General features: G+C 39.5%; 5 protein-coding genes, 1 long non-coding RNA gene and 1 other non-coding gene across 7 annotated transcripts in view; 4 read left to right on the forward strand and 3 right to left on the reverse strand.

Annotated features, from left to right (window-relative positions):
* Nucleotides 1-20,476: 20,476 nt before the first annotated feature.
* trmt2a.S (tRNA methyltransferase 2 homolog A S homeolog) lies at nucleotides 20,477-32,338 on the reverse strand. Its single transcript, NM_001099875.1, is given in 12 exon segments — nucleotides 20,477-20,861; nucleotides 22,010-22,106; nucleotides 23,509-23,625; nucleotides 24,123-24,198; nucleotides 25,050-25,172; nucleotides 25,295-25,406; nucleotides 25,499-25,614; nucleotides 26,352-26,466; nucleotides 26,566-26,747; nucleotides 29,154-29,262; nucleotides 29,475-30,098; nucleotides 32,316-32,338. Coding segments are annotated over 12 exon segments (1,866 nt in total). The 5' UTR covers nucleotides 32,330-32,338; the 3' UTR covers nucleotides 20,477-20,680.
* Nucleotides 32,339-32,673: 335 nt separating this feature from the next.
* Nucleotides 32,674-39,463, forward strand: ranbp1.S (RAN binding protein 1 S homeolog). Its single transcript, NM_001086295.2, is given in 6 exon segments — nucleotides 32,674-32,765; nucleotides 35,069-35,205; nucleotides 35,563-35,720; nucleotides 36,855-36,983; nucleotides 37,669-37,734; nucleotides 38,895-39,463. Coding segments are annotated over 6 exon segments (630 nt in total). The 5' UTR covers nucleotides 32,674-32,750; the 3' UTR covers nucleotides 39,020-39,463.
* On the forward strand, nucleotides 37,773-37,905 carry LOC121399592. Its single transcript, XR_005965165.1, has one exon. It is a non-coding gene; the product is annotated as a small nucleolar RNA SNORA77 (small nucleolar RNA).
* LOC121399488 lies at nucleotides 39,186-40,586 on the reverse strand. The gene is made up of 2 exons (XR_005965071.1): nucleotides 40,367-40,586; nucleotides 39,186-40,101 (listed from the first exon to the last, which is right to left on the reverse strand). It is a non-coding gene; the product is annotated as an uncharacterized LOC121399488 (long non-coding RNA).
* Nucleotides 40,587-56,721: 16,135 nt separating this feature from the next.
* Nucleotides 56,722-112,121, forward strand: zdhhc8.S (zinc finger DHHC-type containing 8 S homeolog). The gene is given in 11 exon segments (NM_001094690.1): nucleotides 56,722-56,923; nucleotides 96,311-96,432; nucleotides 99,748-99,905; nucleotides 100,769-100,941; nucleotides 101,600-101,702; nucleotides 102,085-102,176; nucleotides 103,396-103,531; nucleotides 104,385-104,499; nucleotides 104,817-104,926; nucleotides 105,015-106,039; nucleotides 108,147-112,121. Coding segments are annotated over 11 exon segments (2,322 nt in total). The 5' UTR covers nucleotides 56,722-56,819; the 3' UTR covers nucleotides 108,331-112,121.
* Nucleotides 112,122-117,541: 5,420 nt separating this feature from the next.
* On the forward strand, nucleotides 117,542-124,392 carry pgam5.S (PGAM family member 5, serine/threonine protein phosphatase, mitochondrial S homeolog; the record flags this gene model as incomplete). The annotated part of the gene is given in 6 exon segments (NM_001088987.1): nucleotides 117,542-117,805; nucleotides 119,274-119,452; nucleotides 120,575-120,700; nucleotides 121,036-121,124; nucleotides 121,234-121,364; nucleotides 122,677-124,392. Coding segments are annotated over 6 exon segments (828 nt in total). The 3' UTR covers nucleotides 122,828-124,392.
* A 9,520-nt stretch (nucleotides 124,393-133,912) lies between these two features.
* The window catches only part of ankle2.S (ankyrin repeat and LEM domain containing 2 S homeolog), a 23,780-nt gene continuing 13,513 nt past the window's right edge, over nucleotides 133,913-144,179 (reverse strand). The window contains exons 10-13 of the mRNA XM_041580321.1: nucleotides 137,542-137,726; nucleotides 136,481-137,099; nucleotides 135,806-135,937; nucleotides 133,913-134,372 (exon numbers count right to left, since the gene is read on the reverse strand). Of these exons, the coding sequence (XP_041436255.1) occupies nucleotides 134,084-134,372; nucleotides 135,806-135,937; nucleotides 136,481-137,099; nucleotides 137,542-137,726 (1,225 nt within the window). The 3' untranslated portion in view covers nucleotides 133,913-134,083. The remainder of the gene's footprint in view (nucleotides 134,373-135,805; nucleotides 135,938-136,480; nucleotides 137,100-137,541; nucleotides 137,727-144,179) is intronic.

The raw sequence follows: 144,179 nt of genomic DNA on the forward strand, positions 1-144,179 counted from the left end.
GTCCCGAGCATTCCAGATAACAGGTCCCATACCGGTACTTTCTTTTGTAAGTTTTTTTAAGTGGGGAGGATGATGTGATAAAGGTTTCCTTTATGACGGGTTTTGGACTGCAATAGTTTCCCTAATATGTGAGCGCAGGTCTTGACTATGTGCTTTCAAATCGTATAGGTTAAAAGAAGTCATTTTAGAGTTCAGTGAACTGTATTTATGTGCAACTCTCCAATGAATTCTGGTATGCTGTGATTTTCCAGTAAGGCATACTTTAACTGAAGCATACATAAGGGACTCTATTTCAGTAATGCTCAGATCATTCCCAGGGAATGTAAATTAGCCAATACTAACTTTACTTTCAGGATATCTTGGAGCTTTAACATTCTGCATCTTGTTCTCGAATATATATATATATAGTGTTATATAGTGTTAAAAGGGAGACATATTAGTGGGACAGGAACTATAATGGAGCCTGGAATAGTATGAAATGATGGCACACTTGGAGTGTGAGATTGTCTGCCTAGGACACATTACATTTCTGCTGATGGGATTTCATTCATCCCTTAAAGTCAAATGGATTCTTTGATTTTGCCTTATAAGAAAGGTGTCTGAAAACTGCCCTCAGTAGTGGCCCTCTGATTTCTCCTAACATTTTGCCAGAGGCTGGCACTGTAATGAATTGTTCCACTAGGCTTTTTCCTAAATATAATACTCAAGTTTGGCCCTTGGCCTTCCATTAATAACATAAATTATGCACAGAAAGTACAGGCAAGTGTCTTTTATCATCCAGCATACAATTTCTATCATTTGATGGGTTCATTCTTAAAATGTTTTTTTACTTCTATTTTTGAAAAACGAGAAATATATATATATATATATATATATATATATATATATATATATATATATATATATATATATATATATAACAAACAAGGGAAAGTTGTGCTCACCACTATTTTTTAAAACCATTAGGCGGGGGTGCAATGAGGCTGTGACCACAAAATACATATAGTCAAATACAAGAGTCCTCTGCACTCAACCCATTATCAATATATTTAAGACAGCGACATTTTGTGCATACTGCTACTAAAAAATGCCTTACCCTTTAAACAAAACAGGGATTGTTTGTCCATATATTGCAATATATTTAAGCTGGCCAACTACGTCAAAGTCATCCCATATCTGGCCAGTCCTACACTCAATTTTATCTGATTCATTAAGAATTATATTGCTTCATTATACATTTTACAAATGGACTAGGTTTTACCTGCAACTTACTTGCTGCTTTCAAAGTAAACCCCCATATTTGGCTGCCCTTTTATTAGACACCAGTGGGATCACCTGGGTTGAGTGCAGAGGACTCTTGTATTTGACTATATATATATATATATATATATATATATATATATATATATATATATATATATATATATATATATATATATATATATATATATATATATATATATATATATATATATAGAGCACTTACTAATTTTTTTGTCAACATTTTGTTAAGAGGAGCTTTCTCAAGACATCCCAAACACACCAGTATCCCACACAACCTACATTTGGTTATGTAAATGAGTGTCCAACCTCCTCCCTGTGATGTCATCAAGTGCAGTAAATACAAGATAGAAACATCATGAAACAGAGAATGATTGCAGATATCACATAGGATCTTAAAAAAGTCTTTTATAATCAAGTATAGTGTCCCCAACAAAATGTTAGGAGGCAAAAATACATTAAAAACAAAATGGCCAAAAATCAGAAAAGGGGGGGGGGAGAGTGTTACAAAAGAGAACAGAGGACCACCAGGCTCAGTCATAGATTGATCATTACTATAAAAGGGAGAAGATGGCTGAGTGGAGTCACATGTAAACATAGCGGGTGCTCCTAGGCCCGCTGCCATTCATCACTCCTGTCCCCTTAATTTGTGCATTTTCATCATCAGGTCCGGAGCACTGGGGATCGGTGCATGGGAAATTTTAAAAAAACTATTGTATCTCATGATCAGCCTCAGAGCTTCATGTGGTGTGGTTGGGCTTCATGCCGCCCCCTAAAATCCTGCCGCCCTAGGCCAGGGCCTTGGTGGCCTTTCCACAAATCCGGGTGTAGGCAACAACTATTGTGGTATTCATAGTAACCAAAGGGACATACACCACACTATTCACTACTCATAGCCCAGCTGACATATAGGCAACAGCAGATTACACACCTTAAGAGTCCATATTGGCATGCAATATTATTCCTGGCACAAGCAGGCAGAGAAAGCTTGGCAAACAACATAGAGTATAAGGCATATAGTTGGCATAGCACATCCTTATAGTCTATATACATACTGAAAGGTTATATTACCCCTGACACAGACAGGCTAAAGAAACCCCAGCACAGTATGTAGAGCAAATCAATAGGTTTAAAAACACCCTTGCGTGCCCTGGGGAACCTATGTGGCCTCAGTCTTTCATTGCCACAGTCCGACACTCCATTCCAGGTGCAGATTAGCTCAGTTCAGTTCCTGGTAATTTGTCCCTTCCCCAAGAGCTCTTATGTCCCCATTGAACAAAACCTGCCCTGTAGTTTAGCCCTTAAGCACAGGGGAGCCATAGATTGAATGCAAGAAAGGGAAACTTTATAGGAAACTTAGGATGTCCAGCCTTGGGATCTCCAGCTCTAACCAAAAAACCTTGGGCTGTTCATTAAGTGTTCATAAAGAGCATTTCTAAGGGTGCTGTTTGAAAAACAAGCTCTAAACAGTGCTGTTACATGTGTGTTTTTGCATATGTTTAACTTGAAGGTCTTCTTGCCAGAATTTAGTGGAATAGGAGGAATAGTGCTTTGCTCTAATCATCAATAGGTTCCTTTGTGTTTACAGTGTCGGACTGGCCCACCGGGATACCAGGAAAACTCCTGGTGGGCCCAGGTGTCTGTGGGCGCTTGTGCTGCTAAACATTTGGCCTATTTCATGGTCATTCCCTATTTCTTTGAGAATAAAGAGGCTAAATAGATGGAATGATAGATTATAGTATGTTAAGAATAGAGACATGGGGAATGGGGAATAGAGGTTGAGTGAGGAGAAGAAAAATAATAGTACTGAGAGTGGGCCCGTGGTCTAAGGTTTTTGGGTGGGCCCCTGGAGTCCCAGTCCGACACTAAACGTCTATATTTCTTTCTGTCATCTGTCTGTGCATCAGCACATTTATTGAATCCATGCTGGGGTATTCTGCTCCTTTAAACATAATGCTGGACTGCAGTTGCGTTGGGTTATTTTAAAAAGAACATGTTTCTGTCATTTAATTATGATTACTAGGAGTATATCAGTTTAATTATGAACTATTTGAGATCTGAATATGAATTATTTTCCATGTATGTCCTATGTCCTATTTCTGTCCTATATACAGCATCTATATTTTATAATATTAAACTTGAAATAATTGTTTCAAATGTGGCTTTTTTTAGGGCTGCTTCTAATAGTTTTATTTGTATTTTAGCAGCATAAAGGAAGAAGTAATGTGTTATTATGGGTCCAAAGGAGAACAAGACCCCCTAATCTTAAAGTTACATTTTTTATATATTTGGCAGATTGTTGCAAATTACACACAGAACATCGCTGTAATAGTAAAATTATATTTTGTACATAATGTTTCTGAATTCAACAAACGGATATGGAAAGGTGTATTCACTGGATAGTGGCAACATGTTAGGCTTCCTTCAGTGAATCGAAGTGTTTACCCTAATCAGGTGCTCTTTTTATAAGTCTGGGCCTAGGGAAGAAAACAAACAGGGTGCCATGCCACCATTTTACATTTTCCAGGGATCACTAGCTGACTTGACACTAGGGCATGTGTGCACTAGAGTTGAACAGAAACGTTTCACTCTGTTGTGCATGCCCAAGCCAACCCCTGGGAATAAGGGAAATGCTGTTGCAGCACTCCCAGGGCTAGTACAGTTTCTGACCCAGAGAAAAAAAATGTAGCTCATTGCATTCACTTTGGGGTGAATCTGCAGGAAGAATTTTGCTCTTCATTTTTACTTACTGCCAGGACATTTTTGAACAGGGTGGGGGTAAATGTTTTAGTTCAGGACAATCTTAGCCAGAAACATATTTCATACAGACAGAGAATCATAAATATATTTCAAAAATGATAGTTCCAAATATGTATACTTTTATGGAGAATGTTGACTTAAATAGATTAAAATAAAACTCCCAGCAGAATGTTACCATATATCCAAAGCAAAGCTCCAACAATAAGCATACTTATTTGGAATGTGTATACAGTATTTCATAATAAGGGTAAATATGTATTTCTACTCTAAACTACCTATTTGCAATACTTTAGCAGTTATTAGAAATTTATGAAAAATTACCTCAAAGCTGTCAATATGCATCTTTTCTTCCATATGCCATTGGGTTCCAAGATTAAACATCCTAAAAATGAATGCCAGTGGTCTACTGAACAGTTTGAGACTCAGTATGCATAGATTTACCAAACTATTTACCTTGCTAAGTGTCAGGTATTGCTGGGATTCAAGCCGGGGACCTTTGGGTTCTGGCTCGATACCTTAACCATTTGGCCAGGTGAGCAGCCTGGAGGGTTGCTTGCTATGTGTAACCTGGCCTCTGCAGTCCCAGCCCAGCTGCAGCCTGATTGGCCTCTCCAGTCCCAGCTCAGCTGCAGCCTGTTTGGCATCTACAGCCCCAACCCAGCTGCTGCCTAGCTTAATCAGCCAATCAGGGCTGACTCTTCCCTATTTAAGGGCAGGACTCAGACCACTCCTTGCCAGAGCATTGCATGGTTTTCCTAGTACTGCAGCAGCGTCCCTGACTAGGTAGTTCTAGCTCTTGCCCCTTTTCCTTTATTATTCTGCCTTGCCTTGTCTGCTTGTCCTTGTCTTGTCCTGCTTTACCTTATCTTGTACCTTCCCGACCTTGACCTTGATCCGATCCTGCCTTGCTTGTTCCTGACTTCTGCTTCCTGTTCCACCTTGTACCTTGCCCTGACTTCACCTTGTACTGGTCTTGCCTATTCCTGATTCTTGCTTTCCGACCCTGCCTTGTACCCCTCTCTTGCTATATCTTGCTCCAGTCCTCTCTTGCTATCCACTCTAGTCTCCTTCTGAACTCTATCCCCAGTTTGATCTGATCTACGCCCGCACCGTCCTGTCCCTTCCAGTCTGTTCCTGTTGAGTCGTCGCCCTCTTCTTCCTTCCTAGTCTAGTCCTGATCTTCGCCCTCTCTGTTCTGCACCTGATCCAGACTGACTCTTCGCCCTCATCAACCTGTTCCTGCTTTCCCTTCAAGTGTTCCCTAGGCACATACAGCTCCTGCCTCAAGGACTCGCCCTTTCCCTTCAGTCTCTACAGCGCCCCCTACCTAATCCTTGACACCAAGGCCCCAAAATAAAAATAAATAGCAAAAACAAGTAATCAAGACATATGCAGAATGCAATAGAATCACTAAAATCCAATGAAACTATAAAATCAGTATTTTTATTTACCCAGTAAGATCAATGATAAAAATAATATAGTAGATAAAAAATAAGTGCAATACTTTTGTTTATGGACACAAACAAGCATTCAAAAGCTATGCAAAGCTGAAAATGTAATAAAATCACACGCTTTAAAAACACACACAAAAAAGTTATATAAAAGCAAGAAATTTTTTTTATTAAAGTGCTTGCAATATGTAGATCAGGAGAGAAGGAAATCAAGAATGAAGCAACGATGAGGACCGACATAAAAGAACACAATAACACTAATAGAAACTGGGACAGTGTAAAAGAAAACTGTAACAGTACATGGCCACAGGTTTTTAGGTATCAATGCAAGTAGTTCAGTGGTAACTCGGCTATTAGAAAGTTAACAGATTTCCTTTGTTGGGTGTTTAAAGGACACCAATCATCAGAAAATTGTTTCCTCCACTGAAGGTGCTGATACGTTACAGTTCAGGGAGACAATAGTTTTATCGTTTTAAAAAATGCCCCCTGAGAGCACTAAGTCACCCACACAGGTAGCAGGCGAGCATATTCAGTCACATGCAAACAATATGTGTGTGTGTGTGTGTCATGTGCATAATGATCGAGAGATGTGACACTTTTCTTAGTGTCACAACTCGGTGGAGGAAGCATTTTTTTGATGACAGGTGCAATTTAGGCAGACATCAATGCCTCATAGGGTCACTTACTAAGCGTCCAACTCATTAATGGAACTACATCTTTGCGCCCATTGTAAATAGTTCTAAACATTTTTTGGAGAAATCTGATAAATCCAAGTGAATTTAAATTAACAGGGTGAGGGAGATATAAGAATGTTAGTAATTAAGCCCTACATAGTACATAAAAACAAATATGAGAAAAATAATGTTCACTGATTACGTTAGCCCCATCATTTACTCAAATGAATGTAATTGCACTAAAAAGTATATTTAGACTGGCCAAATCCAAAAGCAAATTTTGTGCTCACATTTTTTAGATGAACCAGCGAGATTGGTGGATGGCATAAACATAGTCCATTTTGCCTCAGGGGATTTGTTCTTTCATCATTTATATTACCTGGTCACTCCTAATTAATTGTCCTACAGCAAACAAAATCTTAACTCATCAAATGCCAATTCTGTACGTCAAGCCCTGTGGCTGGGTTCCCTAGCCGTGGGAAATTTCTGTGACATACCCATATTCCCAAAGGCAAGAAGAGCTTGATAAGCAGATCTGATAAGCCACTCTGCCTGCTGATCAAAATGTCAGTCATTTTAACATTTCATTTAATCATGTTCACCTTTTTCCTTCAGTTTTGCTTGTGTATATATTTCTCTTCTTTTTATTAACTAGAATTCAGTTCACCAATCATTTCTGTTGCTTGAAGTCACGTCATTTACCATTTTATTGCACTGTGCGCATGTAATAATCGGTCTCTAGCTCTGCATGAAATGTATCTCATATGGCCTCCCAGCAGCCTCCATAATGGAATCTGTTGCTTAAAGAGTGTAAAAGCGATATGCATTTGAGATCCAATTTATTGAAAAGTTGTTAAAATTCATCTTGTAAGAATGTCTTGTGACTGCAGAAAGACAAAGCATCAATATAAATGCAAGCTCATTCCAAAACAAACAAAAAAATTTTCCCATGCAAAAGGGAAAGGATATCCGATATTTCGTATGGCTTAGAGAGAAAGAGGCTTTATTTTACAAATTCAGTGCTCTGCTATTGATGCATATTCTACTACATCATGTCAATAGGCTTATGGATTGTTCTTTATATATAATGAGCTCTGCAGAACAGTTTCGCCTACAGGTGGTTCAATGTTTGCATCTTAGTATTCTCATTGTAAAAACTGTTCTTACATGGTCAGTGTCCAATACAACTCATATTTCCATGCAATGTCTTGAATATATATAATTTAGGGGGAATTACTCGAGCCACTAGGAACTTACACTAGGTTAAAAGAAGAATTAAAGCTGAAGAAATTGGGTAGAAATTCTACATATTATATAACTGCCCTAGGCCGCCAAGGCCTTTTAATAGTGAAGTTCTGAGCTCTGAATATGCCCCCAGTAGTTCCCCCACCTTCTCTTCTGCTGCTTCACTGCACATACTCTGTAGTGCTGAGGTTACCTGAGGTTAGGGTCCAACTCATAATATACTGTATAAATAGAATATAAATGTCACAATAAAGTAAAATTAGTAATTCACTCAGACTCTCATTACATGGCAGCTAAGAAACCAGTGCAATCAGCATCAGAATTCAGTAATCAGCCTTGTATCATCAGCTTCTATTACAGGAAAAGCATGTTTCCTGCTTAATAATTTTTCGACAACCCTAAACTTACCTTCTCAAAAGTGGCCCAGACCCTACTGACAATGTGCAGTGTTAATAACACTCCTAACAAAATCCAAGATGGGGAGCTCCTGTGCCAACTTTGAAGTCCTGAATCATTACTATTATAGAGATAGGGAAATTTTAGGGTGTGTTAATCTCAGTATATTGTTAAATATGGCATTCCTAGACCCTAAATACCCCTGACAGGCTGTCCCATCTCCCTAAGTTTCTAATGCTAATGGCATTATGGCAGCCCCCTCATACAGGAACATGGGGCATCAGACAGGTAATGGAAAAGCATTGAGCAAATACGTTATGGCAAAGTTATAAGTAGCTTTCAAAGGCAATATTATGATAGATGTAAAAAAGAGTTTCGTTTCTGGTGTCAGTATCTCTTTAATGCCATCACCACACAATGAGCAGTGAAATCCAGTCTAGACCCTCTCAACAGGATATATGTGTATCTTGGTTAATGACAACAAATTAACTCGGGTGTCATTGGATTAATGTCCAGTTTGGGTAAATGGATTAAACATGACTGATGACTCATAGATATTTTTCTGATCTTTTCTTATCAGTGTCATCCCTAGACATTGCAGCCCACACAGAATGGTTGTTAACCTGCTTCATTATATTAAAAAAAAGGTCAAAACAAATTCACTTACGTCACTTTGTAATTGGCGGGTTAATTGCTTTTATGGGACACTGTAGTTAAATGCCATGTTATAAGAAAAAAAAAGTGTATGTAAAGTGCTGAGCCATTCAGTCCTCACTTGTCTTACTGAAACAGCAAATGTTGCAAAATGACAGGCAGGTAATGCAAAAGATGGTTTACAAATGATGTTCTATAAAAAGCTCCAAAGCTTTCCTTGTCTGTATTAGAGCCATTGGTTTGTTACCAATATGGAGCTCTCGTACACACAAAATGGTTCTTGTTCACACTCTTGGCTAAGGATCTTCTTGTGGTTTTAAAAATGAAATCCTAGCCCTAATTTTCTCTTGGATCTTCAGGTGTGTATGGCCTGAGCTGCAGCCTACTGGATACACCTTGGAAGAAACTTCAGCATGGAAAGAAACTCTTTGCTGACATCATCAGAAAGAGCCAGGACATTGCCAGAGACGACCTAGTGCAGGAACTCATTAAAGTGATGAATAATGAAGAGCAGTAAGAACAAAATGACCTACATTTCTCTTTAAAAAGTGCTAAAGCAAGTATATTTCTCTATTGGTCCCATGTGGCCTAGTCTGTCCTTTTCGTTAAGGTTCCATTAAAACAAGCCAAAAACAGAACCTATTTTACAGAAACGTTAAAGGGGCTATTCACCTTCAAACACTTTTTTCAGTTCAGTTGGTATTAGATGGTTCATTTTTCTAATATTCAAGTGTAAATTAAAATTTTTCACCCTGTAAAGCAGCTCTGGGGGGGGGGGGTTTACCCATTTAGTTAATATTTGTTATCTTTGTTCCTGCTGAGCAGAATCCCTGAGTTTCATTAAAGGCAGCTGTTAGAATTGATATAATAGTTGTTAATATTCCCACAGATACTGCTGAGAAATGGATCTAATTGTATCAACAAAATGTAGCAAATTGTAACAGTTCAGAATCTACTCCTGAGCCGTCAGACTGAAACATTAGACATGAACATTAAACTTACATTTTGGAAAAACTGTAAAAAAATAAAATGGAAAAGCAGCTGAAAAAAAGTCTTTGTTTATGGTTAACTATTTGAAAACAACTGAAATAAAAAGTGGTTGGAGGGTGAACAACCCCTTGAAGTGAAAATAACCATTTTTAAATTCATTTGGCTATAGTGGAATTGTACATTTTTCATCTAAACTAAGAATTCTCATATAGATATGAGTGAATGATTTAATAAATTGCCTAACTTCACACATTAGCAACTTTTAAAATCACATTTGGGGGCAGATTTATCAAGGGTCAAAGTGAATTCAAGGGAATTTTTTGCTCCCCCGGTAGTTACGCCACTGATTGTGATACTATTAGGGGCTGATTCACTAAGGGTCAAATATCGAGGGTTAATTAACCCTCGATATTCGACTGGGAATTGAAATCCTTCGACTTCGAATATCGAAGTCGTAGGATTTAGCGCAAATAGTGCGATCGTGCGATCAAAGGATTATTCCTTCAAACGAACGATTAAATCCTTCGAATCGAACGATTTGAAGGATTTAAATCCAACGATCGAAGGAATATTCTTCGATCAAAAAAAGTTATGCAAGCCTATGGGGACCTTCCCCATAGGCTAACATTGACTTCGGTAGCTTTTAGATGGCGAACTAGGGGGTCGAAGTTTTTTTTAAAGAGACAGTACTTCGACTATCGAATGGTCGAATAGTCGAACGATTTTTAGTTCGAATCCTTTGATCCGAAGTCGTAGTCGAAGGTTGAAGTAGCCCATTCGATGGTCGAAGTAGCCCAAAAAGAACTTCGAAATTCGAAGTTTTTTACCTTCAAATCCTTCACTCGAAGTTAGTGAATCGGCCCCTTAATGTTAAAAGGAAATGGAATCTTTTTAAATACAACTTGAATGTGATTATCTATTCTACAAGTAGATATTTCTCACATTGCACATTCTAATTATGATAAAGACTACTAGCAAATAAACCTTCCCTGGTTCAAACCTAGCAGCTGTGGCACTGCCCCAAATCTGTTAATAAAAATACAGAGCTTGTTCCTTTGTGGCCAAGTTTGTGGACCATGCGATAACCATAATCCTCCAATGCTGAATATTGCCCAACAGAGCTACTAGGTCTACCAAGATAACAAAATCCCAGTACAATTCATTACTCGGATCTGGTAATTTTAAGAGGGAAGTTTCAAAAGAAAGACATTTCATAATCTGAATATCTAGATAACAGTGATATTTTTACTATGCTTGAGGTCAAAATATTTTCCTGAGAATTTATTGGAAGATCCTATTTCAATGCTACATTCAGGTCTTTTCATAGTTTCTAGACCTTATAATCTTGCAGGATCAATGGAAAGCATTAGCTAAGAGCTTGAATTCTTTATCACCAAAAAGTCTTATTTTATGTGCTTGGTAGGTCTAAAGGCCTCTCAAATTAAATTCATGTGTCCGTTAAAATTACTTTTACTTTGTTGGATTTCCATTTAGTCAAAAGTTCATGTGTTTTGAACCCTAAAGAAGTCTTCTGTGTATGTATTTTAGTTTATTTATATCAAGAGTGACTGAATGAACCGTGTAAGAGGTCAACATACAGTATACGGGCCTATTTATCATGCTGTGCAAAAAAATGTTGACCAAATACACTGTATATCACTAGACATCACTGTAAAAAACATTGTATTCATCAAGTTGTGTGCTGCTTTTCAGTGATGACGTACCTTTGTGTAAAAAAAAAAGGCGTAAATGGAAGCAGCTGTTTGAAATTGCTATAGGAAAATATAGTTCATCCATCGCAGGGGTTTTTTGCCTTTTTTTGCCAGAACTTGCTGCTTGAATTTTTTCAATTGATTTTAATGGATTACATGAGGTCTGAAGTGGTGTAAAAATAACTCGTCAAATCCATAGTCCCCGCGGCATAAAATTATACACACCCCTTGATAAATCCACCATTTATTTTACACAGCTTTTTTTCACCATTTTTCTAGCATTAATTGTTTTACAATGTAGAGAAATAGGCCCCATAGTGCAGGCAAATGTTCTAAAGAGTTTACAATCTAGATGGTTAACCATATTTCAGGGAAGGTAACAAATGTTGATTATAGTTATAAAAGCAGTTGGAGGATTGAGCTTTAATGGTTTAAAAGGTAGCAAAGATTTCAGTGTCATTTTAAAGTAGACAGTGATGGGCTTTGCTACAGATAGGTGATTATTTATCAAAATCAGAATCTGATTATTAAATAAGTCCGACCAAAGTAGAATCCACAATTTACATTTATTTATTATTAAAAAAAAAAGCTTGATGTAATTGAATCAGGGAAAAACTCAATAACATCAAGCGAAAATCCAAATTGTACAAATTTTTTGGGCCTTTTTTTCTGAAAAGCCAGAATCTTTTTTTATCTTTGCCCGAAATAGTCAGATTTCTAGGCAAATTCCAGTACAGACCACAGAAACTTCCAAATATGATACAGACCTCTCCCATTGCATTATATACAACCTTGGCAGGTCTGAGATGGCGGATTTTCGGATTCTGACTTTTTGCAGCCTCTGGGTATAAAAAATCTCGAAAAAGTTTTTTTTTCCACAAAAAATTCAGATTTTATAGTAAAAATTTTTTTGAGTTTCTAGCATTTGGACTTTAATAAATAACCCCCTTAAAGGGAATGTAAAGTCAAAAAAATAAATTCCAATTTTTACTTTCTTTCTTTAATGAATATACTTTAATTAAAAAATGTCTACCGTTTTTATAAGAAACCTGGCTGTATGCAGCAAAATTCCCCCTTCATTTACTTACTTTGAGTGCTGTAGATAGGAAACATCTAACTGCTCTGCTGGCAAAGGACTGTACTTTCAAACAGCGGGGGGGGGCCCTCCAACCTTACTTACCAGAACTTGAGTAGTTTTATTTGTTTCCCCGTAGAGCAAACAACGACGAGTAGAGTTTTGTATCCACAGCAGTCAGACCAAGTACAGCAAATGAAGGGGGAATTTCACTGCATACAGTCAGGTTTCTTATAAAAATTGTACATATTTATTATTGGGGAAAGGTTTCTTTTTCAATTAATAAAATAAAAATGGGATTTTATTTTTGCCTTTACTCTGTTTCCAACTCCAGCTGTAGGGACAAAGATCATGGAGCCAGATTTAAACAAATAAAGTGGGATTCTATTAGGAGGATTATTTTGCTGCAGCCACTGGTTCTGAAGAGTTGGAGAATGTTTGTATTAAACAATACAAAACTATAAAATCCACATAAGATTACATGACAACAAAGGACCCAGTGCAGTCTGTATATTCTGATTATTAATCTTGTTTTGATAATTTATCATGGCAGCAGCCCAGGCAACACTGAGCATGTGCATGGTCTTGGTCTATGTTTAACAAAGTTACAAGATGGTGACCCCTGTGGCCAACTTTGAAAGCATAAATCATTTGTTTAATTAGGCTTCTGGCGCAGTAAGTTCATGTTTATGTTTTGTATACAAAATACAGTATTTATAGCATTATTCTATTTTAGACTTTAGTTTCCCTTTAAATGACAACCTTGTTGATTGCTGCTCTTGCCCATCCCCACACCTTGTGTCTCATACTGCCGTGTGTAAACTGTATTTTCAGTGTATACACACGTGTATTGCCACACGTGTATTGCATAGCTCTGTGGAATATGTTGACTTTATAAATATGTGTTAATAATAGTATTAATAACTATTTTCATCATATCTAAAAGGGCAAATAAAAATTTGTTGGATGATTGGCTAAGTTGGTCCAGTAGTAAGGACTTTAACGGTGCCTCAAAGCACCAGCCAATACTGATTCTGCTGCCGTTACATCAGTGCATTGTTAATGTTTCTTTAGGCATCTGAACGTAACCACTTTCACATTCCATACACTGGGAGGCACATTTATCAAGGGTCAATTTTCGAATTCATGTGAGTTCTTTAAAATTTCCATAAACTCCCATAAATTCGACCAATCTAAATGTATTAATAAAATCAAATTTTCTCAGCTCGGACAAATTGAATTGACCCGAAAACTCAAATTTTGATTCGAATTTTCTCAGAAAAAAACTTGAATGTCAGGAAGGCTGCAAACCTCATCGAATTGATCCCTGGATCTCTCCCATGGACTAATGGTCCCCATAGACGCGACGATTCTTCTTGCCGAACGACCGATTTTAGGGAAGTCCGACCAATCCTTCGAAATTATCGTGCAGTTAGTGGGATTCGAACGATCGTACATCTTACGATTTTTCGGCCGACATCTGTCATGAAATTGATCGGCCAGGTCAAAAAATCTTTGTCGGTCCCAGTGCAATCTATCTATGTTTGCAGGGCCAAGCAGGCAGCTCCCCTTTGTTTTCCTGGCAAATTGGTCTTTATAGTTGATGGTAAATTCGTACGATCGTTCTGAGAAGATCGTGGTCTCACGATCAGGATCTGATCTTTTAAAAATCTCAACATCTATGGCCAGCTTTACACAGCAATTTTTAAGGTGGCGAATAGTGGCTTTCTTCAGTTGCTTACTGTTTGTGTGAAGGTCAGCTGCACTTTGAAGCACTATCTTTCATAAAGCTGAACCATTGTACTATATGAAAAAGTCTAAAAAAAAAAGGGCTAATTGTTTGTAAAATGAATAACTACTGCAGTGATGTCTGTCTATAGAAAGTAGACGATAATATGCCTCAGACGTTCAAGCTGTATGTGAGTCTAGCCTACATACAACATAATATCTGCTGAGAATAAATTTAACAAGCAATTTCAGCTCTCCCTACTAAAGTATTCCCAGCTAAGTAATTTATTTTAGTGTTAGACTATAACAAAAAAGACCTTCCTTCTATGTGCTATGAGCTCCCCCTTGTGGCATTCTTTGAGTAATCTACTGCTATAGACTCATAAATAACAAATATGCCCAGGGTTGATAAATGAGCCCCAATGTCAGATAAAGCTGACCTGCATGCAAAAGACATATGGGGGAATGTAATAAAAGTCAGTAAGAAAAATATTCGCCTTTGTGCGAACAAATTTGCTTTGCGTGAATTTAATAAAGCATTTGCGAATCCGGAAACTGTTTAGCGACCACTTCTGACAAGGGAAGAAGGTTTGCGAATTTTATAGTTTGCGCCAGTGTGCAGTGTATGTAATAAAACTTCTTACTGAAAAAGTTATGTTTGCTCCAAAAGATTACGACACATTCAAGGACTTCTGTGCAATTAAAGTGTGCAATTAAAATTTGCAATGTAATAACAGTTTAAGCAAGAGTATTACATTGCGAAATGCAAATTTTTATTCTTATTTGTGCAAATTGTAACTTTTATTACATTCCCCCAATAGACCTTAAAACAGAATTCTTAAAAATTGGCACAATGCTGTTTTGGGTGAGTCCCTATTTTCCCCTGTATAATTGTAAAATTGTAAAATAGGAAATAGTCATACAGACAAGGTACATACCTAGTTCTAAATATTTATCTTGAAAAGCCGATTCTCGCAATTCATTTGGGCTCCCTTATAACAGAGGAATGTAACACAAGATATTTGCAAATTTTATATTATTCTGTCATTCAAAATTACACTGTTATTGAATTACTTATGGGTTTTCATAACAGTCCCCTGCAGTCAGTTGAGGCTGATATCTAAAAGTTGATACTTATAAAGTGTTAATAATTGTATGTATATTTTCTAATGCCTAGATCTGTTTTACAGGCAGTTACCAGACCCAGTTTTAAAAGAACAGGGCAAGGCGTTTATTTGTCCCTTAGTAGCTACAGAGCAGTATGTGTGAGTTGCAATGGCTATGGAACAAGGTATGTTGGATACTGGCTGATTGTTTTTACTAGGAGAGAGGGGTCTCTGAATGTGTAGCAAATTGCAGGCTCATGAGCAAAACCCAGAATATCTTTCAGAAAAAATACCCACACCTGCTCAGAAAGTATTTTGCTTTAAAGCAATGTTTTTAACTAGGGGAGGCACACTTATCAAAGGTCGAATTCAGGTGAGTTTTTTTAAACTCTCTTAAATTCAAATGAATTTGAAATTTGACTTTCCAAAATGTATTATTAAAATCGAATTATTTAAACTCGGACGAATTTAAATGGCCCGAAAACTCGTATCGAATTCGATTTGAATTTGATCAAACTCCAATCGAGTTGGAAGGAAGGCCACAAAAACTCCAAATTGACCCCAGGACCTCTCCCATTGACTTAAACAGTAATTTGGCAGCTTTTAGGTGTTGAATTTGAAAGGGCCAGAGTATTATCAATCTCAAAAATCTAATTCAAGATTTAAAAAAAACCTTGAATCGAGTTTGGATAATTCCCTAGTTGAATTTGACATTTTTGACCATAAAAAAAAAAACGAAAATTCGTATTCAAATTTTAAATTCGACCCTTAATAAATCTGCCCCTTAGTGTTCTGTTTTTTTAAATATGGTTAGGTTATCTAACATTGCAAATATTAAATGACAGTTTATAATTATTATTAGCGTTCTGTGGAGCCAGAATGCTTTATCTGCTGAGTTAATTTCAATATTTTCTAGTATGGGGCTTATATCTCGAAAATCTGTTATCTGCTGTGTGTCCTGTGCTTTTTCTCCTTTTTATAAAAATGTGATTGGTACAAAGTGCTGTTTCATAACGGCCATAAATTCCAACCCCATGGCTCTTGTGGGGTTGTTGTGATCTGAATGTGCCTGAATGCCTATCTAATCATAACCATGGCTGCTGGACGTCTTGGCTCAGTTTGCTGTCCCTGTAACATCAGGCAAAGTAGCCAGCAAAGGAAACACTAGAACACTTCCTAGTGGCTACATAGTGAGATGCATGTTTATAGTATTCCAGCTAGTGTCTGTTGTTATCTTGTGCACATTGCACCAACCAAAGCTACAGATGGAAAATACACACCTCCCCACACAGGGTTAAAAACAGCAATATTGGCTCATCCTCCATTGCTTTGATAAGTGGGATACAAGGAAGGTGTTGGTGTCCTACTATAATCAAGAAAGAAATGTGTGCACATAGAAACCTCTCAAATGAAACTCCAATGCTTTTCTATAGTGCGTAGAACCAGAACACATGGACACGGCTTTGCTTAGCCTACATCAGTGATCCCCAACCAGTGGCTTGTGAGAAACATGTTGCTCACTGACCACTTGGATGTTGCTCTCAGTGGCCTCAAAGTACGTGCTTATTTATGAATTCTTGGCTTGAAGGCATAAACTAGTTGTACTGTCAAGTAAAGCCTCTTGTAGGCTTTTGGTCCACACAGGGGCTACCAAATAGCCCACCGCCCTTATTTGGCACCTCCAGGAACTTTTTTCATGCTTGCATTGCTCCCCAACTCTTTTTACAGTTGATTGTGGCTCACAGGTAAAAAAGGTTGGGGACCCCTGGTCTACATAGTGTCTTTCAGATAGAAAATGTGAGCAGATCATGTGTGTTATTGCTAAATCAGTGAGTGAAACAAAACCATGTAGATTTGGTCACAACTAGGGGGGTGTTAGTAGGCCTTGATGTTGAAATGCATGTGTAAGTGCTTGATGTTTTATGCTTTATTGTTAATGAATGGTACAATAGCTTACAGGCATCCCTCCCTGCATGGAAAACTACATTAGAACTTTCAACTTTATTGGGTTGTGGTTTTTGATGCCAGAATATGCAACTTTCCACATAAAATGTTCCTGGGTAGGTGGACTGGCTTCCTACAGGAGACTCTGGCATTTCACCTGGTTTTTATGCAACCAAACCTTAGAAGGCCTTTTGGAGCAACATCCAAGGGGTTGGTGAGAAATATGTTGCTGACGCGCCACTGGTTGGGGGATCACTGTTATAAAGTATTATGATTTATGACTTGGTTAGTTTGGGTTTTGTTTCTGTGGCAGTTATGCCGGCAGGTTATGCACAACTGAATGTAGCTCCAATGTCACCATTTGGCTTCTGCCTCCTATGGATCTGCCACATTCATTCCTACATGTGTTTCTGCCAGTGGGCATTCAATTGGTTTCTAGGGAATCGCCGGCCAGTCTATTGATGTTCTTTGCATGAATGATAAAAAATGATAATAAAGCTCCTATTATAATCTGATGTAATAAACGTGTAGTTCCTGGCCAGGGTTTCCCCACTTTGGTTAGAGAACCACCTAATTCTGATGCTGCCTGTAGTTGTAAACTGCTCTACTATTTATATTTACATATGATTGGCCTTTAACTAGATGGATCCCTGTGACCTCTTTATACCAATATAGTTTGATGTTGCAGATGTCCAAATAGAAGTAAAGTCATTGTGGACATTGGGATGAATTTGGTCTTTTGGGCTGGACTGTTCTAACTTGATGAAATTATTTGCTGTACATTTATAGTGAACTTGCTTGTGTGTAGTCATGTGGAACTAATTCTACCTAACGTAATGGTGGTTGTATGAATTGTGTGTGGCACTTTAGATTCTTTTGTCTGATTCTTGTGACTGAATTGCTGTATTTTTCAATCTGTACCCTGCTCAGCTATATTCCTGCTCTCACCGACTCAAACATTGTTTGTTTGCTCTTCAATATTGTTGGGAATATTTTGTTAGTTGAAGCAGTAAAAAATGTGATATTCCAGTGAAACCCATGCTGCATTTATTTCAGCTTTATTCAGCAATAGAGAGCATGAAATTGCTATTACAGTGACATTGTCATTCACATATATAATGTATAAGAGAAAGGGGTAGCAAAAAAAAAAACAAAACCCAAAACACACAAGTTACAAAACACAAATTTCTAGCACTCTATCTAACCTACATTTGTTGTATTTATTTCAGCTTTATTCAGCAATACAGAGCATGAAATTACGATTACAGTGACATTGTCATTCACATAACATGAAAAAAGCAATGTATAAGAGAAAGGGGTAGCAAAACAAAAACCCCAAAACAAACAAGTTAAAAAAACACTAATTTCCAGCACTCTGTCTAACCCACAATTTGGAGTTGACCAGCTCCTAAGAACATTAAAAAAAAAACATATGTACACAAAATATGGAGCTTGGATTGCCTTTAAAAAATAATTGTTACAATAAATGAGGCGTTACTACTACACTTTGGCCAAAATATGTAAGCTCACGTGCAAAATCAAGGACCCCTACTGTATCTGAGTCCCGTGCGGCCCACTGGCATTCTTAAACTAGCCATTGACGCAAAGATACAGTTGTTCAAAGCAAGATTCATGCGACTTTCAGTCCTGACATTTTTCGTACCATGACAACCGGTCGTTTAGTTGGACAGGGTAAAAGATTTATATTGGCTACCAATAATTTCTCTGCACGTATTGTTTATCTGATAATATCAAATGTCAATACTATTTGTTGAACATAACTTTAGTATGATTGCTGTCTGTCTACTACTTATTTTAATCTCAACGGTTAAAGGTACATTGTTAGACTAAAACAAACAAGCTTTTGTCTCACAAAGAATAAGAATTTCTTTTCTACGGCCAGTTTAACTCTGGTGCATTTGAAAAGCAAGTTCCCCAGTGAGCAGTGTGACTGAGTAGTAAGACCAGGTTGCATGCAGGGAGCTTTAAAGTCCCAGTCCAATAACATACACCTGTAGGTAATTCAAGAGGCTAGATGGCAGCTAGAAGCAATATTTGGCTAGAATTTGTACAAGAAACACAAAGAAATCACCAGCACTCAGTCTAACCCACGATGTGGTATTGAGCAGTTGTTACAAGCATCCTTGTGTCAGCACTTGTAAAATGCCAGAGCGGCAGTTTAAAGGACAAATAACAGTTCACCAAGATTAAACGTAGAACTCCAACAAGCACCAACTGCATTGTAGCATTTTAATGTCACCCTTTACTAGTTATAATTAAGTGGTTAGCAAAAACTCATTCCCGTTTGTAACTACACTGAAATTCCCTGATATATTGTGTGCACCCAAATCCATCCAAACATAAAACTGCCAGTCTGGAGATACAGCGCTGTGGTAACTATGCCCAGAAGGAAGAAACTGACTTGTAAATATAAATGCCAACACACAATCCATTTCTCACAGGGGCAAAGTGCTCATCATTGGCAAATATCTGCTCTACAGGCACATCCAATCCCTCTGCTGCAGCTGCAATCGCATAGTAAATGCTAGTCAGTTGCAATTCAAAGAATATCTAAAGACCAATGAGAATCTAGGCAAAAGACCATCTTTATTCTAAAGGATCTTTCCACTTTTCCTGTGAGCAAGAATAATTCCAGACAATGTCCTATAAAGCTAGGGTGAAATGCCGCTCATTTTTCCTTCCTAATTATTATATCAGCATGGGTTTCCTAAAGTGTTGTTAGCTATTTTTAGGTTATATTTTTTTGGGGGGGGGGGCATTTTCTATTTAAAAAAAAAAACTGATCAGAGAATGGAACAGGAACTAAGCAGCTTCTACTGCGGGTGCTACAAATTATACAATTTGTTGCACTTTCAAGATTTTTCAGCAGTTTATCCTTTAGCCTATGATTGCATATCTGGAGATACGAATCCTGTTAGGCATCTGTGGTTTCAATAAAACTTTGTTTTGCCTTCACTTGTGTTTTTGCCGGAGTGCTTGTGGCTATAGAATCTTTATAAATTTGAGATATATATATATTCAAGAACAGTGAGTATACATACAGTTGTGTTCAGCCTGATATGAACAAAAGAGATGAGTCCATATAGTGGACAGCCCCTTGTACAGTATTTCGCTGTTTGTCCTGCAGGCTGATCAGTCGGAAACCAATGGGCTCTGTTTGTTGTATTAAATCAGAACAGTATCCACTTTTCCCCTGTAAGTAAACCTGGGTTTTCTTAAAGTGGCCCAAAAAGACAGGGCTAGGATTCATCCAGAGCAGTGGTTTTATATGTTTTAAGTGTAGGCCCCCATGGATGCAATAGGTCAAAGATATAGGAAACAATGTAGAACAGCAAGTAATTGTGTGTTCTGAAAGAGGCTTTGCCCCCCAAAGTGAGATATTGAGTCAGGATTGAAAAACTTTTGAAAAAAAAATTGTATAAATAAAGTATAAGTTCAGTCCTATTTTTCTGTTTTATTTAGTTGGACACACTAACACACTAAACACAATGGAAAGTCTGTGGCTTGGTCCAGTTTAACATTTAAATAAAGTGAGAATTCATTACGTACAACACTGAAATGAATAATACCATGATGCTTTGCTCTAACTCACTGCCATACCTCCAGGAGCTTCACTTTCCATATAAACTGTCTGGCTGAACTATCACGGTGCATGCGGCGGCTCAATGCTTTTAGAAGGTTCAGATACGGTTTCTACAGGTTCCATTCTCTCAAACAGAATAACCAATTCAAAATGCGGAGTCTGCGGGAAAAGGTCGACCGCTAGAGCTTTGATGGGTCGAAATGGTCGTCCCTTGACGCGATTGGAAGGCGCACGGCACAGGCTGCAACAAATGATTTACAAAATCAGTAATGTTTCCATTCATTGCTAAACTGTAGCTGCAATCAGTACAGCATAACTATATAGCACTAATAATATGGCTCTGTACCATTCAGAGACACTAGGGTAGAGTATAGGCTGGGTTATAGGGGATATGCAGACACAGTTGCCTACAGGCCCGCATATGTGGTGAGGCCACAAAGGCCCGGGCCTAGGGCGGGACATTTTCAGGGGTGGCATGCCGCCCAGCCGCAGCTCCCCAGCAAGCAGCCCCATGCCCGCACATGCTCGTGCTAGGATCGGGGCATGCGTGAAAGTGCAGGCACTAGGACCTGGTGGCCTAGGGGCGCCAAGCATGGAAATCCAGCCCTGGGTGCCTATGGGGTGAATGGAGTGTGTAGCCCCAGAGAAGGCCTGCTGGAATTTGTATAATAATTATGCCTATTTATAATCACCTGGTTCTGATTTTTGAAGTAATGTAGCAGAAATCAGTTTTCTGTGTATGTTAATTTGCTGATTTCTGCAACACTCTTTTAAGACTCAAAACCACCAGACAGACAGTCAAGATATTCATTAGCAATTATATTTACTAAAATCCATTATTTCAGCTGGATGTAATATAATTTAATCAACTGCAAAAAAATAAATGACACATTCAGTCCTCAAGAGCTTTAAAGGGGTAGTTTGTCTTTAAGCAAAATTTTACTAAGTTGGCTAATTTTTAAGCACTTTTCAGCTGGTCTTCATTTTTTTAAATTTTATATATATATATATATATATATATATATATATATATATATATATATATATATATATATATATATATATATATTTTATGGTTATTACTACATTTTATTAGTTACCCTTCTATTCAGCCCCTCTCCTTTTCATACTCCAGTCCCTCATTCAAGCCACTGCCTGGCTGCTAGGAAAAAATTAACCCTAGCAAACAGATAGCTGCTGAACAAGAAATTAAGTAAAGCAAAACCACAGAAAATAAAAAGTGAAGACCAATAGCAAATTATCTCAGAATATTAATCTCTATATCATGCTAAAAGGTTTTTTGACTCCTGTTATTCATAGGATTTACCCGTGTAAACGTCTGCCTCTGCTTTGCTCCTTTAATAACATTTACTCAACTAAGTTACTCACTCAACAAAGTTGTTCATTGCAGCCTTGGGATTGCAGGATACATAAATCAATTGTTTTAAATGCTCTGCTTTTCTGATTGCAATAATCACCTTGGAGTCTAGGGTAATGAACACAAAGATTTTAGGCATATTAGGCACAAATATATAATGCAACTGACAATACAAAGTTACTCCGTCTATGTGTGCAAGACCACTGCACTTTATTCCAGCTCTGAATTACACAATGTCTCATTGACAAAAAGATGAGTTGCCAAAGACTTTCTTAAAACTCATAAGGATGCAGAGCTGTTGACTGTGTAGCTGTAGCAATACATGGTGCAGTCACTAGTTTGTTTGCCAGCATAAAATGATGCTAATCGAGGAGCAAGCATCAATTCAGCTAATAAGAAAAAAGCAGGCACTGTGTTTCCTTAAAGGAAAACTATACCCCCAAAATGAATACTTAAGCAAAAGATAGTTTATATCATATTAAGTGGCATACTAAAGAATCTTACCAAACTGGTACGGTAATTATCCTTAAGTAAATATTGTCCTTTTACATCTTTTGCCTTGAATCACCATTTCGTGATGGTCTGTGTGCTGCCTCAGAGATCACCTGACCAGAAATACTACAATTCTAACTGTAACAGGAAGAAATGTTGAAGCAAAAGACAGATTGGCTAATTAACTGGCTCATGTGACCTAACAAGTATAGTTTGTTTGGTATGTTTGTGTGCACTGTGAATCGTATGATCCCAGGGGGCGGCCCTTATTTTTTTAAAATGGCAATTTTCTATCTATGATTACCCAATGGCACACACTACTAGGAAAGTATATTATTATAGAAATGGTTTATTTACATGAAGCAGGGTTTTACATATGAGCTGTTTTATGCAATATATTTTTCTAGAGACCTACATTGTTTGGGGGTATAGTTTTCCTTTAAAGGGATTCTGTCATGATTTTTATGATGTCGTTTTTATTTCTAAATTACACGGTTTACACTGCATATAATTTACTCTACAATATAAAATGTTATTTCTGAACCAGCAAGTGTATTTTTTTTAGTTATAATATTAGTGTGTAGGCAGCCATCTCAGGTCATTTTGCCTGGTCATGTGCTTCCAGAAAGCGCCAGCACTATGGGATGGAACTGCTTTCTGGCAGGCTGTTGTTTCTCCTACTCAATGTAACCGAATGTGTCACAGTGGGACCTGGATTTTACTATTGAGTGCTGTTCTTAGATCTACCAGATAATATAATCTTATGATTTATATATAATCTTGTGTTAGAGAGTTGCTGTCTGCTTAACTTCCCATTGATCCGTTGTTAGGCTGCTAGGGGGAAAGGGAGGGGGTAATATCACTCCAACTTGCAGTACAGCAGTAAAGAGTGACTGTAATTTATCTGAGTTTCCTCCAGGATGCTCGTGGCCACACTTTTAATCTTTGCACACAGAAAATGAATAGATTGAAGTGTACAGAAAAATAAAATTTTGTTGCCATGAAAAACAGTACTTACGAAGGCCAGCTCTTGGCGGATCAACAATAGCCAGTGGGCTTGGGAACGTGTAAGAGTTAATAAGAGTGGGAAAAATGTCCTCAGCTTTGCCACATCGGAACTCTACATTGTCCAAATCTGTGGAAATATAGGATTCATACTTAACTGTTGAAAGGTGATGTCTTGTTAAAATTATGTTAAATATAAAGCATACACAGCAACAACTAGAGTACAGTTCTTATATAAAATCTGCCATGAACTATATGCGACTTGTATGCAATGTTTTGGTCCAAATGTTTTGTCAAGTGTTTACAGGTGAGGTTTGTGCATCACAAGCAACTTATAGTCCAATGATGAGAATTATGCTGAAAATATGTTTTTAGCTGCTGATACAGTGCTTTATAGAAACCAATCTAGATGCACAGCTCTCTGGAATCTAACATAAAAACAAAATATAAAATCATTTTTGCCACCATAAAAAGTTAATAAAGTAAAAAAAACTGCACTTTTGGCTTTCATGTGAAAAGTACCTTTAAAGCCACAGTGTATTTTGGGGAAAGGGCTTTTGCAACAGGCAGTTTGGAAATGATGAATAGGCAAGAAATGTTCTTGGAGTTTTCATGCAAATTACTTACTATTTAGTTGAGCATTGGCCTTGGCATCTGCAATAGCTTCCTGACATAGTTCAATTCCAACAACTTTTTTGACTTTCTATCAAAGAAGATAAAGGAAAGCTTCAAGACAGTCTGCAAGTGTCCCAGATGCCATTAACATCTGTGAAAATCAGACAAACTACAGCAAAACATACATTTCACATTATGGAAAGAAATAAAACTATCAACAATTCATAATTTTTAGAAAACAGAAAAATTAAATGTTAAATTATAGTACAATGGTTTGAAAGCAGAAAGTATTAGTAACAAATACAGTGCAAAATTGCAGAAACCAACCAGCTACAGTATTTTACCTGCAGAAGGAATGTTAAAGCTGAGTTGCTATGGGTTGCTATGGGTTACTGGACTTTGGCAAATTTTGCCAAGTATAAGTTAATACACCCTGATAATTGCACCTGGTTTTGGACTAGCTTTGTCCCGCCAAGTTTCATAGGAGGGGACTGGCTGTTAGAATGTGACCAAACTGCCAAATTATCCTCACTATGAATAGAAAATTGTCCATAATCAGGAGGCAGTTCTCAGCACTCAAGCCTGGCAGACCTTTCCTTCATAACCAATTCAAATCAGAATATGAAATATGATTAAGTTTTGCCCTGTGCTGAAATGCAAAATTTATATAAGCTCCCTGATAGCTCAAAGCCAATGACAGTTCTAAACCAATGTCAGCATTGGATACCTGACAAATAAGTGTGATAAAGGAAAAAACATTACTTTACTGCACTTACATTTTATGCCAATAATCTTTTGTTTAATAGAATCTGATTTAATATTTTGGACAAAGCTCAGGACTGGGGGATCCTAATCCCACACACAGTATTTCTATAGTTCCCCATTAGGCTTATGGCACCCCTTATGGCTTATGTTCATTCTACATTGCAGGCAGCTCACCTTAGCCAAAGAAATGCCAATGGTTCCTGTCCCACAGCAAACATCCAAAACAGTGGTGTCCTGATCCAGCTGAGCCCAGTCTCCGATAGCTGAATAGAGAACCTCAGCTGCAAGTGTATTAACCTGCAAGAAGGGATTCCTTTAAGTATAACATATACAGACGTTATAAATCTTCCATGGTTGCAGCACCCTCTGCCATACACCTGTGTCCATAGAGTGCCAATAGGACACATGGAATTGAATACCTGGAAGAAGGCATGAGGTGAAATTCTGAAGGACAGGCCAAGTAAATCTTCATAAATATATTGGTCTCCAGCTACATGTTCCACAGGCAAATCCTCCAGGAGGGGAGACTTCCTGCACAAAAAAGACAGAAAAGGAAGAATAAGGACAAAATGCAGCATTCAGTATGTCAGTCAGAAGCAATTACACACACCACAAACTCATACCTTTGACCTTCTTCAACAAAATAAAGGGAGGTGACCCCACTTTCCTTCCCGGATCCTTTAGTAAAATAGTCTGATAAAGATGCTTTAAGCTCTGTAAGCACCTCTTTAGGCAATTTCTGAAGGTAAAACAGTGCAAGAGTTAAAAAAAAAATTTAAAAATACCAACACAAGTTGGAGTATTACACAAAAAAATTCAATCCTGCTATTATCATTCTATTATGGAATATAGCTCAATCAATAATTTCCCTCACAAACACACACACATGTGAGCCATATTCAAATGTAAAAGGTCATGGAGAGCAACACAATCATGTTCCTGGGGTGCTAAATAAGGTCTTTGATCGGCTATGTGGACTGGTTGCCTACACGAGGCTTTGTTCTGCAGTAAACCGAGTTTTTATGCAACCAAAACTTCCCTCCAAACCAGAAATCGAAAAATAAGCACCTGCTCTGACACCACTGGGAGCAACATCCAAGGGGTTGGTGAGTAACATGTTGCTCACGAGCTACTGGGATCTTAAAGGAGAAGGAAACCCCCTGGGCGCAAAAATCCCTCCACCCTCCCCTGTGTTGCTCCAATTGAGAAACCTTTGGTGCAATCTAAAAAAAGTATCACATCAAAATGAATTGGCTCCTAATATTCAACCTTTAGGTGTGAAAACTTCCGCATACAGCCTCAGTCCAAATCTAGAGCAAATATCTGCATAAGGGCCAAGAAAAAAGATGGCAGATAATGCTCTCCACTGATTGCAGTCTTGTGTGTAAATCAAGGCCTCTAGCACATAACTTAGATTGTAATATCTACAAAGAAGGGACCACAGTGTGCCAAACAAATATGTGTACAGTGGCATACCTGGGGGTTAAAATACACTATTGCCATAACCTGTCCCTTTCTGGTGGTACGGACAGTGAGTTGCTTCCAATGGCCGTCATATGTTTCAGGGCTATAAACATCATATGGAGTGCTCCTGTGTGAGAATAGCAAAAACATTCCAACTATTAGCTCATTGTTCTGAAAGCATGGAAGACGCACACACCATGAAATATGCCGTGACATCAAACTGTACCTGATATATTCCTGGAAAGCCTTCACAACGTTCTTGGTAACAGGAGGAATGTTAATTGTATCAAATGGCTCTACCACAGCACATGTGCCTCCCTTATATTTGCTGAGCCTGCAGCCGACTGTTTTGTCTTCCCGGTTAACACCATATCCAATAAGGAATTCAGATTTGTTACGATACTCTGTCTGACAGAAAGAAAAAACTGCTTTTACTGCTATGGCCAGTGGCCCCGGAGAGCATTTTAAATTGCAAGTAGAACAGATGCAGAACTAGAAAGCAAATAATTAAAATAAAAAACAAAAAGAGGAAAAAGTCAAAAATACGATAAGCAATGAAATTCAATTTAAATGTGACCTTTCCTTTAATATCTTAACCATCCTCTCAAGTTTTGAAAGTATAAAAGGATCAGGTGTATATAAGGCCTAAGTAGGCTACCTGGCACAAAGCATTGCCATAAATAAATACCTAAATGCCATAAATAAATACCAAAAAATTCCAAAATCATAATGAGATAATCCTTGATCATAATGATAGAGTTACAATTAGGGGCAGATTTATCAAGGGTCGAAATGAAATACTTCGAATTTGAATATCGAATTCAAAGTATTTTCACCGAATTTGGCCATCGAATGATCGAAGTAAAATTGCTCAATTTTAGCGTACGACCCAACGATTTTACTTCGATGTGTGAAGACTTAGAAAATGTTTTTTTAAAGAGACAGTACTTCGATTATCGAACAATTTTTACTTCGAATCTAAGTCGAAGTCGTAGTATCCTATTCGATGGTCGAAGTATCCAAAAAATTACTTTGAATTTTGAATTTTTTTACTTCGAAAAATTCCCTCTAATTCACTTCGACCGTCAGGGAGCCGGGAGCCCCCTCTGGGGAGTAGTCCGGATCTAGGAGGAAGCCCCTCAGGAGGGATCAGGGTCGTGGTATCCAGGGGTAAGGCAAGAGAATAACCAAAGTCCAAGCACAGGTCAAAAGGCAGGCGGAATACAAACAAAGTCCAGGGCCAGGCAGGGGGTCAATGACAGGCAGAGTATCAGCGAAGTCCAGGTCCAGGCAAGGGGTCACACCAAGGAATCAGGCAGATATAAGCAGGGGAAACAGCAAGGGAACCCAGGAATCACTTAGGAATCAGGATCCTATTTTCGGGCGCCATCTTGGCGCCTCAGGCGTCCTTTTATGTTTGAATTTGGCGCCCTTGCGCTAGCGTCAGCGCGCCTGCGACCGTCGCGCCGCGCTGGCGTCACTGCGCCGGCGTCGGAACCCACGTGGGTTGCCTGGGCGCCGCCATCTTGGATTCTTCGCCGCCGGGAGCGGACGCGACTCCTCGCGCTCCCGGCGGTCTTGACAGACCCTTGCTAAATCTGCCCCCTTAGTGCCTCTGGTATTTAGTTTAGGGATGCACCGAATCCACTATTTTGGATTCGGCCGAACCCCCGAATCCTTCGTGAAAGATTCGGCCGAATACCGAAACGAATTACATATTACAGATTAGGGGTGGAAAGGGAAAAACATCTTTTACTTCCTTATTTTGTGACAAAAAGTCACTCAATTTCCCCCCGCCCCTAATTTGAATATGCAAATTAGGATTCGGTTCGGCTGGGCAGAAGGATTTAGCCGAATCCTGGTGAAAAAGGCAGAATCCTGTCCGAATCCCGAACCGAATCCTGGATTCGGTGCATCCCTAATTTAGTTTTCACTAATAATGGTCCGGAAGAACTTGCACTTGATTCTTGTTACTGAGCTATGGCATTGAAACACAAAACAGGAAGATGAATAAATTAATAAAATGGCATGTTCCAGAAACCCATCAATACTTCGGTATAATGTAAGTAACAAGCCAGTAATAAATCAGAATGCCTATAATCAAGCTAGGGTTGTCAATACTTCAAGTGTATTGTATGGGTATTACATAAAATGTTGGTCAAATTTTCACTTATCATAATCCAATCAATTTTTGCTTAAAGGCTAGAAATTATATTGTTTTACTTTGTCATGCTTTCAGCAGGTGGAATCTATTTGCTTAAAATGAATATAATAACATCATAACATAAACTTGTATGAAGCTTCTAGCATTATAGTATTAATGGAGCTCAATTTAGTGATCTGCCACTCCTCCGATTCCATAACTTGAATGCTGAAAATACAATGCCTTTGATTTTTATGGAATTTAGACAGGCTTTTTACTTTTTTTAAATCATGATTTGATAAATTTCAAAACTCAACTGCATTTTTTCACTTTAACTTTTTAAGGAAACTTTTAGAGCTGGTCACATTCTACATTACGTTTTTTTCGCATGCATTTTGCGAGTGGCTGCATTCCTGATCTCAGATTTTATAAATCTGCCCTATAGTGTACAGGCATCGACATTCAACACCATTCTGGAAGGTTCTCATCCCTATAATTTGTTCTCCACTAATCACTTCTTGCAAAATGCCATAGAATTGTGTGGGAAGCAAGAAGACTAGGGTTTAGTGTAACACTTCATTTGTGGATTTGTGGCTTAAAAATCAGAAGACAATGGTTTTGTTTTACGTGGGACTGGTCATATCTGAAAAAAATCCTCCATTAAGCAATACCTGTATTGGAGATGGTATCACACGTTCTAGAGGACAGCAGAGTCTGTTGTACTTCTGTTTCTGCTCAAACAGCCATGGCATTAGTGGCTTGTTATTGACTCCTATTTCTCTGAAATGAAATAGAGAAACAATGTCACTACTGATTATACTAAAATATCAGCATCAACAAAAAATTAAACAATGAATATGTGTGTGTGTGTGTGTGTTTAGGCATTTTTTCTATTCTGTGTGAAAATAAGGGTTGGTGTTTACACTGCCTGGTGAGAGCAGTGTATAAAAGAGTGTGATCCCTGTTGTATAAGAGAAATACTAATGCATTACTTTGTCAGCTGCTTTAACACTTTGCAACATTCTTCCTCCTTAATTTTCAGCTGCTCTTCATATGGAACTTGCCACAAAGGAGTTACTACATCTGAGATCTGTTTACTGAGGGGCTCCTCCTCTGCATCATTGTGTACAGTCTGTCTCTTGCTTTCTGGCTGTTCACCATCTTCTTCCTGCTTTCTTTTTTGCATTATGGGGTCAGCCCTGGGCTTTGCAAGTCGAACACTTAGTGGGCGGTTCTTCCACATCACCCCATGTATGACTTTCATAGCTTTGTCACGTTCTTCTTCACTTTTAAAAGTCACAAATGCAAATGTTTGTTTCTTCATGAGTTTGATCTTATGGGGGTTCAATCCATACTTGCCAAGGAATTTTTTTAGGTCATTAAAGCCTATGTATTTTGGCAAGTTTTGTATTTCTACTTTGAAAATCTCTGAAGTGAAGAGATCATCTTTGATATATCTATAAATCCCTGCTTTATCCTTGCTTTCATGACAGGTCTCAGCAACAACTTCTGCCATTTCACTGCTGCCATCTTCCTCTGTTGGAGAACCTTCCTGACTCAATTCTTCAGAGATGCAGATGTTTTCATTCTCACGGGGTTCCATCTTCATGTCAGAACTGAAAAAGTTAATATTTACCAGCTTTAGTGAATCATATACGATATTTCTATCTCTTATTACTAGGGTAAAGACAAATGATTAGCTCCTCTCAGGAATTATCAATAACCAATACCATAACACTAAAACAAAACAATGCTACTAGTGAGTTTCTCCAGTCAGCAGCATATGCCCTCTTCTTGTTTCCAAGGTATTGATGCACTCTCCTGCTACCCACATCCCCATGCATTTTCCCAGCACTCTATCTATTCCACTCCCATTTATATTAATTCTAATGTCACGTTTTCACCCCACCGCAATGGACCTCCATTCCGGATACCACACCTTCTACGTGTTACCATATTTTTCCCAGGATCCTCTGTGCCACTCTAAGTACCTGAAGAGTATGGCGGCAACTTGCTCATAAGAAAAGCACCTCAGGCAAGTGACTTTTCTGATGAAGAGAAGCACCAGCTTGGGGTCTGAAGAAGGCAATTAGAATCACTGGGGAATGCCTGACAACCCCCCCCCCCCCCGTGATTCAACCAGAACCATAGTTTATATTCTTAATTATTGCAAATATATATATATATGTTTTTACATTTATAAAAAATACTGTAAATGTAAAACTTCAATACTGTAACGTTGCTTAGGCTACTAATATTATAAAATTGAAACAACACCGCCACCCGCTGGTCAATTTTTCTGACAGTTGGGAGAAAAGTGTAGAAAGACAACAAATTCTTCTGATGTTGCTAGGAGAAACATGAGGAAACTCATCAAGTTTTTCATGTGTTTCCTAAGCAGAGTAATATCATGATGAGTTCCCCATCATGGAACTCCTCAGAAAAGCACTTTGAAACATTTTACATCCAAGTAATGCAAGAATAACTGTTTAATTTCAAACAATGATCCCTTAAAACGAATCCAGTTTTACATCACATTTTTACTAATCATAACAGATTCATGGTTTTATGAAAACATATAAACTATTTACAAAATAAATTCTGATATAGACATTTAAGATGAACATCAGACAGGCAGTTGTGGACAAGTACCATAGTAAGTTAGGTTGAAAAAAATGACATGTCCATCAAGTTATACCTTTAACAGTATTTTAACCTGCCTAACTGCTAGTTGATCCAGCGGAAGAAAAATGCCTTCCTGACTCCAACATGCCAATTGGACCAGTCCATGGATCAACTTGTACTATGACCTATCTTCCATAACCAAGCACAGTATGATTTGTATATAATTTTCGCCAAAGACAGGCAGCTCAGTACTAGGAAAGTTACTGGTTTACCACAGACAGATCAGGACCTTAAACGTGTCATCCAGCCAAAACCTTTTTTTTCCCCACAATGAAAGAAAATGCAAGCTTCCAATATCCATTAACATTTTTTTATGATTTTAAAGTTATTTGACTTAATAATTAAAAGGAGGCGTCATGAAGAACCGTTGTAATTATATTCCAAAAAAGTTTAAAGGAGTTGTTCACCTTCCAAACACTTTTTTCAGTTCAGTTTTCCCCAGAAAAAAGGACTTTTTTCAGTTACTTTCCATTATTTCTTTTTTTCCAAAATCGAAGTTTTAAGTTGAATGCCCCTGTCTCTATTGTTAAAGTCTGGCAGCTCAGTAATTCAGGCGCAGACTCTAAACTGTTACAATTTTGCAACATTGAGCTGATACATTTCTCAGCAGCATCTCTGGAGTATTAACAACTATTTTATCAATTCTAACAGCTGCCTGTAATGAAACTCAGGGATTCTGCTCAGCAGGGACAAAGATAAGAAATGTATCCACTAAATATATCAATTTGGAAAGGTTTACAGGGTCGGCGACCTCCCTCGTAGAGCTGCTTTAGAAGTTAAAAAGTGACCCCTTTAAACCAAAAAATATGTTTCATTAATCTATATACTGGAAAATTACACAAAATTACAATTTAGGAGAAAAAACAGCATTTGGGTGGGATGCCCTTTAAGACATCATATGTGATATCCCCCTGCTCCTCATAAAGAGGGATACTGTTAGTAGGAATACAGCTAATGCAAATGTGCACTGTTATAGTATATTAAAAACCACTATGCACGTGACCATGTAGTGGAAATGACAGTAGATATAAGTCTCATACAGTAAGTGCCATCACGCCGTATTCTCTATAGAGACAAAGATGTGGGAACCAATAGCGAAAATGGAAACAAATAATATCGCTCGCAAGACTCTAGCACGGAGCACTTACACAGGAGCTGCCATGCTGGTGACAAACGGAAGCTGGAACTAACATCCGCCATACCACAAGCACCCGGAAGTGCTTAGGTGGCTGCAACCGTTAATCTGGCATACGTTGCAGTTCTTTGTTCTGAGGCAGTACTACAATACGAAACACACAGTGAGACAGGTAACTAGTGAATACCACTGTATCAGTAACGTAAGAGTTATATTTATCTTTGTTACTTGGGTTCCATAAAATTTCAAAGGGGAGCGGATGTGACGTTGGGGGAGGGGGAAGCCATCTTGGAGGAGGGCACGTCTAGTGCAGAAGGAGATTGAGGCACGCACGGCGTTGCGCAGGAAGAGAGGGTGGGAGAAAAAACAGCGCGAAACCTGCGGACCAGACAGCGACATTGTAGAAACAGAAGACCCGCCCGCGTAATCTGCCTCCATCCTGTGCCCGATGGCCGATACCAAGGTATGGCAAGTTCTGTACACCTCCCACAATCTTTACATGATGCATTTGCCGTGGGGATTTGTAAACTGGACACGACGATTCGTAGCGGCGGGCAGGTTGCCGGGTTTGTATAGCGTGCGGTGTGTAAAGGGGTTTAGGGCGGGTGACAAGGCGTGAAGGTGTTGTACTGTGGAAAAGTTCATTGAACGAACAAAACTGTTGGACCGAAAGAAAGTTGCATGCAGTAGAACTGTGCGGCGTCATGTGTTTGCTCTACGGTTCTGTCCCTGCACCCAAAGAGGGAGTCGATTGATTCCTAGTGAGGCATTTGCTAGGCCATCCCTGTGGGAAGAGCAGTCAGCATCTCTCAGTACACGTGTAACGGTGCATGGAGCCAATCATGTGCTGCTGGCCTACAGCCCTTCCTCATCCTCTACTCCCTAAACTGAAGAAACACTAGAGCTGTGATTTCACTAGTCATCCTCGTGTGACACTGTTACACACCTGATGTGAAGTGAAGCCCCACTCTAGGGCCTGTGGGAGAGTGACTGTACTCCCCTTTGGTGCCTCTCTTTTTGCACATCCAAACAATAATCCTTTGTTGGGAGATATGTTACATTTACACATAGCCAACATGTTTATTAATATGTAATAGTGCGTAACTTCTTTATGTGCTGTGCCACTTATTCACGATACCACTTGTTCATGCCAGATTATAATCCACGCCCTAATAGATTTGAGGGGGGACTGTGGGGGCAGGGAGGTGTTCCTGGCCTCCATAGTTATAATATGTAGGTGACTTACTTCATACTGCGTTCTGGCCTGATTACAAAGAATTTGTCCTCTTGAAAAGACTGCAAGTGTAACCACACCAGAGCAACTGCATGACTCAGATTTCCAGAATGTGGACCAGATTGTGAATACTGCCAGAATCGCACCCAACTAGGGTTGCCACCTTTTCTGCAAAAAAATACCTGCCTTGATATATATCTCTTTTTTCCCTATTAACATTAGGATCAACCATCACTTTTACGGGCCAGGTGGCAACCTTACACCCAACAGGTCCAGATCTGTAGCAGTTGGTTTACACAACACACATCAAGCCAACGAATGACACGCACTCCATGGGACTTCAGGCAGCGGTAACGTTTCAAATAGCTTTTATTACACAAACATGTGTTTTCCTACCGCGTTTCATGTGTTTCCACGCTTAATCATAGTCATGTTTGTCCTAACACATGAAACGCGTTAGGACAAAACATGTTTGTGTAATGAAAGCTATTTGAAATGTTACCGCTGCCTGAAGTCCCGTAGAGCGCGTGTCATTCCTTGGTTTGATGGATTGATGTCTCCCCTGGCTGAGGGTTTGGGGCGCTGCACCACGGCCACCAAGCAGGAGTGGTGAGTGACCCCAAAATTCGTATTATTTGGAGAAAGTGTTAAGTGGAGTGTTCGTTGCATGAGCACCTGAACCAAGTCAACTGTTTGGTGAACTTTTAGAAATCATATTTGATTAATCTTGCAAAAGCCTGTTTTTAAAGTTGAATTGAAGTCTCTTTAACAAATTGGTAATGGGGTTGGAGCACTCTATTTCTTTGTTTGTGTGTGTGTAGTGTAACACTTAAATAAACCACAGTATAACTTGATGCATCCTTTATATTAAAGGGGTTGTTCACCTTCAAACAACTAGTTTTCAGATAGATATAACAGCAGAAATAACGGTTTTCCAATTACTTCCTATTTTCTATGTGTCACAGTTTTTCTAATATTGAAGTATAAAGTGTCATTTTTCACCTTCTAAAGCAGCTCTGGGAGGAGGTCGCTGACCCTGTAAACTGGTCTAAATTGATACATTTATTATGTTTGTCCCTGCTGAGCAGAATCTCTGGGTTTCATTAAAGGCAGCTGTTAGAATTGATACAATAGTTGTTAATACTCCAGAGATGCTGCTGACAAATGTATCAACTAAATTTTGTAAAATTGTAACAGTTTAGAGTCTGCGCCTGAATTACTGAGCTGCCAGACTCAAACACCAGAAACAGGGACATTCAACTTTAAACTTAGATTTTTGGAAAAACAGTAACAATATAAATAAGATGAAGTAATAGAAAAAAAGTCTCTTTCTGGGGAAGAATCTGAAAATAACTGAACTAAAAAAAGCGTTTGGAAGGTAACACCTTTAATACATTTCCTTGACATTATGCCTTTTACATTAGTTAATTATCAAAAGTTTTGTTTAGTAAATCCTTAATATACTTTATTTGGCAATAACTCATTGAAGAAGAGCTTTATACATTTCTTTACAGTTATTGTTTTTTCCTTAGGATAAACCAGAAGAGCGTGACACCTCTGTTGACAATACAGAAGATTCAAATCATGACCCTCATTTTGAGCCCATAGTTTCACTGCCAGAGCAAGAGATTAAGACACTTGAAGAAGATGAAGAAGAACTATTTAAAATGTGAGTGTATTTTTACACTTTTGTCTTGTAATAATCACTAATAAATGCGTTTAAAACTCTGTTAATATATTTAGCAATTCAACTTGATATCTTGAAGCAATTGTATTCTCACATGAAAAGTTAGTTTTGCTATAGTGCTTTCTGTTGCAGTTAAATATGTTGGCACATTCTAAATGCCCATTGATGATTTGGCCGCTTGCACAAGTTACTTCTGTACATTTCAGGGTGGATGAAGAAAAACCTTTAAACCCATTAATGTTCTTAACATAAACACTGAATTTTCTCTTGAGCATACATTCCCGAGAGCTCCTGCAGTACAACTATAATTCTGTGCTCTTTGTGTAATTCCTTCCATAGGCGTGCAAAGTTGTTTCGATTTGCATCAGAAAATGACCCACCGGAATGGAAAGAACGGGGCACAGGCGATGTTAAATTGCTGAAACACAAAGAGAAGGGAACAATTCGTCTCTTGATGAGGAGAGACAAGACACTGAAGATATGTGCAAATCATGCTAGTAAGTTATTTGGAATTTCATAACATACTCCTTTGTGTTTAAAGATCAAAAACAAATATCATCCATCGGCTGCTGCAGGTAAAGTTGCAAAGATAAGCACCGTAATAGAACATCTCCAAAATACAAAATGTCTGTATATTCAAGATTCTCTGAAGTGTCGGTAAAGATAAAATACTTGCAAGTCATTCTTATGGAAGGTAACATGACTCCGTTAAAAAAAAAAAATCCATTTTAGTCACAAAGACTTTTATAAATGCACTCCGTGGTCTTTTACTTCTGGCTTCATTTGAGTACATTTCTGCAGTATGATTGTAGGAGAAAAAATTGAAGCCACGGATTGCATAAATAATGAAGACCAATGCAAATCTTAGATTACAAGATGAGGAAATTGACGTATTGACGTTATACTTTGCACAATTGTAGACTCTTAGGTGGTATATATATATAAAAAAAATTTAACAAATATCTTGATACCTTTTGACTGATTACATCACTGTCTGCATGCAAATAACATTCTGGGTTAAGTAACTATATTGAAACCGCTATTAGAGGAGGTAAAAATGCCCTTTAAGGCATCTGTTTATGTATAAAATGCCCTATTCTAAAGGTGGCTAATATAATTAAAATGTATACATATGACTCCTGCTCTTCCCATTCCCAATTACAGTAAGGGTAATTCGGTGTGTGTCTGTATCTAAACACTCTGTGCTGGCGTACATAGTAAACATGCCTGCGCTATTCTTACAGGTGCCTGGGAACAAAAGAAAAGAAAAAAACTTATTTGGGATGCATGCATAGTGGAAGCGAGGGATTTTCCTGAGAAACATGTTTTGGTTATTTGCTGGTGTGGTGCATAGATCTGTAACTACCCCAGTACTCAATGAACAAATACCAGAACTACATACTGTATAGCCCCCCCCAGTGGAAAGACTGAAAAAATACAGTTCATTGGTTCACAGGCTCAAAAGGAATCGCCACCAATAAGACTGAATTTAAGTGCTGGCCTCTTTATGCTGTTCTGGGTGTATTGCACATATATTCATTTTTACTGTTTATGCTTGAATCCAATATGTGGTGGGGATTCGTTTTTACTGATAATTCTTTTTAATTAATTTTCCATTTCTTTTTTTTTAGTTACCCCTGTGATGGAACTGAAGCCTAATGCGGGAAGTGACCGGGCATGGGTTTGGAACACATATGCTGATTATGCAGATGAATTGCCAAAACCTGAACTACTGGCTATTCGATTTTTAAATGCAGAAAGTAAGACAGAGCATAATTAGTTGTCCTAGTGCTGATCTGTCAGTACCATTATTTTTAATGCTTATGTATTATTGTGACCCACATACTTTAAAACTAAAGTGCTCAGATTCTGAAAATGTTTGCTGAGGGCAGTGTAGGCTCATTCAATGTTCCCAAGATGCCTTGAATCTCCGTATAGTCCACTGGCTGGCCAGCTTATTGTCAGAGTTGACTGGAGTCTTATGAAGCTGCACTGTACCATCAGCCATGCCAAGCCCAGTGTCAATTTATAGGTTTTTTTCTAGGTCCATTGGCTAGTCAAAGCCTATATCTAGTTGTATTACCACTGTGATGCTTCAGCAGTTGAGACGAGAAGCTATCCAGAACTAATACAAATTTCGGAGCAGTTCTAAGATCATGGCATATTGGCCCTATTTTTAGCCATTGAAGAAACACCCTAAGAACAAGGCACCATTTTGTTATTCTTTAATTGGGATGAAAATGACGTTTTCTATTAAAATAGTTTGAGCTTGTATACATTTGAGCATTTTTATGGAATTTTCCAAACTTTTTTTCTATTTGGAGACCTTGTTAGTTAACATCTGAAATTAGATTTTGCTAGACTTGATAGGCCTGATTTGTAATGCCTATTCTTATCTTCCAATCACTCCATCTCATGTTTGGCATTTGCTTATTTCAATGTTAGATGCACAGAAGTTCAAGGCAAAATTTGAAGAATGCAGAAATGAAGTGAAGAGTAATAAAGAAAAAGGTATGATAAATCATAGATTTATAGTCAACATAAGTATTGCAGACTCACTCTGTACCTGACTGCAGCCTCCAGTTTTGGTGCTTTTTAAGTCTGCTAAATAAAACTCCAAGATCAACATTGAGGCTTTCATACTTTTGAAGAAATGCTACTTGTAGATCATGGGATACTTATCTGGACCAATATACTGTGACTACACTTGAGACCTTCAGTGACAGTCTGGTGTGAGCTCTGCAAAGTCCAATCCTAAGTATAATTAGCTGCACCAAAGGTGATTGTGGACCCACTTGTCCACAAGTTAAAAAAATAAGTATTTTCAGGGTTTAGTGCACTGATGACCGATAACGTTCCTTCCCCAGTTCCTAAATAAAAAATATAGAATATAGACTATATGGTGTAATACGCTTTTTTACAGGGGTAATGTGTATAGCCGGATCTACTCACAAAACAATTCCTTGGTTGAGTGCAAAGTCAATGCCGCATATAGATGAAGAAGCCGGTATTCAATTATACCTGAAATAAAAGCTACAATAGTAAGGTATTGCCGGAGCTCGTTTAAGGCCCTGCGGGCGGTTAAATTTATCGAGCCGTATCTGTGGAACAGCCTTGATTGGATTGCCTGTTCTCCCTCTAATCTCTGAGGCGACGTTTTTGGAACTTCGCCACAGAGATTAGAGGGAGAACAGGCAATCCAATCCAGGCTTTTCCACTGATACGGCTCTGTAAGTTTAACCACATTTGAGGTTTTCTTAATGCATGCTATGTTGCCTAATATATGCCGACATATAACCAAACTTGCAAACAGTTTCACTGTTGCATCAACAAACAGGAATTTGTGGGACTTCGAAGGCTGCACTCACACCATAAAGTTTAATTTAAGCACAACAAAATAAACTGATTCAATATCTAGTGAATATTTACAAGTAAGTGTGGTGCATAATTCTGTATTTACAAGCTGTAATGTAATAGTTTTGTAAAACTTACAGAGCAACTACAGATGAATTTTAAAGGAGTTAAGGGGACATGAGTCTTGGCAATTTTAATTGTGACATCCTGGTTTTTGGATTTGAACTGCTTGATGTGTAATATAATGTGTAACTTACTGGATTGCCAGTTAAAGCGGTGTTCATTTGGTGCCACCAATTGCTTTTTGTTTTTACCAGATACAACCAAAAATGATAGTGCCGACAAAGTGGCAGAGAAACTAGAAGAGCTGTCTGTAAAGGAGGCAAAAGTGCAAGACAAGCAAGAAGACCCCAAGCAGGATAAAGCAGAGGAAAAGCAATAAATCATCCAGAGCCTTGTACCTTTTGTTTTTACAAGGGACTTTATAACAAAGAAAAAAGAACTGAGTTAAACATTCAGGTTGTTTTTTCTAAGCTTTTGCCCTTAAGAAGAAAAAAAAACCATTCCCCGGTCATGAAAAAATGTACTGTGTTCACTTTTCTTTTTCCATAGTGGAAACACTTATTTATAGTCATCCATACTATTGAATAAAGCCAGTCTGAAGAAAAAAAAGTTCAGAGAATGGGACTTTAATCTCCAATTGCTATGTATAAATGAGATGTTGCAGTAGTCTTGGGGCTGGACAACATAAACCTGATGTCATTTCAATTAACACTGCATAATTATTTTTTTTTCTTCAGGAAGGTTTGATTGGATGAATGGTGTGGTTATTTTGCCCTTGGTAGTATGAATCTGTTAACTGAAGAATAAATTTGTGCTGACAACTAATACAGCTTGTTTTCCATGAATGCCAACAGAGATTGTTTTTAGGGCCTCGACCTATCTGATTTTCTCTTACATCCTTTCAACTGAATGTTGTGAAGCATCAGTTAGCATTGGATTACCAAAGAATAGGTTGTCTTGTGCCACATGTTCTTTCTCTGCATGCATGTGTCCTTTAGCCTAGCCATAGATCTCTCTTCCACTAACCCTTGTATTGTATTGCTTACATTTAAAATACCATTTCAAACAGAATGCAATGGCTGCAGGATTTGCAGAGTGTTAAGTCTAAATGACACGCAAGAGGTTTTCATTTGGGAAAAATGTGTTGATGGTTTGTTCCAGAGCGCCCCTGTGCGGGTATGGCCATACATGGTTTGTAAAGGATTGTATAAATAAAGGGGCCGACTAGTCCGTTTTGTGCCTTTACTTTTCACTCAAGTTTAAGACATTAAAAGTGCTGCTAAGCCTGTTATGATTGCATTACTAAATACTGATTAAAAGAAATAAAAGTACACTATTAGTAAATATGCCACATTATATTTGCATTCTGCCCTTGTTTAGAAATCTCATTTACACTTCATGCTTTGCTGTCTGCATTCAAAGTAAGTAATGTTTCAATTTTCAGTCTTAAGTGGCCCTGACCTAGTTCATACGAAAAAGCACACCGGCACACAGGATTTGAAGCTGCAGGGCAAGCCCTTGCAATTTTTTAATGCAGTGCAGGTGCACCTGCACTGCATTAAAAAATTGCAAGGGCTTGCCCTGCAGCTTCAAATCCTGTGTGCCGGTGTGCTTTTTCGTATCCATTTGAGAGGTTTGCCGATTCCTTTATCACCGGGCACCAGGTACCACTATATTGGACGTCTGTCGTGGGTGTGCGATTTTCTCTACAGCTACCTGACCTGACCTAGTTCAGAAAGGCAAAACCACAAGAATAGGGTAATCTGACTTCAGATCTTATGGTTACTGCTCAAAATAAAGATTTATCATTTTAGAAAATGCAAAAAGCAATTGAGAATGATTTGAGAAGACCTCTGCTTTGCCCTATACATAATGTTGCATTTAAACTGTGCATATTGAAGTGCTAGATAATCTTGTCTGCACACATTCACTTCTAGCCTTGCCTAAACCACTGCTGTCCAAGTTTTACACATTATCAATTAAATCATTATTGTGCACATGGTGTGCAAGAAATCGGATGGAATGTTTTCACTAACCTTGCTTTCAAAATATGTAATCTACTACTGATTGTGTGCAGCAATTCTAACTTCAGTGTACTGCTTTCGGCAAGCATTTGATAATGTGCAGCATCTGTTACAAGCATCCTCAAGTGCTGAGGACCACTCTTCATAACCTCCCCACAGTTGAGAAGTGCTACAGGTTGGACATACTGGATATAATGTATACTGTTTCCTGGAGCAATCTATGCATGGGGGAGCTAAAGGTCACTGGACAGGCCAAGCAATGCTATGTATTTTTCCTTCTACATATGGTGTATTTGCCAGTGTTTTTGCAGAGGACCTGTGCTAACGTGTAACTTCAATGTTTTGAAATTGTTCTGCATAGCTTCTTTCCCCCAGTATATATCACAAGGTCAGTCCCTTGCTATGTATTTCTCTAGTCGGCCCTCCTGTCAGTGCAGACGTATGGGTTATGTCCAAGTTCACCTCTGGAGGCAGGACAGAAGAATTGGTTTCTTGGCCCCTCCCTCAGGATAAATAGGCTGGCTCCACCTCTGTTCCCTAGTTCTTTTGTCCTGCCTTGCAGGTGAAGGACAGAAATTCTTTCTTTTTTTTTTTTCCTTCTCTTTTTATTTTTCTTCTTACAGCATATGGAGACATGCAGTGCTAGCTCCCACTGATTCAAGCTGCTCCTTCCTTGCTGGCTTTTTGCAGCAAGTGGACAGCGTTGTACAGCTTCTATGGAAGCATGCAGAGCTGTCTCCCAGCGTGTCACCTTCTCCCTCCTTGCTGGCAATTTGCAGCATGCGGAGTAGCTTAGAGTACTCTGATACTCTCACAGGGCTAGCTATACAGCATTGCCACAATGCCCAGTATGTGGATATCGCTTATACAATTAAGGAGAACTAACTGCTGCCAGTCACAAAGCACCACGCAATACTTATGTGTGTAAGTGGGGGCGACAACAGGGAAACTCGTGGCAAAAGCGTAGTGTTTTTCACATCAGGTGCCTGTTACACACTCTCCGTGATACCTCTTTGTGTGCTGGAAAAGCTGCCTTGGATGTAGGCACTTGTGTGCACCGCACGGCAACATCCGCTAGCTCATACTCTGTTCTCAGAGCTACACGGAAGTACACGCTGCCCCTAGGCTGTTACAGAGGACGTTCTATCATAGCAGTGGGGGGGAAAGCACCTTCCTCAATAAAGTGCGACTCATAACCAGAGGCTGGTAATTATAGTGACATGGGGGAACAGTTTATCTATAATGGAAAAGTCAGACTCTAAGAGAGTTAACGGAGAAGATTCAGGCGGCAACGTCTGTAAAGAAATCTGCAAAGAAACCAGTTAAAGGGATTAAATGCAAGACATGTAAACATACTCTGAGTCAGAGACTGTATACTGCACTGATTGTAGGCCTTCTGAGCCACCAATCCTGTATCCTCAAAATATTCATACTAACTCACCCATAATGGAGTAACAATAGAATGAAGGGTCCCTGTCTCAGGAACCAATGATTGGGCATACAGTATCTAATACAGCTCCACAAATGCCTCCCCAAGTTGGTGACATCTTAGAATGGATGAAAACTGCATTCCAACCTTCTACTCCTCCACAACAAACCGCCAAACGTAAAGCACAGTACTCCCCACCTGAATTGTCATGACAGTGAGGAAGGCCCCTCTTCTAATATTGACGCCATTTCCTTTCATGATTCAGTCATGCAAAAATCAGGGAAAGTAACTTCAGACTCACATTGTGACTCAGATTCAGAACAACCTACATTTGCCAAACCAGACATCTCCAGAAAACTCCTTAGGGACATGATGGAGACGTTAGAAATAAAGGATGAGACTGCAGCTGTCTCAAAAGCCGACAGAGTATTGGGGGCCCACCAAAAGAAATCAAGGGCGTTTCCTGTTTTTAAGTCCATCACACGTACAATTGAAACTGAATGGTCACAGCCGGACCGACAATTTACCTTAAATAAAAGGTTTTATGGTACCTACCCAGTTACAGAGGAACAGTGCAAAATATGGGGTAAACCACTTAAGGTGGCTTCAGCCATTTCTAGACTTTCCAAACAAACTACCTTGCCGACCAAAGAAGTGGCCTTTACGGACACTATGGACATCACAAAATTTCCACCAAGGTGATTTGTTCCATCATTGGAAACCCCTTACAGACAACGTGCCTTGAACCAGGCAGTCGAATCACTACAACAATCAGGGGTCATTGTACCGGTCCCACAGAGTCAAAGATTCAAATGGTTTTATTCCAGCCTCTTCCTAGTCACATAGAAAGAAGGATCTTTCAGACTGGTTTTGAACCTCAAGTTGTTAAATCGGTTCATTCACAACCAAGAGTTCAAGATCGAGTTGATCAGGTCAGCCATAGCATTCATGGAACCCGATTGCTTCATGGTGTCAATCGATCTACAAGATGCATACCTTCATGTACCCATACACCTGCACTCTCAGCAGTTCCTCCGGTTTGCAGTCAGAGACCAACACTTTCAATTTGTAGCTCTTCCCTTCGTACTTTGCACAGCCCCGTGAGTCTTCTCCAAAGTGCTTGCACCACTGATAGCTCACTTGAGAAAAATGGGAATTCACTTGTTGCCATATCTGGATGACCTCCTCCTCAAGGAATCATCTCAGACTCAGTCACACAGGGATACAACGATCACCCTGCAAGCCCTTGCTCAACACGGGTGGCAAAAGCTCCATTCTCCCGTGCCAGAGGATAACCTTTCTAGGTCTACTATTCAACTCCACATCCCAGATAGTACAATTTACGGAGGACAAGATACAAATTGATCAGTGTCACTACAACCTTCCTGAAAAAGTCTACGTAACAGCAGCCAACTGTCTACAATTCATGGTGGTGGCACTGGAAGCCGTTCCGTTCGTCAGGTTTCATTTGCATCCACTACAACGCAATTTCTTACAGTGCTGAAACAAAGATCATCGGCATCTATAACAGATCATCCCCATATCACTACAGACCAGAAACAGTCTCTCTTGGTGGATGGTCCGCACACATCTGGACTCGGGCAGGAGCTGGGTTCCTGTAAAGTGGAAAGTGGTGACGACAGATGCCAATATGTTCGGATGGGGCGCACTGTACTGCGACCACACACTACAAGGTCGCTGGACTCCGCCACGATAACGCCACGGCAGTGGCCTACGTCAACAAGCAAGGGGGTACCCGCAGCAAGTTGGCCATTCATGCTAGGGGCTTCAAAAATTCTGACATGGGCAGAGAACCATGTCCCCACCACCTCCGCAGTGTACATACCAGGGGTACTCAATTGGGAAGCTGACTTCCACAGCAGCCAAACAATCTACCAAGGGGAATGGAGTTTACATCACTAGATATTCTCCCAGATATCGAGCAAATGGGGGATGCTAGACATAGACATCTTGGCATCCAGACACAATTACAAAGTCCCTTGTTACTGCTCCAGAACCAAAGATCCACAAGCAGCATTCACAGACGCACTAGTGATACCCTGGAACTTTCTCAAGGTGTACGCATTTCCACCTCTTCCAATTCTGCCCAGGATCATTGCCAAAATCAAACCTGAAAGGGTGAACACAATACTGATTGCACCAGATTGGGCCAACAGACTTTGGTATACAGATCTGGTCAGCATGTCATGTCCATCTCAAAACCTTGGAGACTTCCTCTAAGGTCAGATCTCCTGATGCAGGGGCCAACTCGATATCACAATCTGGCCATGCTCCATTTGACGGCCTGGCACTTGAAATCCAGTTGTGGGCCAAGAGGGGATTCTCCCCGTCGGCAATAGATGTGCTCCTGAGGGCGCGTAAGGAGTCAACTTCCAAAGCCTATTACAAGGTCTAGAGAACTTTTCTGAACTGGTGTTCTGTTAGACAGCAACCCTGGGAAGATAGCACACCACAGGTCATGACCGACTTTCCTGGCCTCGGGCTTTGGGAAGGGATTAGCTCTCAGTACACTAAAACCGCAAATTTCAGCCTTGTCGGTACTATTCCAATTTAAATGGGCAGAACAACCTGATATTCAGCAATTTTTGCAAGGAGCCTTAAGAGTCAGACCTCCTTTTTATAACCCTACACCTTAATGGGAGCTACCAGTGGTGCTATCAGCTTTACAGAAGGAGCCTTTTGAAACTCTTCATACCTGTGACCTTAAATGGTTGACCCAAAAAGTAGCCTTCCTTGTTGCCATCACTTCGGCTAAAAGAGTATCAGAGATAGCAGCCTTGTCTCATTTAGAACCATGGCTAGTCATCCATAGGGACAAAGCAGTCCTTCGGACAGTTCCAGGTTTTCTGCCAAAGGTAGTGTCAGCTTTCCATATCAATCAGGATATTGTCCTTCCATCCTTCTGCCCTAATCCTGCTAATGACAAGGAAAAACAGCTAAACAAGCTGGATGTTGTACAGGAAATCAGAATCTACAAGTCAAGAACATCTAAGTTACGACGCTCAGATGCACTTATGGTCTCCTACTCCCCGACACACAAAGGCTTAGCCGTATCCAAAAGGACTATTGCCAGATGGCTAGTAGCAGTGCTGGGCCACGCTGGGCAGGCGCCTTAGGCAGGCCCGGCAGTCTCGCTGCCTGCGTGAACTTCAGTCACTCTTTACTGCTGCACTGCAAGTTGCAGTAATGTCAACAATGGGAAGGTAACCAGATAACCTGGTAGAAATGAGAATAGCACTCAATAGTAACATCCAAGTCCCACCCCAGTTACATTGAGTAGGAGGAACAATAGTCTACCTGAAAGCAGTTCCATCATGAAGTGCTGACTCTTTCAGAAAGTACAGGACCAGGGAAAATGACCTGAGATGGCTGCCTACACACCAATATTACAAGTAAAGAATACACTTGCTAGTTCAGGAAGAAAATTTTATATGGTGGAGTGTAATCAATGTAATTTAGAAATAAAAACGGCACCATAAGAATCATGACAGAATCACTTTACAGTGGGATGTTCACAAAAATTTGAGTTTCTGGAACTACCCACTTTACTTTACAAATGCACTATAAACAGCATTTGTAAAACAAACAGAAGCTGCCTTCCCTCCTTAAAGGGGTGGTTCACCTTTAAGTTAACTTATATAAGTATGTTATAGTATGGCCAATTCTAAGCAACTTTCCAATTGGTCTTCATTATTTTTTTTTAATTATTCGCCTTCTTGCTCTTTCTAGCTTTCAAATGGGGGTCACTTGACCTCATCTAAAAAACAGATGCTCTATAAGGCTACAGCTATTTTTTATTACCCATCTTTCTATACAGACCATCTCCTATCCATAGTCCAGTCTCATGTTCAAATCAATATATGGTTGCTTGGGTAATTTGGACCCTAGTCAGCAAATTGCTGAGTTCTGAATAAAAAGCTTAATTTCACAAATACCACAAATAATAACAAATGAAAACCAATTGCACATTGTAATATCATTCTCTATATCAGTGATCCCCAACCAGTAGCTCGCGAGCAACATGTTGCTCTCCAACCCCTTGAATGTTGCTCTCTGTGTCCTCAGAGCAGATGCCTATTTTTGAATTCCAGGCTTGGAGGCAAGTTTTAATTGCATAAAAACTAAGTATAGTACCAAGTAGGGCCTCTTGTAGGCTTCCAGTCCACATAGGGGCAACCAAATGGCCAATCACAGCCCTTATTTGGAACCCCATGGGACTATTTTATGCTTGTGTTGCTCTCCATCTCTTTTTACATTTGAATGTGGCTCACGGGTAAAAAAAGGTTGGGGACCCCTGCTCTATATCATACTAAAAGTTAAGTTAAAGGTGAACAGCCCCTTTAGTTGACACCTGTTTTTTTACAGAATGAATGACCTCACTAATTGAACTCCACACTGCTATTATTTGGAACAAGCTGTTATTATTGTTGGGTTTCTATTCTGTTCGATCTGTTGGGTTTCTATTACTCTACTACACCTACTAGTAAATTATTTGCCATCTAGAAATATAATTTCTACCAAAAACAGTGATTGATCAGGTTAATGATGTTGGACTGCTGTTATTCTGAACACGTGTGTATGTGCATGCTTGCTTTCAGAAACATTAAAAAAACTATACCTTTAGTATCAAAAGGGTTATAAACCTTTTAAAGAAGGAAGCAAAGCTGAGTTAGGGTAGGACTACACTGACGTTTTCAGCGCTATACGATGCGCTGCGGCAAAACGCCAGAGTCAAATTGCATGCGACGGAAATAAGGTAAGTAAATGCATTGTCAGATGAAGTCACAGCATTGATCAGACGCGACATGACTGTCTGATACGCTGCATCTGCATCCAACTGTCGTGTTGCGTCGGATCAACGCTGCGACTTCATCTGACATTTCTATCTTTTACCTTATTTCCGTTGCATGTGGTTTGACTCCGGTGTTTTGTCGCAGTGCGTCGTGCCGAAAGCATACGTGTAGTCCTACCCTAAGAGGAACAAATATCCATTTCACTCTTTGACGAAGAGAAACTAAACAATAAGATTTGCGGCCTTCTATTACAACTGCCTGTTTAAACCAGAGTTATTCATCTTATTTGTTAAAGCAGCTCTGAGTAATTTGCTAGCGTCTAAAGATACTTTCTCCTTTATTCCAGAGAATTTGCAGGCACAGAACAGTTAAGGATACAAAAAACACATTCAATTCTAAAACTTTTTCCTTTGACTTAATGACAAATATATTTTAGATCAGGAGTACCCATACTTTACTAAGGAGAGGTCTACTTTTAGCGATGTTTTCCCATTATGATCTGCATCCATAAAAACATTGCTAGCATTATGTTCCATAGAAAATATTACTTAAATATTGTATTGGATTTATGAGAGAATTTTTATTGCTATATTTAACAACTAACAAGTAACTGTATAAATATCTGAATGAAAAGCATGAATAGGAGGGTGATTAAGACAAGCTGTTTGTAGACATTGTCTTGAGATCTACTGATCACCAGCTAAAGCTGCCCTCAGACACAAAGATCCGATGGTACGAATCAATGTACGATCGGACTTTCCCATCTCCCGACCTGCCACTAACCATTCAGATCAAAGTATTATCATTCCGACTAAATAAAGTAGTTAAAGAACAGATCGGCCGATGTTCTGCCCCTGACATCAGTCTCCCACTGAAAATCGTACGATCGGTAATACACGCAGAGATATTATCGGCAGCTGACAGAAATCTTCTAACCTGTCCGATCGACCAAACGACCGATTTCCGCCGGACGAAAAATGTCGGGACTCTCCACACACGTTCCGAAAATCGCACGAATCCTCGAGTCGTACGATGAGATGTTTGCGTCTATGGCCATCTTAAAGGTCTATTGGTAGATCCCGATCTACCTTTTGGGCACCCCTGTTTTAGATTAAACCTATGGGATTATGGAAATTGCCAGAGCCACCTTAAAGAAAATGGCTGCTTGCTATCTTAGAGGGATTTCCTGTGTGAAACTGCTTGCAAATCATAGCGGCAGTAATTGTCTCATCTCTCTCTCTCCAACACACTGATCTGGATTTACGTATAAGAGAGAGGATAATGTGCTTATCTAGAAATACATAATTTACCAGTGCCTTTATTCTTCAATAAAACCACTGGAATCTGTTTCATTTCATTGCATGTCATTTGGTTGGATAGAAATGATATGTTTGCTACGTACAGATCATAACATTAACCTTGCAGTGTTTCATGCTAAATGGGAGACCTACAATCAGAATATTTTAGGACACTATACTGAATTTACAATACCATGATGTCATTGGTCTTTACCAGTGATTGCCAAGATGGGCAAATGGGCACAGATATATTTGTGCAGACTGACAGATTTCTGCATTACTGCCTGACCATCTGTGCAAGTATGACCCTGTCTGCTTGTAGCTTCAGTAGACTATTAACCATGTCCTGACTGGGATTAAAAACAGGTTCTGGAATTTCTAGTATACAAAGGCTCTAACAGCCCCACCAGCCCAATAAATAGTGACTGTCTATGGCATCTTATAGCAGCCCCTCTGGCATTTGTCACATCCTACAGATTTTTTTTTTTATTTCGCTTTTATTTATTTTTATTTTAACAATACAATTTTATAGTATTTATCCAGGTTTACTTTTAACCCACACTCAATCTGAGCCAGGGGCGTAACTACAGAAGAAGCAGACCCTGTGGCTGCTGGGGGACCCAGGAGGTATAGGGGGCCCCATGAGGCCTTAATTATTGAGCAATTTCAATATATATTGGTAAAACAGAAAAACCTCTGGATATGCTTGAGGGGCCTCAACTTAATTTGCTCTGGGGCCCAGTAATATCTAGTTATGCCACTGATCTGGGCAAAAATAAAATTTGATCTGCAAATCCTGTCACTTATCAATACTGAGCAAATTACTGATCCTGCCTAGATATAAATTTACCCAGTGTTTATTAATACGCTGCAAGTGTTGCTGAACAGGCCCGGACTGGGTTCTGGCAAATGCCAGAGGGGCTGCTATAAGGTGCCATAGAAATTCAGTATTTAGTGGGCTGGTGGGGGCTGTTTGGCCTTTGTGTGGACTGATTGGGCCTCTTTGTACTTAAAATGCCGGGTCCAGACCTGTTGCTGAAGTATAAACAGATCAGGGAATCAAATTATTTTCTGCTCAACCTGTTCTTAGAAGTCGTCTGCAGTATAAAGGTATGCCAAGCATTGCCTGTGCCACTATTTAGTTAGTAACTACACAGGAAGCAGACCCTGCGGCTGCAGGGGGGGGCCATAAGGTATAGGGGGCCCCGTGATGCCCTAATTAATGAGCAATTTCAACATATATTGGTAAAACAGAACAACCTCTGGATATGTTGGGGTCCATAAGATTACTTTACTGTGGGGCCAAGTAACATCTAGTTAGCCTAAGCAAAACTCAAAACTGTCTGCTTAGCAATTACATGGTTGATAGAAAGGTTAGAATAAGTACAGCTTTGCAGTTGGATTTGAACCTAGGACCCATGTGCAGAAATGCTAAGCACAATGAAGTACAAATCAAAATTCCTTCAACCTACACTGACCCTAACCTGAGGTAAACCTGTTGGCTTCAGGCAGCTTTGGGCTTCCATATCTCTTGGCCTGGTTTTTAGTATATCGGCTACAACTGCCATACAAATTTGCAATGAGGGAAGTATTGATATACATATATATATATATGTATATTTTTTTTTTATGTAAATAATGCATTTAATTGTAGTGGGTTTTGTGAACATACTGTACTAACACCTGCAGTGAGTGTGATGTGCCAGTTTGGATCACTTTATACAGCTCTTCCACCTAAATGGTTTGTTATCAACAAGGACCAAAATTTGGCAGACTGTAGAACACACTGGAACAATGACCCATCTGTAGGTTCTTTAGTATGCAAAAATGTGACGTGCAATATGTTACCTGCAATTCATAATATTTCTATTTTACCAGGGAGAACAGTAAATTGATTTTTTTGAAGGGTAGTATGTTATCTATATATAACTAAGGCTTCTTGGTTGAAATAAGGTGTAAGATACAGGATAAGAGAGGTGTGGCTGAAACCAGTGTGACAACACTTGTACTCTGGGATCCTCACCTGCTGAGTGTATAATAGGTTTCGCTCACAGAAAGCATGAGGCATTCTTGGCATTGATATTATCATAACCTGGCATGCAAACAGTCAATTTATAATATAATTATATGCATTTTCATTTTTCTTCTTAAAGCTCAATGTTCTATAAGGAAACAATACCCTTGAAAAATGCATATTTCAATTGAAATCTTAAATGTATATAATCATTTTCTAACTTGTGCCATTGGATATGAAACCCAGCCATTTTACGTAAAGTCCCTCCATGCTTGAGCAATAACAAAAAAGCACACATACATGCAAGGTTACATTAGCCGATGGATCATTCTTATCAGGTGTCCAGTGAGTGAGCATGGCAAACATCATCAAATTGTGGTTCACTGAGAAGGATGTAAAAGAAAAATATGTATTGATATGTATGCCAATGTGTGTGTAAGACTCTTTGATAGCTCATCTATAGGAATGGTCTGTTCATGTTTTGCTTTCAGAACATATATACATTTTAAATGTCATTTTCTGAGCAGTTACCACCTTATATGATCCCTACCCTATATAAGCACTTAGTAGCATCAACTAGGTGGACTGTGACTCACTAAACACTAAAATAGCTAATGATTGGATTAACTGGCAATAAGCAGTGTTGTTTAATAGTGAGACATTCAGCCTTGGCCTCAAATGACATAATTTGGCAAAATTAAATGAATATGACATATGAAGCTTAATTAGCTATTCTACTGCCAGATGCACAGTTGCAGTTCAGACACTCATTTCAGAATCCTGCAGAAGTGTATTCCAAGCATTGGGGGACAAGTTACCTTTTAGTATGTCATAGAATGGCCAATTCAAAACAACTTTTCAATTTGTCAATTTTTAAAAAATATTTTATTTCCCCTGACTCTTTCCAGCTTTCAAATTAATTGTTATTGCTACTTTTGATAACTCATCTTGCTATTCAGTTCCTCTCATATTCATATTACAGTCTCTTATTCAGATCAATGCATGGTTGCTAGGGTACTTGGGACTTTGCTGATATTGCAAATGGAAACTGATGAATAAAAAGCGAAATAACTATAAAAAAACAAAAATCATCGTTGTAAATTAACTCAAATGTTAACTCAAGTTAACTCAAAGGTGAACAACCCCTATAAAGGAACAGTTCAGTGTAAAAATAAAAACTGGGTAAATAGATAGGCTGTACAAAATAAAAAATGTTTCTAATATAGTTAGTTAGCCAAAAATGTAATGTATAAAGCCTGGAGTGGTGTGTAACATAATAGCCAGAACACTACTTCCTGCTTTTCAGCTCTATAACTCTGAGTTAGTCAGTGACTTGAAGGGGTCCACATGGGACATAACTATTTAGTGAGTTTGCAATTGATCCTCAATATTCATCTCAGATTCAATAGCAACAGATTTGACCCATGTGCCCCCCTCCCCCCAAGTCTCTGACTTGACCAAGAGAGCTGAAAAGCAGGAAGTAGTGTTCTGGCTATTATGCTACACAACCAGTCACTCCAGCCTTCATAAATTACATATTTGGCTAACTAACTATATTAGAGACATTTGTCATTTTGCACAGCTTATCTATGTACCCAGTTTTTATTTTTACACTGAACAATTCCTTTATGGCTCACCGAAAATTTCGGATTATATTCTCACTTATAACTTTAAAATGTAGACAGGGCAGTGCCCTACACTCTCACAGGGTCTGCTTCCCTTACTGTTACTCGCCTGCATGCAACATCTCTGATTGGCAGCAAAAGCCCCAGAGTTTTTAACCACTTTTGTTGTGGTCAATAGAAAGCCACCAGCAGCAAGTAATAGGCATTATGAACACAATTCAAATGCCTAGTCTAGCACAGCCATTCACTGACTGCAATGGATATTGATGTTTTCTTTGGCCATGGGACTTTTGTTATCAGATATTTTGCGTGAAACTGGGTGTATACAGACAGCTTTAGGGTGGTGGCACAAGGGGAGCCGGCATACGTATTGCTTCGTTTTCTGAAGTCATCTGAAGTTTCCTCATGAGGCAACTTCTGGCGACTTCGGAAAACCAAAGCAATACATATGCCATCCTGCCAGTGATTCACATTCTTGCTAGCTGGAAGGCATTTGGGGAGATTAGCCGACCGCAGTAGCGAAGATTTGTCGTTTGGCAACTAATCTTCCCGTGTGCCACCACCCTTAAACACACTAACGACTGTTACTGCTCGTGGGAGATGATCTCTCTTTCTCCTTCAGATAATGGAGGACTCTAGACTTAGATCCCTTTTGGTACCTCTGACATGCCTGGACAGGTAATAATTTAAGAAATGATAACAATCATGAATGAAGTTTCTCCAAATTAACAGGAAATGTAATTTATATAAAGTGGTACTATCATCAAAAAATCAGTGGCGGGAAAGAAAAATTAAATGACTAACTATGCAGACAATTTAGGCTGATGGCACATCGGGAGATTACAAAAAAATCTTCTCTACTGTAGGCAACTAGTTTCTTGAAAATACTTTCCTACTGGCAACTGGCAACTTCTGTAAACAAATGTGATTTCCCACCTGTAATTTACAATATTGTCAGCAGGAAAGCATTTCGGGAGATTGGTCACATGTGGTAGCGCAGATTAATAGTGAGTGACTAATCTGCCTGTGTGCCATGGCCCTTACATTTCCTCTCTGCACACAGCACCTCTCTTAAAAAGTTATGACAGGATTGAAAAGATTCAAAAAATATTACTACTCTAAGATGAATATACTGTAGTTAAATCAGAGGCAAGAAGGGCCATTTTCTATTGCAAGTGCAGTTGCGAGGCCACTATATTGGCTGCAGTTCCAAGTTAAATCCAATTTGTTAAACTTACTTGGGAAAAAAGGCTATCCTTGTATTTTAGTATAATTGAACTTGGCACCACTGTATTCCTTTTGAATTCAGGGCGAGAACTAGAGGTAGGCAGAAGCACAGCTGTCAACCTGAAGAGTTCCAGGGTATGTGACATCCATGGAACTAACAGCAAGCGCATGTGCACAGGTAATCCTGAAGCCAAAGAAATCACGATGTGCATGCATACACTGAATTTCCATGGAAAATCGCCTAAAGTCATCAAAAATCAGGGGAATGAGTGAAAGGAGACTGGGGGACAGATCTCAAATTCTAATAACTGCCGATAATGGTGGTGATGAGCATATACCTCTTCTGTTGCCTACCCCTAGTCCAGGCCCTTATTCCACCTACTGCCCACTTGTTATTTCATTACTTGCTTGTAAATCCCTCCTGTCCACTAATCAATGTGCACACTCGTTTACTTGTGTGCACGTGTAGAAGGGTGGTCCACATGGGAGCACAGTTACCAGCTGAGTTGTCTAAATTAATCAGAAGTCTATTGAACAAGGGGACCCTGGGCCTACCACCACCTTCAATGGTGGTTTTCTTGGTTTTGTAAAATCAGTGTCCTGAAAATGAAAGACTCGTCTTCTGAGCGATAATCTCCCCGAACTGCCGCAGCTTGTCTTCCCATAGGCTATAATGAAAAGTCGCCTGCGCTAAAGCATACGCGACAATGCGTTTTCCGTAGTCGCCCGAAGTTGCCTCACGGAGGAAACTTCGGGTGACCTTGGAAAACGCATTTCCGTGTGTGCTTTAGCGCAGGCGACTTTTCATTATAGCCTATTGGAAAACACTCTGAGGCATGAAGATTGCAGCGGATCACGTAACCTGCAGGTAATTGCGGGTAGGACTTTAGGACACAGGTATAGCTGTGGGTTGGGTTGTAGGTCTTATCTATAGCGAATTTTGCTCGTTTATACATTTTTGTAAATATGTTTTCTGCTCCCACCCACTTCCGATGAAGTCACTTCTGGTTTGCAGTTCCCGTTTAATGGTGGTCAGCAGGTTGCAGCTGCTGGTCAGGTTTGGTAGCGGGTAAAAATGTGATTTGCGGGTCCAGGTTTCAAAAATTGGCTCTGTGCAGAACTCCATCGCTCTGTACCTTGATTGGGCAGTTTTGAGAATATAAGATAGATTGGTTTAAAAAGGAAAATGAACATGAGTTATGAATATTGAAACTGACTACAGTAAAAACAAGGCAATCTCTTTTGTTTTAACGTCATATCTACTACCTTGCCTGCCTACCTGTCTTTCCAGGCACAAAGACTGAGTGTAAGGGCTCTTACAGATGAGAGTTTTTACTTGCGCTTCCCTGTGTTTCGGTTTCATGCATTCAGCCACAGGGGAGCGCAGGAATAGACGTACTGAATTCTTTTCAATGGGGCCGTACGCATGTAAGCGTCGAACACAGGAAAAATGCAACATGCTGTGTCCCAACCTGCATACATGCGTCTGCTTGAGTACAGCCCCATTGAAAAGAATTCAGTGCGTCTACTCCTGCGCTCCCCTGCGGCTGAAAGCATGAAACTGGCACGCAGGGGAGCACAGCTTAAAACGCTCGTCTGTAAGACCTCTAAGTATCGTCTAAGCATTCTCTTGCTCTGCCAATTGCATGGTCCAGTCTCATTTTGGAGGGGTTGAACTTGATTTGTTTTTTTTTCAACCCAATCTAACCATGTAACTATGTATTGATAGATGCACATTACTCCAGAATGTGGTAATGCACTTGGTGGTGATTCCGATTAACTTTGAATGGTTGATTTTATTATTTGTCCCCTTCCAAAATGTTAGAAACTGCCCAATCTGCCACTACCCTAACAAGATTAGTTAATTCACACTAAGGTTACTGGCACATGAAAAGACAAGGCACCTGCAATAAATCTTCACCACTGTGGGTGAATAATCTCCTGCAATTGCTTTCCCACTGGCAATTATGTAAATGGCCTGTGGGAAAATATATGTAACACTTCATTTTCCAAAGTTGCACAAATTTGAAAATAAAGCTTTATTGCAGACAATGAATCTAGTACCCTTAAAGGACCAGTAACGTCAAAATTTTTTTTTATAAAAATGTGTTTGTATAAAAAGAAAAAAAAGACACCAAGACATATATAACTTTAAAATAGCAAAGTCTTTATTAAAAAATAACTTTCTGAAACTCCGCTTACGCTCCTCTATAGAAAATCCAAAAGGACGACGATCCGTCGTGTGACACTCAATTTCTCCTCCCTGCCTTTTATAGGAGATAGTCAGGGAGAAGAGATCAAGCACCGCACGACGGATCGTCGCCCTTTCGGCTTTTCAGAAGAGGAGCGCAAGCGGAGTTTTGGTAAGTTCATTTTTAAAAAAAGACTTTTAAACTTTTAAAGTTACATATGGCTCTGTGTTTTTTTTTTGTTCTATACAAACAAATTTTTTTTTTACAACAAATTAGCATTGCTGGTCCTTTAATGTTAGGCAATTACTCACTGATTAATTACAAGTGGCATTGCAGCCTGGAGACTTGGGAAATTACTTAAAAATGTGTTTGTAAGTAATGTCTCTAGTACAGAAACTAACCCCAAAGGTCTTATCCCATCCCAGAATAAGAAAGGTCTAGACCTGGGTAGGGTTGCCACCTTTTCTGAAAAAAAAATACTGGCCTTTCTATATTCTTTTCATTTTTTCCTTTTAATAACATTGGGATCAAGCATCATTTTTACTGGCCAGACCAGTAAAATACCGGCCACGTGGCAATGCTGGGGTCCCCAACTTTTTTTAGCTGTGTGCCACATTCAAATGTAAAATGAATTGGGGAGCAACACAAGCATTAAAAAGTTCCTGGGGTGCCAAATAAAGGATATGATTGACTATTTGATAGATTTGTGTGGACTGGTAGCCTATAGGAGGCTCTGTCTGGCAGTACAACTGGTTTTATACAACCAAAACTTGCCATCAAGCCAGGAATTCAAAAGTAAGCATCTGCTTTGGGGCTACTGGGAGCAACATCCTAGGGGTTGGTGAGTAACATGTTGCTCATGAGCTACTGGTTGGGGATAGGGTTGCCACCTGGCCGGTAAAAATGATGCTTGATGCCAATGTTATTAATAGGGAAAAATGACAAGACTATAGGAAGGCCGGTATGTTTTTGCAGAAAAGGTGGCAACCCTAGTTGGGGATCACTGCGCCCCTTCTCCAGCCAGTTGTGAATAGTGAAAGCAATATAGGCTGCGGATCGGGCGTTATTATTACATACAGGCCTGGACTGGCAATCTGGGGGTTCTGGCAATTGCCAGAGGGCTGCTATAAGGTGCTATAGAAAGTCAATATGTAGTGGGCCTCTGTGTACATGAAATGCCAGGGCCTAATACTAATAATACCAATGCGTTATTAGCCGGCAGATAGGTGAATGATGATGCGAGCTGCTTTTATATGATCCACCCAAGGGCAAGTCATCGAGTTTATTAGCAGCATTCTCCTTCCCTAGCTCACGCCACTAGCCGGTTGCCGAGACACAAAGCAATTCGGATCGTTCCACCTTAAGACGCTCCGGGGCGGCTCAGAGTGGGCAGGGCCGCGCGGGGTGGGATTTCCTGTTCTAGCAGGTCAGCTGTTCTCTCCCTGTCTGTCTCTTCCCCCCTCTCTTCTCTCCTTCGTGGATCGTGCGGTCAGTGCCCTTCTCTCCCCCCCGGTGCCTCTCTCTTGGGATGTGACTAGTGATGTGTAACCTACAGAATGCCCAGCAGTACTGGAAAAAGCTTTAAACCTACCAAATACATCCCAGTCTCCACTGCAGCCGCCTTACTAGTTGGATCTACCACTTTGTTTTTTGTTTTCACGTAAGTAAAGCTTCTTGTTGGGGGCCAAGGTGTCGGAAAGCAAGGGGTCGCCCAGTTTGAGGCACGGGCTTCCGTGTGAGGGGTGGGCTTCCCCTGACTGACTGAACTACCACTCCCAGCATCCTCACAAAGCCTGGAGGCAGTCGGGTGCGGTGGTGGGAGTTGCCGGTTTTGTCAGGCCGCAGGTTGGACGTGCGGGTAAATGAAAGGCTGGCAGTAAGGCACCTAAAAGACTGTAGGCCTTGGCTTCTGTTCTTTTTTGTACAGTGATAATGGCTGTGTCTGTTGGTCTCTACCATCATGTGTCCTGAAAGCCGTACAGACGCCTCATTTACAAGCGTCTAGCCTCTGCCTTCAATCCTCTTATGGCAGAATTAGGGCAAATGGAATGGCCAGGGAAGCCTTACATGAGTGTTGTCCTGTAATAAGCTGCTCTTTTGTTCCCTCTCACCATTGGAAGGCCATTTGTTTTGGGGGAGGGGAGCACAAAAGGTGTTCCTATGATATGGTCCAGGCTTTATATTCCTTTACTGACAGCGCCAAGCAGCTGTCCAAACCCAATAGGATTCTATTCTTCCAATAAGGATTTTGCCTCCTACAACAATTAATAATATTGGTACATTTTTAAAATGGAATGGCCTTCCCATAATTTGGAGCTTTCTGGTTATCGGGTTTCCGGATGAAGATTCCCACATCTTACAGTGACTTTGCTGCTTGCTCAGGATATTACTAGATTTATTGAGCATTTAGCTGCCTTTGATAGATGGATCAATCTCTGCATTGATTTTTCCAGTTATAGCTTGGCCAGGGATCATAGCTATATGGAGCAAGCAAACACACAGGCGGGTTATATTACAATCTTCAACTATAGCGGTATTAATACCTTGTGTGCTTTGTTTTTTATGGTTGCAATGGTTAAGTGACGTGCACAAACAGAGATCAACTTGTTCCTATTTTATTAGTTCTCAAAATACCAATACGTATGTATCCATTTGTAATTCCTTTGTATTTACACGTATATATGTGCCTTTGCAGAACTATACACTCCGCAATATGGCAACTTCCACGTCAAAAAAAATCCAAATCTGTTTATTCATGGACAGTTTCTGTAGTTGTGTGGGCTTGTACATCCTTTGAATCATCAATTTTTAAATAATTTATTTAACAAAAGAGTTTGATTTCATTTTGGAGATGTTCGGGGGACAGAAAATGTAGAGCTAATACTTATTAAAGTAAATGGAATATGATCACAGCAAAAAAAACATAAAAAGTAACGTCCTGCAGCAGGGATTTTTGACCCCTATATGTTGAATCCCCAAAACAGTCCCTGTGCTGGTTTGTAGAGTTCCTCTTGATTCTCATTAATAAACCGTTTTTCATTTCCCACAGCAGGAAAAAAAGGGTTACATTATTGATTATATACCGATTTTGAGGATACAAAGCTGATTCGTGGACTAAATCTGGCCCCTTTAAAAAGAGGTTAAGAAACCCTGATCTATAGTTTCTGTCACTGGCATTCCTAGACGTCTCTAATTATGTTTGAACATTGAAACCACCTCTTGCTTGTAAGAGTTACTAACGTTATAGTACATGCTATACAGCTGGAGGCCCACAGCCTAAAAGCAGCCCTGTAATTCAAGTTATTGCCTTTAATTGTGGTCTTCACAGGCTTCTTCTTGATACCCATAATTATAATGAAACATCTGTAAAGTTCCAATCTATTCTTCAGCGCTGTACATCAGCTTAATACAATTTCCCCTGCAGATATGAGGTATATCAAATAATCAATGTATGTAGAGAAATCATTGTCATAACCATAAAGGAAGACTTCTGTTCAATGCATTTGTTTTTCCAGTGCTTTCAGTATACGGTATACAGTAGTATTCCACTCTGTTTGATCCATTTAGTGCACCTTTTCCTCTTCAGGATAATACAGGAAGAGGCAGTTTTTTACATCCAGTTCTGTTATTTATATATAATACACAAAAGCCATGAATATCTTGTAAATTATATCCTTGTTAACGGTGAGTACTGATGTCATCAGTTATAAACGGTGACTAGTGATGTCATTTCTGTCACATGACTCACTGAAACTTGTGTATTATAATAAATAAAGTACCCCTGTTACAAAATATAAGGATAAAACGAAAGCTGGCTCTCGCACACCCAGTGTAGAGATGCGAAGTCTGGTGCTCAGTGGTAGAGGTTCGGCCACCTCACAGTAGAATCCAATAGAAAAGAAATCCACGGCACACAGGCTGCTGCAAGCAAGGAACCCCTTGCACGTTTAATGCGGAATGCTCACTTCCGCATTAAACGTGCAAGGGGTTCCTTGCTTGCAGCAGCCTGTGTGCCGTGGATTTCTTTTCTATTACAAAATATAAGGATATCAGAAGTTACCTCGTAGTTCCATGACCTGTATAAAAACACTCGGCCTCATGTTTTTATATGGTCATAAAACTCCTCGGTAACTTATAATATCCTAATAATTTACAAGAGGGGTTACTTTATTCACAATATAAACCTATTTATTACTGCAACACCTTCTCGGCCCTAAGGCTTATAGGTATTCTGTCTTGATTTTTATGAAATCGTTTTTATTTCTAAATTGATGTGTAGGCAGCCATCTCATGTAATTTTGCCTGGTGCTTTCAGAAAGAGCCAGCACTTTAGGATGGAACTGCTTTCTGGCAGGCTGTTGTTTCTCCTGCTGAATGGGTCCCAGTGGGACCTGGATTTTACTAATGGGTGAGGGAGGGGGTGATATCACTACAACTTGCAGTAAAGAGTGAATGAAGTTTATCAGAGCACAAATCACATGACTGGGGCAGCTGGGAAACTGACAATATGTCTAGGCCCATGTCAGATTTTGAAATTAAATATAAAAAATCTGCTCTTTTGAGAAACGGATTCAGTGCAGAATTCTGCTAGAGCAGCACTATTAACTGATGCATTTGGAATAAAACATGTTTTCCCATGACCGTATCCCTTTAACCTATTGCAAGTTGCAGTAGTTCTGGCAGCTGCAAACATTGCTGTGTGTGTAATACCCAGAAAAAAGCACTATGCTAGTGTAGTAAATGTTAATTTTATGTTTTCATAGCTGTTGATATGTCTTACCTGTTTGTTTGTTTGCCTGCTTTATCTGTGTCCACTGGGCCTGGTAGTGGGTATTTCTTTGGTGATCCATAGTTACCATGCTGTAATGGGCTTACTTTGAATATGGCCCTTTCTAGCTAGTATATGTATATATACCTGAAACTTCAGAAGCATTGTTTTGTTAGAAAGAAAGGACTGTGTACTAGTGCTATTGCTCTTTGTCCTCAAATTGAAATAGTGTATCCTACCAGTCAAATGCAGTTACATATGTCTATAAGTAATATAACATATCTTTACCATCTGATATGTCTGTTTGGAATACTGATTTGCTGTGTTTCACCTGACACCAACTTTATATGAAGAGATTTTACATTCATGTTGAACCAAGACTTTAGTCTGATAGACTTATCCCTTCCACAGAGTCTGTTCCCCCAACTGTATGAGATTTTGTGTAATACTATGCAATCTGGTCCTGAGCAGATTAAAGCTGGCCATAGACGCAAAGATCTGATCGTACAAATCCTCGATTTGTACGATTTTCGAACCGTGTGTGGAGAGTCCCAACATTTTTTGTCCCATGGAGATCGTCGTTTGGTCGATCACCAGGTTAAAAGATTTCTGTCGGCTGACCATAATATCTAATAATATGTATTGCTGTGTCCAAAGAGTATAGTCTCAATGTCCAATTGTGTCCACAATCCTTAGCCGGCTCCTACTTGTATCCCTTCAAGTCCAAATCTCAGTCACTAAAAGGAAAGCCAGCGCCAAAGGCACTGGGAACAGACAAACAAATATATAGGGTAATATTGTTTTATAATGTTGCCACCTCTTGTGTTTGATGGGAACAATTATCGCCACCCTTATTCGGTATTTACCACCACCAGAAAATTTAAAAGCTTTCCTTTTAAAGCTTGTTTAGGTGGGTACTCACAAACGCATATTTTCAACTTGCATGTAAAAGATCATGAAGTACATCTCCTGGTAAACGCTGTAAAATGACATGCAGCAGCAAATAGTGTAAAATTACCTCTTTAGTTGTTTAAAAAGTAAAATATTAAAATGCACTCACATGGCATTGGTTATTAAAAAGCATATCTCCCCCCGTGTGGAATGTCTGCACAAAGTCCCAAGGGCCAGGGCCTTTTGAGAAGATGTAAGTTTAGCTTGTAGCGTCCTTTCCATCGTACACAAGTGGGAGACTGTCACTAGCTTTTGTCGGACATAACTTTCGTATTATTGCTGTAGGAGCAGAACATCGGCTGATCTGTTCTTTTCTACTTAATTTGATCTGAAAGGTTAGTGGCACGTCTGGAGATAGGGAAGTCCGATCGTTCAAAGATGACCAGCTTAAGTCTCACGGTTTCTTGTTTTCATGACTCTACAGCTGACAGAAAAAAAGAAAAAACCCACAAGATAAATCTACCCAACTTTATCTTGTGGGATGAAAACTCAGCATGCAGCTAGTATTCCTTTCAAAAGGCAAGTATCTGATGGCAACATTTAATGTATTTTACAGAACGGTTACATTTTTAGACTTGCGACTACATCTGATCTGCTGATAGGATGTTCAACAAATGCTCCCATGTAGTTCAGCCCTAAGGGTTACCACATTTTCCTTAAAGGGATCCTGTCATTGGAAAACATGTTTTTTTTCAAAACGCATTAGTTAATAGTGCTACTCCAGCAGAATTCTGCACTGAAATCCATTTCTCAATAGAGCAAACAGATTTTATTTATATTCAATTTTGAAATCTGACATGGGGCTAGACATATTGTCAATTTTTCCAGCTGCCCCTGGAGCAGCACTATTAACGGATTCATTTTGAAAAATGTAACAAAATCCTTTTTTGTTTCCTTTGTTGGTATTATTATCATAATTTTATGATTGGGGCAGCCTCAACTGCTCTGACACATTTTGCCTTTGAAAATATATTGACTGAATAGTCACTGAAAGCAGAAGGCCATTTCAAAGCATGTTTTGTGATTTGGGCTGTTGGTTCAAAGTAGCAGTATGTGTAAAATTGTGGTTGAGGGCATCCAGGCCCCCCCTCCCAAAAAAAAAGAATCTTTGTTGGAAGTTACATTAAAAAAAGCCAGCTTCTCAGTTTGTCCTACTTGTTTACGTGTTGTCTTTTTGTTATACCCCAATACTTTTTGTAAAAAAAAAATAATGGTTGTTGCTTGCAAAGTTTTGTGGGATAGACAGATCATTTTAACATTTTTTTTTCAATTGATGCCATTTTCATAATGAGAAATGGTCCTGTATTTATTATTGTGCAAAGAGAATTTCAAATTTCTTTGGACATTTGATAGGGCATTTTCTTGGCTTTACACTTACAAAATTATTATCACAAACATTGAATGCACGGAAAGGTTCAGTTTTTCATGTGATGCCATTTTCATAATAATAAAATGGTCCTGTATTTATTATTGTGCATAGAGAAATTTCAAATTTCTTTGGACATTTGATAGGGCATTTTCTTGGCTTTACACTTACAAAATTATTATCACAAACATGCACGGAAAGGTTCAGTTATGTTAATTTAAAGTTCAACTATGTGAATATTTTGGCCGATTATAATAAAAAATTTTTGCTACCTAATAGCATGTTTAAAGCAACTGTTCTGCCTATACAATGGCAGATTATAAGGCAGCAAGCATACTAACTTGGGGTTTCAGGACGGGAACCATGAAATGGGTTATTTGGAAACTTAGGTACTGTACATCCCCAAAGAACTAATTTTTTTAACTTCTTATTTATATAATTCTAACCTATATGTGAAGTGGCATCAGTAAGTAGATGATACATGCATTAGTAAAGTCCAGCTTGGGTAGATCTTCTTGTTGAGTAAAATAGGCCGTAATCATTATAAGGTCTCCAATGCCAGAAGCTCCCAGACCTGATAAAATACATACTTCTAGGAGACCTCTGGTCTGCTTCTCTCAAGAACTGGGAAGTTATGGTTGATGTCACATTAGCCTTGAAAGGAAGGGCAATTTTGAAATGAGGAAAGTACACTTGATGTTCTAGTGTTTTAATTCAATAAAGTTCATAGATCAAGTGGATATGTGTGAAAAAAATGGCTATTGTCGCTGCACTAGGTTGGAGGAGTAAAGCAAAGATGGCAGCTCATGGGAGTTCTGGAATTCTTGCACATAAAGTATATCCAGTCTCCCTTCAGTGCAGCAGAGAAGCTTGCGGCAGAGGTACTTCTACTCCTTTTTTTGCAGTAGAGATCAGTTTGCACCCCAACAATTACCACCGTTTACAGCGATGTCCCACAGGCCTTATGTCTCTGTTTAAATAAAAGTAAGATCTGGTACATAAGGTAGTGATGTGAGGTGTGCCTTTGGCTACTTGTCAAGTGCAGGGTTAATGCATAAACATGCTACAGCTCATACAGGGGTCTCCCATGGCAGATTAGTATATTAAAGTGTTTACATCTGAGTAAACAGGAGTCTCTGCTTAATCTGTGCCCTATTTTTCTGTGCCCTCCCACTGATGGGCAATGTACAGGCCTGTTCTGCATCTCAGACTGTCACTTTGTGTATTTATGCAGAGTGATTTATTCAGAGTGTTGTTGCTCTATTTAGGATGCATCATAAAAATAATTTTCTTTTACACTTCCCTATATACACAAAATCTGTTTTATTATACACAGACAGTAGAAATCTACTAGATTAGTGGACATAATCCTTTAGCAGTAAATCTATGCTGCTTTGGGTCTTGTAAGTCTTTGCCAGGCTCTTCCCTGCTAACCAATCTGTAAAATGGTACAACATGTGCAGTTCTTCAGTTATCTGGAACAGCACCTGTCAATAATGACTTATTTTTCGACAGTACAGCTGAATGTGCAAACCGAAGTACAATATGAAGAGCTTTCCTTTTGCATATAATCTATACTGTGCCATATACCAATCTCTCTTTTTTTTTTAATTTTTTTTTTTATTTATTTAAGAAGCTAAAATGTGTCTTTATTTTGAGAACAAATCTATATCCTCTGTATAAAGGTAGCAGACTGAAAAGTCAGGGATGTGTTTTGACCGACTGTTTCAAACACACACCATCCGTCATGTGGTAGCAGTCCCGAAACATCATGAGAAAACACCAATAAAGGGTGATTGCAGACTAAGTACTGCAGATTCCTTGTCTTTCTACCTTTACGTCTGGGAACAGATCAACATCCTCAGTAAGTAAATCTTGTTGTTGCCTGGATTCCAAGCCTAGTAGCTCTTTGTAAATATGAATTTCTGTTCAGTATATCATTTTTCTCCTTAGAGATACCATAGGGCAAACCATTACCTTCATTTATGATCCCCTTCTATAATTGTATTTTGTTTTACACTAGCAGCAGTGCAGCAACTTTAAACTTTTCCATAAAGGGGTAATTGATCAAACCATTGTTTAGTTAGACAGGCGCCCACAGGGTATGTGCAGAATCTGTGCAAAAAAACCAAAAACACTGTTGTTTTTCCGCCAAAAAGGAAGTAAGTACACGAGTACCTGGAAATTCACTGCCCTGCATATTTATACTATGTTACAAAATGTAACAGGCTCAGTGTAGTTAATATAGGTTTTTTTTTTGTTTTTTTTTGTTACTCTGTGCTGTTAAAAGCCCAGCTAGCATTTTGTCTTATGCCAAACTATTGGGTTTAATTAGAAATCGGGTCTTGGGCACTACAGAAAAATGTGAGACTTAATTCTGTTTGTGTGAGGAAGCTTATGTGAGGCCAGATTTACAGATGATGGGTCTCTAATCCGTGGTTGCATAAAGCTGGCCTGTTGTACACATTTTAGCAGGTTGGATATGAGACCACCTTAACATCAATAGTTATTTTCATTTAATATATATTCTATATTTTTATATTAAATGGCCTACCTGTGATTCTCTGACCCAGGGCAAATCCAGCCTGTCTTGAATTTAGATTGGCTTCTAATCATGAAATATCTTGCGCTTAATCTCATAGATTGTAACAGGCTAATAGTTACCCAGTGAATGCTTTATACATAGCCTATTCATTTTTGGCTGAAGACCAGTTTTTTTTCAAGTTTTTATTTTTGCATTTTCAAAAGACATAAAATATACAATGAAGGAAAGGAAATAGTGATATGGTGCACTTTGATATTGATGACATATAGCTCAGCATTACCTATCAAACATTATAATATTCCTGCCCAGCTGTGACCCTAGGCCTAGGGCCTGCTGCATGACTTTTGTAGTCCATATGTCTACCACTTAGAATTCTGTATCATTTATTGGATAAGTATCTAGCCAGGGGCCCATATCTTGTCAAACTTCCCAGGAGAACCCTGAGAGTCATATGTTAGCTTAATCGAGGGAAGGACTTTATTTACCAGATTGATCCAATGTTCCACTTTGGGCGTTGTATGTCCCATCCAACCCATTGCAATTATCTTCTTTGCATAGTATAGAAGAACCCTTGCTAAGGACCTGTTCTTATTCAATGGAAAAAGGTCTACTAGGCCCAGCAGACAAATTTCCGGATTGCAGATATTGGGAAATGCTACATTATCAACCATGTATTTGACCACCTGCCTCCAATATAATTGCAGTATTGGACATAGTAAGTGATAGAAGGAAGCATCCATCTCCTGGCATCTAGGGCACTTTGCTTCTGTTTGGGCCCCCATCCTTTGTAGTTTCTGTGGGGTGATGTACAGTTGGTGGGTAATTTTAAATTGAATCATCCTATCCCTTATAGATATTAAAGGAGAAGGAAAGCTACAGAGGCATTTTATTGCCAATAGATTAGCTGCAATAGTGCAAGCTAGAATGCTATATTTATTCTGTAGAATGTTTTGCCATACCTGAGTAAAAAGCTCTAGAAACTCTCTGTTTGTTTAGGATAGGAGCTGCAGTATTAATGTGGTGTGACATCACTTCCTGCCTGAGTCTCTCCCTCCTCTGGGCTCAGATTACAGTAGAGAAGGGAGGGGGTGGGGAAGAGGAGCAAACTGAGCATGCTCTTGCCCAGGGCAATGAGGTTTAAGCTGAAGGCAGGAAGTCTGATACAGAAGCCCATGTGTACACAATAGAAGGAAAGAAATGCAATGTTTCTTTTGACAGGGGACTCAGAGCAGCACTACTTTGGGGGTTTACTGGTATATTTAGATGGACCTTTCTGATAAGGCTTACTTGGTTTTAAACTTTCCTTCTCCTTTAAGTCATTATAAACTGTGTCAGTCGCCTCTTCCCACTGTTCATCAGTGGGAAGTGTAGTTTTTGCATTTGTAGCATGTTTATTTCATTTTCCATTTCTGTGTTGCTTTATTGCTTGACTGTGCCCCAATTACCACCAGGCTCAATGTGCAAACATTGTATTTTATTGCATTTTAAGTGACTTCCTTTTTTCCCTGTAAATATTGTGTAACCGTTTCACATTTTTTTTGTCTCTGCATGCCACACAGTTTTGCAAACAATGTGAGATATTTAGACATTGTATATAAACAAAAAAACAATGAAAAGGTAAATTTTAGCCATCTAGAAGTTTATACTTCAGTTTAGCATTTTTGAGTAGTAAGACATCTTTTTAGTTATTTTTTTAATTTGACAGGATGTGTTCTATTACAAATAATGCATGGTTATCTGGGTAAACATACTATTAGTGACATTTAGACCTTAAAGTATGCTCATTTCTGCTGCTTTGAAATCTGGTAATGTACTTCTATGGCTTTTGTCACTATAATCTCCACAAACCGGAAAATACTTTTGTTTTCTGAAAATATGGAACTTTTCACACTTTCTACAGATATTTTTGTGCATGTTATGTATCTAATATGTTTTTGTTACCGTAGTAGAATTATACAAGAACAGGCAGATTACAAAAAAGATTTAAGTTGTCCTGAAAAAAACCCCCAGTGCAGTTTAATTTCCTAGGTAAACTAAAGGCACAAAAGATCTTAAAGTTGCCTGGCATTTAATGCAAGTGCAGTGTACAGCATGATTGGCACTGAAAGGGTTAACGTAAAAAGTTCACCTTTTATAAACCCGCAAAACAGCATGCCAACACTGAATGCTTTATTTAGGGAATTCAGTTTATGGTTTAGGTGATTCAGTTTAAGAATGTTTTTAATTAAGCCATTCTACTATTTAAAATTCAAATTGGGAAATTGTGGAAGAAACCGTTTTAGTTGCTGCAATGGAATGTTGGAAACTGGCACAGAAAGAGATTTGTCAGCTTTCCTCTTATGGTACATGTGGAGCTTTTCAGACAACTGAAATGTGCCTGATATTGCCCAATAAAAAGTGTGCCTTGAACCTCAGAGTTGGTTCTGAGAAGCAGCTTTGTATTTGTAGTGAGATTTAAACGAATTGTTCAGTGTAAAAATAAAAACTGGGTAAATAGGCTGTGCAAAATAAAAAATGTTTCTAATATAGTTAATTAGGAAAAATGTAATGTATAAAGGCTGCAGTGAGTGGATGTGTAACATAATGGCCAGAACACTACTTCCTGCTTTTTCAGCTCTCTTGTTTCCACTGGCTGGTTACCCTGGTTACCAGGCAGTAACCAATCAGTTACTTGAGGAGGGGCCACATGGGTCACATCTGTTGCTTTTGAATCTGAGCTGAATGCTGAGGATCAATTGCAAACTCACTGATATGTACCATGTGGCCCCCCCCCTTCAAGTCGCTGACTAACTCAGAGTTATAGAACTGAAAACAGGAAGTAGTTTTCTGGCTATTATATTAGACATTCACTCACTCCAGTCTTTAAACATTACATTTTTGGCTAACTAACCATATTAGAAACATTTTTTATTTTGCACAGACTATCTATTTACACAGTGTTTATTTTCACACTGAACTGTTCCTTTAAGGGCTAGTCCACACGGGGAGATAGCCACGCGTTTGCGGTCGCGGCGACAAAGCGCCGCGACCGGCGCAGGCGACAGTTTTGTATGGGCGCCTATGTAAAAACGCCTGTGCTAACCACACGAGGCGATGCGCTTTTCAACAGTCGCCTGAAAAAGCCTGGCGAGGCATTTTCAGGCGACTGTTGAAAAGCGCATCGCCTCGTGTGGTTAGCACAGGCGTTTTTACATAGGCGCCCATACAAAACTGTCGCCTGCGCCGGTCGCGGCGACTGGCGCGGCGCTTTGTCGCCGCGACCGCAAACGCGTGGCTATCTCCCCGTGTGGAATAGCCCTAAAAGAAGCTACATCAGCAACTGTCACTGTAGAAAAGGGTACATTAAACCCAAATATATGTGGCTTAATTACAAATACTAAATCCCAGGCTTATGAGCACTTTGGCCTAGGCCACACTGAAGACGTTGCCACCTTGTTTAAATGTTACTGAGCCTAAAGTGATGTGTAGAACAGTTTCTATCTTCTTGGTCTTCTGGAAACTTAGTAGCGTTCGTTAGCTACCTTTACATCCTGTTTCACTCATCTGCCTTTCATCCTTGTACATGCTGAATAATGTACTCACAATTAGTCGGCTCATTTAGCTATCCAAGTTCCCCTCAACCCTAGAATTCACAGCTATATAATTGTTTGTCTAGCCCAAATAGCTCTTGCTTATCCATTCACACGTCATAGCTAGGTGTCTATTACTGCAATTAGCTTGGATATGTTGCTGCTTGTCTGCATTTACTGATGACTCCACAATGACAACTACACGATAACCTTTGCTTCATTGTTTTCAGTTTTTTTTTAGTTCAGCCTATTTGCTTTCTATCTAAGAGGGCAATTGAATGCATGGGGGATGCTGGCAGTGATATCTAGAAGCCTTACAGAGCTGCTTGCCAGAGCATGCGGAACTTGTTCTTGGTGAAGATAGGTGATACAGGAGATAAAAATATATATATATATATATATATATATATATAAAAAAATATATATATATATGAATTAAATTAGCCTAAACATCTTAGCTGACAAAGGTTTTGTTCATTGATTTGAACTCATATGTGTGTGTTGTTTTCCAACAAGGAGTTATTTAGAAGACTATGTTATTCTATAACACCATACCATGGGCCAGGTGAAGATATAGATATATATTAACACACACTCAACCTTCGGACATGAAGTGTTGTAGGACTTTGAATTACTCTAAAAGATCAACTGATTTTCTCGTTTTGACCACACTTTTGTTCAGTACCATGGGCCAGGTGAAGATATAGATATATATTAACACACACTCAACAAGTGTTTAGTTTGAGTTCCTGCCTCAGCAGACTATTATTGGCTTGGAAGCCAACGGTTACATCGCAAAATCGCCTGCGCTAATGTACACGCGGCAATGCGTTTTCAATAGTCGCCCAAAGTTGTTGGGCGACTATTGAAAACGCATCACCGCGTGTGCATTAGCGCAGGGATTTTGCGTTGTAGCCTATGGTGAAAAAACGCTGAGGCAGTTCGGGGAGATAGTCGCGCAAAAGACGTGGCGATAAGTCGCCAGGCGACAAAATCTTCCCGAATCTCCTCGTCTGGCCTTACCCTTGAAGGAATAGTTTCTATGCCTTCTAAAGGGAATTTACTCGAACCGTGGACTTCCAAGCCAATAATAGTCTGCTGAGGCAGGAACTCAAACTCAACACTTGTTGAGTGTGTGTTAATATATATCTATATCTTCACCTGGCCCATGGTACTGAACAAAAGTGTGGTCAAAACGAGAAAATCAGTTGATCTTTTAGTGTAATTCAAAGTCCTACAACACTTCATGTCCGAAGGTTGTGTAATATATATGCAATTAATCAGTCCCAAACAGGCGATGTACCTTTTAGCTTCACATTAATTTACTAAAAATATCTTGTATACATTCCGTATAAATCATGATGAATCCGATGCATTTGTGAATTATTCTCTATTTAATTAGTAATGTCTGACGTATTTCATGGCTACTCGCCACTTTATCAGCGACATAATTTTATTTCCTCACATGAAAGGTTTTCACTCAATTAAAAACCTTTAAGAGTTAATTGTGGATATGTTAGGTGTGTTTTTAAAGGCTCATGCATGAAAAATAAGATGTGTCACAGGTAAAGTGGTGAGTAGCCATGAAATGTGTCACTACATCACTAAACTTGCCAACAGACTGCATGTTGCTTCTTACCTGCATTCTGCTGGTCAGAGCAGCCATGTGGGTACAAGCTTCATAGAATATTATGGGTCCCATAAACACGTGTTCCCATGTGGCGAAATGGATAAAAGAAAACACACAGATTAATTACATAATCATTTTACAGCATTGTGAAATTAAATTATACAGTTGTAGCTAAATGGACAAGTCCATATGTAAGTGCTGTAACAAATTGTTTTTGATTTAGTTTTAAAAAAAAATGACTGGCTACTAAATTAGCAAAGAACGCAAAGTATTTCATATTTGTCCTGGATATTGAATGTAAAACATCCTGCCCCCCTCCCAAACACATGAGTAATGTGAAGAGGTGTTCTTTAAAAGTCTTGTGCAACAATGTTATGTGAGCTGTTGTAGTTTGAAAGTATCACATTCAGTATTGTGGTGTGTGTGTTCTGTTGTGCACCAGTGGAGGCAATTATGGCAAGTTTTCCCCACCCTGTACATCTGGGATGCTGACAGGCCAAACTCCAGTTGACTAATGAAATCCCCAGGCAGGTTCTTCTGCCAAAATGTGAAATTAGTTTGGGAGCTTTTTCTAAAAGAGTATTTGATATGTTTTGCGTTTATATCCTGGCGATTCATAGGTCAAAATGTATCATTACGTTGTCAGCATGTGCTAGATTGTTCTCATTTCTTCGCATTTGCAGTGTTCACATTTTTCCAAATAAAAACATTTGTATGAAAACATGATGGAGCTGTAAACTAGACCAGGGCTGTTAAGGACAAATCAATGGAAAAAGAAATGTTTAGCAATAGTTTCCTTGTGATTATCTTATGGTTGTACTTTGCTTACATTCTCAAGGGTCTTTCAGATTCTCTTGGAGCGTGCTTCTGTTTGCTATGATATATATCTCATTCAAAAATGTATGTTTCATATGAGAAAAAATATGCTAGTATTCTGCACTGAGCTTTTTTCTATATTTTATTAAAGAAAAATACTAACTGTAAACCTAAACTCATACTGTGCTTGCACACTACCCCTCGGGCACACATGAGCTTTATTTTCAGTAATGCCCTACCTGAATGGAATTTTACAGATTTACTTTTAGATCAGCGCTTGATACTAAAACTCTGCTGAAGACTTGCCTATACTTACTCCACCCTGCAAACCTTACTCCAATGTTCAACCCTCCTTCAAAGGGGACATAATGGAAAAAAAATAAAATCCCATTTTTTTCTTTCTTTAATGAAAAAGAAACCCTTCTCCAATATACTTTAATAAAATTTAAATTACTTTAAAAATTGTCTACCATTTTTACAAGTAAATACCTTCATTTACTTTCTCTGACTGCTGCAGATAGGAAACTTCAGACGGTCCCTAGCTGCTCTGCAGATCATACTTTCAAACAGCCGAGGAGAGGGACTTCCCAGAACTTGAGTAGCTTTGTTTGTTTCCCTGTAAAGCAGCCAGCGACCATGTAGAGATTCATATCTGCAGCAGTCAGAGCAAGTAAATGAAGGGGGGATTTCACTGCATACAGTCAGTTTTCTTATAAAAACTGTACAGATTTTTTAATTGAATTATATTGAGGATAGGTTTCTTTTTCAGTTAATAAAGTAAAAATGGTATTTTATTGTCCAACTCCAGCTGCAGGGACAAAGACCATAGAGCCAGATTTAAACAGATAAACTGGGATTCTGTTCGGAGGATTTTTTGCTGCAGCCACTGGTTCTGCAGTTGGAAAAAGTTTGTATTAAACAATGCAAAACTATAAAATCCACATTAGATTACATAACAACACTGGGCCCAGTGCAGTTTGCATATTCTGATTATTATTCAGCCTTGCTGTTTTTGCTTCTATGGCATACATTATTTGACTTGTGCTGTTTTGATAATTTATGATGATCCCTAAGCAGCAGCACAGACCACAATGAGCATGTGCAGGGTCTTGGTATTGCAGAGATGTATAACAAAGTTACAAGATGGTGACCCCCTGTGGCCAACTTTGAAAACATAAACCATGCTTCTGGTGCAGTATGTTTGTTTAGTATACAAAATACAGCATTTCAAGCATTATTCTATTTTAGACTTTAGTTTCCCGTCAACATTAAGTATTGTGAACGCTCAGATGCACATTTAATAGCTCCCAGTTGTGTCCCGAAGTTGTCTGACTAAACATAAAGTTATCCTACAGAATCAAGCAATGGTAGCATTTAAGCATTTCAAGTCAAAATCCACTGTGCCTGCAGCACAGCAGCAGAAGAGAAGAGGAACAATAGAGTAGTGTATTCTCTGCCTGTGGATAATCCCTGATGTGTGGCCCTAGCCACATAAATTGGAAGCAGTGTTTCACGACAGCTTAGTTATAATCAAATGCAAGCTACTCTGTTGTTATTACAAAGAAAAGGGGAATACGTTTTTAAAAAATGTGAATTATTTATTTAAAATGGATTTTATGAGATATCACCTTCCAGTAATTTGAAGATTTCTGTATAATGGGTCCCATACCTGTGCAACCTTCTGTTATCCCACCTTTACAATGTATGTCTTTATCAAAAAGATTGCATTTCATGTTCATTCATTTTCACATCACATTGAACATGTAACACTAATGGGCTACTTGCAGATGGCTAAAGCACCTAAAGTCACCACCCCCTTGCTGTTTCCTTTTGACTTGAATGTGAATTGCTTAGGTGCTTCTCAATCAACTCAAGGGGAAGCAAGATGGAGATATTTCAGGTGCTTTTCACCTGAATGAAAAGCACCCCATGTGTCATTAGCCTTATACAGCGTGTTGCCTTAATCGCATGTTCCTGTTGTTAGAGCTAGTCACTTAAAGGAACAGTAACAAAAAAAGTGTTTTAAAGTAATGAAAATATCATATACAATTAGTTCATATAAACAAGCTGCTATGTAGCAATGGCGGAAATTAAAAAAAAAGCTATGTGCTACAGGTTAAATAGTGGATAACAGATAACACCATTATGTTCTACAGAGCTTATTTGCTGTGTAACCTGAACCTTTTCTTGTTTGAATGGCTGCCCCCATTGCTACACAGCATCTTATTTATGTAAACAATATTGTTTCTGAAGCAAACACAACTGTTTTGCCAGTGCAGGGCAACACTGCATTATATTTTTATTACTCTTTAATTTTTTGATGTTACAGTTCCTTTAAGGGGTAAAGGAAGTGATTAAATTTAAGGTTTTGGTATTGAACACTTGATTGGATCAGTGGTGTCACACTAAAGGTGGCCATAGACGCAAAGATCTTTCCCCGATATGCCACTAACGGGCATGGCTATATCGGGGGTAATCTGAACGTTCAGCCCTATGGCCGAACGATCAGATTACAATGAGAACGCAATGGGCTCCGGCGGGACGGTCGGGACAAAATCAAAACTGACTGTTCTCCGCCGTACGAAAAATGTCGGGACTCTCCACACATGGTCTGAAAATCGTACGAATCCTCGATTCTTTGCGTGTATGGCCAGCTTTACACTGTAATGTGCCTTTTGAAGCGTCGGGTGCACAGCTGTGTTCCTCTCTGCCAAGGAATATATCCACAGTATGAAAATAAATTCAGCAGCACTCCGTTATGTGATTCAATTGTTCATTCGTGCCACTAGCAAAGCGATGTTTCGGGCTATTCCAGCCCTTTATCAAGCTTGAATAAACAATTGAATCACATATCTGAGTGCTGCTGGATTTATTTTCATACTGTGAACACTTGATTGGATACACATTTTGATTGGATTGGATACACTTTGTAAATCACAGTTTGTAGCAAAGTAAGATGTGGTTTGCCTAGCAGTCATTTCTAACCATGCCTTCTTTTTGAGATTTACTCTGCAGATAATATCCAACATCAAAAATGTAAAACTATGTATTTCAGTTCATTTACCAATTATTTGTGTGTAATCCATCTTTTAACAAATCCCTCACAGGCTTCTGTATTGAGTGGAACATTCTCTGTTACTGTTTTTTCTTTTATAAGGGAACTAGACAAAAGTATATTAAATCCTGCAAGGTCGCACAATGGATATAGATTATGTTTAAAGGGGTTGTTCACCTTTGAGATAACTTTTATTATGATAGAGATCGTGATATTCTGAGACAATTCGCAATTGGTTTTCATTTTTTATTATTGAAGGTTTTTGAGTTATTTAGCTTTTTATTCAGCGGCTCTTCAATTTGCATTTTAAGCAATCTGGTAACTATTTAAAGGGGAAGGAAACCTAGTTGGCGCAAAAACCCTCCCCCCTTGCCTACGCGTCCCGCTGGGCAAATGCCCCTAACTTGTTACTTACCCTTCTGCGCAGGTCCAGTCCAGGGAGTTCACAGACATCTTCTTCCACGCGATCTTCTTCCTGCTTTGACCGGCGCATGCGCACTAGGAGCATTTCGCCGGTATGATCTACTGCGCATGCGCCAAAAGTACATTATGACTTTTGATGCATGCGCAGTAGATCCGTACCGGCGAAATGCTTCTACTGCGCATGCGTCAAAACGCCGTTCAAAGCAGGAAGAAGATCGCGTGGAAGAAGATGTCGTCTGTGAACTCCCTGGACTGGACCTGCGCAGAAGGGTAAGTAACAAGTTAGGGGCATTTGCCCAGCGGGACGGGTAGGCCAGGGGGGAGGAGGGAGGGTGGGCAACACACGGGAGGGGGGGAGGGTTTTTGCGCCAACTAGGTTTCCTTCCCATTTAAGCAATTCGTTTTTTAGAAGGGAGTCAGCGACTTCCATTTAAAAGCTGCAAAGAGTCAGAAGTCTATTTTTTTTATTGAATTAAAACAAATTGAAAAGTTGCTTAGCACGGACCGCTCTAAAAAATGTTACCTTAAAGGTAAACCACCCCTTTAAGCTGGAATAAACTCTCTTCCCTGCAGAGCTTGCAGTCTGATTTTGGTGTTTGATGCACTTAAAAAAGGCAGATTTAGTCATATGTAGCTGAAAATGTAATTAAATTGCATTTGGTTTCCTTTTTCCACCATCCTGTTTTTGCCAGTGTCTTAACCCACATTGTTATTTGCAATCACTTTTTATTGTAGTCTGTGTTCTTCTGAAGGCTGAACAGGTAGTTTTCTACACAGATGAAAAGGGAATGGATGGTATTTATGAATACTCTTATCTTTGTGATGTAATAAATGACTTTGTATCTTTGGAGATGGAGTTGATGGTAAAGGCACCGTTAAATGAAAGGAGATTTCTGGATCTTTCTCTTTGAATATGTCTGACTCATGATTACTGAAAATTGTGGCTGTACAGTACTTACCAGCATCAGGAGAATGAAGCCACATACAATACAAAGACAATTGCAAAGATGCCTTTTTTGAAGCTTATTAAACCATCCAAATATTTGTTTAGTCTGTTTAAACTACAGAAATGATTGTGGCGTAGGGCAAGCATTTATGAATGTTAAAGTCCGGTTTATCTAAAACAAGATATAAGACTCTTTATTTTTTCAGTCATTGGTTGTTTCTGTATGGAATTCTGTATATTTAGCGTATACACCCACTTATTGTACAGTTTTGGGGAACATGTTGGATTCTTTTGTGTATGTGTGTGTATCTATTAATAGGAATAATTCTTTTTTTGTCTGGTCCTGTTGCCATAGTGCCAGTGCCATGCTTACATATAAATGCCAATGTGATCAAAGCAGCATACACCTTGGTTTATTTATGTTCTCTAGCACAAAGTTTTTATTATAGACCACAAGTATTCTGAATAATGGATCCTATTCCCGTATTTATATTTTGTTTATGATGTGGCTGTCCTGGCCCCAATCAACCATCATTTGTATCACCTTGAAACCAATTTTATGTGCAGAGGTTTTCAGTAGTTTGTGTGTAAACTGCGCTGTCTGTTATTTCTTAGCTATGAGCTGGTTAATGTGATAGGCCTTACAGAAATAAGTTTTCTATTATTGTTATCACAGCTCAAGATAAAAATCAGGTGCTGGCATGAAGTGAATATATTGCCTAGGGCATATAATCAGAGTTTTTCTCCCTTAATCAGATCAGAAAAGCTTAAACTAATAATTGGTGGGATTCAGGTAAGGATAATGAGTACTTTTGGAAGGAAATAGAGGAGAATATATATATATATATATATATATATATATATATATATATATATATATATATATATATATTTCCTTTGTTTGCTCAAAATATACCGGTCCATACTGCGTATTCGTTGGCACCAGAGTGGTGATTAAAAGTTGTCATGAGCTGATAAAATCTGCTTTATCTGTCCCTACATACTGAGTTGGCAGCTTATTGACTTGTGTATGAGACTGACAGGACCTTCATTGTCACCAGTGCATGAACAGATCAGCAGCATGATTTAGCCGTATGTGTGGGTGGTCCAGTTGGGCCCACAGATGCTTGTTTGGTGACCACGCCAAACCAGTTAACCTGGCTGTGTATGGCCACCATAAGCCAACTGGTATGGAGCAAACTATAGAAGACGGACCAATCTGCAGTAGTGTGTTTTGTTAAGGATTGTTGGAAGATGATCCCTTGGCATTGTCCCATCACAATACCACCAAGTCACTCAGTCTGTCCAAGTTGGCCTGTGTAAATAGACATGGTGACTAGCAAATCATCTTTTTCTCTAGGAACAGACTGTCACTGACTGAAAGTTACCTGCTGTGCTCGCTGAGTATCTCCGATCATTCCCCAATGTGCTGTTGCCTTGTGTCCAGACAAGGATATCTGCTTGTTTTGGCCCATCATATATGTGGTTTGATTTGACAAATATCTTCATATCTGGCAACCTAGCTCGAAGAATTGATCTTCCCCCGAATGGCCAGCTTTAGAAACATTTTCAGGCAAATAACTTTGTTTGGTTATTATTTTATTGTGGTATTCGCTGTTTCAGAGATTTTCAGGTTTGCCCAGAGTTCTCTTTCGCACATGGTTTTTTTTACTGCCAGATTAGCTTTTGTTTAGCATTGTTATCTCTCCTACTTTGCAAATTAAAGCTGTTAAGGCCTTTCCTTGCTGCACTTTTGTAAACAGAATGTTTCTGCCTTCCCAAGAGAGTTCCACTGAAAGCTATGACATAAACCAAGGCAGACTCCTGTTAGTAGATCAGGCAAAAATTTATATTTTCAGTTTGCTGAAAGCAATTTGCAGTTAGATGAAAATGTAAAAGTAAAATGCAGCAAGCAAAAAATATCAGTTTTTCTAGCTTTGTTGAGAAGTATTTTTTTTCCAGAATACTCACGATAGAAACCATACGACCACTCCAGGTTCCCTCTCCATTGAATATCCCTTCAATGAAATTGTTGATAATATACTGAACATACCAGTGATTACTAGAATACATTACATGTAAGGACCAATATTAAACTTTCTAACAAACCTAACCTAATTTGTACTCTCGTGCATCTGCTTCATAACTGCATTTTGTTCCTTGCATTACAATCGTATATTATTATAACCGTATCAGTATTGTATCAAAGCAAATAGAATGCTTCCATGTCGGCAAACATACACTGTGCATGTGAGTTTATGTATGCCTTTGTAGACCCAGGGATAGCCAACCTGTACTTCTGCATGCTGAGGGTACTTATTTTTCTTTATGAATTTATGTTGGTTGAAATTTTGCCTTTTTAAGGGCCCCAAAATATGTTCTCTGACTTGGTTATATTGATCCAATTTTTTCAAATTTCTTTTAAGTAAATGCAGACTAACAGCGTGTGCCTTCTGCCTCTTTCTTGCCAAACTGATTGTTTAGATAGTATCCATCTGAAGAGGCCTGTATATATAGCAGCTGCACAGTTAAAATGTCTGAAAATAACCCACTAGGAATTGGCTTGTCAAGAGGGGGTTGGAGGCTTGTGAGCCACCATGCCTTTTCTTTTTTTTAGGCACTCACAGTTACAAGACATAAAACAAAAAGTGCATAGGTTGAAGTCAGGTAGGCTATATAGTTCTTATCAGTGGGAGCACTTACCGGTCCATATTAGGCTCCTTCATGCTTCACATACACTGCAATCCCACACAGCTGCTCCAACCAAAACATACAGTTCAAAAAAACGGAGCACCGAGGAAACCAATGTCCATCTTTTAAAAAGTCACTGTTTATGTTCCAATATTAAAAATAATTAGCATGCCACAAACACAATTTGGGCTGTCAGCTTTACGTGTTTCATGGCTTCCTGCCACTTCCTCAGAAGCTATAGACGGCCTTCCCCCCACCATCCTTAAAACTCGTCAGAACTCCACCCATTTTATTATTAACATGTATTTATATAGCGCCAACATATTGCGTAGCACTGTAAAGTAAATGTGATTATACAACTACATCACATGAATTACATATATAGAATATATGGAGTAACAAACATCACAATCAATACAGGTACAAACAGGTGAGGAAGGCCCTATGCATAGGCATACAGTCTAAACACCCATAAAAACATTAAAGCTATATGTGTAGTTAAATACATATTCCTTTTCCTTGATATACATTTTTTTACCTGTAGCAATAGTTACTGCATAAATCTAAGATGCCTTCTCATTACTGGGGAATAACAGCATGATAGAACTACCACTTACATACTAAATGGGGATAAACAGCCCAACTGAATCAACACAAATCCATCAAATAGCAGGTTCAATAAAAACAAGGTATCTCCCATTATCTATTCATACCTCCACTGGTTTCTGTGGTTTTTAATTGGTGAATCCAATATGCTTCTCTCATTGGTTTCCTCTGTGCTCTGGGTTTTTTTTTTTTTTGAGCTGTACATTTAGGATATATCGTTGCCACAGTTAATACTTTTTACGTTTTTATGGTTTTTTTTTTGTATTCAAACTGATTTTATTTTAGAACACTCTTGTGTCACTAATTGTATTCATTACACAGTTAATGCTTTAAATATTATTTTAAAATCTCTATTACCCCATAGATTTTATCATGTAACTGGTTTGGTCAAACCCGATAGGCCAAACCAGATAGTTCCCCCACCTCACAAATGCTTTTTTTACTGTCATTTCTGATAATGTAGATTGAAAGGAAGCTATGATAGTATGTCTGTGCTCGCTGAAACCTACCATTCCCATCCAACCTCTCCCTCACCTTTATTTTATCTAGAAAGCAGAGGGATTTCAAGTCTATTTACCAATGAAACAGGTGAGTGGGTGTATCACTCTGTCTCCTGGTCGGGGGAGAAATAGACTGAAAGGAAAGCCATGATGGCTCCTGTGAGCACAGACAGAGTAAGATATTTTTTTTACACAGAGATTTATTTATTTTGTACTACCTTGTAGATGATGGTAACTAAGCTGAATTTGTCTTTATTGGTGGCAAATAGCATGGGTACATTTAACATTTTGTATATTATTACCTATAAATTAGGGTAATCCAAATTACAGGAAATCCCAAAACCCTATCACTCCACATAATCCCATCTTTCAGACAGCAGTCAGACAGATATCGGCATGTGTATGGCCATCTAATTTTTCAATGGAAGATATGCATAACTCTTGAGCTAGCCATATTCTAAAAGACCCGTTCGTTTGGCGACCTTGCCAAATGAGCAGAGGTGGATGATATCCAAGGGCCATTTGGGTCACAACAACAGTAAATGTAGGCCATCAGGTCGAGGACCGCATCAATGAGCCTGTGTCCTTGGCCTAAAGGGATTTTTAAGCCCACCCGATCAATATCTGGCCTATTTTCGTCTAGATATTGGCTGGACAGGGAAATCGGAAGACCCCGGATCAATAATCTACCAATTTTGGAAGGAACAAATTGGCAGTTTTTTAAAAAAATATATTTTATTTATGCAATTGCAGTGAAAACGGTACATTGCACAATCTTGTTGCAATAGCATCTGCGTTTAAGATGACCATTTGAATAACGGCATTAACATTACAAGTTGGGGGATTGTTAGTATAGGAGAACAGTGTAAAAAAGAAAAACTACTGGTACATTTTTCTTATATTCACACCATCGACATTTATGATTTGGATTTGCAGTAGGTTTTCCATGGGGACCATATTTCAGTATGTTTATCCATCTGGTCTGTTAATAAAGCATTTAAATACAATACATTTTTTGTTTTGTTTATACTTCCTTCTAGCTCAAGGGTCGTAATAGAGTTTTGCAACCATTGTTTTGCTAAATTGATCCTGCTAAGATTTGAGACAGTAGTTTATACTGTGATTTATTTAACTCTTTGGTTGGGAGAGCTAGCAAGGCTAAACGGATATCTTTCTGTATTGGCTTCTCGTATACTGTATGTATTAGTCTGAAAATATCTTCCCAGTATGGAGTTGCCACTGGGCATGTCCACCATGTGTGTGAAATTGTCTACTTCTCCACATCCCCAGAAACACGTTGAGTGAGAGGAAGGATTTATTTTATGATTTCTTTCAGAGTCCCCCCGAGTTTGCTTGCTTGTTGGCAAAAGGTTTCTAATAGGGAAGGAGGATCAAAATTGGCAAAATGTAAAAGTGAATGTGTAACTTTTTACAGTACTTACAGTATCTTTGTGTAGCTTTGGTGCCATAGAAAGTAGGTTTTCTTGGTTTGACTGGTTGAACAGTATATTTGCACTTTATAAATGAAATTGGTAACAGGTTATAACAATGTCTGTGACTGATTTGACCACCAAATTGTCAGGCTGACTTGTTGTTCTATTTGACGTGTGCTTTGCAAGCTACATCTCCAAACTGAAGGTCAGTTAAAAGGTCACAGTGACTGAGTTGTCAGTCCTAATTGACCCGATAAATCCATTATCCCTTTCTTGCTTGGACTGGGTTCTTATTTCTTTGTATTTTGCTTGCCAAATAAAACAACCGCCCGGAAATGTGGGTAAAATCAAGGTCTTTTTTTCATCCAAGCCAGAGAATCTTTTATAGTTGCCTCCATTGAATGAGAATTTCTGTGATGATGCGAAGGTAGAGGAACTGCAGCAGTCTTAAGCTCCTCATAGGCCTATGTGTTATTTCCGTCAGGGTGCCGTTCAGGAATCTTGGCCTTGTCCAAGTTTTAAGGCTACTCAATGACCATGATATACTTCCTTTATGAGCTTTCCTGGCTTATATAAAGGTATAATTTTCCCTATTATGCTTTATGAGGACAATGGCATAAAACAAAGAAAAATATCTTCTCCCCTTAGAAGACATGGAACTTTAAAAATAAAAATACACACACCTATGATCCAGACAGCTGTGTCATGTCTTCTTAAATTATTATTTTTAAGTGTCTACAGAAAGGATCAGGGTAGCCTCATATACTACTATTTTGACTTTATTTTATGTTTCTTTTTATTTAACTTATTGGCCATGTGCTCTTTTTCCTTACTGTTTTTTCTTTGCATTTCCAGTGGTATTGTGTGTATTCCACTTGCCGCATAGGTAGATATGTATGCAATGGGGGTTTGGCTATCTTGTCTTTGTGAGGGCCAGGGTTATTATTCAGTATCTCCGCAGAATCTTACTATAGTCTGATTTTCTAGAAAAGGTTCAAGACAAACAGACAGTGAGTAATAGTATGGTGGAGCCTTGCACTAAGCATCCAAGGTCATTGCTACCTTTTAGAGCGGCATCCAAGACTCCGCTTATTGAGACAAAGTTGTTGTTTACTATCAAGTTGAAGATGAAGCAGAACTGGGTTAAGCAGACTCTTTAGCAGATGAGTGTTTACTTTAAAAACATTTTTAGGTTTCCTCTGACAGGGTAGAGTCATTGACTGGAGCAGTATTTCAGCCTCTACAGTTGAACCAGGAGTCCCAAGAAGGGAATAAGAAAATGTTGTTCCAGCGACAAAAGGATGTTGTTTTTCCCCACCCTGAAGGTTTAGTTATCTGCATTGTTGGTCTTTTATTCAGCAAATAATGCAGAACTTTGGGCTATACAGCTTTTCATTCAGGGAGTCAAATATGTAGTTCTGCTCTCTATTCAGATTCCAAGGAGGAATGGGCATCTAAAGTTCAATTTGAACGACTTATTGTCTCATCTTTATTAGCAAGTGGCATGTTTTTGTTGTTGGTGATCTTCTCAACACGCATACGTATGTAATTATGTATGTATCTATGTGTGTATATATATATATATATGTGTATGTATTTCTCTGTTTGGTGCCTATTTTGGCACAGAGGCTTTTAAAGAATAGCTCAGTGGCAGTTCTGTTTTTAGTCTCAGAGGAAAGCTGCTGTATGTGAATGAAAGGTTTTTCGATTTTCACTGAAATGCTTTTTTTTTTTGGTTGCTGAGACCTATACAAATTAGGGATGCACCGATTCCAGGATTCAGCCTTTTTCAGCTGGATTTGGACTCGGCCGAAACGAATCCTAATTTGCATATGCAAATCAGGGACGACGAGGGAACTCGCGTCACTTTGTCACAAAACAAGAAAGTAGAAAATATTTTCCAAAATAGTGGATTCGGTGCATCCCTAAAATATATATACATACTCACATTGGTATCATATATCAATATTAATAAACATCCTGTTTATATGGCTTTGGTGTGATCCAAGACAGAGAAAAAGATATAGCATCATTATTTTGATTTTGGCAGTGAAGTGGTTAATAATTCCGTATTCTTCATTATACTGTAAAATATTCCAGACAGACAGCATTTGGTTTCAGTGAAATCACACTTGCTCTAGCAGTTTAACCCTCTTAGTGAGTTCAAATCTACTTCTCTTTAATAGCAAATGTAGCTTTCCTATGTCCTTGCTGGGGTTGCATGTAGAAATCCTCTTATTTGGAAGTAGAATCTTACAATTGTAGGTTTTTAATGGTTTGTGTTTTTTGCTTTCAGGCTATTGGATTACATTTAGGATTTAACCTGAATGTATGAAAGACAACTCTACTTTATTAGACTGCATAATAGATGTAATGACATTTACAGCAATACATACAGTGAAGAGCTGGCCTGATCAGATCTCTTTAGCCGTTCCATAGGAAATGGATATTATAAAAATCTGAATATTTTCCATGTTATTCATCAGTTTAGTAGACAGGAAAAACCTTTCCATTCCCTAGAAACAAAGCAAAATGGAAAAAGAAACTGCAGTCTGAATGCAAAAAAAATGGAAGAATCACAGCAAACACAATTCTTTTCTAGTGAATCCCTTTGTTGTGGTGGTGACTTTCTTGCATGGGGCTGATTTGACCCAGATATAACCAAGAGAGGGATGTTCCCACCTCATTATTTCCTGCCCTGTCCTTTTAGTTGATATTTGGTTTCCTCAATTCGAGGAGGCATTTTACGTTTAATATTTATTCATTGTTTGTCAAGATGGATGGATGCAGCATTGTTAAAACAATTTACACCAATATGGCAGTGTTTGGTGCACAAGTCGTTGTTCCTACAAAATGACATCAAGCTTATGTCCTGCTAAACTTGTTGTATACATTTCCCAAGGACCAGGCCTAAAGCTCTCCCAAGGAACCAGTCCAGAACACAACTAGAAATCAGCATAAATTAGTTACTGCTGCTCGGGGCTTGCTAACCACAGCAAGATTTCTTTGTTTCCAGTGTTGAAATTTAATGTGGAGCTAGCAGTTGTTCTCTCCAATAGGAATCAATGAAATCTATTTATGGACCGTTACAAATAGAAGCTACAAATCTCTATGCTTGACATACGCTTTATGTAGATTATGTTAACAGCGACTGCACCAGTGAACAGAAGACAGACTGTCCTTAAAAGGATGTGGTCCTTTCAAAATGTATTTCAGAAAAAGGATTTGCACACTTTGTGAGTGTAAAATGCTTCTAAAACTTATGCTAGATTGAGGCCTCTAAGTCACTGTGTGACTTCTGACATCTGATATTACTGGTTCCGTTATTAAAATTCGCCAGCGGTGGCTTCGCATCGCAACACTTCGCCAGGAGTAAATTTGCTCAGACAACGCTAGTTTACTAAAATGCGCAGTTGCGTCCAGGGCGCCGAATGCTGGCAAATTTTCCCTAGCGTTACTTCGTAATCAAATCGAAGATGCACTAGCGTTCAATTATGCCTAGCGCAACTTTGTAAATTATAAAGTTGAATGGACGTATATGTTGCAGCAAATACATTATCCAGGGAAGCTTAATAAAATAAGAGTTATTATATTGCCCTACACATGAGCCCAGTGTATAGTTTATGTGCCATATGTTAGAAAATGTATGGGGGAACCCGGTTACCCCAAAAAAAATGTAAGGACTTTGGCAGGCTATCACTCTGATAAAAGGAAAAGATGCAAGCGTTATTTGGGACTTAGAAACTTTTTCCACTAAAAAATATGATGTAAGTAACAGAAGATTGAGGAAGATCTATGCACTACAGTGCACTGCGCATGGTCTGAGCTGGCAAAGGCAAGTCTGGCGAAAGAGGGAACGTTCAGTAAAATCCACATTTTAGTGAATTTGCGGAGTAACGTCCATTCGCCAGAGCGAAAATTCACCTGGCGATAGAGTGCAAATGACCTCTAGCGTCTGTCTCTTTCGCTAGTGAAGTTACGCCTGTGTTCTTTAGTAAATTGGCGAAGTGCATGAAAGTATTAACGCTGCCGAATCATCGTCAGCATTAGTCACTTCGCCCTTTAGTAAATCTGCCCCTATGGCTAAACAGTTCCAGTATTTATGTACCTACAGTATAGCAATTAAGCATTAACACAAACTGCCTGGCAAATGCCAGGAATCTACAATTCAAACACTTTAATATCTCCCCATCTTTAGTATTGCCCCCTTTGGACCTGACTTAGCAGCTAAGTGATATGAAACTGTACCTGGGAATATAAAATGAAACACAAGTCTGTTGCATGAAGCTCCGCTGGTGAAGCATCCTGTAATGAGAAACGTGTTATGAGGGAGGATCTCAGGGATCATGGGGCACTGTGGTACCTCTGTCCTTTGGGTATGGTTACAGGTTTTTGAATTTTGGGTATACTACTTGTATTACTTATCGCAGTGCTGTCCAACTTCTGTGGTATTGAGGGCCAAAATTTTACTGGCCTATGTGGTGGAGGGCCGATAATGGAATTCAGTGTTGACCACTCCCCCTTTTAAACCACACCCACTGTAAACCCCCATATTACCACAAGAACTTTTAAAGGACCAGTAACACCAAAAAATGAAAGTGTTTTAAAGTAAAGAAAATATCATGTACTGGTGCCCTGCACTGGTAAAAATGATCTGTTTGCTTCAGAAACACTACTATAGTTCATATAAACAAGCTGCTTTGTAGCAATGGCGGAAATTGAAAAAAGGCTAAATGGCACAGGATAAGTAATGGATAACAGATAACATTATGTTCTACAGAGCTTATCTGTTATCTGTTGTGTAACTTGAGCTTTTTCTCCTTTGAATGGCTGCCCCCATTACTAGAACAAGGATGAAGCAGAGCACACTCCTCAATTTTGTATAAGAAGCCCCGGTGCACAACGTAGAGGGTGCGGCAATCCCCAGACAAATACTTCAGGTAAGGATACACTGGCACACGAGGTATAATGCAATGCAGGGTGACCCCTTGCTTATTTATTTGTGCGGACGTGCAACGTTTCGGGGCGAGCCCCTTTCTCAAGCATAACAACGTGACCAAGTGCACACCATATAACAAGGAAACAATTAAAATAATTAACATACACAATAGAGAGCACCACCCTTAAGCCCTCCCATCATCTGTGTGATCCGAATCCACCTTCATATGGCTATCTTAAAAAATGTCAAGCCAAAGTCCAACGATAAAAAGTGCTAAAAGCAACGTGATCTGTGCTCAGCAGTGAAAAATGTCCCATTGAGTGAACATAATTCCAATCTCCTTTAGGATTAATGCAACCATAAAATGTTACTAGAAAAAGGATAAAAAGATAAAAATAGATACAAACAGTGCATAGCAATAACATTACAGATAAAAAACTTACAAAATTGTAACACAGTTCTTTTATAAAAGGTAACTCCTTTATGTTAGAATCTAGCCCTACTTAAAACCAGAAAGGACTACCACGAGAAATAGATTCAATTGGTTTTTTACCTGTCCCTGGCGTCTACAAGATTATCCTCATCTGAAAAGAAGCAGGAAAAATCATTAGTAATCCCATTAATGCAGAAAAGACAGACCAGTAATGAACTTCGTCCACATTATAGAAAACAAGACAGGTTATATTCTTCATTTAACCCCTTAGGACTTCTGGATTGGAGTAACCAAATCCAGTAGCATTCTCTCTGGAGCAGCATACGTTTTTTGTCTTGCCCTTGTCTGGTAACTACTTTCTCCAAAACTTGCCATCTTAATTGCGCCACTCGATGGCCATGCTCAAAAAAATGTTTAGCCATTAAAGTTTCATTTTTTATTTTTAATGTGTCCTTCTCTTTATTTTTTGGAGATTGTGGGGCCGGTGGTTTATAGTTGCGAATTCTACTTTTATGCTCATTTAACCGAATTTTCATAGGTCTAGATGTTTGCCCGATGTATGCGAGGCCACACGGGCATTTTAGGCAATATATTACCTCACAACTATCACAGGAAAAGCAACCCCTTATCGTATGTTTAGATCCTTTCTGTGGATGCGTAACGAAATTCCCTTGTATTATACTGTTACAATGCCCGCAATTTCTACAGGGAAAGGTACCATTGAGGGTCGACCTCACCGGCACATTCTTTCGTTGTGTTTCCTGCCCTCGTGATTTAATCAAATCACCAATACTTTTTCCACGTTTATATGAAAACAATGGGGTTTGTTGGAATAAATGCCCGTACTTAGTATCCGAGCTCAGAATGCCCCAATATTTTAAAATTATCCTACGGTTTATCTTGGCATTACCATCAAACATCGAAATATAGGGCACCCTCGTTAATTTATTGGGGATCATGGTCTTTCTAGCAAGTAGCTGTTGTCTAGGTATACTTTTAACCTCGTTCCTGCATTCTTCCAAATTAGCTCTTTTATAACCCTTTTCCACAAATTTATTTAACATTTTTGTGGACTCTGCCTCGTATAACTCATCACTAGATGTGATGCGTTTCACCCTTAAAAACTGGCTTTTAGGCAAACCTTTGATGAGCCCAGGTGGATGGTAAGATGTGGATTTTAACAAATTGTTTCGGTCCGTCGGTTTCGTGTACACCGAGGTTACAAGTTTTCCATCAGTGACCGTAACCTTTACATCCAAAAAATGTATTTCAGTGGCGTTCATTTCCATAGTAAATTTAATGGTAGGATGTATGGTATTCAAATATAAGAGGAACTCATCCAAGGTTTCTCTAGACCCAGTCCACAAGAAAAACGTGTCATCCACGCAGCGCATATATGCCTGTATGTGTTGAGAAAACAACATATTACAAAAAATAAAGGACTGTTCGAAATGATCCATAAAAATGTTTGCGTATGCTGGTGCCATGTTGGCACCCATGGCACAGCCTTGCAGTTGTATATAAAACTCTTTATCAAATTGGAAATAGTTTTTTAATAAAACACATTCCAATAAATCGCAAAGAAAATTAATCATATGATTGGGCAAAGATCCTCTTGTTAGGTATAAGCGAATGCTCTCTATCCCTTCATGGTGGGGAATCGATGTGTACAAGTCTTTTACATCTAGGGAACATAACCAAAATTCCCCTGCTGGTAACTTAATGCTTTCCAATCTATTCAAAAAATCCGTGGTATCCCGTAAACAGGGTTGTAAAGTGTTAAGAACCCCTTGCAAAAATGTATCAACATATATGGCAATAGGTTGCCAAATTGACCCCACATTTGAAACTATGGGTCGACCTGGTGGTTTAGTAGGGTGTTTGTGGATCTTGGGAAGAAAATAAATATTCGGCACCTTGGGGTTTACATTGACCAATAGGTTATAAATCTCATCAGTTATTACACCTTCCATTACCATGGAATGCAAAAAGATGTTCACTTCATTCACAAATTTAACCGTGGGGTCCGAATTTAACACCCTATAATGATTGCTGTTCCCCAATTGACGTTTGGCTTCCGCTATATAGTCACTGGTGTTAAGCAGAACAGTGCCCCCACCTTTGTCAGCTTTCATAATGGTAATGCTTTTATTTTGTTGCAGTACTCCCAATGCAGCCTTTTCATTCACAGACATATTGTTTAGATGTTTTTTAGGGGGGTTGTGTTGCCTACGACACATTTCCGTAGCAACCACTGATTCAAAGGCATCTATACATGGATAATTCCCCGGGGGCATAAAATTACTTTTCACGCCCAACTTTCTTTTTAATGCCAAACAATTAATATCCCCCTCTTTCATATTCTGCTTATCTGAAAAAAACACCTTAAGTTTTAAGGAACGTACAAACTTAAACAGATCCACTGAAGCAGTAAAAGCAGGAGCTGTGAAGGCCGGAACAAACCCCAACCCTTTTTCCAATACAGATAATTCGCTAGAACTCAGTTCATGTTCGGATAAATTAAACACCGACGTTACCTGCGAAATTGTCTCGTGTGCTTGTCCCGATGTTTGCTGTTTTGGCTTCCTTTGGCCCCTCCGGGTTTTCCGCTGTGCTTTGCCTGGCCCCCCCCTAAAAAAGGAACCGCAGAATGCTGTGAAGAAGCCGCTGACTCTTGACTTCCATCCGAGGATCCGCCTGAGGTTGAATCGGGCGATGAAATTTCCTTGCGTCTGTATTGTCGGGTTCTCCTCCTTGTGTCCTGCCAAGTGTACACTTCGCCCCTCTCGTAGTCCCTGGTGTCTCGGGTAAATTTTCGGAGCTTTACCTGAAGGATTTCCTGTTGCAGCTTTTCCATTTTGGCCTCGAGCTCCCTTAATTGCGTGTCGTTGGTGTCCGACTTCAACTTGCACTCCTCCTCCAATGTGTGCACTTGCTGTTTTAACTCCCGTGTTCCCGTCTGTAACTGCTGCACCGTTAAGGTAATTAAATCCAGACTGCAACGATTCAAAATTCCGCGCCATTTCTGTAGAAACTCTGCATTGTCTTTGAATAACGCCGGTTGCAGTGTAATTCTTAACCCTCGAGGAATCCGGTGAGCTTTGGCATATTCTGATAGCGATGCTGAATGTAATGCCCATGCTGTTTCCCGTCGCTTCAGCTGTTCCAATTTGCGCAGCGAATCTGCTATACTTTGTGTAGCTGTAATAGGCAACGGTTGAGTGGCATTAATTATTTTCTTCCTCTCAGTTTCGGTGAAACTGAAAGTGTCTGCTCGGCGGTCAGTTGTAGCGGCGATGTCCGCAAATGACATGATAAATCAACGTGAGGTGCTGCTTACTTCGTGCCGATGTCAATTGGACTGGAACAAGGATGAAGCAGAGCACACTCCTCAATTTTGTATAAGAAGCCCCGGTGCACAACGTAGAGGGTGCGGCAATCCCCAGACAAATACTTCAGGTAAGGATACACTGGCACACGAGGTATAATGCAATGCAGGGTGACCCCTTGCTTATTTATTTGTGCGGACGTGCAACGTTTCGGGGCGAGCCCCTTTCTCAAGCATAACAACGTGACCAAGTGCACACCATATAACAAGGAAACAATTAAAATAATTAACATACACAATAGAGAGCACCACCCTTAAGCCCTCCCATCATCTGTGTGATCCGAATCCACCTTCATATGGCTATCTTAAAAAATGTCAAGCCAAAGTCCAACGATAAAAAGTGCTAAAAGCAACGTGATCTTGTTTCCTTGTTATATGGTGTGCACTTGGTCACGTTGTTATGCTTGAGAAAGGGGCTCGCCCCGAAACGTTGCACGTCCGCACAAATAAATAAGCAAGGGGTCACCCTGCATTGCATTATACCTCGTGTGCCAGTGTATCCTTACCTGAAGTATTTGCCCCCATTACTACACAGCAGCTTATTTATATAAACAATAGTAGTGTTTCTGAAGCAAACACCACAGTTTTACCAGTGCAGGGCAACACTGCATTATATTTTTATTACTTTAAAACAATTTAATTTTTTGATATTACTGGTTCTTTAAGATCATATCCACATTAACGGTGGTAGCACACCAAAAAACCAAATGGTTGGTGCTCACTGCAGGGAAATCCTTCATCACTCATGTGAAAAATTGAAGTCATGTTAAAAACATACCCTTAAATCCATATGCCTCATCCTCCCCTGTGGATAATACAACAACCCCCCAACACATGATTAAACACCTTAGGGGCCCTTAACAACAAATTCCAAATGCTAATAACCCCAAGAACAAACCCCTACCAGGCTTACATCCCACAGGTAGCATATGGCAAGCAGAGAATGGCACACACAAGCAGCACTGGGCAAGCAGAGAATGGCACACAGAGGGAGGGAAGGCAGAACAGAGCAGGAGACAAGGAAAGCTATCATTCTAATATGTACTACATACAGTGACACAGTGCTGGTGCCCCATTAGCATTTTGAATAAGGTGTGAACAGGTGAACAATGTGGGCAGTTTCAGTCTGGGTCTCGGGTGTGAACAGTACAGGGTTTTAGGGGTGTGAACAATAGAGGTGTCATAAGTGTGAACAATACAGGGGGATCACAGGTGTGAACAATACATGGGATTAGAGTCTGAATTTGAGGTTTAAACAGTGCCGGGGCCAGTTAATCTCTGTTGTGATACCTTTTAAAGTTTACATATGGTAAACAGACACAGCATGTGGGGGGCCACAGAAGGGGGGGTCGCAGGCCGGACATCTTTGATTTATCGTATTGTTTATTCGGGGTCTAGGGCAGTATTCACACGTGTATCAGGTGGTTTACACTTAAGTACTTTCTATATCTGATTATTGTGTAAACAAAAACTAAGTGCTACTTTAGGGTGATGCACATGGTTTGTGATTTGTCACACATACTAAATCTCCTTCAGCATGGGTAACCTAATTTCAGAAAATACTTGTGATTAGCTAAGGGATGTCCAACCTTTTGGCTTCCCGGGCCACATTCGAAGAAGAAAAATGTTCTGGGGCCACACTCAAAATACACAAACACGAACGCTAACTTTTGATTTAGCAGAACTTACTTTTGATTTATTTTATTCTAAACGTAAAAGAAAAGAGGGTATCATAAACCTAGTGAGATTTTGACATTGTGTTTGTGAAAGTAATGTATCAATATCTGGTTAAATGGAAGAAGTTGCAATTTTCAGTGAATACACTATATTCCTCTGTACATTTGCATTCTATAATCACATAATTTGCTACTGTGTGCATATTTCTCTGCAGATGAAAGCCCTTAGATGTAGCAGGAAATAATGCAGAATTTAGCTTGTGGGCCAAAAAAGGGTTATTAATTAGACATGCCTTACCCGAATGAAATAGCCCCTGTGTACGAGTATATTCGGGTTGGTAATGTAGTGAGACAGAGCGTAGGATCTGCCTGTGTGTGTATTGTCTGCTCAGGGTGTGTGGGCTGCTGGCCTTTCAGAAAATATATTCTGTTGTTTTATTCTCCAGCAGGCTTCAGCACACTTGTTCCAAGAGCTTGGAAAATCTGTGTGTTATAATTCCCCACACAATATCGGTCTGTCTTGAATATATCTTAGCTATTCATCGATCTTGGCTTATAAGGATGGAAATGATTGTCATTGTCACCAATGTAACTGTTTTTCATTTTATGTGTTTTAGTTATTAATTCAAACCAGTAGGCAGAATGGGGAAGGTGCAAAAACAAAAATAAAGCAAAAATACTGCAGGGAGGTCATTTTCACAGGCTGCTGTCACACATTTAGCTAGTTAAAAATAAGTTGTATAGGTTTGGCACGTGGTGTACCATGCCCCTCTGCTTCTACTGTAGCTACTATGTGTTTATGTTAAGATTGTGGAATGTCACCCACAAAAAGCCACATTTTTATACAACCAAAACATACCCACTCTGTGTGTCTGCTGGGTTTTGGTCATATCCTCGCTTCTTCTACCATTGCCACTGTTACTATCTGTTTTGGACATGCTTGGGAGCTGGGCTTTTCTGCATAAGAGTTTTTCATACCTTATATCTGCATTAAATAAACCCAATAGGACTGTTTTGCCTCCGAAGAAGATTAATTATATTTTAGTTGTAATCAAATGCAGGGTAATATTTTAGTATGTGATTGTTTTATTTATACAGAAAAGGAAGATTCATTTATTAAATGTGGAATATTATTTGGAAGATGGCAGTGAATGGTTAAGGAACATTATAGTTAAGAAATGTGTATCTTAAAACAAAAATATCTAGAATTTTGTCACCCTCCTATAGAACAAGAAATTGCTAGGAAACAAATTGCTAGAAATTGCCCTTACAGTCTTAGCTGGGAATTTTAAATGGGTCTGCTGTATTTGTAAATGTACAGTATAAATAGAGCAATATGCCTTTAGTTTGTATTTTAACAATGGAAACTTTCTGAAACAAACATAAAAAGTGCACTTCAATTCCTTCTTTTCCTCTGTCAAGCTGTGAAACCCTTTGGGGCACATTTACTATTGGTCGAATATCGATGGTTAATGAACCCTCGATATTCAACTATCAAAGTTAAATACTTCGAATATCGAAGTCGAAGGATTTACCGCTATTCGTTCGATCGAACGATCAAAGGAATAATCGTTTGATCGAACGATTAAATCCTTCGAATCGAACGATTCGAAGGATTTTAATCCATTGATCGACGGAAACTCCTTCGATCAGAAATTTGCTAGAAAGCCTATGGGGACCTTCCCCATAGGCTAACATTGATGCTCGGAGGGTTTTAGGTGGTGAAGTTGGAGGTCGAAGTTTTTTTTTTTTAAAGAGACAGTACTTTGACTGATCGAACGGTCAAATAGTCGAACGATTTTTAGTTCGAATCGTTCGATTCAAAGTCATTGTCGAAGGTCGAAGTAGCCAAAAAAATACTTCGAAATTCTAAGTATTTTTTATTCTATTCCTTCACTCGAGCTAAGTAAATGTGCCCCTTGGTGTATACTGCAAAGTGTGATTTTTATGTAAGAATTGCAATTAATTTAGCAATGTTTTCGTATAAACATAGGCTTTTCACAAGAGTAAATGCCAACACTATGACCTGACAGTGTAAGTTCTGCTATTGTCTTCGTTTTGCTATTAGTTAGACCATAAGGGTGGGGTTAACGTTTCTCCAAAGTTTCAAAGGGGTAGTTCATCCCTACATTTTAGTATATTATAGACATTAGAATTCCATTTCATTGCTTTTCATTTTTTATTTCTTATTAGGGTTGCGCCAAATTGAAAAAATCCGATTCCAAAAAAATTCAAAGATTTTTCGTCACAAAAGCATGGAAGTCAAAATTTTTTATGTGCACTCGGTTCTCTTTCCCCTTTGTATTCCTATTTTACATATGCAAATTAGGTGCTGAATTCGGTTTGGTATTCAGCCGAGTCTTTCTCAAAGGATTCTGAATTTGTCCAAATCCTAAAATAGTGGATTGATTGAATCCCTATCTCTTATGCGGTTGTGAATTATTTATATTTGCTGGGGCTTAATTTCCCTAGCAATCAGGCAAGAGTCAAAATTTAAAGATTGTAAAAAATCTGATATTGAGCAATAGGAAAAATAAGAGAAGAGTATCTTTTTAAAATTGAAACGTCACATTCAGTCTGTTTAGTTGTTGCCTGGGGGCTACAGTCTGTGTTGAGAACCAGAAAGCTTGGCCACAAATTGGTAGATTAGGAAGTTTAAATATGTATAAATATCTGTACATTAGTGCCTGGTGTTCTCCATTTCTGATTGGGAAATATCTTGATTTTTTGTCACAAAACAAAGAAGTTAAAAATGTTTTCCCTTCCCACCCCTAGTTTGCATATGCAAATTAGGATTTGGTTCGGGAATTCGGCCGAATCTTTCGTAAAGGATTCGGGAGTTCAGCCCAATCCAAAATATTAGTTGCATCAATAATTTAGTGCATTGATAGTTGTAACTGAATTCTTTTGATACTCTGCAATCTGTCTGCTGTGCTATGTGCAAACAAATTTTAGCATTCATTTCTTCCTATGAATTCTTTTGGCACATTTAGAATTTTCTGAGTCAGTTCTATTGAGTAGCAGGTTGGGGTGTTTGATGATCGTCACAAGCACAGGGTCTGTGTTACACTGGACAGTTACTATAACAGGTGTCTCGGTGTTTTTAGAATATCCACGTCAACAGCCTCTTACAATATCCATGTGAATTTATATTATTCAATATTTAATATTAAAATAAATATTAAAATATATATATAAAATAACAAATATTAAACGTAATATAATATTAAAGGTGTTAAAATATTACAATTGTATTTGAAGGTGTACTGCCCCTTTAATCAGTCCCTGTACCCTTTTGTTCACCCCTGAGTATTTGTGTTGGCTGCCAGAGCTGCTTCCCCTGTGAAAGCACAAGACAAGTCTAGTTTTATAGGTCAGGGCTGAGAGGATAAAAGGGAATTGCAGGGACTGGCAGAAACTGTACATTTGTGGGTAGTGTTAGGAAAAGCAGAGACACTTTAGCAGTGAGTAAAGCTTTTCCATGGTGTTTGGCCTCGGGTCAGCTTTATTTCTGTGCAGAACGCTGAGGTAACACAGGGGTTATTTTGTGTTTAACCACAATCAGACTGGCTGATGCAGCAATACATTTGTCTTTGTGGGTTCCATGGAATCCCTAATAAGTTCCTCTTCTGACCCTTTTCACTGGCCATTGTGGAGATCACGTACCTTATTGAGAAACATTCCACATGCTTTCCTTCAATCCCGAATATATTTTTTCTTTTTTATCTATTGTGTTATAATTATTAGGGTTGTACCGAATACACTATTTTGGATTCGGCCTAACCCCCCGAATCCTTCGTGAAAGATTCTGCCAAATATTGAACCGAATCTGAATCTGCATATTCAAATTAAGGGTAGGAAGGGGGAAACTTTTTTACTTGTTTTGTGACAAAAAGTCACACGCTTTCCCTCCCCACCCCTAATTTATATACAAATGAGGATTCGGTTCAGCCGGTCAGAAGGATTCGGCTGAATCCAAATCCTGCTGAAAAAGGCTGAATCCAGAACGGAATACTGGATTCGGTGCATCCCTAATAATTATTGGTACAGGTATGGGATAAGTTATCCAGACAGCTCTGAATTATTGGAAGGACCGTAGACTTAATTTTAATCAAATTGTACAATTCTTTAAAAAAAGGATTGCCTTTTTTCTGTAATTAGAAAACGTTTATGTTGTACTTTATCCCAACTAAGCTGCATGAATCCATATTGGTAACAAAATAATCCTATTTGATTTATTTAGGGGCAGATTTACTAAGGTTCAATTTTCTTTTGAGTCAAAACTCACGAATTCGATTTTCAAACCACCAATTCGAATTTGAATGATTTATCACTTCTCAACTCTGGAAACTGTTCCAATTTGATTCATTTAGAAGTCAATAGCAGAGGTCCCTTGAACTTGAAGATGTTAATAGTCGTGATGTGCAAACATGTTTGCCAAGTTTCGCTTCAAAAATTACGTCCGTAGACTCCAATGGGAGAAAAAAAATGTTGCACATCAAAAAAGTCAGTTTTTTTCGGAGGACAACTCGATTCTGTTTCGATTCTGGTTTTCGGGTCGGGCTGTTTGATCGAACTTTAGATGGTCCCATGTCAGATTTCAAAATTAAATATAAATGAATGTGTTTCCTTTTTAAGAAATGGATTTCAGTGCAGAATTCTGCTGGAGCAGCACTGTTTATGTGGTATATATTGTTTCCACTGATCCTTATCCGTTAGCATGTTGCATATTGTCTGAGGCAATCTGAATGATAAATACGGCTGCCCTCACTAGTTGCTGGTACAAGTATGGGATCTGTTATCCTGAATGCTTGGGACCTGTGGTTTTCAAGATAACTGATCTTTCTGTAATTTGGATATCCATACTTTGTCTTCTAAAAAGATTATTTAAACATTAAATAAACCCAATAGGATTGTTTTGTCTACAATAAGGATTAATTATATCTTAGTTGGGATACTGTTTAATTATTACAGAGAAAAATGAAATTGTTTAAAAATTGTTTGAATTATTTGCATAAGATGTAGTCAATGGGTGACAGCCTTACCTTAATTTGGAGCTTTCTGAATAACTGATCCCATACCTGTACCATTTTCATTTTAAGTGCCCTTTTGTGGGACTGTAAAATATTGGGAGCAGCAGCTGTAATGTTATGCACCTCACAGCCAAATAACATCCATGATACTTTCATATCCTGATGCAGCCTGCCTCTTCCTGTGGTGGTAGTTTTGATTTGACATATGTCCTCTCTGACTAGTTTATCCAGAACTTTACGGTAATAATCTCTGCTCACACTTTGCTTGTTTCCTCACAGGTGTCCCTGGTTAACCAGAGAAATATCTCCGGCCATCCCTGTATACAATGGACTCGTGTTCCTGTTCGTCCTGGCAAACTTCAGCATGGCCACTTTTATGGATCCCGGCATCTTCCCAAGAGGTAATACCTATATTGTTTATTATGTAGTACACTGCCTTGCCTTGGAACCAGGCTGGTTTTAGACACCACACATTGCACTTGGTCTTCTACTAAGTGGCATTGCATTGCCTCTGCTGAATCTTGAATTATCACTACAAAACATGTCCAACAATTGCTGTTAAATATGAATCTGTTGTTGCTCCTGCAGGTTCTTTGCCATGTGATTCCCATCTAGGTTGAACCCAAGGGCCCAACGATCGGATCAGAATGGAGGCAATACGGATGGTCGGATCACGGGACCGCAACAAACTGATGCGGCCGCGATCCGATGGGATTTTTTACCCTGCCCGATCAACATCTGGCCGACTTTGGGCAGATATTGATCAGGGACGCTCTGTCTGCAGCTTTTATCGGACCGTGCTTGGGGGCCTTTAGAGATTGGGAGCAGCAGTAATACGCAAGCAGACCTTGAGCTGAACCCATCATTAAAGTTGTACAATCGATACAAACAAAGACAGCCTGTGGGTGCCAAATAGTGGAGCGGAACAGGACATGAGCTTTTATAGCAAAATACTTTTAAGGATAGAGATGTTTATTTTTGTTAAGAGTTGTTTATGTTTTGTTATTGGCTCAAAGACACTGCAGAGTGTTAACTCTCTGTTGCTCATCACATCTAGGCACATAATTGAGTTGTAGGTAAGGAAATTGCATTCACTAAACGTTTATACAGTTGGGATTCGGTTCATAATTTCTACACAAACACTAGATCTTATGGTCAGTGTACAGTTTGTTGACTCCTTTCCTTGGCTTACTGCAACATTGTTACCACAACAGGAAATTTACTTTTAATATTGTTTTTCTTGCTCTAAACAGCTCAGACAGTAGCTTTAAATCTGAAGCAATCATTTTGTCCGCACCCAAGCAAAGTTTGTGATATCAGTGGGGACATCTTCTCTTTATTCATATGTATAGTTCATACTGATCACAATGTCTTCTAGTTTTATGGCCATATTTGACCCTCTCACATGCCAGACAAATCTCTATTAATCGCCTGTGTGCCATTATGCTAAACGCTTTCTGCTTCCAATGTACATCTCCGCTAATTTGCTCCATGGTTAAAGACTATTAGTGTTGGCATTTGTGAAAACTAAATAATATGTTATGCACTGTATAAGCTATTTTTTGAATACACTTCTTTATAAAGATGCCCTTTTCTGTTCCATGTTCAGAGACTTCACTTCCCATGTTGCACTTTGAAATCATACCGAATATAATAGTTTGCAGCTGTTAGAGGCAGTTAGCTCTTGATGGTGTAATTCTGTCACTCAAATGAACTGTTAACTCTTGACTTATATGAGCACAGAAGTATTCACTTTTATTCCTCAGCTAACTAGTCATCTGTTATTGCAATCAAATCCTCCAACATATTGCACTCCCTAGTTTTCTTGTATTAAAGGTATAACATGTCTTCAAAGCAATGTCTCCTCTAATTCAGTGGATCCCAAAATGTGCGACTGGCCCCCTGGCTGGCAGGGAGCTGGAGCAATGGCATAGGCTCAGTCTGAAGGCTTATATGGGTGAGATTAGGGGAGTAGGCCTTTCATGCTCTTCTATATACGCCTGAAAGTTCAACTTGAAGAATGAGATTTGGGATGAGCATTTTTTTTTTTTTTTTTTTTTTTTTTGCTGTCCTAGATATTTTTGGGTCTGTGACAGAGTGATGGATACACAAACGTTGATATCGGTAACCTTGCTATGAAGTGGGGCCCTGAACGGGTTAGATTTTCAAGAGGGCCTTGAATCAAAAGTGCAACAATTGTGTAGAAAAGTTATCTTTGGTCTGTATGATGTAAAGAGTTATATATGATATAAGCTAATTTGCAATTGTTATTCATTTTTCTTATTTGTGGATTTTTCATTTTTTAACTTTTTTGTTCAGCAGCTCTGCAGTTTGGAATTTCAGCAGCTATCTGGTTGCTAGGGTTCAAATTACCCTAGTAATAGGGAGTGCTTTCAATGAGTGACTGGTATATGAATAGGAGAAGACCTGAAAAGAAAACTAAATTATAAAAAGTAATCGTACCAATAAAATCGTGGCCTCACCAATAGTTTTTTTTTTTTTTTTTTTTTTTTGGCTGCTGGGGTCAGTGACCCCCTTTGAAAGCTGGAGAGTCAGAAGAAGAGGGTAAATAATTAAGACACTATACAAAAAAAAGGAAGACTAGAAACGTTGGTTAGCATTGGCTATTCTGTAATGTGCTAAAAGATAACTTAAAGGTGAAGAACAAGAACTTGACTATTTCTGAATTATAATATATGCATAGCAAATGTCCTGTGTGCTCCAAACACTTTTGGGTGCACTGGACTCCTAACCTGTGTGTACTCTCAGTAGAGGAAACCTTGCTACAAAGCCAAGGTGAAGTGTGAGATCTTCACTTACTAAATTACAGAAGTGGCAGTGAAAAAGTGACCATGAAGTAAATTGTGTTGTCTCTAAATTCTCTAATTCTAATACAGTCTGATACCTGTACCTGAAGTCAACAGTCATAAACTGCAGGCTACTGAGTAATTAGTGACATTAAGTAAAATACATGTCTCCTTTTTAGTATGTATTTATATCATTGTTCGCTACACACTGCTGTCTCATGAGATGAGCACAGTTTTATCAGACAGGCTCACTGCTATGCCCTGCTGTAGGGGGTTATTTATTAAAGTCTGAAAGCCCCAAACTTGAAATATTCAAGTTTTTTGACTATAAAATCCGAATGTTTAGTGACGAAAAAAGAAACCTCTAATTCTTCGTGATTTATTATACCCCGAGGATGGAAAAAGTCAGAATCTGAAAATCCGGCATATCAGACCTGCAAGATTTTGTGGTTTTCGGGCAGAAAATCCAAAAAAATCATACAATTTGAATTTTCGTTCAATTTTCACGATTTCAAGTTTTTTACCGTACTGGACTTTTTTGGGAAAAATGTATTGATAAATAAGGGAAAATAACCCGTGCGGATTTGGTCAGAGTATATAATTATATAAATTTGGATTTTAATAAACAACCCCCTTAGTGACGGAATGCTTGTTGTGATCAGGAAACATGGCATCATTAAATCTTTATCATTGATATTTTATAGTTCTGATAAGTTCCTGAAACCTTTCCATACATGTTCATGAATGTTGCGATGCCCTTGTGGCTATTTTTGTTTTAGGTTTAGTATTCTTTTTCCTGCAAGAGTGCATTGCATCACTTTCTACATTCGGTTCATGTGCCCTAATGAGCACACCCAGATCAAACCTTGATGGATGTCCTTAGCCTCTTTCATGTCTCTGTCCTTTCAGCTGATGAAGATGAAGACAAGGACGACGATTTCCGAGCTCCACTCTACAAGAATGTGGAGATCAAAAGAATACAAGTACGGATGAAATGGTGCGCCACTTGCCACTTCTACAGGCCGCCTCGTTGCTCCCACTGCAGCGTTTGTGACAACTGTGTGGAGGTGAGCCCTTACTCTGCAGCTTTTAGCATATAAATAGCATCATAGTAGGGTACCACCACCCCTTATTGGAGTAATGTGTATATGTACAAAGGTGCATAAAATGTTCTATATCTGTATATGAATAGGACCTAACAAAAAAATTAACAAAAAAATCTAATAACAGGACACAACTGACCCCCAGCAAGTCTCGCACATTTTTATAATTTACATTATTTCTGCTGTTGCATGTTTCTGCTTTCTACTGTAAATTTGCAGCAGTAGCATTTTTACTGGGTGTAAAGAGCAGAGCTAAAAATTTTCAGCAAATATAATGAGGCTGGAAGAAATATTCTATAGCATGTAATGTAGTGTGACAAACTGTTTGCATTTGTTTAAAGGAGAAGGAAAGTTAATTAAGCTTTATCAGAAAGGTCTATATAAATACACCATTTAACCCTCAAAACTAAAGCTGCTCTGAGTCCTCTGTCATAAGAAACACTGCATTTCTGTCCCTCTATTGTGTACACATGGGCTTCTGCGTCAGACTTCCTGTTTTCAGCTTAAACCTTCAGGGTTAGGGCTTGAGCATGCTCAGTTTGCACGTCCCTCCCTCCCCTCCCTGCTGTAATCTGAGCCCAGAGAGTGAGCAGGGAGAGACTCAGGCAGCAAGTGATGTCACACCATGCTAATATGGCAGCTGCTATCCTAAACAAATAGAGAGCGTTTCTTAAACTGTTTACTCAGGTATGGTAAAGCATTCTACAGAATAAAGATAGTGTTCTAGCTTACACTATTGTGGTTAATCTACTGGCAATAAACTACCTCGGTAGCTTTCCTTCTCCTTTAAAAACACTTAATAAAAAATGATTGATTTTTCGTTACAGGATTTTGACCATCACTGTCCTTGGGTGAATAACTGCATTGGGCGCCGAAATTATCGCTATTTTTTCCTTTTTTTGCTGTCCCTGAGCACCCATATGGTTGGGGTTTTCACCTTTGGTCTGATATTTGTTTTACACCATTTGGAGGTGCTGGGAGAGGCTCACACCAGCATCACGTATCCTTTATACGGTACATGTAAAGAGAGATGTCAGTTTCTGTGTTTGCCCTCCAGTTATTTTTAGGTTGTTAGTTGCATATTTTTCCTGCACTGCTGAACCTCACCAGTAAAAAAAATGGAGCAGCAGGCAAATCTTTTCCAAGACTCCAATTCCTACAGGGCCTTGCATGTTATGTGATTAAAAGCTCTTTATACAAGGAGACTGGCAAAACTTTAAAATCATTTAATAGATGTTGTTTATATTGGAAGTATGCTAGGAATTACGTTTCTTTTCATTATGCAAAACTTGGATTTACAACCCCTTTTATTAGAGGTAATGGGTCACCAAGGGTGTTGTATTTTATATAAGGAGGAGTGCCAGAAATGCTGATATTTTGTGAGTGTAATTTCAGTGTAGGGACCATGTAATTCAGAGTTTGGGATTGCACATTCTGATCTTCTCCTCAATAACACTTGAATGGACAAGGTTAGCCACATTCCTTTACTCACCTAAACCAATTAATACATACTGCTGTAGTATATTTACTGCACTGGTTCATACCAAATACAAAATACTGGATAAAGTCATAGATACAAGAATGAATCCTAGGAAAACAATAAACATTAGTGAAAGATAATGCTAAGTATTAAGACATTCCTTAATGCAAGTGCTCAGAATAGCAGTGATGTGCGTAACTGGCCTCTTCTTTATTCCTGTGATTGGTCTCACGGGTTTCCATATTGTCCTCGTAGTACGAGGTCGTACCACAAATGAACAGGTAAGTGATGAAATCCCAGGGATGCATATGGAAGCCTGTAGCAAACCCATTGACCTTTACTAGCTTTAATGTTAATTTGTTCTCCTTTATTTATAGATAAATGTTTTGTAGGCAGATTTAGAGCAATTGCTCACAGAGCATTTCAGAATATTGTATTGCCTGAGCAATTTTCAGCCCAGAAGGAGCCAAAAACTCTTGGGCTCACCCTTCATTTATTTCAGTGGCAATTGCCTGTAGCTGTATGTACCAACTTAAGGACCAGTGCTATTCTTCAGGCTCATGCGTGACACAGAGTGCTAAACAACACATGGTATTATTTATTGGCTACTGGCATTGATCCAAAGTTTGAAAGATTTTGTGATTATATTTTTCTTCCACTTAGGTGACAGGGAAGTTTCGTGGAGGAGTGAACCCATTCACTAGGGGGTGCTGTGGGAATATACAGCATGTACTTTGTAGTCCTTTGTCCCCCAGGTAAGTATATGGCACAGCAGCATTTTTATTTCTGTACATCATATTATGTTATCATATTATGTACATTATATTACATCTTGTTACATTGATGGATTTCATTTGTGATAGAAATCTACATGTTCTTACAGAACGTACAGGAGAAATATACAGACTGAAATACACAGACTGAAAGTATGATTGCTTAATGTCTTGTGGTACAGAAACTTCATGTGAATATTTATATGACCAGACGCTCACACATTGCTTGCAAATGAAAAAGTTTTTCCAACTGGAAAAACTACTGCAGCACTGTTAACATTGGGAGGCACATTTATCAAAGGTCAGATTTCGAATTCATGGGAGTTTTGTAAAACTCCCATAAATTCAAAATTCGACCAATCGAAATGTATTATTAAAATCGTATTTTTTCAATTCGGATAAATCAAATTCGATCAAACTCGATTTGAGGTTTTTTTTCCGGGAAAAAAACAAAAAACTTGAATGTCAGGAAGGCTGCAAACATCTCCAAATTGATCCCTGGATCTCTCCCATTGACTTAAACAGCAGTTGGGCAGGTTTCAGGTGGCGAATAGTCAAATTCAAATTCTTAAAGGGCCAGTGTATGATAAATCTCGAAATCTAATTTTCAAAAAAAACTTGAATCAAATTTGAATAACTCCCTAGCCTAATTTGACAGTTTTGACCATAAGAAAAATTTGAATTCTAATTTTCAATTCGACCCTTGATAAATCCTTGATAAATCTGATAAAAGTGCAGTTTTGTTAGTGTAATTCCCATTCATAGCAATAGAATATAATAGCAATGAGAGACTAAATCCAAGTTAGAAATGACTTCCCAGCTTTTTGTTGCATGAGTGTGCAAACACACGATATAAAGGTATTAATGCCAATCGTTGCCTCTCTATATTTGACGCTATAGGTGGAGCAGAAAGCACATTTTTGTTTTGTTTTTTCTAACTTAATATTTGTGACACATCTCTCACTCTGTTTTGTGATGTATTATTGCCAGACACATATTATCATGAAATACTTGTGACATAATGAGTATGAAATGTACTAGCCATTTGCTTAAGGAATTTGGTGATAAGGTTTGGGGTACACTTCTACTTACCAGGACCGAGCCATAATTTTTTCCTGAAAATCATTGCTCGGAAATGTAGTGTGCGTCATTATAACACAAGGTTTGAGAGTAACATAAATGTTTTTTCTCTTCTGTCTAGGTATATAGTTGATCCAAAGAAAAGGCCTACAGTAGCTTTAAAGCCTCCTTTTATCAGGCCTGATGTGCTGTCTGAGAGGCAGATAACAGTCAAGATTAGTGACAATGGGATCCAGGCCAATCTGCATCGCTCTAAGGTACATTATATGTGAAAGGCAAATTAACCATTCCGATCAAATAAAGTACAAAAGAACAGATCAGCCGATGTTCTGCCCCTGACAGAAATCATATAAAAGTTATGTCTGACAAAAGCTAATGACAGTCTCCCGCTGAAAATCGTACGATCGGCAATACACGCAGAGATATTATCGGCAGCCGACAGAAATTTCCTAACCTGTCCGATCGACCAAACGACCGATCTCCGCCGGACGAAAAATGTCGGGACTCTCCACACACCGCCTAAAAATCTTACGAATCCTCGATTCGTACGATCGGATCTCTCTGTCTATGGCCAGCTTAAGGTGGAGTCCCTCATTCCCACTGTATACAGTGAAATTGCCTCTTGCAATTTTCAATAAGCTTATACACCTTGTCTTAATGACTGGTTTGAGTGACTAGGAACATCTATTTTTCTGCAATTGTAAGCCGCATTTGCTTCTCTTCATTATACAATTATTTTGTTCATCATTGCTGTGCATTGGGTATTAATCATACATGACCATATAGCTATATAGCTGGCTTGTAGGGTGGCAGGAATAAATGTGAACTACGTCATTACATAAATGATCTGTATCATTCCAAAGAAAATTTGGGCCTGGGAATGGTTAATGCTTCTCAGTAAGTGAGTTAGTTTTTTTTTGTGTTTGGATAGGGAAGTGTAATGAAATCATTTCTGTCAGGCTTTGTTGTTGTATATAAATGGGAATCGTGTGCCCTCACCACCTCTTAACTGTATTTGCAATTAATTGATTTTCTACTTAGCTGCTAAATTTTTCTGCTATTCAGGAATGCACAGTATATTATTCATGTTTATTTATTGCCTTTTTGCAGTCAAAGGGAAGCCTGGAAGGTATTAATGACAAGTCCTTGGAACTCCTGACAATGCTGCCAAAAGGAGACCCCAACAAATACTCGGACATGAAGGGGTCTGTGGTAACCAGTGAAGGTAAAAAGGACAGAATCTAAGAGCCGAGCAAACAATAGTGTGTTTGCTTTGGGTGGCAATAGAAATACACAACTAAAAATAAGAATTCTACAACCCAGAGCAAATGTTCAGTGTCACTAGCTCAGTTTTATCTTGATGCTAAGAGGGCTTTGGTGTTTGGTACCCGAAAAAATATTTTAAACATTGCTTCCTTTTATTCTCCCAACTAGAACATTGTAATCTGAGAAGCAACAATTACAAAAAGTAATACATCTGTATGTGCAACTCTATCTCAGCTATTTTATGCAAGTTTTATTTGTTCCCCCCACATCTCTCAGAATGCAGTTTGTCTCCAAAAATTATAAATCCAGCAACTCCAGCAATGTACAAGTTCCGACCGCCTTTCAGCACCAACTCCAAAGTGCACTACCATACGGCAACCGAGCAGGTGAGTTTGCTCCAAACTGTAACAGAGCAGATTCTTTTTCATGGTAGTGGAAGGAAACTTTGAAACTTATATATTGTGCTTTTTCCAGATTGCAGTTCAGGAAGGTCTAAAAGACAATGTGTTCCTGCAAGATGATTGTCGGAGTGCTGATTACCAGTCAGAGCCGAATTTGGACATCTCGGAGTACCGTAAGAACTCTCTTCACAAATCCTATCAGTCCTCACCTCTGCAGATTGACACCTTTACTGCAAACTCACGATCCCTGAGCCTGAAGAACTCAGGCCGTCGTGAATCTGAAAAATTACCTTTACAGCTGGTAAAGTCAGAAGGTGGTACCATAACACCATACAAGAGTGTCTTTTCTCCAAATGCTTTGTCAAATCGCAATGGAAGCCTATCTTATGACAGCTTACTCAACCCCATGTCTCCAGCAGCTAAATGCACTACACACACTGCTGCAGGTTCTGTGGGTTACCACTCCCCATATATGTCTGCCAAGATGTGCCATTTGCGGGGTGGAGAGCGGCAGGTGGCACACGGATTTAGCCCCGTGCTAAGCAGAGCAGCTGAGCATCAGCGAGAACCTTCTCCTGTTCGTTATGACAACCTCTCTAAATCCATCATGGCTTCAATTCAGGAGAGGAAGGAGATGGAAGAACGGGAGAAGCTGTTGCACTCTCATACGGATTCTGTTTTTGCAGACTCTGGGGTCTATGATACTCCAAGCACATACAGCCTGCAGCAGGTCAGCTCACTTTCTGAGAACCCCCATCCAGGACGGTATGGGTCAAAAGACAATCTGCTGGCTGGACCTCCCAGCTTCAGCTCCAGGAACCCTGTACTTCAGTCCTCTGTATCATCACTTTCAAGTGCAGTTTCCCGAGCCCCTAGGACTTCCACCACCTCCTTGCAGGCTGACCTGGTTAATAACAATATCCAGAGTCACCAACCCTTGCAAGCTAGAGTGAGCAATGGCTCTTATAAGTCCCCTGGTCACCAGGCTCCTTCATCACCTTCTGGTATACCCAGATCACCTTCTTATGGGGCAGCAAAAGCTGTTACATTTCTCAACACTATGGAGTTTGGGGAAGGGACTTCTATGCCAATTCAGAGGTAAGAATATTGTGTGAAAAAAAACAAGTCTGATCCTATTTTCTTCTGAAAGCATCAATGGTTGAAACTGGCTGAGCACACTATCTTGCTTGCTTTGTCACAGGCTGTTGACTTTTATTCAATTGCAATGCAATGGTCATAAATGATTCTCTCTATGCAGAGACCATCAATATGGCAGTTTCTACTTTACAAGTAAACATGTGCAACAGAATGGTCTGTGCTTGATAAGTTTTTCTTTTATATTTTACTTTTTTATTAAAAAATATTATATATATAATAGGGGAGAGGTTTTTGTGTTTTTTTCAGTTTAAAGGAACAGTTCAGTGTGAAAAATAAAAACAGGGTAAATAGATAGGCTGTGCAAAATAAAAATGTTTCTAATATAGTCAGTTAGCCAAAAATGTAATATATAAAAGCTGGAGTGACTGGATGTCTAATATAGTAGCCAGAACACTACTTCCTGCTTTTCAGCTGTATAACTCTGAGCTAGTCAGCGACTTGAAGGGGGGCCACATGGTACATTTCTGTTCAGTGAGTTTGTAATTGATCCTCAGCATTCAGCTCAGATTCAAAAGCAACAGATATGACCCAGGTGGCCCCCCCTCAAGTCTTTGATTGACCAGTCAGTGTAAACCAAGAGAGCTGAAAAGCAGGAAGTAGTGTTCTGACACATCCAGTCACTCCAGCCTTTATACATTACATTTTTGCCTAACTAACTATATTAGAAACATTTTTTATTTTGCACAGCCTGTAAATTTACCCAGTTTTTATTTTTACACTGAACAATTCCTTTAAGGTCTTTGAAATGGCAGTTGTTTGATGTCCCACCTTACCACATAACAAGGTTAACAAATATATTTCTTGCATATCATTCTGCTGTTGGTTCGGGGAAATCTTGGAGCACACACTGGGCCCCTTTCCACAGCTTTGTCTCAACAGTATGTGAAATACACAAACAGAACATATAAAAAATGAGCTGAAAACCAAACGACTGATTTCTATTTAAGTATGATAAAACATTTTTACATCCGTAACCGTCAACAATGCCAATACAGTACAGGTATGGGATCCATTATCCAGAAACTTGCTATCCAGAAAGGTCAGAATTACAGGAAGGCCATTTCCCATAGACTCCACTATAATCAAATAATTAAGATACAATTCATCCTTATTGGAGTCAAAACATTCCTATCACGGTTATTTACTATCTATATTGTTAAGTAAATTTAAGGAATGGAGATCCATATTATGGAAATATCACTTATCCAGAATCCCCCAGGTCCTGAGAATTCTGGATAACAGGTCCATACCTTGTACCATGTAAGATTTTTAGTCTGACCTCTGATGATAGGCTTCCATGTACATCCCATATAAAAGATTATATACTTTATATGTAACATTCAGGGTGAGGCCTAATTATTGATCTGCATTGTGTTGTGCCCCTAATCTGTAACCTATTATAAGGGGCAGATAACCCCACAAATTAGAAAGACTTGTTTTATGTATAATGAAGAAAGCACTCTAGCTGTGAAAGCATTAAGGCAAATTAAAGCATTCAGTATTTTTTCTTTTTTTTACTGACCCTTTAATAAACAGGGAATTGGTGACTGCACTGCCTTACCAATAAATAATACCTTGCTATGTGCACTTAGCAGGCCAATCTATTATCCTTACACCAAGCTTGCTGGTAATTCAGAAGGTTTGAGACTCTGTGAGAAGAGAACCAGAATTCCCTTTTTGCATTTCACACTTGACTCCGTAACCACATGATCAATAGTACTTTTTTACATTGTGTGCCACATATGTGAAAATATTGGAATTGTGACCACATACGAATTGATTCAATTCACTTAGTTCAAAAGCAAAATGAGGAGCTTTGCATCTGTATTGCTAAATCACACACAAGTTCCTGCTCATTCTGGGGGCCATAATTAACTCTGGAATTATGGCAAATAATGAGGCATTGTTGGTAAAAATGTGGCCGTTTGTTTCCATTTTGCCCAAGCCTTAAGATATCTTACCAAATTGTATATTTTTTAAGAAGGGTTTATTAAATTGGATTGATTTCTGTGCTTTTATTAACTGCCACCTTCTGTTTTATTTTTAGGGAGGATTTGCAGGTGAAACCACCTCACGGTAAGGTAAATGGACAACCAAAGGGTTTAACAAGGGCTGAATGTCGACTTGGATCCACTTCTAGCTCCCAAGGCACCACAGTAAGCCCCTCCAGACATTCAAATGTTAAGAAGGTCTCTGGTGTGGGAGGCACAACATATGAGATATCGGTGTGAGAGATACCTTGAGCACCGTGAGGACTGCAGGCAATGAAGCAACATAAAAAACAAATAGCATTCTGCTGGCCCCTTTGGTTAGCATGCTGAAACATTGGTAACACAGGAACTCTATGGTCGGATGTGCAAGAGGATAGTTACACACACACACAAATATTAAGCCATTGTACGTGTGTCTGTCCAAACTACAAAGACATTATTTTTAAAAAAAAAAGTTGTGACGTGAGAGCACTGGAACAGCTCTTTTATTATTTTTTTTTAATTCAGTTTCATTTTGGTTGGGAAATTGCAGTGTGTGCGTGTAAGGGATGGGCACCATGGACGCATCGCATACTGGAGAAAGAAATGGGCAGGAGCTTTGGTTCAAGTTAAAAGAAGAGGAAAGTTGCCACCTTTTGTCACAATCCCAGCCCTGGATTTGCCCTCCCTGTGTGGAATTTGTATGTTGCTCCTTCCTAACTTTGTGCAGTGTGAGATTTATCCCCCCATTTATTTTGCGTGCATGTGTATTTGCCAGATAAAACCTAGAAGGATTACAGCTGTGTCTAAAAGTGACTGCCATTGTTTGCTCCTGAAAGTGCCTACAGTAGCAATGTGCAACCTCTGGCCCTCTGGAAGTTGTCAAATTACGACTCTCTGCTTCCTGCCAGCATTTAAAAGCTGGGAGTTGGTGCAATGGAATTTTGAGGGTTGCAGGTTCCTCATACCTGTCCTACCACACATAACAAAGAATCACATTGTGGTTATCTCAGGAGAGAATAAACCCTTCTAGAAGGGACACCTGTAATAATAATATAGCCAAGGAAATCTGTTCAGATCATTGTAGATCAGGTGTTCTCCCAAGCAACTCCCATCATCCTTCAGCAGCTGGTAGGATATCCCTGATAAAGAGAATGCTTTGCCTGCATTTTGATAAGCATATTTAATGCTTTACCACAGATAAGAGTCAGGACAGTAACTGCAGTAAAGCCACTTATATTCCTCTGTTTGTGGGACAATATATTTTTTCAATTTTACATTTCATCATTTTTTACATGACATTTTTATATATTCATTTCTGCATATACTGAAGGCTGCATTTGGCTGTCAAGTGAAACCATCGCTCAGTATAAAGGGTATATTGGGATCCTGGTTTTACGAAATGATCTCAAATCAGGATCCAAACGTGAGGCCTGTGCAACACTGTGCATGGGGGAGATAATAGATTGTTGTTGCATCTGTTTTAGGCAATTACAGGAAGCAGCTGCTTATTTTGCAGTGTCACATTAGGTTTTATATCCGTTTGCAATGGTTTTACCATTTTGAGCTGCTGAAATCCCATGTCTACAACATGGAGTTTTCAAACAAGTCTCATGGGATACTGGATTATCATACGATTCCCATTGACTGGCCATGGCAGGCACTTTCTCTTGTTTTGAGAATGTGTGTGATTAAAATGTCTGCAAATTGCTAAAATGATCATAAGCCAAAGTTATAAACCATTGCAACATTATATTTTTTTTTTTTTGCTCCAGACGGAACTGCCATTAAATGAACCTCCAGACTTGGTAAGGATACAAAACTAAAACCAGATATGTAAAAAGACTACCGGTAATTTTATAAGTAAAATGGAAACCAAATCCTGAAATGCCCTGCATTTGTGCCGAGTGTGACCATTCTGTAGTATGCAATTCTGTACCAAACATCTGTTTGATATGATGTGGGCAGTAAAATCATTGGGATATCCAAGTGACTTACAGGTGTACAATATATTATGTATGTATAGCTAACAAATAGGGGTAGGCCACACTAAACACAAGAAACCTGCAGTAAGGTCCTGGGACAGGGTAAAACTGAGGAGTGCAGTGCAACAGATTTTCTGGTTATACAAATGACTTTATAATGGGGTCAGAAATGTTAATACTATTTAAACTGCTGCTGTGTCTTTAATGAAAGTGTAATCAATATTGCATAGCACTCAAAGTAGTGTCTGCTCTGCGAATATGTCCTGTTCTATGTTACATGAATAGGCAAATGTGGTTGGTAAATGCAATGTGAGAAATAAGAGATTGTTTTGTATGTAGAACTTTCAGGCAGGTTGTGTAACCCCTTCATAGCTAGGAATTCAGTGGAGGGTGGTCTATGCCCCTACAACAAAAAAATAAATGTTACTGCTTTAGATTTTATGTTTTTCAAATTTCTAATACCTGTTGAGATTGAGCTGCTCACTGTGGCAACTTTTTCCTTTGCTTTCCCCCTTGTAAGTGATAGAATATCTGTTTTATTTACATTCATTATTTTTCCAGTCTGTTCTACTCTGCATCTGGAGCCACTGGTGCTGGGATTGTTTCCAGCTATGATCGTAGGGATCACCCAGTCCATGTTATCTGTATGTTACCTTTATGGGGTCATATAGACCTGGCAGGAGTGTATGGTGTACACAAACCCTGCAAAAGAAATGTATGCTTTCATAGTTGCTGCACCTCCTTTCCTCTGCGGATTTCTAACTGCACAGTGTGAGAAGAAATGGCAGTCGTTCCTATGAAAGATTTAAGCAAATGCATTGCCCAAGAAGTATCATTCCTCAGTGCAGATCCAAAAGGCCCCCAAACACGGGCCGATAAAAGCCCTAGGGCCCACGATCGTATCAGCCCGACATCGCCCACTTTAATGTGGGCATTATTGTACTAAAATTAATTTGTGCTAGCGGCACATGTATCCTTTAATATCTTGGAATTTAAAAAAAATTAAATAATGAAAGTATGAATGGCACCTTCATCAATTTTACATTTTTATGGTTTTACTTTAACCCATTTACTGTATTGGCCGTTGAGAGTGCAAGCTCCAGTGCAATTGTTTGATGCAGATTGCCCTCGGAGATACAGAGGTGATCACTTCCAACATGACCCTTTTCTGTTTCCAAATCTGTTTCACTATAGAGCAAGGTAAAAAAACAATTCCATAAAACTTCATCTACGATTGTGTATTGGTTAACTGAGCACAATACATTTAAAAAAAAAACTAGCATTGTCATTAAGTCCTTAGAGCAGGGATACACAGGGGTTCTCTCTATAGCAGCAACTTTCCCTTCCTTAGGATCAAATGACAAACAACCCTAGCTTATTGTTCATGTAAATGAGAACATATGGCTTATCAAGGACATACATTTCATGTGAGCTGAAATCTTAATGGTTTCAATTGATAGTAAGGCCTATGGCACACACATGCGCTTGATGCCCTTCTGTGTCACCATGCCAGCTGAAGGATTATGTAATAAAAGGCACTACGTTTGCCCAGTAACACATAGCAACCAATCAGCAGGTAGAAATTACTGGTCACCTGTTTAAAAGCCAACACCTTATTGGTTGATATAGGTTACTGCTATTGGGCAAACCTTGCACATTTTATTACATGTGGGGGTAATAATAAGCGCATATGTTTGTTTGTGTCTCAGCACATCGCACTGCACAGCAGGCTTCACAGTACGGGGGACAGCAGGGCAGTAAAGGAAAACTAAATTGTATAATGTGAACACTCCAGATGGTGGTTTTTAAAACCTTCTTTTCTGCCCTGTTTTTTTTTTCTAAGTTATGTGTATGTGTAAATAGGAATTTGCATGGTGTAATTTAACTGTTCAAGCAAAATATTTATTTTTTTCTCCCCTCTTGTATAAGAGCAGAAGGCTTATTTGTTTTCCAGTACTTGTAATTTACCCAAAATGTAACTTTTCTTCCTGTATTTTTTTTTCTTTTAAATTTATAATGTTCTGTGTATATTTTTCAGTTATTCCCACCAATAAATAGTTTTTTTTTCCTTTGCTCTTTTTATTAAAAAAAAAACAAAAAAAAAAAACCCTCAGAATTAAAGGATAACATGTTGAAGATGTTCTAAAATCTCAAATGCAATCATTTTTGTTGTAAAGTATTTCAGACGGGCCAGACAAAAGCCTGTAAATCTTGAAACATAGGGCCAATATAAGTTGTGGAGTTGGCATCTTACTGGATCGTGTATAACATCTGCCTGACCAATAGGCAGGGTAGAAAATCCTGTCCAACAAGGACCGGGGACACTAATGCTGTCGTGTTTCTATCTATCATCTGTCTGTATAGTTCAGTATTAGGATCTTTGGCATGGGGACTAAACGACCAGATCATGGAGAACACTGAGCATAAACAAGTTTTCCTGGGTCCCTGCCATTAGCTTACTGAGCTAATAGCTGCTGGGCTACAACCGCCTGTAGACATTGACACATTTGTTAAAGCAGATCAATATCCATTCGTAGTAATGTGATGAACTACTCAAATCAGTCAGGCAGGTTTTAATGAATTGATAGGCTGACCGTAGTAGCTGTAAATAGTCAAGTAGTTGTTTATTGCTCTTTTATGCTAAAAGTACATAGGAATTTCTTGTGTAGCATAGGGCAGTACGACACATCTAGATTTTTTTCTCCCTTTATACTATAGAATGACCGAGTACAATAATAAGGGGCAATGTAATGTAGAGTAGCTCAGTATAATAATAAGTGCAGATATATATTGAAATATGTAATAGTTTAGTGAGTTCATGAGGTTAGACCAGGCAGCAATGCTGGATTGGAGGTTGGATTCCTATTATGTAGGAAGTTTTACTGTACATAATTATGTGGTTTACCACCTGCCACAGTCCAGTTCTTGAACCACACCTCCCAGCATTCTCCGGTAGTAGCAGTTAGTATTAGCACTAATACGAATCCTTTAAAAATTGAATCCTGAACTCAATACTGGATTAAAGGAATCTTAAAAGAAACCCTATTTGTAATTTCTGTGTCCAGGGCACAGTTCTCCTATCCCCCCCGCCCCAATCTCATCAGTCTCAACGTCCCAATGTTGTCTGTTCCCCCAAGTGCAGTGTTGCGTTACATGGTTGATGGCTAGTGACGTTTCGCGGAAAAATTTGTGAATTTACTGCGAAATTCGTGAAAAATTCACAAAACGCATTTAGGTCAATTATTTTGACACACTTCGAGTTTGGTGCCCGCGACAATGTTTGTCCAAACGCATTAAAGTCTGAATAATTTTGACGTGCGACAATTTTTATGCCAATTTTTTTTACGCAGCGGATTTTTATGTCTGTGAATTTTCGCCACGAATCTAACAGATTTTGCTGCCAGTGAAACACGTAATTTTGCCACAAATTTGCACCTGGCGAATTTGTTTGCCCATCACTGTTGATGGCCACAGCACATCAGATCCGAGGTATCACAGTAGTGATTGGAACTCCATTATACTTGCCAGGACCCACTGACCGACGGCAGGGATATGAGTCTTGTTGGGGGTTGGGCCAGTTGCACATCCTACACTTGGGCCTGACCAATGCTAACTAAAGAAACAGTAACATAAAATATGAAAGTGTTTTCATGAAATGAAAATATAAGGTAGTGTTGCCCTGCACTGGTAAAACTGCTGTGTTTGCTTCAGAAACACTAATATATAGTGAATAAAGTACCCCCTCTTGTAAAATATAAGGATATTATAAGTTACCGAGGAGTTTCATGACCCTATAAAAACACGAGGCCGAAGGCCGAGTGTTTTTATACAGGTCATGGAACTCCGAGGTAACTTCTAATATCCTCATATTTTACAACTGGGGGTACTTTATTTATTATAATACACAAATTTTAGTGAGTCATGTGACAGAAATTACATCACTACTGACCGTTTATAACTGATGACATCACTACTCACCGTTTATAAGGATATCATTTACAAGATATTCATGGCTTTTGTGTATTATAGTTCATATAAATAAGCTGCTGTGTAGTCATGGGGCAGCCATTCAAGTGCAGTGTACACAGTAGATAACAGATAAAATCAGAAGAATCCCATTGTAAGCACTGATCTTATCTGTTATCTGCTGTGTATCCTGTGCCTTTTATCATTTTTCAGAGTTGAATGGCTGCCCCCATGGCTACACAGCAGCTTGTTTATATAAACTATTGTAAAGTTTCTGAAGCAAATACACCAGTTTTACCAGTGCAGGGCAACACAGTGTTATATTTTCATTACTTAAAAACACTTCCACTGTTCCTTTAAGCCAAACTATCACCCCCAAAAATGTAGGTCTCTATAAAAATATATTGCATAAAACAGCTCATATGTAAATAAACCATTTTCTTAACAATATACTTTTTTAGTAGTATGTGCCATTGGGTAATCATAAATAGAAAATTGCTATTTTAAAAAATAAGGGCCGCCACCTTGGATCGTACGATTCACGGTGCACACAAACAAACCATACATGTTAGGTCATATGAACCAATTTTTGCTTCCACACTTCCTGTTACAGTCAGAGTTGTAGTATTTCTGGTCAGGTGATCTCTGAGGCAGCACAGAGGCCATCACGAAATGGTGGTTCTAGGCAAGAGGTGTAAAAGGGCAAGATTTACTTAAACATATATTACAATCTGGTAAGATTCTTTAATATGCCACTTAATATAATGTAAACTATCTGTTGCTTAAGTATTCATTTTAGGGGTATAGCTTTCCTTTAAAGCCCTAATCTCAATTCAGTAGTGAATTAAAATCTATAGAAACCATACATGACATATCAGGGGTTATACATGGTGTTGTCACGACCTAGGTGGGCAGCAAAGTAATAACTGCAACCCCTAGGTGGTAGGGCCTTTATAACTAAGCAGTTTAGGGCCTCATGATTTCTAATTGCAGCCTGAAGTCCAGTTAGGCTGAGTGCTTGTTTGCTACTGTGGACACCTCTGGAATTATAGCATGGTGTATGTAAAAAAATGTTTCTAAATATCAGCAAAGTAAGGCATGAGGAAAGGTAAGCCAATGACTGGACCTGCAGAGTGAAAAGAACACAGTGTGCTTATAACACAGTGGTGTGTCTACAAGGGTAACTGCGGTCCAACGCTATCCCATGTAACCTCTGATGGTCGCCCTGTTTGCAGTACAACCATTGGTCTTACGCGTGTGGATTTTCCCACAATAGCTTATAAGTTACAAACAATTTCCCAGGCCTTTCTGCCATACTCACCCAGACTAAAGCTCCCCATACATGGGCCAATATAAGCTGACAACAGATTTAGTCAGAAGCAAATTGGGTAGTGTATGGGGCCCTCTAATGGGCATCCCCTGATCGATATCTGTCGGAATATTGGCCCGATATCGGTTGGCCAAGTTTAAAAATCCTGTCGGATCGAGGACCTCATTGGTTCGCTGACATGGTCCTCGTTCCAACCACCCATAATCTCCTCATTGGGCTCTTAGGCCCATGATCGGATTGGTCCAATATCATCCATAACAGGGAGAGATCCACCAGTTTGGCCACCTTAAAGGGTGTTTTGCTGTTACTTGTAATGTGTGAAATGTTGGTGGTACACCCAGAGCCAGATCTAGGGTTAGGCAAGAAAGTAATGTAGGGTGCAAAGGAGGGGGATGCCAGGACCGTAACTTTTTGCAATTTATAACTGCAGGCCTCGCATGAGCAAGTAAGCAAAGGGAAGGGGTTGTTGTGTGAGTTTCCGAAAGGGGGATGGTTAATGCCTTGGTAGTGGCTTGTGGTGGCAGACAATGGCATAGTGCTTGCCTTGGGCAACCTTACCTGTTTGCCCAACACGGGGACACCTGTACCTCTCTGTTTCTGCCTTATGCTTTAAAGAGCAAAGAAAACCCAGAGCCAAAAAAACCTTTGTGGACTGTGACATATTAAAGGGAACTACAACAAAAAACTGTTTTAGAATTAAACAAAATATATTTCTAAGCAACTATCTTACATACACTACTTACCAACTCATTTTTATGTTGTTGTTATACTGGTTTTAATATTATTTTTACATATAGGTGCAGATTAATTAAAGTGTGAATTTAGAATTCACCACAATAAAACTCACTTTATATTTATTCCTATGGGATTTTTTTCAAAGCATATTTATCAAATGGTGAACTCCATTGATAAATCAGATTCTAAAAAACCCTTAGGAATGAATAGAAAGTGAGAGTGGTGAGTTCTAATCTAATATTCCCATAATCATTTTGAGGCAGTATCCTTTCTCTGTTTATATCTACTGCACTCAGGGCCGCCATCAGGGCTGCACAGGGGGTACAACTGTACCGGGCCTAAAGGGGAGCCTGGCTGTGCTGCAGTTTTTGGCAGCACCACAGCTGTGCCACCTCTTTGGAAGTCCTAAACTGCTGAAATGACGAAGTCCCAAAGCCGCGAAAAGACCCAAAATGACGAAAAGAGCCAAACTTGAAGTCCTGAAGCCACGAGTTCAGTTCTACTGAACACCAATGCGTGTTTTTTTTTTATTTTTAAAAGCCCTAGCCACCAATGTATTATTTTAATACTCTATAGGCCCTTGCCACCAATGGTTTTTTTTAAGTATTCTCGCCAACATTTTTTTTAATTTATGGGGGGCCCTGACCACCAATGATTTTTTAAAAACTTTTATGGTGTCCCTGGCACCACAGTTTTTTTTTTAACTTATAGGGGGGCCCTGACCATCAATGGCTTTTTATAACGTGTGTGGGGAGGTTTGCCGTTTTTAGCCCTGATGTCTGTGTGGTCTTTTAACTGTGGTGTGGCAGGAGCTGGGGTGTGGGCAGGAGCAGGCCTGGACTGGGAGTCAAAATAGGCCCTGCCATTCCAAGTACACAGAGGACCAAGCAGCCCCCTACCAGCCCAAATAGCCCCTTAGCAGCCCACTATATGGTAACTTTCTATGGAACCATACAGCAGCCCCTCTGGCATTTGCCAGAACCCACAGATTGCCAGTCCGGGCCTGGGCAGGAGCTTCCCCTATTAATAACATTGGAATCAACCATCATTTTTACCGGCCAGGCTGGTAAAATACCGGCCAGGTGGCAACCCTAGTTGTAGGGCCCCTGCCTGCACTACTAGCACTGACTCCCTTATAGCAGAAACATCTGCTGACTTTGAGGAGAATGGACTTGTGTTATATAGATTCAATAGACAGAGCCAGAGGACAAAACAAATACAGCAACTACAAGAACAATTTTATATATATTTACATTGATAAATAACTTCAACATCAGGGACTCTTTTTGTAACAATTATGTATATTGGAAAGTTGCCTATAATTTAAAGAAACGATGATTATGTTGCATTATACAAAATGAACTGTTTTTGGGTGGAGTCCCCCTGGTTTCAGTGGCACAGTGCCTGCCCATGGCAACTAAACAGAATGACGAGGAATGAAATTTCTGATTGGAGGGTGGGAAACCACGTGATCTCAGTGCAGCGGAAACTCCAACTCCCAGCTTGCCTTTCGGTTTAGCGTGCCGCTTTCTCCGTCTGAGAACGTGTGTGAGATCCATAAGCTGCCAATGTATCTTCGTAGGGCTCTGATAGCCGGTGGCTCAGCGGCGGCAGCTATTCTGGGTGTGGTGGCGGCGGGGAAAAGCAAAGGAGGCTCAGACTCGGAAATTCTATCCGTAGCGCCGCCGGCAACTGGGCAATGGGACAGAAACTGGGACCGGTGAGACTCCTTGTGCGCCTGCGCAAACGTATGCTGTCAGTCACAGCAATGGGAGTGTTTGTGGCGGGGATGGGATGGTTCTTTTGCCCTGCTGAGCCTCGTCACGTGAAAATAGTAGAGATTTAGTGAGGGGCCATGTGACTTTCTAAATAATATAAACAGTTCCAATTAATGGAACAGCTCGCAGAGATAACCAAAGGGTTTTATATGCATGAAAGGGGTCTTTGAATTAACTTTTAGTTATTATGTAGAGAGTGATATTCTGACACAATCTGCAATTGGTTTTCATAAGGGTTTTACTTTATTTAGCTTTCAGCTCTCCAGTTATCAGTTTTTAACAATCTGGTAACTAGGGTCCAAATTCCCCTAGCAACCATGCATTGATTTGAATTAGAGTCTGGAATATGGATAGGAGAGGCCTGAATAGAAAGATGAGTAATAAAAAGTAGCGATAACAATACATTTGTAGCCTTACAGAGCATTTGTTTGTTAGATGGGGTCAGTGACCCCCCATTTGAAAGCTGTAAAGAATCAGAAGAAGAAGGCAAATAATTAAAAAAAAAACATAACAAATAAGACCAATTGAGAAGTTGTTTATAATTAGTCTTTTTATAATTTACTAAAAGTTAACTTAAAGGTAAACCACCCAGCAGTATACCCCTCTGTATACTCTCTGTTCAACTGGAAATACATCTTTTTACATAACATACATTTTGCCCATTGTTTCAAAGTGATACTGACAATAAAAAGGTTCTTTTCAAAATATTAATCTACAGTAAAAGTTAATTATAGGTCACGTTGTCATTGTGCTCCTGGGAATACTGCCCTTTTCACTAGAATATGCCATTGTTGCTTATTATGTTCTATGGGTGCACCTAATCCACTATATTGGGATTCGGCCAAATCCTTTATGAAAGATACGGCCAAATAACGAACCATATCTGAACTCTAATTTGCATATGCAAATGAGGGCATAGAAGAGTTAAAGCGGTCCACAAGTGGTTAAAAATTTCTAGCTTCCCTGTGTGACAAAAAGTTAGGTGACTTTTAGGATTCAAAATTTGGTTCAGCCGGGCACTTGGATTCAACTTAATCCTCCCAAAAGAGGCCAAATCTTGAACCAAATCCTGGATTCAGTGCATCCCTATTTATTTCACAGGAACAGCCGCTGAAAGTAAAATCGATTTATAGGGCAATCATTTACATAGGGGAATCTGTTATATATACAATGTTTTAGTTATACCGGGGAATAAGGTTGAAATGCCATTTGTTGATCTCTGTAGAACTACATAAAAATATCTTTTCTTAAATAAAATGGGATATTTATTGCCAAAAAATAGTTTATAGGCGTATGTGTGAAAAATAGTATTTTCATTTGACGGTGATTGGACCTTACATACTCAGCCCTTGCCAACTTAAAATATGTCCCTCTCTCCCCCCCCTTTTTTTTTCTTTTTTTTTTAAACAGTCGAGAGCCAATATCTATGGTCAACTTGAGTAAAATCAATGTGGAGACTGGGGAGGAGGAACTTCAGCTTCACTTGAACAAGCACAAGCCTAAAGCCACTCGCCATATTTTTCTGATCCGACACTCTCAGTACAAACTGGATGGAAAAACTGACTTTGACAGGGTCCTTACACCTCTTGGTGCGTTAATATTTGACCTTATTGGGTCTGCTAAATGTTTCACATAATTCTGGAGAGGACAAGGGAAAACAATAAAAATTATAAATGTATGTATATATGCCATGTGTGCACTTATATTTACTATATATATATATATATATATATATATATATATATATATAGTCTGTGTGAAACGACCGCACTCTGTAGACCGGACTTAGTGTAATTCCTGTGGGTGCAGGGTCCAAAAATTCATATATAGATTTGCTCATAAGGATCCGCACACCAAAATTCTTTCATCAAAATTCAGTGCTTTATTCAGTACATAGATCGTACATGGATCTATGTACTGAATAAAGCACTGAATTTTGATGAAAGAATTTTGGTGTGCGGATCCTTATGAGCAAATCTATATATATATATATATATATATATATATATATATATATATATATATATATATATATATATATATATATATATATATATATATATTATGTGTGTGTTTGTGTCTTATCAATTAACCAAGCGAGTGTGCGATACATATGCTGGACAAAAGCCATGAATATCCTGTAAATTATATCCTAATAAACGGCTTTTAATCATGTCATCCGTCATAAACGGAGTTTAGTGATGTCATTTTTGTCACATGACTCGCTCAAACTTGTGAATTATAATAAATACAGTACCGCTTGTTGCAAAATATGAGGATATTAGAAGTAACCTCAGAGATCTATGACCTGTATAAAAGCATAAGGCTGAAGGCCGTATGGTAATGAACCCCTCAGTGACTTATAATATCCTTATATTTTACAACAGGGGTACTTTATTCACTATCTCTCTCTCTCCTTAAAAACCTCTACAGAAATGTGCCTGCCTCTACATTTTCACCCAGGCAGCTTGATCCTGTGGTCATGGAAGTGCAACTCTTGGGAGTTTAGCCTTATTTGTATTTACTATTGCTAACAATTATTTACTTGTTGGTGATTGTAGGTGTTAAGTATTTTGTAAAACAACTGCAGATCCATTATATTTGTGTTCATCTTTTCTGCATCTGCCCTAGGCATACTGAGAATTTACAATGGGATTTACCCTCCTACCAGGCAAGCATAATATAACCAGTCTTTGTTTTCTGCTTTGAAGGGCGGGAGCAGGCAGATCTCACAGGGCAGCGACTGGCAAGTTTAGGACACAAATACAATCACATTGTTTACTCCACAATGACGAGAGCAAAAGAGACAACAGAGATCATAAGCAAATATCTGCCAGGTGAGGCCTGAAATGTCTGTTTTATTCTCTGTTCAAAAGACAATGATCATCTTTTTATATTCAATCAGCTCTGGTAGAAATAATCAGAAATGCCAACAGCTTAGTTAACGCTAGTGTCGATCGTATGATGAAATTCTAATACAGAGAGAAGGTCTGAACATCTTCTTGCACATTGGCATTCCTTTGTGTGTGTGGGAAACCATCAGCTAAATTTTCATAATGTGAAGGACATGCCGGCACACTTCATTCCTAATCTCATTGGTTCATGAGATATATTCAGATCTGTGCTTTTTGGAACTTTCATTTAAACACAATGTTATGCATACCCTCTGCAGATGTGAACAAATCCAGCTCTGATTTGCTTCGGGAAGGAGCTCCCATAAGACCTGAACCCAAAGTTTGTCACTGGAAGCCGGATTTTGTGGTAAGAAATTGAGACGCCTTGACTGTGATGTCTGTTGGTTGGAGAAGGGTATATGACCCAGTTCAGGTTCTTAACTAGTTACTGATGAAACTGTATTTCATTTAAGCAGTATTATGAGGATGGCCCTCGGATTGAGGCTGCATTCAGACACTTCATTCACCGCGCTGATCCCAAGCAGGAAGAAGACAGTTATGAGATCTTGATCTGCCACGCCAATGTTATTCGCTATGTAGTATGCAGGTAACAGATTATTTATTTTGGGGGGTTTTTTTATCACAGGAGTGCTGCTATTCAATGTTACTATGCAGCTTATACTTTGGATCTGTGAAACTTATTTTAAGATTCCACTATTCAACTAGAATTCAATTTATAGTGAAAAAGTGTTATCTTTTCAGAAATGTATTTTGCTAAAGAATTACAGTTGTGTTGAGAATAATAGCAGTGGGTTTAAAAATGTGAATAAAGCTCCAAATCCTTATATTGGTTTTTATTTCCATAAACGCAAATGTATTGGGAACACTGCACATTCCAAATCCAAAAACATGAAGATAAATGTATCAAATTTGTGTTATTCCTATACAGAAAGTGAAGAAAAGGGAATATTAGGCTGTTCCAAAAAATAGCAGTGTCTGTATTCTTCTTTACAAACACATACATTCACTGTATAAACTTATGATGTTTTTGGATTTGGAATGTGCAGTGTTCCCAATACATGCTTTCCTTTGAATCACTGAACTGATATTTAGTTGTATAATCAGTGTTTCTGAGAACTGCTGCACATCTGTGTTACATGGAGTCAACCAACTTCTGGCACCTGTTACATTCCACAATTCTTCTGTGTTTATTGGTTTTCCCTCAGAAACAGCATTTGTGATGTCCCCGAACAAGTTTTCTATTGGATTAAGGTCCGGGGATTGGGCTGGCCACTACATAACATCCATCTTGTTGGTCTGTAACCAAGATGCTGCTCATTTACTGGTGTGTTTGGGGTCGTTGTCTTGTTGAAACACCCATTTCAAGGGCATTTCCTCTTCAGCATAAGGCAACATGACATCTTCAAGTATTTTGATGTATTGAAACTGATCCATGATCCCTGGTATGAGATCAATAGGCCCAACACCATAGTATGAGAAACATCCCCATATCATGATGCTTGTGCCACCATGCTTCATTGTCTTCACATTGTACTGTGACTTGAATTCAGTGTTTGGGGGTCATCTGACAAACTGTCTGCAGCCCCTAGACCCAAAAAGAACAATCTAGCTTTCATCAGTCCACAAAATGTTGTGCCATTTCTATTTAGGCCAGTTAATGTGTTCATTGGCAAATTGTAACCTTTTCAGCACGTCTTTTTTTCAGCAATCGGTCTTTGCGGGGGCTTCTTGCTGATAGCTTGGCTTCACTTCATGATCTCGGAGTTCTATTATTCTGAACACAACTGTAAATAAAATAATGAACATAGTCACATGATTGAGTACAGAAACATATTTAGATATCGATTTTTATCTGCTCTTTATATGGTTTAATACTGGCTGCTCTTCTCTCCCAACAGAGCTTTACAGTTCCCTCCTGAGGCCTGGCTCCGCATTTCCCTTAACAATGGCAGCATCACTTACCTGGTAATCCGCCCCAATGGCAATGTCTCTATCAGGATGCTTGGTGACTCTGGGTTTATGCCTGCTGAAAAAATTAGCCGGACATAAGGGGCAACCCCCTTTCCTTGAAGCTTTCCCACTGCCAGCCCAGAAGATTCTTATGAGATTTTTATGCTGCACAGTTCAGCACCTAGCCAGTTCTGTGCCTTATTTCTTGGGCTGGGCTGGACTTTAACATTCCTTTGCTGGAGAGATTGCAAGCATTTTCTACTGAGTGATCTATACTGCTGTATATATTTCCAGTATGGACACGTTTTCACAGGGCAGATATCTAAGGAACACACTGCCAGGCATCTAATTCAGCAGAATATATTGTGCACAGAAAGCCAAGGCATTGTAGTTAATGTGCTGCTAAACAGAAGTTGCACACGTTTGCTATGACCCATAGAAACTACTGTAGCTGATTAACAGAAATGGTGTGGCCTATGTATCATAAAGAATTAGCAAAGCGATAAATTATGAGCCATTGTTTTAAAGGGTGCACAAATACCCTCAACAGAAAGTCATTGCAGTGTTTTAGTTATGGCACTAGTGTATAATAGGGCATAAAATGTTCATCATTAATAGCTGTGGAAAAACCCAAATTGTAGGCTTCGTTACAACACAATCAGATGTTGGCCTGAAAGCAAAATGGATGAATCACAATGAAGATTAGAGGCAACTTCTCAAGTAAGGAGCTGCTTAAGTGAAGCACTGAAGTTGGTGATACTGTTAAGGGCTGGTTTTAAGGAACTTGAACCTTTTTTAAAGTTCACTTTTCATAGGAGATTTGGTTATTGTATAAATCATTGCACACATTTCTAGTTAATGCATGTTTAGTTTCGAGACAGATTTTCATTTTTTATTGTGGCACAGTTACCTCTCTTTTGGGTTAGTATATATTCTGCTTTTAAAGTATTTGGTTTTTTTGTGTATAGAATGATCTATCAGTTTATCTGGGCTTAACTTGACATGAACCGTGTGGAATAAACTAGGATTAGGGTAGCATGTAGTGTTATAAATTGTCCGGCTTTAATACTGTATCCCAGTGCTCTCCATTGTACAGGGCTGGGGCAGAGGGATACACTGATAATCTGGAAGACTTTACAGGGAATATAAAGGATATCTCCTTGCTTGGAGGTTAGAAGTCCCCTGGTGATTATACTGGGTATGAAATTCTCCTGTGTCGCCATGAAACACCTGTGTGATAAGTTTAGATATTGTGAGATACTGTTGGAGGCATACGTTTCTCTTAAGCTTTTAAAAGATCTTTTTGTTATCGTCAGATGATCGTTTAAATGTACGATTTGTCCATCAACTAAAAAGACCATTTCAAGTAATGTTGTCTAGTTGAAGCCAGGAAAACTGCTTGGCCCTGCAAACGATTGGACAATAGATACATTTCACTGTGACCAATGAAGATTTTCTAACCTGGCCGATCAATTCTCTGACCAACGTTGGATGAAAAATCGATAGATGCGCGATCGTTCGATTCCCGCGATAATTTGACGGATTTGTCAGATCGCACCTGAATTGGTCGTTTCGGAAGAGAAAAAGCTTAATGTCTATGGCCACTTTTAGAGAGTAAATGTAAGTTTTAATAAATTTTCAATAAACATGAACCATGGATGAAACATTATTTCTATGTGCTTTGGTTTCAGTATTGTAAAAGCCCTGCATTCTCACCTTGTCCTCCATCTTTTTTTTGTCTCCGCTTGCATCTCTTTCTTCCCCCCTTCAGAATTGTTTGGGTCATGGTTACTTGATCTTAAACGGTAACTTGATCTTAAGACTTGCTTTCCATTTTTTAAAAGAATTTTTTCTGAATTAATGTTTAATGTTCTTGTCTCTGGTACTTGCGGCTCAGTGATCCAGGAGCAGATTCTGACCTGTTACAATTTGCTACATTTAGTTGATACAATTAGTTGATACATTTCTCAGCAGTATCTGTAATATTAGCAACTATTGTATCAATTCTAACAGCTGCCTTTAGGGTCAGGGCACATGGGTAGATCTGTGGAGATTAATCGCCCCGGCGACAAATCTCTTCTTCGGGATGACAATCTCCCCGAACTGCCTTCCCACCGGCTGTAATGAAAAATTGCCAGCGGGATGGCACTCACGGCACTTTGTTTTTCGAAGTCACCTGAAGTTTCCTTGTGAGCGCCAAAGCAAACCGCCGCAAGTGCCATCCCGCTGGCCATTTTCATAATAGCAGGCGGGAAGGCAGTTCAGGGAGATTGTCACCCCGAAAAAGAGATTTGTCAATGGGGCGACTAATCTCCCTGAGTGACTTAACCCTTAATGAAACTCAGGGATTCTGCTCAGCAGGGACAAAGATAACAAATGTATCAACTAAATGTATCAACAGTTACATAGTCGACGACCCCCTCCCAGAGCTGATTTAGAATAAATATCAGTCACGAATAGAAAATAATTGAAAAAAAAAGGCTATTTTTGATGAACTATCTGAAAACAACTTAAGTGAAAAGTGTGTTGGAAAGTGATCCATATTGTGTTGAGGTCGCCACAGCGACAAATCTCTTGTTCTGGGCGACAATCTCCCCTAACTGCCTTCCCCCTGTCCTCCGCCGGCTAAAATGAAAATCGCCTGGGGGAAGGTACACGCGGCACTTCATTTTCCAAAGTCGCCTAAAGTTTCAGCGTGTGCCTTCCCCCAGGCGATTTTCATTTTAGCCGGCAGAGAGCAGGGGGGTGGCAGTTAGGGGAGATTGTTGCCCAGAAGAAGAGGGGCGACTAATTTCCCCGAATCTGCTCGTGTGACCAGATCCTAAAGGGCCACAGGGGCTCCTTTATCAACAATGGGCAAATTTGGTAGTAAAACAATGGCCTTTCACTGATTGCTTGCTGTGTTACTGCCCAGGGACTCATTTACTGTGTCTATGTGTAACCTGTGTGTGTTCACTGTTGATGTTTGAGCTACGGAGTGTGGGCTTTTTTGTATTTCTAGGTTGTGTGTATATATTGCATCCTTTCTGCTGTTACATCAACACTTTTCATATTGAGATACACGGTTTCTTTGGCCTATAAACTGTGCTTGTGCATCTTATCATCATATTTACATTTTGCATTGACATAATAACATAGTAAGTTAGGTTGGAAAGACACACGTTCATTAAGTTCAACCTTTTAACTCAATATATAACCTGCTGACTGCTAGTTGAAGGCAAAAAAGAACCTCTTCTTTTGGAGAGTAGAAGAATGAGCCATTGCATTATTTGAACACAGCACTTAACACAGACTCATGTGACTGGCTGCCCGTGAAAATCAACATTTTTATGTTTAATCTTTTTATGTTGTGGATGCCCAGCCTGTACAGGGGTCATAAACATTTGTTATACCTGAGGACTGTGGCTATAAGATACATCTTATCTGAGAATTCAACCCTTAACTAAAAAATAACCCTACCCTATGCAGACTCCCCTCACTCCTCCACCCCCAGCCTAACTGCCCCTGGGGAAATGCCCCTAACTTTTTACTTACCCCTGGGTGCAGATTCAGGGATCACAATTCATGGCAGCCATATTCCTAGTCTTCATGTCTTCTTCCGGCACCTCTGCAGTTTCCGTCCATTTTGTCTCATGCGCAGTTGTCACAAACCGGTAAATTGCTCCAACCGCGCATGTGCTGATTCGCCGGTCTCAGTCACATGATACCAAAGACCCGGAAGATGGCTGCTGTGAACTCCAATCCCTGAATCTGCACCAAGGGGTAAATAAAAAGTTTGGGGCATTTCCCTGGATGGGGGGGGCAGCTAGGCTGAAGGGAGGGGGGTCTACGTAGGGTAGGGTTTTTTTTAGTTAAGGGTTAAATTCTCCTTTAAAAGGGGTAGATTTTGTGATGCAACTAAATGGAAGTTAGTACTTATTGATAAGAATACTCTTAACAATGAAATATACTTCATTATTTATACATAATTGGAATATGAATCCGCTTCATATCAATAGTGGTGTTAAAACTGAAGTACATACACTCTCCATATTTACACACACAAATCGGCCAAAATTCCAGCTCAGCTGCCACTTTTTAATTTTTGGTGAAAGAATTTTCAGGCACTCTAGTAAACGTCATTAAACGACAAACATTTAGAAAAACCGTTTTAATGACATTTTTCAAATGAAGATGAAGCTCCCTGTGATGATTTGCCGCTTGTCAGCTGTGCATTGTTTCCTTCAAGCTCCATTCACTCCTATTGCAGTGACTGTGTTGGGGGAAGAGCAGTCTATTGGCAGGGTACAAGCCTTATTTTCTGTATAACCAGAATAGTATTCTGTAGATTTTTTTTATGAACAGAACAAAACTGTGTAGCCAATATAAAATAGGTGGCAAACATGTTTTTACCTTACATTTGCATTATTTTTTCATTGCTTAATGAATGAGGCAGTATTATAATTTTGAGGAAATATATCAAATATTTAAAGTGGACCCCAACTTATCTGCGCCCCTGTTACATGTCCAGAGCTACAGAGCTGTTCCTAACGTCCATCTTGGCTTTCAGCAAGCAGCACACTTTAATGCTGGGCATCTGCTCATGTTCCCAGTTGAGATCCATGATGGGAATGAAACTAAAGATGGTGGCGTTGTTGTGCAGATAAGGGCCACAGTTAAGTTGGTGCAAATCTAAAATCTTAACAGAATACTTATTCCAAAAGGTCTGCTATTTAAAGGAGAAACTGTGGAAAATAATGACTTCTACTTTCACAAGGTCCCAGAGACTGGCTGATGTACCAGTATATGTGCTGTTCACTTGCAGTTGTCTACTAAAAGCTAAATGATCATTGATTGCCACGGGTAACTATAATGGAACTGCAGTTTAAAGAAACAAACCCTTAATAAAAAAAACAAACCCTACCCTACATAGACCCCCCCCAGCCTAGCTGCCCTGCCCCTAACTCATTACTTTTCACGGGCGCCATCTTCACTTATCTTCAGAATGAAACCAGCGAAGCAGCACATGTGCAGTTGGAGCAATTTTCTGTTTCGTAACAACTCATGAAAATTGCCAAAGCACCGGTCTCATTCCAAAGATTACTGAAGAGAGGATGGCGCCCGGGAACCCCTGCTGGACAGAATCTGCACGGAGGGATAAGTAAAGGGTTAGGGTCATTTGCCTGGGGGGTAGGGTTTTTTTTTATTATTAAGGGTTTGTTTCTCCTTTAAAGGAGAACTAATCCCTAAAAATTAATATATACTGAACTTATTGCACCAGCCTAAAGTTTCAGCTTGTCAATAGCAGCAATGATCCAGGACTTGTCACAGGGGGTCATCATCTTGGAAAGTGTCTGTGACACTCACATGCTCAGTGGGCTGTGAGCAGCTGTTGAGAAGCTAAGCTTAGGGGTCGTTGCAAATTTACAAGCAAAAAAAGGAGGTTGGCCTGTAATATAAGCTGATGCTTAAAGGGCTGATTATTAAATTCTGATGCTAATTGCATGTAGTAATTATCTGTATTAATTTCTAATCAGCCTTATATTGTGACATTTCTATTCTATATGTACTGTATATTGAGTGGGTCCCTAAGCTCAGTAAGTGACAGCAGCACAGAGCATGTGCAGTGAATCAGAAGAAAAGATGGGGAGCTACTGGGGCATCTTTGGAGACACAGATTTTTAAGGGTAGGACTACATGGGTGTTTTCGGCGTGATCCGATGCGCTGCGCAAAAACGCATAGGTCAAGTCGGATGCAACGGAAATAAGGTAAGATATACAAACGTCAGATGAAGTTGTAGCGTTGAGCCAACGTGACACGGCTGTTGGATGCAGACGCTGCGACACCATCGGACAATGCTATTACTTACCTTATTTCACTCCCATCCGACTTGACGCCTGCTTTTTTGTGCAGCGCATCGGATTGTGCCAAAAACGCCTGTGTAGTCCTACCCTGATGCTAAAGGGCTGTGGTTGCCTTGGGCTGGTAAAGAATCCCAGATGTAATGTACAATATTTCTGCTCCACTTCTCAAGTTCAGCTTTAGTCCGTGTTCAATCAGCCCCTCTGCCAAGCGTCAAGCAAGTGTCTCTCATTCACAGGCTTTAACTGCAGGTACCACAGATATATTTTACTCCACTGTACTCAGTTCTCATCATGAACAGAAAGTTAAGGACAGTTGCAGACATGAATGTGTGAATCAGACACACAACTGCTAAATGTGCTAGAAGAATTTCACTCATTTGTGAGGTTTAGCAGTTTTTCCTGCTTTGAATAAACTCACAATCTGAATAAAACTTGAATGTTTGCTTATTTATGAGAAAAAACCTTGATTGAATACAATAATGAAAAAAAACCTTGAAGTTTATAGGATTAAAAGACCTGAATTTGTTTGTTTCTTTACAAACTTTAAAACTCCCATTGATTTCTTCATGAACTCGTCAGCTTTTACACTCCGATAGTTTTACATTTGAGTTTTTGTTTTTTTCTTAATTAGAGTTTTTGAAAATATAAAATGAGGGAAATGTAATATGTATAATATATAGGTGGGACCACAAAAACAACAATGTAAAATGAGGGAAAACTTAAAGGGATACTGTCATGGGAAATTTTTTTTCAAAATGAATCAGTTAATAGTGCTGCTCCAGCAGAATTCTGCACTGAAATCCATTTCTCAAAAGAGGAAACAGATTTTTTTATATTCAATTTTGAAATCTGACATGGGGCTAGACATTTTGTCAATTTCTCAGCTGCCCCAAGTCATGTGACTTGTGCTCTGATAAACTTCAATCACTCTTTACTGCTGTACTGCAAGTTGGAGTGATATCACCCCCCTCCCTTCCCCCCAGCAGCCAAACAAAAGAACAATGGGAAGGTAACCAGATAGCAGCTCCCTAACACAAGATAACAGCTGCCTGGTAGATCTAAGAACAACACTCAATAGTAAAAACCCATGTCCCACTGAGACACATTCAGTTACATTGAGAAGGAAAAACAGCAGCCTGCCAGAAAGCATTTCTCTCCTAAAGTGCAGGCACAAGTCACATGACCAGGGGCAGCTGGGAAATTGACAAAATTTCTAGCCCCGTGTAAGATTTCAAAATTGAATATAAAAAAATCTGTTTGCTCTTTTAAGAAATGGATTTCAGTGCAGAATTCTCCTGGAGCAGCACTATTAACTGATTCATTTTGAAAAAAACATGTTTTCCGATGACAGGATCCCTTTAAAATCAGGCGATGTAAAATGGGGGTTCTATTGTAATTCAAATTCATACAGGTAGACAGAGACTTTTCCCTCGCACAACCTCAAAACAGAAGACAATTCACATTCCAAGTGGAGTAAAATGTGCAAAGTTGGCTTTTATTAAGAGTTGTCAGAGTAGTAAGGCACAGGGAGACTGCTGGTAGAAATGACGAGTGGATCAGGATTGCTCCTAGAGCAGAAGGACAGACTATGATTGGCTGCAGTTTAGTGTGACTGTAGGACACATGCATTTACATTCAGCTCTGTTATATGAATGGCCGCATATTTAATAACCTTTTCTACAGGTGTCATTGGAAGTTGCTTGTGAAGTAAATGAGAGAAAACCATGTATATTTGTTTGGGAACCAACTGTGTGAACAATTGCTTTACCATTAACCAAACCAGCGTAGAACATACTTCATTTTTAAGATCCGTAAATATTTAAGCCACAAAGATTTATACAATAAACACATATGTTGGTACTTTCATTTAAAAACAAAATGGTTAAAAAAAAAAAAAAAAGGGCTGCAGTGATATTTACACTTTCACTGATAAAGTCCCTTATAACAAGTTTTTATGGTCCAGTAGACTTAGGGGGTTATTTATCAAAGTCTGAATTTATCTCACTATTTCCTGCTACAAACGCTGATCAAATCCACTTGGGATTTTTACGCTGACTTATTACTTTTTTCTGAAAATTTGCTTTGCAGGAAAAAAAAAAAATCAGATTTTCATGATTTTTTCGGATTTTTTTCATCCGATTTTCACAGGTGTTTTTTTTTTTGGAATTTTCACTTGAATCTTCGGGGTTTTGCGCGAAACCGAGCGCACATCAAAAAATTCTACCATTGACTTATATACAACCTCGACAGGACTAAGATGTCTCGGGGTTTAGTAAATTCCAAAAAAAATTTGCATTCGGAGTTTAGTAAATAACCCCCTAAGTATCAGAGCCCAAGGGAATCTGACTGGTCTGGGAAGTCAATCATTCCAGATGTTATGTTTTATATAGTGATACCTCATCTGCATTTGCCTGCAACTGTTTAAAGGAGAACTTGCTCCGGAACGGACGAAAATTGCCGAAGCGTCGGAAGAAGAACTGAAGATTACCAAAGAAAGGAAGATGGTGCCCATGAACTCCAATGCGCCAAATCTACAATGAGGGGTAAGTTAAGAGCATTTACAGAGGGTACCATCTAGGCTGGGGGGGGAGAGCAGGGAGGGGGTCTATGTAGGGTATGGGATTTTAATATAAATATAATCGTGAAACAAAAATATAATATACTCTTCAACTTATGGAAATAAACTTTCTAAATATAATGAAGACCCTCGAGTTGATCTTCATTCCCCACTCCCACCATTCTCTCACTATAGGCAGACTTGGGGGCAGATTTATCAAGGGTCGAAGTGAATTCGAGGGAATTTTCGAAGTAAAAAAATTCAAAATTCAAATTAATTTTTTGGATACTTTGACCATCGAATAGGATATTCGATTCGAAGTAAAATAGATTGAATATTCGATAATCGAAGTACTGTCTCTTTAAAAAAACTTCGACTTCAATACTTCGCCAAATTAAACCTGCCGAAGTGCTACGTTAGCCTATGGGGACCTTCAACAGCATTTTTATAAGTTTCTTGAAGTCGAAGTAAAATCGTTCGATCGTACGATAAAATCGCTCGAATCTTCCATTCGAAGGATTAAATTTTTCGGCCGAACAATTTTACTTCGACTGCAGGATACCAAAATTCGATGAGAAAAGTTTGAATTCGATATTCTAAGTATTTAAATTCGATGGTCGAATTTCGAAGTATTTTTTGCTTCGAAATTCAATCCTTGATAAATCTGCCCCTTAGTGTCAATCATTTCTTTCTGACATACATATGGTATAGTAAGGTTGTACCAGTGATGTAGTAGAGCTACTTGTCCATCAAGAAAAACACTCAAACACAAGCTGCATGCAGAGAGATTGCCGAGACAGGGGAAGTAACTGGATTAGAAATGATCATGTGAAGATTTATAAAAATTCTTATTGCCCCGAGATGCAGTTTATATTTTATTTTGCAAGATAATCCCCATTAAAAAGATGTCCTTATAGTAAAAGCCGTACTATCATGCTCCAGATTACAGCAATGCCACAGGCAGGTCTATGTTCATTCAAGGTTCCCACAGAGAAGGCACAACAGAGGGCAGTTTCTTGGCAGTGGACTCAAACTTCAATTAAATCTGCCACAGATTCAGGAGCCTGCACTCTTCTATGTATTAAAGGGGAACTTTCACAAAAATGGAAATTTAATATAAGCTTCAGCATACTGAAAAAAAGAAACTTTCTAAATACAAAGTACTGTTTCTGAAATAATCAAGTCTTCATGCAGGAGTTGGGTGTCAGATATTCATTGACAGTTACATCCAATATATCTTATAGGGGGTTCCCTTTGCCTAGAAGATGTATTAGAGCTCACTCTAGTGAAATCCCCAGACATCATGTCTCTCTACACGCAGAATTTGTGCAAAAGGCAGTTATTTTGTTACGTTTTGTTTGTACTGGAATCAGTTATTTGAGTGAGCCCTAAAGCATCTGCTAGGAAAGGAAGCCCCCCTATAAGATATATTCGCTCTAACTGTCAATGAATATCTGACACCCAACTCCTGCATGAAGACAGAATGAAGAGAAACAGATGCTGAGAGGGGAATAGTGAACATAAACTTGATTATTTCAGAAACAATACATAATATTTAATTGATTGTATTTAGAAAGTTTCTTATTTCAGTATGACGAGGCTTATATTAAATTCTCATTTTCACAATAGTTCCCCTTTAAGGTTGCTCAGATGGTAGCTTGTAATAGTGATGGACAGAAGCCAAGATTTGGCTAAATATCCTTAGTGTTCAATCAAAGAGAATACAAACTCTTAAAGTTATATGACTTTAAAACTTTGGATAACTGGACAATTATCATATATGCAAACTAGGGATCTGATTCGCACACTCAGATTTGGGGAAACTGCCTCCTAGATTCTAAATTGCTGGCGGGATGACACTCTAAGTGCTTTGTTTTCCCGAAGTCGCCCGAAGTTTCCTAACGAGGCAACTTCGGAAAACCAAGTGCTCAGAGTGACATCCCGCCGGCGATTTACATTCTAGCCGTCAGGAGGCAGTTCGGAGAGATTAGTCGGCTCGAAGAAGAGGAGATTTGTCGCTGGCCGACTAATCTCCCCGAATCTGAGAGTGTGCCCTGACCCCAACTTTTGTGCTACTCCCCGACTGGATCCCTAAATCCACACCACTGACCTGAACAGCAAGGCTGCACTTTACTCAAGCTTCAGTCATACAATAGGCCACAGACAAGTAGTCCAATACAGCAATCTTATTTACTGGAATAAATCTGGTCAGATAGTTCAGGCTGTGCATGAACAACTGTATATTCTGTGGTTAAAATATGTGACTGGCTATGGGGTTGTCAATAGCCAAGCAAACACTTTAGATAGAGTTTTCTTCTTTTAAATATACAGTGCAACACTTTGGGGCTCCATAAAATACATTTAAAACAGATCAAAAACGGTGAACCATAAAAGTGTAAATATTTGTTGTACATAGCTAAAACATAGTATTGTTGGAATTTCTTTTTTGTATTATCAGCTGTGTAAGTGAAAAACCACCTAGAGAAACTGGAAGTTATTGCTCTATAAACGAGAGTCACTAGTTCTATCTAGTTTCAGCGGACGCATTGCCTGACTGCGATTATAACAGTCTATATAGATATAAATAGAAACTAAGTAACCATTGACAAATATTAAGGGAAGTGTGTTTTAAATATAAGAGGTCTGGTGAATTTGATACAGTCACAAACAAGATTAGAATCCTTCTGCCAATACGAATCCTAATTTAAATATGCAAATTAGGGGCGGGGAGGGAAATCGCATGACTTTTTGTCAAAAAACAAGGAAGTAAAATTTTTTAATTTGCATATGAAAATTAGGATTCGGTATGCGGTCGATTCAGGGGTTCAGCCGAATCCAAAATTTTGGATTCGGTGCATCCCTACAATAAAGATGCCTGCAGTGATGAAGAATAAATGTATCAGACCCCTTGATCTGCTTCTTATTTTAGGAACAAAACATCAAATCATCAAACTTTAAAGAGAGTCTTCACAAGACACTTCCTCTGTTTCGGCTCTTCTCTCCGATAACATCACATGTGGTGGAGCTTGAGCCCAGTGTGGGACTTGAAGACGTTGGAAATGACTGGCATAGGCAGGGCTGTATCTCCCTGGGCTGCCATCATCACAAGTGTTCATGTATTTCCCAGGGCTTCCAAGAATGGGACTGTATTGTCCAGGAGTAGAATAAACATGGCTTCCAGGAGAACTGGAACAGAACATCTGGGATTTACTTCTACCTGACAGACGTGCTGGACTTGGCCAACTGCAACAGTGTGAAAGAAGAGTAGGTTTAACAGATTTTACATGATCATTTCTGACCCCAGACTATTCTTTGCGGATTTCTTACCAAGTCACGACTGGGAGTGAAATTTTATAATAGGTTCATAGGCCCTTAATATCAATCCAATCTAATCTGGACAAACCAAAGAATGTTTTCCCCCACTGTATGTAACCCCTTTAGTTTTTTTTGTATAAATAAGCAGAAGGCAACGGCAGAAAAATGAAGGGATGTTCCTTTATTAGATTGGTGGATTCTCCTACGGTTATACAGGTATTGGATCTGTTATCCAGAATGTTCGGGACCTGGGGTTTTCCAGATAAAGGATCTTTCAGTTATTTGGATTTTTGTACCTTAAGTCTACTAGAAAACCATTTAAACATTAAAATAAACCCAATAGGCTGGTTTTGCTTCCAATAAGAATTAATTCTATCTTAGTCTGGATCAAGTACAAGGTACTGTGTTATTATTACAGAGGAAAAGGAAATAATTTTAAAAAAACGTAAATTATTTGGATAAAATGGAGTCTATAGGAGACCGCCATCCCATAATTTGGAACTTTCTGGATAACGGGTTTCCAGGTAATGGATCCCATACCTGTACTGTGAAAAATTAGATGGGAGCAACTAAGCCCCAGCTGTCCTGCCCTGAGAGGTAGGGGGTTATTTACTAAACTCCGAATGCAAAAATCACGAAAAATATATATAAAATCAGACTTTAAAATCACAAATTTTTTGGAATTTATTAAACCCTGAGGATGGAAAAGTCCAAACCTGAAAATCCGGCATCTCAGACCCAATGATTTTTTGATGTGCACTGGGTTTCGTGCAATACCCCCAGTTTTCGGGCGAAAATTCAGAAAAAAACGTGAAAATATGAAAGCAAATTTTCGGGAAAATGTAATAATAAATAAGCGTAAAAAACCCGAGCGGATTTGATCGGAGTTTGTAGCAGAAAATATTGATATAAATTTGGACTTTGATAAATAACCCCCGTTGGGTCAGATGGAGAAACATATATATACATTTAATACACAAAAGCCATGAATATCTTGTAAATTATCTCCTTATAAACGGTCGGTGAGTAGTGATGTCATTTCTGTCACATGACTCACTGAAACTTGTGTATTATAATAAATAAAGTACCCCATGTTGCAAAATATGAGGATATTAGAAGTTACCTTGGAGTTCCTTCGGCCTTGTGTTTTTATATGGTTGTGAAACTCCTCTGTAACTTATGATATCCTTAATTTACAAGAGGGGGTATTTTATTCACTATAATATTATATTATAATACTATAATTACTAGCCGGGCTCAGGACAGGCAAGAGAGCAGGCTGGAGCTGCCTATGAAGTAAAAAGTAATGGGGGAATGACAATAGGGAACAGTATTTGCAATAATTATAAACATAAGCATACCTCTGGCGAGCTGTATTGGGATATGACAACACAACTTGCTTCCATTTAGAAATACTGGGGTACTGGTGTCCATCGATTTCAACATTTTCCACTGCTGACAGAACATCACTGTCTAGTTTGGAAGGTTCGTCTCTGAAAGAATGTCACAAGAGTAAATCAAACTGCCCCCTAAACAAAAACCCAACATTTATCGGCTATAGAGACTATGCACACACACTCCAAGTCTTAGAATGAGTTAAACTGGCCCATGCTTACAGACATCTTATATATAAAGTTACATGAAAAAGGCACACATTAGTAATATTGCAAATAAACATGCATTTAAATCAGTATAAGTATGGGATCCGTTATCCGGAAACCCGTTATCCAGAAAGCTCTGAATTGCAGACTAGCCATCTCCCATAGACTCCATAGGGATTTCCTTTTTGTTCATGGACCATGTACAAGGTTTATTACCAAACAGATATAATTAATCCTTAATGGAAGCAAAACCAGACTACTGGGTTTATTTAATGTTTTCATGATTTTCTAGCAAGTTTGAAGTATGAAGATCCAAATTACAGAAAGATACGTTATCTGGAAAACCCCAGGTCCTGAGCATTCTGGATAACAGGTCCCATACATGTATTCATTTGCTAAAGTGTTCTCATGGCTCAGCACTCAATAGTTACGTACCCCAGCAGGAAGATTCTCCTGTTACATTGGTTTCTGGGTGGAGTTTTCATACCCAGATGAATGGAAGACTGTGACGAGGCACGTAGGGGTGAGAGACCAATGCGGTTTCTGGGAGGAGAATGTTTATCCTGCAGACTGAGCTCTGGCATCAGCTGTGATAATACTGAACCATCTGTCCTTGTAGATGAACCAGCATGTAAATTGTGCTCAGTTTCTTTAGCCATTTGGCTTTGACTAGTTATAATTACATTTTCATCATTTGAGGACACAGACTTTATGTTCCATGTTTCATTGTCAACTGCCAGTTTGTCAAAATCAGCCATAAGGTTAGAGACTGGTGATATCATTCCTTCCGTTACACCTTTATGCCTACTTTTCTCAGGAAGATCCAGATCATTGCTTAATGGACTACAGAATCCTGGTTTAATACCATTCTGCTGGTCACTGCTATGAACTGCACTGGTGGGGTCCATAATACACTCTGTGACTGTCTCTGATTGAGAGTTACTGTGTTTTAGCGCTGAGTTCTGACGGTTTCTGAGTTCTTCCAAACTCGCATCATCCTCATCATCCAGAAAGGCTCCAACAGATATGGAATTGCACATTTTTTTGCGCCTTTCTGTGGAGCGAGTCAAGTGATATTGCAGATTAATACAATGCAGAAAGGCCAAGTCACTTACAGATTCAGCTATGGCCACAAGGAATAGAAGGAAGACAATTAAAAGGGGTTTTTAAACCCACATTAAAAAGTAATTGCTATTAAAAGCAGCATCTGTCCGTCCTTATACATTACCTGCACTGCTGGTCCTGGCTACATGTACTTTTTAAATAACGTTGCAGTAATCTGCTTCCCTCCAATCACAGCCATGGAATTCGAATATTGGCTTTCACTATGCAAACATTTTACATGTTTTTATAATAAGCTATTAATGTAAAATAGAACTTGACTGGACTGGCATAACTTTGTATTTTTATAAACTAAAATAAAAAAATAAATATATGCACAAAATGAATATTTTCATAGTCTATTCTTCCGTAAGTATTACTTTCTGTTTTATTACCTGAAGGAGTCTTAAACTTGTTACACATCTCATAGTCTGATTCCAGCTGTGCTCTCTCACTTGTTTCTCTCTTGCTCAGATACTCCTCCAGCTTCCTCAGACCCTCCAGGGAAGAGAGGTCAACAAAGCAGCCAAGGAAATCCCAGTATTCCACCCAAGGCACATCCAGCTCATGAGCGAGCACTCTACAATATTTATATAGATTAGCTGTTATGAACATCAGAGGTTAGATAAAAAAAAAAAAAAATGTGGAAGGGTTTCATATGCAATTAAAGGAGAAGTAAAGCTACTGAAGCAGTTTATTGCCAATAGATTAGCCACAATAGTGCAAGCTATAACACTATATTTATTCTGCAGAATTCTTTACCATACCTGAATAAACAGCTCTAGAAACTCTGTTTCTTTAGGATAGCAGCTGCCATATTAGCCCAGGTTTATAAATTACCCCCATTATTTTCTGAACAGTGGAGAAATCCATTTTTTTGGCTCTATACAATTCGATGAAAACCTCTGATAAATAGAATTTCTCTCACCTATATTGGGGGACACAGGCACCATGGGGATGAAGATCCTGCCGCTTGGAGAGTGGACACTAAGAGTTAAAGATGACTCCTCCTCCTCCTCTGGGCTTCATCCCCTGCCTCCTCCTACTTTCTCCAGTTTCTTTTAGTGTCCTCAGAAGAGAACATGGACATCACGGTGGCTGGAGCAAATGATCTAACTTCGGTGCGGGTCATGCCACAAGGGGGACAGCGCTTACTTGTATCCAGTGCCCCTCAGCCAGACATCTTCAATGGTGCCCAACTGCCTTACCGCTCTACGGAGGCTGCAGGCAAAGCTCCACATTCCCCCCTGAGGCTGTGGTTACCGCTCCACGCAGGGCCGCCATCAGGGGGGGACAGGGGGGACAAGCGTACCGGGCCCGGGCATGAAGGGGGGCCCGGCAGCGCTGCATTTTTTTGAAGACCCGGGCCCCCCTTACGAGCGCCCGAGCCGTACGTCTTGCCTCTTCAGTGCCAAATGCGGAAGTGCCGAAAAGCCGAAGCCGATGCGACGAAAAGACCCGAAGTCACGGAAAAAGCCAAAGTCCCGAAGTCACGAAGCGCCGAAAAGACCCGAAGTCACGAAAACAGCCGAAGCCGAAGTCCTGAAGCAGCGCAAAGACCCGAAGTCACGAAAACAGCCGAAGCCGAAGTCCTGAAGCGGTGAAAAGACCCGAAGTCACGAAAGGAGGCGAAGTTGAAGTACTGAAGCCATGAGTTCAATTCTACTGAACACCAGTTTGTGTTTTTTTTTTTTAATCCCCTGGCCACCAATGTATTATTTTAATATTCTATAGGCCCCTGCCACCAATCTTTTTTTTAAAACTTTTGTTTTTGGGGCCCCAATTTTTTTTTAACTCGTAAGGGGCCCCTTGCCACCATTGTTTTTTTTTGGGTTTTTTTAAAAAAAAAAATTAATTTTCTTTTTGGTGGCCCCAAATTTTTTAACTTGTAAGGGGGCCCCTGCCACCAGTTTTTTTTTTTTTTCAAAAAAAAAATTATTTTTTTTTTTAAATTTTTTTTGGGGCCCCAATTTGTTTTTAACTTGTAAGGGGGCCCCTGCCACCATTTTTTTTTTTTCTCCAAATTTTTTTTTCTCCAAATTTTTTTTTCAAAAAAAATTTTTTTTTGGGGCCCCAATTTGTTTTTAACTTATAAGGGGGCCCCTGCCGCCAATGTTTTTTTTTTTTTCAAAAAAAAATTAATTTTTTTTCTAATTTTTTTTTGGGGCCCCAATTTGTTTTTAACTTATAAGGGGGCCCCTGCCGCCAATGTTTTTTTTTTTTTCAAAAAAAAATTAATTTTTTTTCAAATTTTTTTTGGGGCCCCAATTTGTTTTTAACTTAGAAGGGGGCCCCTGCCACCAATGTTTGTTTATTTTTTAGTTTTTTTTACATTTTTTTTTGTTGGGGCCCCAAGTTTTTTTTAACAGGGGGCCCCTGCCACCAATGTTTTTAAAAAAAAAAAATTTTAATTTTTTTTTTTTGGGGCCCCAATTTTTTTTATAAGGGGGCCCTGACCATCAATAGCTTTTTACAACTTGTGTGGGGGGGGGTTACTTTTTTAGCGCTGATGTCTGTGTGGTCTTTTAACTGCGATGTGGGCGGGATATGGGGCGGAGCTTGGTCGTCAGTGTGGGCGGGGCCCAGGGGGCCCCAAAAATTTTGTTGTACGGGGCCCCGTGATTTCTAATGGCGGCCCTGGCTCCACGGAGGTCTGCACCAGCTTATCGACAGGGGAGGTCGTTGTATGGGCACACATCCCTGGCTGTACAGGTAGGAGATCTACCTGCTTCCCACCCTTTTTATTTAAAAAAAAAAAATCTTTTCACCACCCCCAGGGAGTACTAGAGGTATATTCTCCTCTAAGGGGTTCCCCAGATAGTTATAGAGGCATCGCTCCTCTGACAGGAACGAGGGAGCAGGGGGCGCCGTTAGCAACACCTTACATGCGCTCTCACAGGGATGCCGGCGCTATCTTAGGTTGCGGTGTCTCGAGCAGACACGGCGCCATCTTGGGACACCAGCGCCATCTTGGAACGCCGGCACCCTGCTTGACGTCGGCGCCATCTTGGGACACCTTACTAGTCAGGCGCCGTCGACCTCTTCCGCCATCTTAGTTGCGGCGTTTTCATCACTCCAGCGCCATCTTGGGACGCCGGCGCCTTGCTTGACGTCGGCGCCATCTTGGGACGCCTTACTAACTCAGGCGCCGTTGCATTTCCGACGCTGCTCATGCGCACGCTCACTCTTCCTTCGCCGCCATCTTGACTCGACAGCGGTGTGCTGCTAGCGCCTCAGGTTAGTGTTGGGGAAGCACCCTGCGTTCTTGTGTGGCAGATATATTAAATAATTAAATATATATATTTTATCTGTTGCAGACGTTTTCTGCTCACAGCGGGCCCACAGTTTTTTCCCCTGCCTCCACTACTCAGGCAGCCATGTCAAACACCACAGAGGAGGCAGTCATAGCTAAACCCTCAGCACCTGCACGCAGGACAACCAGGGTTTCCTATTTGGCATGTGCAGCATGCAAAGAAAAATTTTTGTCTCCTTCAACTGAGGCGGTGTGCGCAGCATGTAGACCCACCATAGCCTCTCACAGCCCTCCCTCTGACCCTGCTCCACTCACACACTCAGAAACTACAGCACCTCAGGGCTCCGAATCAGACCTTATGCGTGCTCTCACTCTATCCTTGGCCGGCATTCACAACTTGGCCCGCATTCCAGAGACACTGGACAAGGTCCTGCAACACCTATCTAACCCTCCTCAGGCCCACGATAGGCGACCAACTGCTTCAAAGCGACCACCTGACTCTCCCTCGGGACCTAGGGGTGGCCTACTTAACTCCTCCGATGAGGAAGGACAGGTTCTCACAGACTATGATTCTGAACAAGATATTGAGCCAGACCCGGAGACCCCCAGAACCCAGGGGGAGGTGGAGGGGTTAATACAGGCTGTTCTAAAGACCCTTAATATCGATGACACAGCCTCTACCACAGCTGAGGCTGGTAAGAATATTTTCAAGAGACAACGCAAGACCTCCTATGTCTTTCCAGCATATGAGCAGTTAGATGAGATAGTCAGATCTCAGTGGAAAGCTCCAGATCATAGGGTTCAAATATCAAAACGCTTCACCCAGTCTTATCCCTTTCCTCAGGAATGTATGGACTTGTGGTCCTCCCCGCCTACAGTCGACCCTCCAGTATCCAGGCTTTCTAGGACCACCACCATCCCAGTAGCGGATGCAGCATCCTTTAAGGATCCAATTGACAAGAGACTAGAGGGGTTTTGTAAGTCAATCTTCACTACGTCAGGAACAGCCCTTAGACCTATGTTTGCCATCGCATGGGTGGCAAAGGCGATGGAGGTCTGGGTAGAGCAAGTAGCACAGTTATTGGGCTCTGAGGATCCAACTACAGATCTTCTACTTTCACAGATAGCGGACGCCACAGCCTACTTGGGTGACGCAGCACTAGATGCGGCCAAACTGGTCGCCAAGACCTCTGCACAATCCATAGCGGCTCGCCGGTTTTTATGGCTCAAGACTTGGTCGGCAGATTTTACTTCAAAGAAGTCCTTAGTGAGTCTACCTTTTCAGGGGAAACAACTATTTGGAATTGAGCTTGACAAAATAATTTCTCAGGCTACAGGAGGTAAGAGCACTATCCTTCCACAAAGTAAACCTAAGAGACCTACTTTCAAGAGGCGACCCTTTTTTCGGCCCTTTCGGCAGGGACAGAGAGCAAAACCACAGACTGAGAAGTCAAACACGAATTTTCGCCAGAGATACCACAACAAGCGGGAGTCCACCTGGACCTCTTCCAAGGGAGCTGCCAAGCCCCCCCAGGACAAGTCTACCTCTGCCTGAAGATGTGCCCACCCCTGGAGGGCCTCGTCTGGGCGGACGCCTAAGGGCCTTCTGGGAGGTGTGGAGAAGTCTAGTCAGGGACCACTGGGTCCTCCAAATAGTATCAGAAGGATATCTTATAGACTTAGATCTACATCCTCCAACCAGATTTTTCATATCCCGTGTTCCAGTAGGAAATCACAAAAGAGAGGCATTTCTGAGGGTTATACTCGATCTTGCAGACTCGGGAGTCATCCAACCGGTCCCACATTCGGACAGGGGAAAGGGTTTTTATTCAAACCTATTCATCGTACCCAAGAAGGATGGCTCTTACAGACCGGTGCTAGACCTAAAGACTCTCAACAAGTTTGTCAAGGCATACCATTTCAAGATGGAATCAATACAATCCGTCCTATTGTCCATGGAAAAAGACGAATTCATGTCTGTAATAGACATAAAAGACGCATACCTCCATATTCCCATCCACCCAGCCCATCACAGATTTCTGAGGTTCCATGCAGCAGGGAAGCACTGGCAGTTTGTAGCTCTTCCCTTTGGTCTATCTTCGGCTCCACGGGTCTTCACGAAGATCATGGCAGCAGCACTATCGGGATTCAGACTCAGAGAAATCAAGGTGATCCCCTATTTGGACGATCTTCTAGTGAAGGCTCCCTCCCTGAAGGTGGCGATCAATCACACAACTCAGGTCATACAGGTACTGTCTCAGCTGGGTTGGATAATCAACTACAAAAAATCCACATTACTCCCAGCACAGAGAATGGAATACCTAGGTGTAGTTCTCGACTCCAGAGTAGAGAGAGCCTTTCTGCCAATGGAGAAGGTCAGCGTCCTTCAGAGAAGGATCGGGTACCTCAAAACATCCGACAAGATCCCGCTTCGCACAGCAATGCAGGTGTTGGGCACAATGGTGGCTTCGTTCCCCGTAGTACCTTATGCTCAGCTCCACACCAGACTTCTACAACAGCTCATACTACGGCACCAGAGGAAGAATCGACAAAACTTAGACAGACAAGTTGCGATTCCGGAGCAGGTCAATCTTTCCCTGGACTGGTGGCTGCAACCTCACCGGCTGACACAGGGAAAACCCTTCCCCTCACACTGTTGGACGATACTAACAACAGATGCCAGCTTACGGGGATGGGGAGGAGTCCTAGACCAAGACACAGTGCAGGGACTCTGGAACCAATCGGAGAAGCTTCTCCCCATCAACCTACTGGAACTCCGAGCGATACGATATTCCCTACAACACTGGACAGACCTTCTGCGGGGAAAAGCAGTGAGAGTACAGTCAGACAATGTGACAGCAGTGGCCTACATAAATCATCAGGGAGGCACAAGAAGTCTGGCGGCCTTAGCAGAGGCAAGAAGTATTCTGACTTGGGCAGAGGAACACGTTCCGGCAATATCGGCAGTCTATCTACCAGGGATAGACAACTGGAAGGCAGATTACCTAAGCAGAGAAACGATAGATCAGGGCGAGTGGAGCCTGCACCCAGAAAGCTTCCAACTAATCGTGAACAGGTGGGGTCTACCAGAAGTCGACTTGATGGCGTCTCGGTACAACCACAAAGTACCAAGATTCGTAGCCAGAAGCATCGACCCGCAAGCTTGGGCGGTCGACGCCCTAGTGATCCAGTGGACTTTCTCGTTAGCCTATGTATTTCCTCCCTTGGCTCTCATACCAAGAATACTGAAGAAGATCAGGAAGGAGAAGAATCATACAATCCTGGTGGTTCCCTATTGGCCCCGAAGGCCTTGGTTCGCGGAGATAGTAGACATGGCAGGAGACATGCCACTACATCTTCCTCTGAGAGAAGATCTACTTACACAGGGGCCGATTGCCCACCCGAATTTACATCAGTGGGCTTTAACGGCGTGGCTCTTGAAGCCTTAGTGCTGGAGGCTTCTGGAGCTCCCAGAGAGGCGATACCCACAATGTTGCGAGCTCGGAAACCAGTTTCTGCTAAAATATATCACAGAGTTTGGAAAACTTTCATTACTTGGTGTGAGTTGAGAGGAACAGATCCAAGGAAGGCGGAGGACAGGGACATTCTATCCTTCCTCCAAGAGGGTCTCTCAAAGGGGTTAGCCTTAAGTTCCCTGAAAGTTCAAATCTCAGCACTTTCTATCCTTTTTCAACGAAAGATAGCATCTGGAGACAACATCAAAACGTTTTTACAAGGGGCCACTAGACTAGTACCCCCCTACAAGTACCCTGTTCCTCC

This window comes from Xenopus laevis, chromosome 1S (assembly GCF_017654675.1).
Source record: "Xenopus laevis strain J_2021 chromosome 1S, Xenopus_laevis_v10.1, whole genome shotgun sequence".
Taxonomy (NCBI): Eukaryota; Metazoa; Chordata; class Amphibia; order Anura; family Pipidae; genus Xenopus; species Xenopus laevis.